Raw genomic sequence first — 144,179 nt, forward strand, 5'->3', positions numbered from 1 at the left:
TGCGTTGCTATTAGAAAGTGGTTGGAAGCTATAACCCACTGCCAAATTCTCATGGCTTCTCAACATAGGGGGTAGGACTTTGTTCCTCCTTGCTTGTTGATGTACCAGACCACTGATATATTGTCTGACTGAATTGCAGTTGTCCCAGAGGGGAGAGCTGGATAGAATGCCTGCAATGTCAACAGCACGGCTCTCCGTTCCAGAACACTGATATGCAGGTGGGCCTTTGAGGTGGACCATGTGCCTTGGACAGTCTTTCCCTGGAAATGCCCCCCCCCCCCACCCGATCAGGGAAGCATCTGTAGTCACAATGGCTGTGGGCTGGGAGGGTTGAAATGGGTGGCTCCAAAGATCTACGTCTAGCCTCATCCACCAAAGCAGGTCCTGCTTGCAGGAGTTGGTTATTCGAATCTTGTAATCCAGGGGATGACAGTTTGGGAACCATTGACACAGAAGGAGCCATTGCAGAATTTGCATATGTAGCTTTGCTAGAGGCACTATTGGAATTGATGCAGTCATAGAACCTAGGGCTTGAAGAACTTCCCTTGCAGAGGCTGTGTGAGAAAGAATCACTCAGAACTGAAGGCACAATCAATGGAGTCTGTGAAGAGGGAGTGATACCAGACAGGACTGAGTATTGAACACTGCTCCAATGAACTCTGTTTGTTGTGTAGGGATAAGATTTGATTTCTCCCAGTGTATCGTTATTCCCAACAATTTTGCCAGAGAGAGAGAGAGAGAGAGTGTATGTTGTAGCGCAGTTACCAGAAGATGGTTGGTGGGGGCAGTAAGGAGCCAGTCATCTAGATATGGAAACACCCAGAATCCTTTTAGTCTCAAGTAAGCTGTTACCACTGCCATGTATTTCGTAAACACTTTGGGGGCTGTAGAGAGACCGAACGGCAAGGCTCAGAATTGGAAATGACTGGCTCCTAGCCGGATGTGAAGCAAACTCCTGCAGCATTTGTCCATCTTGATGTGGTAATACGCATCCCGGAGATCTATAGAGCACATCCAATCACCTTCTCTTAAGGGAAGGATGGACTGAACCGTGACCATCCGGAATTTGGTGTGGGTGACAGACTTGTTTAAGCTGCTGAGCTCCAAAATGGGTCTCCAGTCCCCTGTCTTTTTTGGCACCAAAAAGAATCTCGAGTAAAATTCGGATCCACGCAGGTCTGGTGGGACTGGTTGAATGACTCTTTTTTGAGACAGCTCCATAATCTCTGAAGCTGCTTCTTCCCTTTGACTGGGTGGAACGTCGGGAAGTTTTCTTGAAAATTTTGGCTGACAAGAAAGGGGAATGGTGTAACCTCTGGTGATAATATTCTGCATGCAACAATCAGTGGTGATAGATTGCCAGGCAGCTTGGTGCAGAGAGAAACGACCCCCGACTGCTTCCAGAGGTAAGCAATCGGGCCGCTCCCTCAGGAGTGCTGATAAGGCTGTCCAGAGAAAGAGTCCCTGGAGCCTTGGCTGTGAGGTCCCCCACTGCCTCTATAGGGGCATCTTCCAGAATTGTTACCTCCTCTGCCTCTGGGAGTATCATCACTATGTCTGGCATGGAAAGGACCCTGAGATTCCTTATGCCACATTTTCCCACTCCTCTGATTCCTGGAGAATGTACGTTGATGGTTGGAAAACCATAGGCCTGTGGCAGACAGGGTTTTTCCATCTTGCTCGCACTTGGCTAGCATGTCCTTCACTTTGGAGCCAAAAAGGGATGAAGCTTCAATGGGAGCATTCAGAAAGAAAGACTTGAAGGGGTCAGCGAGGTCACAGATGCGCATCCAGGTATGACGCCTCATAACAATGCCCAGACTCGCTGCTCCTTTAGTCGCGTGTGAGAACAACCTCATGGACGAGTTGGATATTGATTCCGGGGTCGCTGGCTGCGAGGTCACTTTGTCCCTGACCTCTTCAGACAACAGTCTTGCGAGTGTCCCAGCGAGTTCGGAGATCAAGTCCCTCTGGAGCCTCGTAAAATGTGCCAAATAATTCAGGGAGTGTATAGCAAAGGTCCTTGATGCAAAAAACATGCTTCCCAAGTCTGTCCACCATTTGGGACTCCCTGTTGGGCGGGTGGACAGTGGGACTTTCCTCAGTCAAGTCCTTTTTCATGGCCACCACCACCACCTTAGCATCAACTGGTAACCCTTTGGACCAGTGCGGATTCTCCATGGGAGGGGAAAGAATTTTGTCTGGTCTCCGGGGGATTGCCTCAATGGAATCAGAGTTCTTCCATGTGCGCTGCACAACGAGCTGGATGAGGTCATCAGTAGGCGGGGTCACCCCAAGAGGTAGAAGGCCAGGCATGGAAAGCCTGCAGAAACACGGACTCCTCAGACGAAGGGTTGGAGGGCTTCCAGTCACCTCTCTGCTTTAACATCTCCAGGATGTCTCCGAAGGAGACATCATCAGGAGGTGACCGTGGGGACCCTTCACTATCATCATAGTCCATGTCTTCCGTTAAGGACTCCTCAAGCGAGTCCACGTGCTTCCTCTTGCAAGTCTTCTTTCGAGGGGGCTCCTCAGTGGGGGTCTCTAAGGAAGGCTCAGAAGGGTGGGTACCCTGAACAGGAGTGTCCTGTGGGTTTTCTGCCCAGTGTCTCGAGGGGGGTGGTCTGTGACGGCTGTAGCTCAGGGGGTGAAAACTGGGGTTCTGATATCAAAGGAGTGCTAGGAGTGCTACCAGAAGCAAGTGCCCTCTCCATCGCGTGAAAAGCAGGCCCACCCAAAGAGGAATGGGAGCCTGGAACCGAAAAAGACAATCTCGGGACTGGGGTCACACCCCCTCTGATGGACCTACCCCCATAGATGGAGCCTCAAGCAGGATCAGCGCAGACGCAGCCATCGGCGCTGAGAAGGGAACTGAGGAGAAAGTCAGCACCGCACCCCGGGCCGACGTGCCTGTCCCCCAGTCTCTGAAGGGACAAATTCAAAGCCGAGGTGATGGGTTCCAAGAAGGATGTTAGAGCAGAATGCTTCAGAACCGAGATGGTCGAAGGAGGAGTGTAAGATGGAGTCCATGGATAAGACAACCCAAGTCCTGCAGGTGGATGAGTTTTAGAAAGTGAGGGAATCCCCCTGGCTACCAACAGCTGGTCAACAAGACACACCATGTCATGTTCTGAAAGGCTCCTGGTGGATCTAGTTGATACTCCAGATGGAGAGTCAGGATGTTCGATAAATGGGCTATATGCTTGGACCAGAAATGGAGGGGAAGTATTGGATCGGTGGTGCAAGGTTTGCCAGCACTGAAGTCTCTAGTTTTGAGACTGGAAGCAAAGGGGTCAGATCCAGTGAGGTCGGAACAACGCTTAGTGCCAAAGTGGCACTCAGAGCCGAAACGGTCGGTTCCAAAATGGAAACTGATGTCATAGTCGAAGGCGTGCCCTGAGCCAAAGTGGCTACAGGTGCCGGAGTTGAAATAGGCTTAGTAAGATCTATGATCGGTGCCGGAGGCAGGTCGTGTGCCAAAACAGGCACCTGTATTGAGGGTTGAGACGGTCGGAGCATAGGAAGGCAGAACCGGAGAGGCAAATATATGCTCCGACAATAACTTAGGGACCTTATATTTCCCAGGTTTGCTCTGATCACCCGATGGGGAAGAAGGAACAGAACGGGATCTCTTTTTGTCCTTAGAAGGAGGGGTTGAGACCTTCATCGCAGAAATGGCCTCTGAGAAGGGAAACTTGAGTAACCCTTTCAGAATGAGTTTATTTTTGTGCTCATTAAGAGTGCATTGGCTGAAGCTTTGACAAATATCACATAGAAGCTGCACCGAAAGGTGGGCCACTCCCAAACAGTATACACGATCATCCTGTGAATCACTGTTAGGTAACTTGCCCTTACAAGAAGTACAATGCTTAAAGTCTCAAGTATCTTTCTTATCCAACACCTTGGTAGAAAAGGACACCACAACCAACTGTATAATCCAACAATAATGAAGTCAACTGCATTCAATCACAAGAAAATCACCAATACAACAATACACTGTATGAAAGAAGAAAGGGAAACACCTAAATAAAGATAAATGCTAACAGGTTAAGCAAGAGAAAACAATACCAGCTACAGTACTGAAGAAATACCACAAGGGTAAGGGAAAAGGCCATATCAACAACAGTACTTGAAGTTTACCAATGGTAATAATGGGTAGAGTGGAAAGAATAAGGTTAGATCAAAGAAAAGATACTAGCAATATTAATGGTTTGGTAAAATATGAAGATATCCAAAAATTTTTACACAAATATCAATAAAAGATTTCACTTAGCTGAGAGCTAGGCTGAAACGCGGCTTTACGGCTACACAGCAAATGAAATCTGAGGTAACAGGGAAAAGGGCATTCTGGGTAGAGATTTAGCTCGAGAGTTTTTCTGGCTGGCACGAGCTTGGTAATAGGCCGAACCGAACCCATCAGCGATGAATGGAAAGAAGATTAACAACATCAGATTATGAATTAAAATTAGGAGCATTCTGCAAAATTAGACAGATAAAATAGATGTGTGTGCAGACAGCAACCTAAACAACAAGTTTTTCAAATAAAATTTCTGACAGTCATCCTGAAATTTGAAGACATTTCTTTGGGCTGGACTGAGTGACCTTTTGACACTATACAATGGAGCAAATGCTTATCCTGCTGTACTATAAAAAAAGTGTTGAAAATATACAGTCAGAGACATACAGCAGCAACACTAACAAAAAAAGGGCACTGTATTGACAAGCCGCAATATAGCAGACAAATGTGTTATGTGCAAATGGCTGGTGAATAACAAATAAGTAAATTAATACATTTTAACAAAGCATGTGTTAGGACAACTAGATGAGAACATGACAAGGTAAGCAGCAGCACAGAATATCAGAATCGTGCACGGCAGAGAAGACATAGCAAAGCAGTAGTCTGTTATCAGTATGACAAGGGTCTATATTAGAATCTCGAAGTTACGGAACATCGAATACCATATGGTCTACACCATATGATCAAAGTTCTGTAACTTCGAAAATAAAATAAAAAAAAAAATAAACAAGAAAAACTTACCCTGACGGGTTAAAGAAAGGGGGGTCAAGTCCCCCTGCACCCCCCACACCCCCGCTACTTAAATATACCAACTCCGAGATCACACTACAGTGTAGGAAAGGGAAATTGTTGGTATATTTAAGTAGCGTGGGTGCAGGGGCTTGCTGCCTACCCTTTTGTTTTATTTTTTGTGTTTTAAAAAACTTTTAACGATGATTCAATGTTTTACTATTTCGATCAGTAGTGATCGATGTTTACTGATTCAAAGTAGTAAAACTTCGATCATCTAATATAGACCCATATGACAATGGGATTTGCATGAAGAATACTATGCTTTAGGATAACGCATAGCTCTCCACTTTCTCTGATGTTGCAGATTGTTTCTGATTTTACCTCATATTTTGGCCCTGTCTCTTGTTAAATTTTTTTTTTCTGGTAAATCAGTGGTGATTACAGTATGTTAGTAATGTCATACATTAGAGTTTTGTATTTTTTAGCATTCAGAATATGCATCTTGATGAAAAATCTGTTGTTCTAACTTTTTAAGTGAATTAAAGTAATGTTTAAAAAATGTTCCTTCCCCATCATTATTTTGATTTTGCCAAGAGTTATTGAGCAAAGAAGGTGAAAGGTATGTCATGACATCTGCAAAGTATACCTTGAAGGCAGGCAATATTGTGCAACTGTGCACAGAAATGTGTAGTTAGATAACACAGTGATAGGAATATGTCCTTTTGAGGTCTCATAGTAGTTCGCAACACATGACAAGGAATAATAGCAAATTACAGAATGGCAAAGCCATCTACAGAAAGGACAAACATTTTTTTTTTTCAAAGTAAAGTAATGTTTTACAAACATGATGACTCATTAGGTGCATTTACTAACAGCACAACATGGATGTGACAGAACAGTTCAGTATTAGATGCAGCAGGGGAAAGCAAACTGTAATGTGGCAGCAGTCCCAGATACAGTTGAGACATAACAGTTTAGTCCATTGTGGATGCTTCAAAGAATACACACAGCTTACAGAAGCTGTAAGGAGTATTCAGTATGGCCATAGTACACTTAGACAGCAGACAACATGGGATATTGCTGTGAGCATTGCATTCCATAAGGGTAAAGAAGGGTATATTTCTGTTAACAGAAATCATACCCGTGTACTATAGCCCAGAGGAAGCAGTAGTCTGTACTGGGCATGGTTTGCTGTGTTCTGTAAAGAACAACATGAGTGCACTGGCCTCTGTCTAAGGACATGTAGCTGGAGAAATGAAAGGCAAATTAGAAGCAACACATAAGAAAGCAGTATGATGGGCGAACACAGGTAAGGGACATAGATTTAGGAAAGCAACTTTATTCTCTGGCTCTGTCAGACCAGTGAAGCTAGAATTTTTCAAGGGACTACAGACGAGATGTAAGGTTGGTGAAAACCCCCATTTTCTTAATGAAATAAACCAAATTTGAAGAAAAAGATTATGCTACAAACATTTGTTGCATACAAAGGTTGAGATACATAAAATGGGGACATTTTCATGTCAAAACTGTAGCTACTGTAGTTACATTATGAAGATAGATTCATTTGAACATCAAAAGACAGGAAAGAAATATCACTTTTATCACTATGCATATTGGTACATACAGCATCTAATTTATTTAGCAAACTGCAATGGATTTATTTATTTGTTTTTTTTTTTTATTTTATTTGACGTGTTAATCAGGACAGTTCGATTGGGTCATATAACCCGTTTTCAGTGGAGGCCCAGGGAGAAAAGCTCCACATTTAGACATTTAGGTATATACACAGATTACAATTTTTACAACAATAATGGTAGTTAAGTCTTAACACAATGCATTTAGATACATACACAGGTAGAATACACTTTTTAAAACAAATATTAGTTAAGACTTTACAGAATACATTACAAGCAGATTAGAGTTGAGGAAAAATGGCCAGTTGCTTAGAAATTTGCTTAAAATTTAATTTAACTTCTAAAATATTACAATGTATTAATAGATCATTTCAGAAGACAATAGTTAATGTACTTAGCATTATGTTAACAAGAGAATAGGTTTACACTAGATTATATAAATAGCTTTACTTAGAGAAGGGGAGAAATGGAATTGAAGATTTGAAAGGTTATAAATTTAGAGGAGTTTAGAGAAACAGAAAGAACACAGGCTATGGTGAGGGAAGGAGAATTCTTGGTGAGGTTTCATAGGTATACAGGGGGTAAGAGACTTCAGAGAAAAAGGAAGGCGGGCAGAGAAAGTAGAGGTGGAGGGGGATTAACCTGGAGTTAAACATGTGTAGAGCCATGACTTATTTGGGTATAGTTTTACAGAGGATTTAAAGTATGGCAGGCTGGGGTTGATCTGGTGTTTGAAGGGAGAGAATTCCATAGGTTAGAAACAGGGTATGAGTAAAGACACTGACCTGGTTGTTTAGAAGGTTTGGAGATTTCTAGCAGGTTTTTGTCTTCCGATCTGCGTGATCTGCTTGGTCTGTAGTGTTTGACAAGCTTATCCAGGGCAGGGCAAGCAGCGTGTTTGTAAATTATGTATAGTAGATGGTTAGATATGTGCTAGTTGGTTGGAGAGTTCAAGTCAATTTAGTTCCTGTAGTGGTTTACAGTGGTGTATATGGTATTTGGAGTTTGAGGCGAACTTTGCAACTTTGTTATAACATTGTTCCATTTTTGTCTTGGAGTTTTGCAGGTTGGTGAATATGCAAGAACCGTAAAATAGGGTGGGGAGAAGGAAAGTTTCTGCTAGAGTAGTCTTGTTTGTTGTGATAAGAACTTACCTATTTCTATAGAGAAGTCCAGTTTTTTGTGGGTTTTCTTTATGTTTTTCTGAATATGAAGATCGAAGGTGAGTTCATCATCAATAATTACACCAAGTCACTTTGTTTCTTGTACCTTAAAATGATAGTGTTGTTGGCTGAGTGGATGTTAAATTGGTCAGAGGTAAGGGTGGTATTTTTGGGGTGAAAGACCCCAAGTTTGTTTTTTTTTTGGGATTCAAAAAAAAGTTGAGCATCTTCTGAGCCATGATTCAATAGCAGTGAAAGATTTGTGAGTATTATTGAGTGGTTCTGGGAGAGTGCGAGAGGTGCAGATTATGGTGGAACTGTCTGTATACTGAATTAGTGTTCCAGGGGAAGAGGAGGCATGTTAATTATTGGTGAATATATTAACAGTAGGAGACCTAGGATGGAGCCTTGAGGGACTCCTGTAGGATTATGGAGAAAGGGGGAAAGGTGGTTAGACCATTTAAAGGCTTGCTTCCAGTCTTGTAGATAATTTTGAAATGCTGTACTGTGGTAGGGGTGCAACCTAGACTGGACAGGGTATCAAGTAGAAAGGGGTGCGAGACCATGTCAAAGGCATTATAGAGGTCCAAGAACACTGAGGATACAAGGTATCTTTCATCTGTGACCCTATTTACGGTGTCTGTAAATGATAGTAGAGCTGTAGATGTGCCGTGTTCAGACTGGAAGCCATGCTGAGCTTGAGTAAGCAGGTTGTTCTGCAGTAGGTATTTCATTAACTGTTGGTGGGTACACCTTTCCAGAATTTTGGATATAGGAGATATGGATATTGGGTAAAAAGTTGGATATTTCGGTGGAGTTTCCTCCTTTATGTATTGAGGTTATGTGTAATAGTTTCCAGGACTATCAATTCAGATAGAAATCTATTTATGAGGATGCTGACTGAATAAGCGACAGAGTTGGTGGTGAATTTTAGCTATTGTGGAGAGAAATTATCTGCAGATGTGGAGCAGGGTTTTAATTTAAGCATTAATATTTTTTACTGCTGAAGTGGATATGGGCTGAAAGGACAAAGAGGTCTGGTTACCTTTGCATTGGTTATGTGTGTTGTTGGTGTGGTTCAAGTTAGTTGATGAGGAGTTATTGGTGTTAGAGTTAGAGAGTAAGTGGGCAGGTCTTGCGTTAGTGTTAGCAGTCAGTGGGCAGGTCTTGTGTTAGTGTTAGCAGTCAGTAGGTCAGCTATGGATTTAATGAATTCTTCTGCTGTTAGTGATGGGGTGACATTGGGTGAAAGTGAGTGCTCTTTGTTTGTACCTGCATTGAGAAGAGTAGATACTGAGTGCCAGAATATTTTGGGATTGCATTCCCAAAAAATTTTGGCAAAACATAAATAATCTCCTTAGCCCAGGTCATAACCCAACCTCCCACCATCTACCTCTAATGCAACAAGCCCAATAGCGACACAGTTTAACATCCACTTTATAAACACTATCACATCACTCCTTGATAATCAGACTAATCATCCCCTCACTGTACCCTCTCCAGATTACCCCAACCCATTCAATTTTACCACAATACAAACTAGCTACATAAAAACAAAACATTCCAAACTCAGACCCTGCTGTCTAGCAGCAGATCACCTACCTAATAAATTCCTTAAAATGGCTGCACCCTCAGTTGCCTATCCCATATCCATACTGCTCAACTGCTCAATCTCAGAAAAATATGTCCCCTATCTGTGGAAAACATCTCGCATCATCCCCCTACATAAAGGTGGTCTCTCTAAAGAACTAAAACTACTGTCCCATAGCCATTCTCTCCCCTCTAGCCAAAATCTTAGAAAAATGAATTTACTCCCATCTCCTTAACCACCTCCTCAATCACAACCTCCTGTCCCCCACTCAGCATGGCTTTAGGCCAAAGCATAACATCTGCACTGCACTGCCCTACTGTCTTTTACTAACACCATCCAAGGTCTCATAAATGAAGGCCAGATTGTCTCTTCCATATTCCTTGACATGTCAAAAGCCTTCAACACCATTTCCCACCAAATCCTACTAAACAAACTGTCATCTTATGGTCTCAATACATCTGCCCTGTCCTTGCTCCACAGTTACCACTCTAACCGTCAGCAAGCCACCAAATGGGAAAACACCCTTCCCTCTTTCTTCCTATCTCTGCAGGGGTACCCAAGGATCCATACTTGGCCCCCTACTCTTTACAGTTTTTACAAGCAACCTCAGCTTTGCAACCCAACTAGCCTCCATAGTCCAGTACACCGACGACTCCACACATCTGCTCAGCCCCTACCCCCTAGGAACTACAAATAAAAAAGCAAACATCTTTCTAGGATATAGAAAAATACCTCACTAACCATCAAGTTATACTGAACCCAAACAAAACCAAGCTACTATTTTTCAATTATAACAAACCCAAAATATGTCAGTCCCCACTAACAATTCTTTTGACAAATGGAACCAAAATAGAACCCACTAGCCAAACCAAACTCCTACATGTCACAATTGATGATTGACTCATTGTAAGCACTAAATAAGCTACAAATTACTACAGCACTCTACGTTCCTCACTTGTCTAGAGGAAAACAGTTTTTAGTACTTAATAAATAAGCACCTATCCAGGCATGTCTAAGGGTCAGCTCCAGGTGTTTTCTCCTGTCTACCGGATGAATCTGGGCATCTTGGGTCAATGCAGCAGTTGCCTCATGTACACAGACAACCCTCTCCTCCTACCATCCAACCCTATAACCTGTGAGAGATGCACTTATATAGCCAAACTGGAAGCAAAGCTCTCTTCACCCAAGACTGGACTAGACAGTCAAGAGGAGAAGGTAAACACTTGCACCACTCCACACTCATCACATAGTCCCTCAAAACCTACACAACCAGAACACACATAGCAACACAAAACACACACCTACATTTGCAGAGGCTCTCAATCTGCTCAAGTAACAGAGACCTCCAAAGCAGAAACACATGTAACCTCCACCCCCCAACACAACCCAAATGACACATAGCCCACAAACTCAGTGTGCCACTCAACCACAGTCCATAAGGCATAACAACATACCAAACACTCTAGTCATAGGTGACTCTATAGTCAGGCACACTGATGTTCCACTCACCAGGCTAAACAAGGAGAAAGTTACTGTGAGCTGCCTGTCTGGTGCCAGGATTCGCCACATAATGCATGCACTCAGGTCACAACACAACAAGTATAAATATGACTCTGTCATTGTCCATGTTGGTGTGAATGACCTGAGACATACCTCCCTGGACTACATGAAAAGAGACATGGAGGAGTTCTCCGATCTTGTAGCCCAGGCAGGTATGACCCTAGCCCTGGGTAGCATCCTGCCATCACCAAGAATGATACCACAGTACAAGGACAAAATGATTGACTTTAACAATTGGCTAAGCTTCTGGTGTCATTCTAAGGTGATCCAGTATCTGTATGCCTGGGATGACATGATCGACAGACCACGATGCTTTGCCAGAGATGGCCTGGACCTGTTGCCCTTGGGATTCTGGATACTGACTAAGGCTCTTGCCACCCCTCTAGTACCTTTTTTAGCCAAGGTTCAAATGACAAACTCACCACCGTAACAGGTACAAGCAAGCAAAATCTGAGGGTAATGCTACTCAATGCTAGAAGTCTAAATCTCAAAATGCAGTCACTCGAGGCACTCCTTAAAATGGAGAACATCGACATCTGTGCAGTGACAGACACCTGGTTCAAGGCTCCAGAGAGCACCCCTCCATTACCAGGCTATAATTCATACCACACGTTTTGGCCACCTAACCTGGACCGAAACACTAAAGGTGGAGGTGTGTCCACATTCATTAAGGATATCCACACCTACAGGCTAGTTGCTCAGCATAATGCATCCGAGATTATCCAAGTGCAACTATTTCTGGGCAAGACCGCAATCCAAATTGTAGCTTGCTACAGATCCCCCGCCATGCCCCATGATTCCCACTCCTCATTTCTTAATACACTGGAAAATATTAGGATACAACCCAACACGCTAATAATAGGCGATTTCAACTACCCCACCATTAACTGGGAAAACTACTCATGTACCAGCTCTTTTCCTCAACGTTTTCTGGAATTCATAAATTCCAACGCCTTGGATCAACTTATCCACACCCCTACCAGGGGCAGACCTGGTCATTACCAACATGGGCAACCGGTGTTCCACAGCAGAGGTCAATTCCTCGTTGGTCAGATCCGACCACAAGCTAATCAGCCTAGACATCTACATTCCACCCCCATTAGGGAAACCACCGTAAAACAATTCTCCAAAGCCAACTTCACGCTTCTTAAGACAGAAGTGGCAAACTTCACGACACCCATGCAGACTGACAATAGAGGTACGACTGCTGAATCCTACACAAATGCACTTTATAAGCACTTACACAAGTGCATGGATTGTGCTATCCCTAACAGAACCAAGATGCTATCCTCCAAAAAAAGGAAGCCACTCTGGTGGCCCCCTGCCATAAACAAACTCTACAACAGAAGAAAAACTGTTGCAAAAAATAGTAAAATCCCATGACTGGAAGAACTCCCTGGTCAGCCTCAGTAAGAAGCTGAGATCCCCCATAAAATCCTCTAAAGCTAGTTATGAAAACAAAATCGACACTGATTCTAAAGACAACCACAAAGCATTCTATAGCTATGTCAAGAATCTCAATGGCAACACTCAGATCTGCTCTGAGTTACAGCACAATGGCACTAAATATACAGAACCAGCTGATATTGCTAACATCCTGGCAGATAGGTTCAGTGCTAACTTTACCCCCCCCCTTCACCCCTATAAGGGCCCATCTTTATACCGGAAGAATGCAAAGTTCCTGTAATCATGGTTGCACAGGTAAAAACCGCACTCTCCAAAGCCAAGAACACAGCATCCATGGGATCTGACAACATCCCAGGCTGCGTTCTACATGAACTACAGAATGAACTGGCACCCCACCTAAGCACCATGTTCAATCATAGCCTCACTTCAGGCTTTCTGCCCACTGAATGGGTCACAGCGACGGTTGTCCCACGCCACAAAGGGGGAGCCACCACGGACCCTGAGAACTACCGCCCCATTAGCCTAACAAGCCTGGTCTGCAAGGCCATGGAACGTATCATCATGGAACTTATAAAAAAAGACATTGGTAATCTCCAAACTCTGGACTCCACCCAGTTCGGGTTTGTAAAAGTCAGATCATGTCTCCTAAACCTGACTGACTTCTTTGAGGCAGTCACCAAAGCCGTAGAAGAGGGTAAGGTGGTTCACACAGCCTAAATCTCGCCAAGGCTTTTGACACCATCTCCCACTCTGGAATTATAGATTAACTCACTAAACTAGGTATAAATTCCTATGTCACAAGATGGGTTGCCAACTGGCTCACTGACAGAACCCACACTGTGAAAGCAGCAGACTCCAAATCTGACTTTAGACCAGTGACAAGTGGAGTACCACAGGGTTCCGGCGTGGGTCCTCTCCTGTTTGGTATCTACTTTTCTGAAGTACAGACTAACACAGAAGGTCTTTGGCTAACGAAGTTTGCAGATGACTGCAAACTAGGAGCCATAATTGAAACACCTAACGATGTGGACATCCTACAAAAGGGCCTCACTGAGACAGATGCCTGGTGTCAAAGCCATGGCCTCAAGCTCAATGCCAAAAAGTGCATTGTCATCCCCTTTGGTAAAAACTCTGTACCCATGAGCTACCACATAGGTGGTAGTCTACTTAACACCCAAAGTGTGATGAGACCTTGGGACACAGGTGGACAGTAGTCACTCCTTTGATAATCACATCGCCACAGTAGTCAGGAAATCCTTCTATGTGGCACACCTCATCACTAAAGGTTTCTCATCCAGGAAAAAAAAAAGAGGTCATTGTTCCCCTCTACTCAGCACTTATTAGACCCATTATAGAGTACAACGTCCCTTTTGGTATGTATCAAACAAGACATCTACAACTGGAAAGGCTGCAGAAATACCTCATAAAGAGGATTACTGGCCTGAAACAGATGCCGTATGCAGACTGCCTCAAAAAACTCTAGCTTTACTCCGTCGCATATCGCCTACTCAGAGGTGATCTCTGCCTAACATACAAAGCTATGTCAAACCCAGAGCTGTTAAAGAAATCCCAATCTCTCTGAGTTACATGCTGTAGGGACCTAAACCATGTCACCACAATAAACAGAACATGCTGGAGGGATAGATTCCTGCCCTAGAGACTTCCCATACTCTAGAACAAACTACCTATCTATATCAAACAAAGCTCCTCATTAGCACTCTTCAAGAAAAATATTGATGATTGGATGGGAAATAGGAAATTCACCCTGGGGATTACCTCTGTGGCTCAGTTTGACAGGAGCACAAGAAAATATATTTTTTTGGGTGGCGAAAGCCAGGGTACATTTTTGGCTAGGCTTGTATAGGCCCTAGGGCCAATAGCCTAATATCTACCTATGATAACCTAAGGTTTGATAGCCACATCTCCATCACCATCAAAAAGGTGCACTCCAAACTAGGCACCCTATATAGAGTCAAACCTTACCTGACTGAAAGTGCCAGACTAGCCACTGCCCGCTCTCAACTACTTTCCACCCTCCTCCATGGGTCCCAGATATTTACCAATCTACGTAAATCAGACCTAAGTAAACTAGAATCCTGCTACAACAAAATAGCCAGATTCACTACAGGCCACCTGTACAGAACACACCACTGCACAGTACTCTCCTGACTCAACTGGTTGGAACTCCCAAACCTCCTAAACTTAAACCAACTGTCCATAGTCCAGAAAATAATTCACCAACCTAACTGCCCTGCACTTACTAACCTAATCCAACCCAATATAAATCCTATATCACTTAGATTCTCTAATAAATTAATGCTAAAGATTACCCAAGCCCACAATGCACAAGGTACCTCACTCTACTCTCATAACATTGCCAAAATATAGGACACTCTTCCTCAGACTGTAACTAAAAACCCTAGCTATCATGAGTTTGAATACCTCCTCAAGGAACATCTACCTAAACACTGGCTCTACTCCTGCCATACTCCAGGCTAGTCAACCTGCTTCCAAAAACAAGCCTCTCATCACTACTCCCTTCCTAAACTTGCTCATACCCACAGCTACTGCTATTATCTGCACATGGCTAAATTGCTTCAACAGTATCTTTCAGATAGCAGCTAAACTGCTTCCATCCTAGGTTCAAGAAATGTTCATAACCTGAACTGACTCTATTAGCCTAAAATATGTCTCCTTGCAAATTCTGCAGGTTCATGCAGCTGTTTCTGGAAACTTATGTCTTTTGGCCTTGATAATTGTATCAAAGTATTTTTTACTATTATTTTAAACTGTTGAACATCTCAAACTTGACTAACTTTTTGTTACTATTGTTATTTTTTCTTTACTGTATGTTCAGGAGCTTTTCTCCCCGGGTCTCCACTGAACATGGGCCCCTAGCCCAGTTGGACATTAACTGGTTAACAAAAATAAATAAATGTTGTAGTTGAAGGTGTGAGTAGTATGAGTTTTTGCTTTTGTCGACTAATTTAGTTACGCTATTGCGGAGTGTTTTGAAAGCGAGAAGACAGTTTTATTTAGTTTTCATGTGTTCTAGGCTAGGTTTCTGTTTCATCGGATTAATCGTCTTTGCTTATCTGTGGTTTGTATTTTTTTTTTTACAAGGGGCTAGAGTACTAAGTATTTTTAGAAAGGTAGAATTGAAATACTGGGCTGCATCACAGAGAGATAGTAGTTTAAGGGGTGTCCAGTTTATTCATAGCTGGCTTTAGGCACCAATGAACCCTGTGGTCACTGGGGGGGGGGGGGGGGGGCAACCACTGCAAGTTATCTTATCTTAATATTTTGTAACATGTCTGTCAAAACAACAAAAGCTAGAACATGAATCTTGCATTTTTAATAAACCAGGTGGGTAATAACTCTTATTTATATCTCCTTTAAAATTCAAATATATTGCTGGTTGTAGTAACAGTGTTTTATCAAGCAACAGCTTTCACAATTCCATTACCACTGACATAGTGCCCCTGGCTTAGTTAAACCCTGCTGGTGGACACTCTTTCCACTAAAATTAACAACATATCCAACTTTAGGAACCTGCAATACCCATGGCTGCAAGCCCCCCCCCCCCAATCAGTCTTGACTGTGTGGGGACCCCATAAAAGCTGCGGCTGATTGGGGAAAAATGAGGAGAAAAAAATGTATTAATTTCCTGATTAGGCTGTTTAACCTGAATAGGGCTGTGATATGACTGTTAGAATAAAGCTGGTAATGACCATAGGTAAGCACTAGAGAGATCATCATCCCAGTGTGACTGATCTGAATACATACCTTGGAGTTTAAGAACAGCTCATGCTTCTGATCTTCAGGGATGGTTTTCTCATACAGGGAGTTTTATAAATACTGGCAGAAGAGCAAGTACTATAATTCCCAACTTCTTTGCCGAAGAGTTCAGTGCAATACCAAAAATACCAGAATAAAGGCTCAAAATGAGGATCATATTTTAAATATTACTCTAATGCAATTAAAAAGTTAATAGAATAACACATTTTGCATCAACATGTATTTTTTTTTTGCTCAATAAGTATAAGACTCTGATGTCTGGATTTATTGACTGTCCGTACTGAACAATTCACAAAGAAATCAAACTTTTTAAGAAGGACAGAGCAAGTTTGAGCAAAATCAGGGATAGTGACAGGTTTGCATTACTTCTCATTGAGGTAAATAAAAGTGGCTTACACCTGCTGTTTAACTGCTAAACAGCAGTCACTGGTATGCCAGTATTAGTGGTACAAAACTAGTATTGCTACGGCTTATACATGTGTGTAAAAAGTATTGGTGATTTATCTGTGTGCACATACCCAGTAATGCCAGAACATGTACATTTTTCTTCTGGGTATCAGTAAAAAATGTAGCTAACAAGTAATTATATTTCAAAAGTGAAGCATAAAATATGTCACAGAACATTTAGACACTTAGATCTTCTAAGAAACTGGGGGCTCCCACTCCCCAGATTATATAAATGGATACAGGGGGCTCACTTAATCATCCTTGACTTTGTAGGGGCCCCACAAAAGCTGTTGCTGGTTGGGGAAAAATGAGAAACAATGTATTAATTTTCTGATTACGCTTTTTAACCTGAACAGGCTAGATATGGCCACCAATCCTGCTTGGATGTGTGTACAGGAAGCTGCTGTATGTTGTGTGTTTGGGGGGGGGGTTATTACTACTTTAATTTTCATCACAGTCAAACCTTAGAGGTGTGTACATGAGGTCATTATAGCTTGTGTTTGGGCTCAGGACAGTGTGGTCATTATTTTCTTTTACTTTTCTCAGAGATGTACAAAGGAGGTTACTGTGGCTTGTGTAGGGGGAGGGTACTGTCTAGGAACAACACAGTAGACTACATTACTGCAGTCATTGTTTCATTTTCTTCACAATCACACTTCAGGAATGCATACAGGTAGCTGCCTTTGACAGTTTGGGTTGAGGAGTGAGGAGGCATGCTATGTATATGTATGTCTGCAGTCACTTGAAATACATGACTGTGGCAGTTTGGACCTATGCTTTCACCCCAGCCTAACACCACAGTGATGCTTAGGCAGTCTTTCTTTGGGGGGAGGGGGTTACGAAGGCAGGCAATTGCCAGACAGGACTTGTGTATCCAGATAACAACTAACCTGTTAGATCTTTTGTTGCTACAACTTTGTCATCTTTGAACATTAAGTCTTGGGTACAACTTATGTCTTTCTTGAAGAAAAAAAAAGACTAAAATTCTTTTCTTTCTCATGTTTTTTTTATTTAGGTCACCACTGGATTAAAAGGCTGGGAAAATGCTCTAAAATACATCCTAGAGCATCTATAACTCAATGGCTTCTTGGGCTCTGGCTTATTTGAGTTATTTCCTAAATGGTTATTATTGTGCTGTCTTGGTCAGGAAAGATGTGTTGAAAGGATGCAAGGAAAACTAAAGCTGTACAGCAACACAATTTATTTCCTCAATCATAATTTCTGTTTAAGTCATCATTGGTTGAAAAGATTGTGTAAAAAGAAAAAAATCTTTAAAACACAACAGAGCATATAGGGAGTTATGGCTTCTTGAAAAAGCTGAAGAGTAAGGCAAAATGAGAGAAAAGGAAGAAAAAAGTAGTGTGCATAGTATGGGGAGCCCAAGATGGAGGAAAAACAGGAAGATTGGAGGGCGTGTGTGTGTGTGTCTAAGGGCCCGGGTGCTGAAACAGTAGGTCTAGGATGCCATTTCACCTAAGTCCAGACCTGTACATAAAGTTGCTGCAATGTGTCATTGCTGAAACTAAATGCCAGTAACCTTAAATATCCCTTTGTGAGATGGTCCAACATTGTGTGGTACACAGACCTGCTGTAAGGTAAGAGTGCTGTAGCTACAGGTCAGTCTGTGTGCACTACTCCTAAAACTTTGCAGTATAAACTATAATGTTGCTTAGGAAAGGTGGCAGTGACAAGGTGATACATAGACTTGAAGTCCTCAGAGGGCCCCCAACTTGACATCTGCTGGAGGCCCCCAAAATGGTAACACCAGCCTTGAGTTTACTTAAAAAATAAATATAAATAAAAAATTTTATGTAACTCATTAAATATTTGTTGACTGAATTTAGTTGTGTTTCTAATCTATTTCAGTGAGTGTGTCTTTGGATGGCGGTACCAGTTCTGATGGCATATGTGGGAAGATGGTCACTGAGACTGACAGTATACCTGAGGAGGAGAAGTTTGTTGGGTGAGAGACTAGAATCCAATCCAAAGTAGAATGGCAAGTGATTTCTTTATTGTATCATGTTGGGCAGTGGCAGCTCGTGCCATCAGACTGCAGGACTGCAGTCCCCCAGCTGTGAAAACTGTTAAAAAAAAGAAGAAAAGACATATTTAAAAAATAAAATATGTATTTTTATGCATATTACTGCTGACTGGCTGCTTTACCCTGCTTAGCTGAGAGTCCAACTGACTCACAGAAGTCCCGGAACTTGAACTGCGCATGCTCACCGAGTTCCGTGTATAAAAAAAAATAGTTTCTGTAAATATGGACTGCTGTACAAGCAGTCCAGATTAAGGAGAAAAGGCATCTGTGTGATGACCATAAGTCTATGCAGTTTGTAACCGCAATTTTGTGGAAGGGGTTCAGAATGCCACGTCCCCAGTCACATACATGACGTGGATGGCTCCATGGCTACTGATTGGTTCTCTCTGTCTTCCCGTATTTAAGTGCTGGGAAAAAGAGCGAGAAACATTCAGTAGCCCTGTATTTGATTTTGTATTAGGCCGGTAACGGAGTGATTGAGCTAGGCTGCGCCAGACATCTGTAGTTTCTGACTTTCATGTTCACCTTTCCCCAGCTGGAGCGATGGCTGCAAGAAACGAGGTTAGTTAGGTAAAAAATGTGTGTTATGTGGTGGGACCTGGGCTCTGTGCTTGTACATTTTCTGCATTAAACTTAACACTGCTTTGAATCAGTGGCTAATGGTTGTAGATAATCTCAGTCAATGCACTGAGTATGTATCTTGCACTTAAAGACCGGCATGGCACACATGTATCCACTACTTTTAAGTTCACCAAGATCCAATATACATGGGAGTTAAGTCAAAGTCTTTTCTGTTGTTTGTAACGGTACCGTATTCTTAACCACCACCCATGTGTACAGAAGAGAGACCAGACACTGAGGTACTCCCATAAGTATGATTGAAAACTAGACCGTGCTGTTATGTTCTTGAACTGTGTTTTTGTATTTCAGACTCACGACAGTCCTTGCTACTATATGTAATACTTGTGTGTTTAGAGTGACTAATTTCAAATCTGCTGGATATTATGTGTTGTTTGTTTCAAAGAGGTGTATCGGCAATGTGTGTGTATTTTGCAAGAGGGCCAGTGATTGTGCTTGTTGTGTAACTCGTGAAATAAATATGTAGTTTTTCTCTTTTTGTATTGAAATAGTGTTGCGGCTGTTTAATGTTGCTATTGTTTGTTAATGTTGGAGGTTTGATGGAGACCTTGAGCAGCTGTCTGCAACAGGACAAGTCAAAGGATTGTATATATAAATCTGTGCGAGTCTTTCAGTTTTATTAGGACTTTTCTCTGGAGCCTATGTTAATTAAGGAGCAAACATGTCATAGAGCATGTGGGCAGAGCTAGGATAAAAACTTTCTGCTAAATTCAGCACCCCCCCCCCAATTCATATGGGTATTGTTTATAATGCACACATAGATGCTCTTTGTAGGTGGTGTAATGTAGGACAAGAGATGACACCACAACATGTAAAAATAGAAGGCTTTAAGGTTTATTGTATATACATGGGTGAATGATATTGTAGCAAAGGCAGATAGAATGTTGGTGTTATTGCTCTACAGAGAATGTGATCTTGAAACAGTATCTGTATGGGACACTGGTTTAAGCTATATTTTGAGTTTCTGTACCCAGTTACAGAGGACTTGTAATTTAAAGTAAGCAAAATTGTTTGGAGTTGGTAGTTACTGTGAAGCTGAATGACAGAAATTGGTGACAGAATGGGAAAGGCAAAGGTAGAAAAGGCTGAAGATAACGCAAAGAAGATGAAGGGATACCCATTTTAAGTATGCTTGTTTCCCCTCTGTGCTTGTAGGAGACTAGGCTAGACTGACTAGATAGAGCGAAATTGAGAAAGAGCAGCTACTTAGTGTTTAGTAGCAACAGCTGGGTACAATGACTGTTGACGTGTATGCAGGCATGTAACAGCTTCGCCATTCTGACTAGTCCAGAACTGTAAGCCTTTAGATGGGTGTGCAGCTTCTTTTTAAACTTTGGAGGGTCTTAAACTACTGCCTTAAACCCCCTCCCAAAAAAATAAAAAGAATTGTACTTAACAGTGGAACATCATCTCCAATGTAAGTTTATCTTGAAGTATGCTTTATTAATTATTGCTGCTGTTAATATAATGCTCCATGAGTGCCACTGTGTAAGGTGATGTCAGTAAATGATATAGATTTGGTTTGTGGTGTTAACAAGTGTTCATTTAGAAAGCTTACTTTATATGCTCTTGGTAGAGAGTGCTTATGTTTTTAAAATATGTTGCACTGCGTCCTTTCCTGCTTCTTTTATTAGCAAATTTAAGTTTAATAATTTGTATATTCTGTTTAACTTAATTGTATTTATTGCACTATTCCCACAGGGTCTGTGACCCCTTTTATTGGAATAACCCAAGTAGAAAAAAAATGAATGATATGGGGAACTGAAGGCGTTATAAGAGATCTGGGGATGCAGGTTGACAGCGACCTCTTCTTCGACCACCACATTGCCACTGTGGTCAGAAAAGCCTTCTGTGTGGCACATCTCATTACCAAGGGTTTTGCATCTAGGGAGAAAGAGGTCATCGTCTCTCTCTACTCTTCCCTCATTAGACCAATCATCGAGTGTAATGCCCCATTTGGCATATACCTCACTAGACACCTGCAACAGCTGGAGAGGCCACAGAAGTACCTCACAAAGAGGATCCTAGGCATTAAACACATGTCCTACATGGACAGACTTAAAAGACTCCAGCTATTCTCCATCTCATATTGCCTATTTAGAGGCGATCTCTGCTTGACTTACAAAGCCATGTCTGACTCACCTCTGTTAGAAATGCTACATCTAAAGAAATCCCAATCCCTCCACACCACAGGCTCCAGAGACCTCAACCTCATTACCACAATCAACAGAGCATGCTGGAGGGACAGGTTCTTCACCCAGAGACTGCCCATGCTCTGGAATAGACTTCCAATACATGTCAAGCAGAGCACCTCGCTTGACCCTCTTCAAGAGAAATCTTGATGAGTGGATGGATAATAGAAAGTTCACCTCGGGGATCACTTCAGTGGCTGTACTTGACAGAGGCACTGGGAATTAACGTCGGGCGGCATGATGCCAGGGCTTTTCTATGGGCTATTCTTTGTAAAGGCTCCAGGGCCATTAGCGTAGTACACACCTATGAACCTATAAGAGAGACAATGAAGAGTTTAATGTAGTATGCATTTTTGTGCTCATGTGTTATGGTGGTTTTGCTTTGATAATGTGTACCTTTACATGTATGCTTTTCTTTGCTACTGTATTTCTGTAAATGACACCTAGTTCTGTGAAATGCTCAAGTAAGATGCTTAACCTGTGCTGAGGGGAATATTTAAGTTTTGTTTTTCATATTAATTTTATTTATTTATTTTATTTTACATTTGTTGACTGGGAATGTCCGACAGAGCAAAAACCCTTTTTCAGCGGGGGCCCGGGGAGAAAAGCTCCATAAATATACAACAAAGCAAATGCTGCATACAGTTTATAACAATGTAAGAATATGTAACAATTTTAATGATACTACAAAACAAAAAAGATCATAGTAAAAGTATAGTAATTAATATGTTACAGTTAAATTTGTTGATATAAAGGTTTAGTAAACAGAGTACATGAAAAGCTTTGGAAGATAGACAGTTTGTTAGTTGTGGTTCTGTGAGTAGTGTAAAGGTAAATATTTGGTGGTTACACAAAGCTTAGTATGTATGTTATTCAAGCTAAGACAGTACTACAGAGGTGTGTGTGTATATATATATATATATATATATATATATATATATATATATATGTAGGTAGTGTTCAGGGAGGGTGTGTACAGTGGTAGGTCTAGTGATTTTTAAAATAGTCTTTGGTGGCTAGCTTAAATTGTTTAGGATGATATATTGCACATTAAAAAGTACTTTGTAGAAGGGGGTGTGATGAATGCCAGTGTGTGGTGCTGTTTCCTTCCTTCTAAACAAAAACTTTTTCAACAGAGAAAGAATCTATTTTGTGTTCTGCAGTGAAATGCTGAAATACAAAAACAGATGCCAAGACATGATGGATTTCTATATTTATAAGTAAAAGTTAACTATGTCCCTACCTTATGAATGCATTAGACTAACATATTATATTCTTACTTGGCTTTAAAGCCAGAATATTCACATTTTTTATGTCACATGCTCTTCTTGCTTAGAAAATACACCTCATTATGTAGGCGGTTTTTCCGATAACTATTAAAATATTTATTAAGTATTTCTGTAGTATGCATATGGTACATTTTTACCATTTCCTTTATCAATCAGCCGGCAGTGACTAGTTCTTTATATTTATGGGCTTTGCATTTTTTCATCTGTTTGTTTGAAGGTTAGCAGCCTAAACAACAGGCATTTACTTCCAGCTATGATTTGCTTAGAGATAAAACTGAATGTATTATGTATAGCTCAGAAAGTCATCTAAGAGACCGACTACAGTAATTCATCATTTTTCCATGTGTCTGTTTTAGTAATTCTTTAATTGCCAGTACCTGCTTTAGTAGTTCATTAATTCCCTACTACCTGCTTTATCTGTTTCAGAGTTTGAGGAGAGCTGGAGCTTATCCTATCAGTCACTAGGGGCAACACAGAAAAATTAATCATAGATAAGACGTGTGTTTGTTCCAGGATACACACACACACACTGTGTATAAGTCTATGGACAGTTTAGAGGATCAGCAGTTGATGTAAAATGTCTCGGTTCTGGGTGGTGAGGGAAAATTGGTGTACCAGGCAAGAACTCAGGCAGATATAAGGAAGACATGCAGATTCTACATCGAGGGCACCCCACATGGCTGTTTTATTTAACATGTTTACAGATTTAGTGATATAATGGGATTGCATCTGTCATTGCTGCTGTTGTCTTTCACTGTGATTCCACCATTGCCACCTTGACTTTGGAGGGTTTGGAAGAGGGAAAGAGGAAACCTCCAGTTTTGGAGTCCAGAGACCACAAGCACGAGTTAAGATAAATAACTAAGTCTGCCATTTTTGTCATACCTGCATAACATCTTCAAGCAGATTGCTCATGACTGGAAACACACGCACTGCACTGACTGTATTATGTGTGTAAGTGCAGGAGGTAGTCTATGCAATGTAAACATCACTAATCTGATATATTGTACTGCAAACTGGATCCGTCGTTTAAAATTGTAGCCACCCTGATAGAGATAGTCTCTCCTGACTCTGCAGTGCAGTGCAACCACCGTCATAAGATGACTACACTGGTGATGGAACAAGCAGTACATTATAGAGGTGTGATATTGAGGGAACATAGAAACGCCTGTTACAGGAGTGTGTGTGTGTGTGTATACAGATTTTTGCATCACATTTTTGGTCTGTTTTTCATAAAATTGTGTTTTTTCTGGCAAATTATTAAAGACTGAAGTTAGAAAATGACAGACATTTGAGTTTCAGATTTCATACCTTTCAGAAAATGCATACGAATGCAAGACATACTATTTTATTAACTTTCTAAGTCTGTAAGAGCAATATTTAAAAATTGTCCTTATTTTTGGGCCTTTGTCCCACTTATATTTATAAGGCTTTGTCCAGATTTCTTGTTGAGAGTATGACAGATGTGTCAGGGTCATTAGAGACATTTCAGATTGTGACATACTTGTTGTACTCCACTCCCCCATGAAGTGACTTTGGATGTGTCCAAGCAGGGCAAGGAGCAGTTATGCAGAGTTGAGAGTATGACAGATGTGTCATGGCCATTACAGACAGCTAGAGACATTTCAGATTGTGACATACTTGTTGTACTCCACTCCCCCATGAAGTGACTTTGGATGTGTCCAAGCAAGGGAAGGAGCAGTTATGCAGAGTAAGTGTGCAGACAGAGTATCTCCCTATCCAAGGCAGACACAAGTACAGTGGCTTTTCATCTGTCCTTGATTTTGCAGAATGTTCTGGTTTTCTGTCATATTTTTATACTGTTGATTTATGCTTCTTATTCAGAAAAATGCATGTTGGCTGCATTTTACTTGGTACTTTTGTAAAGCTGAATATAAATTATAATTAGAACTGCAGTGCAAGGAGAAGTGCAGTGGTTTGAGTTGAGTGCTGCTTGTTTTTTTTACACTTGATTTTGACTGGCATTCCAGTAATGTATTTAAAAAGTAATTTATTTTTTTCAGGCCTCACAACCTTTTTGTTTCCATCTAGATATTAAGTAGGCTGTTATGTAGCCAATGCATTGAAGTATTTTTTTTCTTCAACACTTCATTTTGTCTTGATTGGACTCTCATAATGAGGGTTTAGTACCCAGGGCAGCGTATTTAATTAAAGTTCCAGTTTTTGTAGTTTTTGAGCATAGCTCCACCCCCTTTCTGGTTGGCCCCACCCCCCTCCCATTATCCACATCCATTCAGCTGTCTCCTGCAGCCCCCCTTTGATTTGAAGTCACCAGACACCACTGGTGTTGGGCTTGTGATTAGTTGTGTAAAGCCATACAGATTAATGCTATTGGTAGGAGAGTCAGTTGTGATAGAATGCCAGTTGATATTCATGTCACCTAGGATGTTTCTTGTTTGATATTTTGTGATGTCCAAGATAATATATATTCCAGGACAGGTATATTGTTTCCAGGTGGAATATACAACATAATGATACAGATTCTTTTTTTTTATAATTGAGGTTCAGGGAGGCTATTAGGATCTCAGCATTGAATGTTTAAATTTTTTTTGTTAAGAATTTAAAAGAACTTATTTATATAACAAAGAAGGGGAACTCACGTAATGCTTTGGCAAAACATGTTATAAAAGAAGGTAATTTACATAACTTTTTAAGCTTATGATGTTACAAGTCACACATATGGGTTTAAGAATTGTGAAACTACTTGTTCAATAAAGATTTTCTATTTCTGCATGGTTACCAGTTGTGTGGTCTTTTAGTCTTTGTATACCCATGCTTAAACACATTTAACAAATGTTAACAACCAAAAATAAATGTCAGCGATGACTCGCATAAATGATCGCTTTAAACTGTAATGCTGTGTGTGTATTTGCGTGGGCACTGATATCCCAACACTGGTAGTATTGATGAAATCGATATAAACTCTGTATTTGCTTTAATTGGTCTGAATGGCAGCATTATTGATATACTGTATTTCTTTTATTTACTGAGAACGAATGCATTAATGCATAGTATTTGTTTTATGCATTTCTTTTTAAGGTTGAAAGTCCTTATCCTAGTCATTGTTTTGCTTATTATATGATTCTGTCAATGCCACCGGTTGTAAGAGATGGCTAAAAGCATCCTGAATTTTGAAAAGTGAATGAAGTCAAGCTAGAATTCAAACTAATGTTTTCTTGGGTGCAAAATACCCCACACTATCATTCATGCATGGGCCTGTACACTATTCACCCCTTCATTTAATATTATCCATTCTTAGGTCACTGCCTCTCAGGGAAAGAGGACTCCATCTTGTTCGCTGAATCTCAGCTCATTCTTTTGCTCTGCTTGCTCTTGCAGCTTTTGCACAGAGTGCATACTACCACTGTTACAATATTAAGCCTCTGTTCTTCAAACAAATCACTATTTCAGACATCTTCTTGCCTTGATCATTTCCTGTGGTACTAATTATCTCCCATTATTCCTTTGTTTGGTCCCTTTTTCATCATTTATGCATATTTTTATTAATTGTTTCACTATTACGAATGAACATAGCCATACCTTTTATTCACTATTTGAGTACCAGCCATACCTTTTATTCACTATTTGAGTACGTTACTACCTATTGTCGAGTGGAAATAAATGCACTTTCTTTATGCTTTTCTTTCTTTCTTTCTTTCTCAATTTACCTTTTTCAAATCTTTGATAATGAAACATTCAAACATGTCACTTAAGATCCCTGTTCACCTGTCAGAAAGATGACAACCACTAAACTGATGTAGGTCTGCATCCTTCCAGGACAATAGTGTTAAGTGCATCAGTTAGCTGTTAGTCAAACCACATAGTATGAAATGCCTCTTATCTATGCCTCAGAAAGGCAGTGTCTCACTGAATGTTACTTTCTACTCCTCTAAATTTCCTCAAATGCCTCCTGTGGTGCTCCTTTCCATTCCACTGCAAAGCTAAAGTACCAGGTTATACTTATGTTATTTTTAAGCTCAGATTTACAATTCATCTGCTCAAATTAATTTTTTCCTATTTTCAGAAACTTGCAAATGAGACTAGTACCCTTGCATTTTATACTAAAAAGAAAAAAAAAAAGTGTAGCCATAACCACTAATGTACTTATGGCTTTTAGTGAATAATATAGCAGGATATGCCAAAATGAGTTGGTATACCTTGAAAGGGCAGTGTGAACCTTATAACAAAGATAGTGTTTCTTTAATATTTAACATGCTATCTTGAATTTCTGTAGTTCAGTATTTGCCGCTTAGCATGCAGACATCTGAGTCACATAACAATTGGTTTAAGTGGTCGGCGTTCATTTGGCAGAAGTTAAACTTGATAGCTGTAGTGTTACTTTTGCTATGGTGTAATTTGTTCTTTCATACAGAAACATAAATCTTCAGGGGGTGCTGGTTCATTGTGTATCTCTAGGTTATTTGCTTACTTTACTCTACATGCAGTTATGTAGATATTGTATAACCTGCGTAAGTATCATGCTCCAAGAAATCAGTCAGTGCTGGCACACAATAAACAAGGCACCAAAACGCCGTTTGAGCTTGAACACCCAGTAGTACCTGTTAGTTACAATAAATGTAATAGAAGCAGCTGTCACTTGGTTGGCATTCATTCGACTGTTGCAAAAAATTATTTTCTTTTTTTTTTTTGCTTAGTCTAGACATTTCACACTTTGTAACTGTGCAATATACAGTTTAGGAAGTGTAGCTTCTCTAAGAATACCCATCCTAAGTAAAAGTTATAGCATGAAACAGAAGTATGCTGCTGCTTGCTGTATTAAAGATTTCTTAACATAACCAGGGAAGTCCGTCTGGGCAGAAGGCCCCTTTTCAGCTGAGGGCTGGGGAGAAGAGCTCCAGTAAATAATGTTTATGTAAACAAATGTCCAGCTAAGGTACAATAGCAAATTATACAAGTAGTAGTTTAGGTAGTACAATATCATACATACATTCTCTTTGTAAACTGTGACAACAGTTAGGAAGAGTATACTCATCAAAAGTAACAAACTTCAAAAACAAAAAATATTGAACCTATACTGATCAAAATTGAAAAGCAAAGGCTGTCCTTTTCTGATCAGTTAATAAAAATAACACTACCTTCAGACATAGTTTAAAAAGTGATACTGTTAGGGAAAGGGTTTTTCATAAGGTAATGTGTAAGGTTAGGGAAAGGGTTTTTCATAAGGTAATGTGTAAGGTTAGGGAAAGGGTTTTTCATAAGGTATTGTGTAAGGTTAGGGATAGTAGCCAATGAATAAGGAAGAACAGGAGTACTTCTCCGCCTGTACCACCCTACTTGTGTACTAACCCTAAACCCACCATTGTCCTAACCCTACCATTATACATTGGCTTATGGAAAAACTCTTTCCCTAACAGCACCACTACAAAAGACATTCTCACAAACACAAGCAACACTCTGTCCCTTTACATGTTCATTACTGTAACCCTAACTCATAGACATTCCTATGCCTAATGAGAAAACTTTCAGTATATCCAAAAGTTTCAGCATTAGCAAAAACCTCACTTACCTTCATGTAGACAAACTTTACACAGTATACTGAATGATGTTTCCAGCAGTGACATTTCCATTACTCAAACACAACAGCATTTGATAAAAAAAAATACACCAGTTAAATTTGCTGACAAAAGTGGGTTTGACAAAGTGAACTACAAACAAACAAAAACACACACACACCTATATGAGTGTAGGGCAGCTGACTGAATGACCAGCTACACCAACAGCCAGAATATCAGACACCTTTATTAAATTATCACTTGTGACATAGGGAAATTTACATTCATATAAAAGTAATCAAATTATATTAATCGAAACAAAGGACATTGACATGTTCTGTGCATGCTCTGGGGATTATCCTGGAGTTGAGTAAACCAAATACAAGTGTTTTTGCAGAGGACCAGTCCCCCTGCACCTCCACACCCCCTACTAATTATATATACTAACTGTGAGGTCACACAGTCCCTATGGAAAGGGAATATTTTCCTACCTAGGGATTGTGGATCTTGCACACCTGTCAACATAGCTCTCAACTAGTCAGGGATAAATTTTAACAGAATTAGGGGACAAATCCAGAAAAAATAAGGGGCAATCAGGGATACTTTTAAAATATTAGCACTATTAATCAGAGACATTGACAGAACAGGAGAATGCAAATATGTAAACATTTTCTGACGTAAAAAAAAGTATACAATCCTAGATTATTATTATTTACTAACTGAAATTAAACACCTTTTTTTCCTAAAAAGTCACCAGTTTTAGGAGGGATTAAGAGGGGCACAGCTAAAATTTGAGTCAAAATCAGGGACAGTTGAGAGGTCTACCTTGTCAACCATCTGGCTGCACTGACTAAATCGTGTCGACCAAACAGATCAATCAACTAAGTACCCACAAAGCTTCTGTACATATATCTTTAGAATAGCTGCTTATTCAACAACGGGTATGCTTATATAAACTATCTTATATCAGCCTATTCCAAAATTTGGTGGAGGAATTCTGCCTGCCATGTTTGAACAAAATTATCAAGTAGAGAGCATCTCTTTAAAAAAAGAGCCACTGATACCATTTACGGAACTAAGAAATAAGCTTAACAACCCAGGCTAGATGTAAAATAAAAATTCTGTAAAGCATGCTGTCTAATAAACATAATAGGGAAACCTGTTGCTCCTTCCCCATTTTGTCTTAACATGATACATAACACCACATCAGGGCTGTAAGTTTATTTTATAACAGTCTGGTTTAACTTGCAATAACGGATGACAGAATGTGTCAGGAGATGAGCAAAGTGCTAAGCTTTCAGCCTACAGTAGTAGAGACCAGTGTGAGCCCTGTTCATTAGATAGCTGTCAGGGAAAGGAAGGAATGCATATTCAGAAATTACTCTAGTTTACGATAGGGGTAAGGGAATAACTTGTGACTTAAGCAGTATGCTCAATGACTTAGTGTGTATTGTTCAAGGCCAAAATTTCATCATACAGTAGAATCCAAAGCCACTGTTAGGTGGGTAGAAGCATTTCTGTTAGTACATACATTCACATCATCATAACCACTAGTTTCACATTCCAGTACCCAGGGCTTAACCCTTATTTTACAGATTATTTTAAAAATATCCATTTAGTACAAATACCTAGTATTCTCATGCAAATCAGCTGGAAACTGATGAAACAAGATAGATATATATCAAATTGGTTTAAACAGGAGGTTTTTTAAAAATGTACTAATTTAAATCTGTAAGGCTCTAAAGTGTGCAACAAGTCAAGAAGGGTTAGGAAGTTCTTGCATGGGTATTGTTATTCCCCAAGTAAACTTCAGAGGATTTTTCAAGTCAGTAGCAAATGCTGGAGGTGTGATAGGTAAAAGAGAGGTAATCGTGAACATGTTTTTTTTGGGAATGTAATGACTGAGTTGGCAGATTTTAAAAATTCCCTACAGAGCACCATGATGGAAATGTTATGGAAACAAACGGCTGTAACTTAGGAAATTATTCTTTTGAGTTACGCTATAGTATCTGAATTATTTAGAAACAGTAAAGCCTTAATTAACCTTAATGATATCGGTTGCCAAAAGAAACAATTACTAGAAAATGGAATCAAAATCTAAAAAACTGTAATTGAAGTATTGGATATTGTAAAGATAACACTACAGATGGGATCTTTAGAAAGGGGGAGGATAAAACTGCATAAAAGGTAAACAGAATTTGTGGGAACAGTTCATACAGAATAAAGTTCAGGAGGACTGAGGTGTGTTTTCTTTTCTGTTAATGTATGCAAAAGGCATGTTACCATTTGCAATGTGATGATTTGATAAAGATGTTAAACACCAATTTAGAAAAATAATTACTAATTTAGGGGGACCCTTAAAGTTAAAACTAGGTTTTGACTAACAATGCAAATTTCTATGATTTTTATTTAAAACAGAAGTCTGTTTATTTTAGATGAGGTCTGGAGACTCTACCTGAGCTAACATTCAAATGATAAATAATTGTTATCTCGGGCAATGTAAGAAGTGCCTCTTGCGGATATAAAATAAAGTCCTTACTGACAAGACCTTAAATGCCTGTGAGGGATGCAAGTATATCCTGTATACTGAAGGAAAAAAAATCTAAGCAGTAGCCTTACACTGTAAGCGTGCGCACACACCTGCCTATGGACAGATTCAGAAGAACACACCTGCAGAGGTCTTATCTTTGCATCTATAAGCTGTGTAGATCAATAATGCATGTTATTACCCAGGGTTCCCACTGACAGGAGCGGCCTTAGGTCAACTGGTGCCCTAGGCAAAAGGGTTCCACGGCAGCCCCACCACACTACCTGGTGCCCCCATCCTGGTTTACCTACAACAAATAAATACTGGAAAAGCACCCCTACCAGAGCGGCGCCCTAGGCTGCCACCTAGTTGGCCTATGCCAAAGGCCAGCTATGCCACTGAGCACAGTAAATTATGCATACTCAGTCATCAACAAACAGGCATCAGGAGAGTACATAACAGCAAACTACTTGGGGTTATAACCAAACCTACTGTGGCCTGGCAACTCCCCAAAGATCTTGAAGGTAAATATCCCAAGTGGGCAAAATTTAAGCCAGTTTTCCCAATATAGTAAAAAAAAAATTCTACTGGTTCAGATTCACCAACTAAAAACTGTAGATTTCAATCTTGTGACCAACTACCACTATTTAACTGTTTCATTAGATTTGTTGTGGTTTCATATATCTGAAAAAGGAGGCTTTGTGAAAGCTTGTGCGTTGCTCTTGATATTTATTTTAATAAACTGAAGTTTTTATAGATGCATATTTGACTCTGGAGTTTTTTATTACCCCCCTCAATGATCTTAGGTATTAGTAATTCCATTGTGCGTAAGGTAGACATAACCAGTGTACTTTGGAAGGAGTTTCTGACAGTGAATTATTCAACTAAGTAAAATATTTGCAGTATCAGAAAGCATCTTTATCAGCTCTTTGGGATTAAACAGGTTTATTTACAAGGGAAACTAAAAGTTTAGTTGTTTGCAAAATGTGGAAATAAAAGAAACAAGTCAGCATTCCAATTTAGTGTTTCTGAAGTCCTCACTGAGTATAATGTGATTCAATGCACAGTGGTCCAGAACAAAACAGTACTTAAAAATGTCTCAACATGCAGGTATTTCAGACAATTCCATGAGACTTTCTTCATCATGCAGGATAAATGCCTTTATCCCTTCCTGGCTTCGGGGAAATCCTCCAAGATTCTCCTCACAGTGACAACTTCTGACTATCCTTGTTACTCCATGTAGACTCCTCTTATCTTCCTTACGTCAGGAATCAGTAATCTGACCTTAGCAAGGGTAGTAACTCTAACACAGTTCCAAAGGAAAGTTAATTTTCAGTAACTTTTTATCTCTTCCTGTTTTGCACATACTCCATTTTGAAGGGCAACTCTACCTTACTAATGCAGTCAAGGTGTTTTCCCCCTAGGGTCAGTGATCACAATATCATATTAAGATAAAAAAAAGTTAAAATAGTAGTTATGACCATTGTTTGCACCAGAGTGAATAATCTAAGGAGGTGTTTCTTCTTCAATAATCAACAGGATACGATATGGTTGTCAAGCATCCTATGAAAATATAGGAAACACATATCTGGTTAGTAAAATACGTCCATCACCTCAATGTATTTATTTTACTTGTTTAGGTTAGTCTTTTTATCACAGAAAACTGGATCCTCATGCAAAATGTTACATACTCCAGATTATCTTGAAATGATTTTTCAATTTTCTGAGACCACCATTTTAATATTCTAGTATCTGTGTTATCTGTGTTATACCTTACTGGACAAGCAAAGATTAATTTCTGTTTTTGCTCACCCATAATATTTTTTTATTTTATACTTTTCAGAAAAAGGATGTAAACACTTTCCCTTAGCTGCACTACTTCTCGAATAGTGCCACACCCAAGACTTTTGTCATACTCCCCCATTTAAAAACATATACTACAATGCCCTAATTTCATTTTGAAAGATGTGTTTTGTGCTTGAGAACATGGAAATTCTAATTGCTTGGTCTCATTACAATATTTCACTTAATGTATTTGAGTGCCAATTATTACCACGCAAATACATATTTGCAAACTGAGATTTCCTGAAAGTGCAGGAATTAACTTATCATTAGATTTAATAACTTCTAAAGTTATATCAAGAAAATTAGTCCTACTTTTTCCCAGTGAAACATTAACCTTAAAATTTTGTAATAGAATTGAAGTACCATACAAAACCATCAAACTCATCTTTCTTCCCCTTACAGGCAAATGTCAATAAAATTTAAAAATTTACTTTTCTTAAAAACACAATTATATACAAATTCATTTTCATACTAGGCCATTACTAAATTAGTGTAGGATATAGCCATATTAGCCCAACCACTACCTCTCTAATCTAATGACCACCAGGATAGGCAAATCTAATCACAAAGAAAGTATACTAGACTGGATACTAATCAATGGTCACCCCCCAAATGTATACGTCAGGGACACTCCCTGATGACTTCAGTGATCACTTTCTTACCAAGTTTCAAGATGAGCTCAAATTATGCTACTGGTCTGCCCTAAAATACCTACCCCTGGATGAAGCTGTTGCTTACTTTAACAATAAATTCCTTACCATCCATAATTCTCATACTCCTGTTTGCTCCATTAGGACCAAAACAAAAATCGCAACATGGCTCTCTAAAGATACCAAATCAAAAATTATACTCAGAAACAAGGCATGGGCCATACAGCGTTCCACTAAAGTCCCTCTAGATTGATTTAAATACCGGCATGAGACAAAAAGATCCATTTTATTAGATAAAAAAAAAAATTTCTACTTCCATCTCCAGCAAAGAAATCAAAATAACCCACAAAAGTTTTGGGCAGGTATAAACAAACTGCTGCATCCGGGACAAGCCACCACACCAACTCCCTCAACCTCTAATAAGCTACCAGAGGATCTAGCTAATACCTTCAATAGTTTCTTCACTGAGACTATCCAGGCCCTAGCTGGCCAGATACTTCAGGGTTCCTCTAACATACAGATTGCCATTCCCACTACCCAGCACTCCTTTAGCATCTAACCAGTCTCCACATCTTTTATTCGCACACTAATCAAATAATTAAAACCTACTACCCTACCATCTGTGGATCTTCTCCGTGCTGAGTATCTGCCAAAAGCATATCCCATCTCCATTCTAATCAATCGTACCATATCAGAAGCTACAGTCCCATCCATCTGGAAAATATATCATACCCTTTCATAAAGGTGGTAGCTCTACTGAACTGTATAATTTTAGAACCATAGCTATCTTGTCACCACTAGATAAAATTATGGAAAAGTGCATCCATAAACATCTACTTCACTATCTAATCCAGACTAACTAACTCTCAGCATGGCTTTAGGCCACATCATAGAACCACCTCAGCCCTCCTCACCTTCTCCAATGCTATAAACTATAACAGGAACAAGAACAAATTATCCTCAGCACTTTTTTTGGACCTCTCAAAGGCGTTCAATATGGTTAAATCACCAGCTACTCATCTACACTCTGAAAACAAGTTCTTTAGACATGCACTGTCTCCACTGGTTCCAGTCTTATCTGTGTGATAGACAACAATCCGTCCTATGGCAAAATAAACTATCCAGCCTCCTACCCAACTCCCTAGGTGTCCCCCCAGGGGGTCTATTCTTGGACCTCTTTTGTTTTCCATTTTCATTAATGACCTCCATACTGTCATCCCAAAAGCAAACCGCATTCAATATGCAGATGACTCTACACTGATTTGCTCTGCCACCTCCCAGACAGATTTGCAGACACTAACTCACGATATTTTTAACATAGCTGAAAATTGGCTTTCTGATCATCGTCTGATTTTAAACCCCAACAAAACTAAGCTACTACTTTTTCCCCCACTCAAAGGTCCTCAGTATTATCCTTCTCCATTAAATCTAATAATGGGACCATAATCTCCCCAGATGTCTATACAAAACTTCTAGGTGTTACTGTAGATAAGTTTTAAATTTGATATTCATGTCAATAAAACTATCAAAACCATTAATAAAAAAACTTGGCTCACTATATAGGATTAAACCATTCCTAACCCGAAGGCCAGAACTGCCACTGTCCGCTCCCATCTACACTCTACCCTTTTCTATGCCTCCCATCTACTTACCAACTTAAACAAAACTGATCTTAAACTCTCTAGCTGCTATAATCACATAGCTAGATTTGCCACTGGCTTGCCCTACAGAACATATCACTGTACAAACCTAAATAATCTTGGTTGGCTAGAACTGCCCAGGCTAATTCAATACAACCAACTTATAGTGGCTCATAAAAAGAAGTTATGTCCTTACCATAACGTTCCATGTAGAGTGTTCATCTCGCCTTTGTTCTTACACACGGGTTCGGAGCCGATCCTCGGCTCCGAGTCGGCCGAATTGCAAAGCTCTGAATCTCAGAGAAGCTCGAGACCAGCTCATATCCCACAATCCTCCCTGCCATTACTCAGATCTAGTTTGCAAGCAAACCAGACAAAAGGATCCAACACCTGCGGTGCTAGAAGCATACACTCTCTTCAGCCATTCAGAGACACTCTCTCACCAAAGGAATAACTAATGGTCTAAGCATATATCCCATGACACGCGGGACTATATACCCCGCAAAGGGTCAAGACATGTCGATCAGACTCTAATCCTACCAGTTCTTCCAAACACATGGCGGGGGGGGAATGTAAGAACAAAGGCGAGATGAACACTCTACATGGAACGTTATGGTAAGGACACAACTTCTTTATGTAAGAGTGTTCAATCTCGCCGTTTGTTCTTACACACGGGTAGCGTCCCTAGCTCCGTGACCCCGAGTGACTCATGGAAGAACGTTCCTAAGCACAGTGGAACCAAATGATGTCCTATCCTTGGAGACCTTGTCCACTCTATAATGAGTGATGAAAGTATGTGGTTTAGACCACGTGGCTGCTGCACAAATAGTGTCCAAAGGCAAGCGAGCTGCATGAGCTAAGGAGGTGGAAACGGATCTGGTAGAATGGGCCTTAGGTTTGTTTGGTAATGAGTGGTTTGATTTAGCGTATACAAATGTTATACAGTCAGCAAGCCATTTAGATAGTGTACGTTTAGTAATTGCCATGCCCTTTTTATTGTCTGCAAAAGCGACGAAGAGTTGATCCGTTTTTCTGAAAGCTTTGGTCCTGTCTAAATAAAATCTTAGCTGCCTGTGGACATCCAACTTGTGCAGCATATACTCCAGTTTGTTAGTATTGTTTTTGAAAAAGGTAGGGAGTTCTATAGACTGGTTAATATTCGTAACTGAAAATACTTTTGGAAGGAAAGATGGATTTGTACGCAAAGAAACCCTGTCTGGGTGGAAAATCAGGTAAGGTGGTCTGACCGATAATGCCTGCAGTTCTGAGACTCTACGAGCTGAGGTCACGGCGACGAGAAACAGTGTTTTCCATGACAAGAACTTTAGGAGGCATGACGAAGCAGGTTCAAAAGGTGGCAACATTGAGTTGCGACAGTAGCAAATTCAGGCTCCATGGAAAGAAAGGTTTTCTGACAGGCGGTCTAAGATGGAAGGTTCCTTTCAAAAAGGCTTTACAAAGCCTGTGAGACATAATGGAAGAACCTCCCTCACCAATATGGAAGTTTGATATGGCCGCCAACTGTACTCTTAGAGTGGAAGTAGAAGCTCCTTCGTGAAAAAGGATGGATAAGAATTCTAAAATTTTATGTAAAGGAGCTACCAAGGGATCTAAGTTTTGACTAGATGCCCAATATACAAAGCGTTTCCACTTACTCGTATAGAGCTTAGTAGTAGAGGCTTTATGAGAAGCAACTAGGATGTGTTGAACTGACGGAGGGAGTAGATGAGACCTGGCTAGGCAGGGAAGCGGAGCAACCAAGCTGCTAGTTTGAGGGACTGTAGAGACGGGTGAGGAACTCCCGACGAGTGTGTCAGCATGTCTGGCACTGGGTCCAGAATCCACGGTTCCTCTATTTGATGAGCTCGAAGAAAGGGAAACCATATTTGACGAGGCCAGAATGGGGCTATGAGTATTATAGTCCTTTCCAGGCTCCTGGCTTTCTGTAGAAAATCTGGGAATCAATGGAGTCGGTGGGAATGCATATAGGAGACCCGGGGGCCAATCGTGTATCAGTGCGTCCCTGGGGACATCCCCCGGAGGAGATAGAAGGGCAAAGTAGCTTCTGCATTTTGCATTCAATGGGGAAGCAAACATATCGCAGCAAGGCTGGCCCCATTTGCGGAAGATCTTTTCCGCCGTCTGTGAATTCAGGGACCACTCGTGAGGTAACAGGATGGCTCTGCTCAACCTGTCCGCAATGACGTTGGATGACTCCGGGATGTGCATTGCTATCAGAAAGCGACCCGTGGACTCTGCCCATTGCCAAATTCTCATGGCCTCTCTGCATAACGGGTAAGACCTGGTTCCCCCTTGCTTGTTTATGTACCAGACAACAGACATGTTGTCTGTCTGAACTGCTACTGTCCCTAGAGGTAAGAGGGCTTGGAAGTGTTGCAACGCTAGGAACACCGCCCTCAACTCCAGAACATTTATATGTAGAGTGTACTCCGTGCTGGACCATTCTCCTTGGACTGTTCTTCCCTGAAAAAGGCCCCCCCACCCTATCAGGGAAGCGTCCATGGTTATTGTGGCTGTTGGAATGGGTAGAATGAACGGACGACCCACAGTGAGGTTCTGGTCGCGCACCCACCATGAGAGGTCCCGTCTGCAAGATTCTGTTATCCTGATCTCGTGCATTAGGGGTAGGTGTTGGAACGACCACTGTGCAAAGAGCAGCCATCGAAGAATCCTCATGTTTAACCTTCCCATAGGGACTGCAATTAATGCGGCTGCCATCAGTCCCAACACTTTTAACACCAGTTTGGCCGGGGCTTTCTTGCTGACTAGAAGTAGTAGGACCTGCTGTTTGAGCATTGAAGCTCTTACTGGGGGGAGTTTTAGTAGTGTCGATCGTGTATTTAGATCTGCTCCGATGAAGGAAATACACTGTGAGGGCGATAAACAAGACTTTTCGAAGTTTATGGATATCCCTAAGTGGGAACAAAGGCTGATTGTGTAGTCTCTGGCTTGCAATAGTCGACGCTCGGTGTTGGCGGTGAGGAGCCAGTCGTCCAGATAGGGAAACACCCGGAATCCTTGTCATCTCAAGTGAGCCGCAACTACTGCCATGCATTTGGTGAATACCCTGGGGGCTGAGGTAAGTCCAAAGGGCAGAGCTCGAAACTGAAAGTGACTGGCCCCCAGCCAGAAGCGCAGGTGATCTCTGGACGGTCTGGCCATTTTGATGTGGTAGTACGCGTCTGAGATCTATAGAGCACATCCAATCGTCCTTCTGTAAGAATGGAAGGATCGATTGAAGCATGACCATCCGGAACTTTTCCTTCTTCACGAAGTTGTTGAGATGGCTGAGATCCAAGATCGGTCTCCAGTCCCCTGTCTTTTTTGGAACTAAAAAGAACCTTGAGTAAGTTCCGAATCCTCTTTGGTCCGCCGGGACTGGTTGGATGACTCTGTTTTCGAGCAGCTTTGAAATTTCTACAGCTGCTAGTTTTCGCAGACGGGGTGGCACGTCTGGAAATTTTCTTTGTAGAGGTGGTGTTGAAAGGAAGGGGATTTTGTATCCTCTGGTTATAATGCTTTTTACCCAAGAATCTGAAGTAATGTTTAGCCAGGCCAGTGGGTATAAAGCTAAGTGACCCCCGACTGCCTCCAGAGCAGGACAGCCGGGCCTCCGTTCAGGAGTGCTGGAAAGGCTTCCCAGGGACGGAATCCCTGTCGCCTTGGTTATGCGGACCCCCTCTGCCACCGGGGCGGCGTCTTCCATTTCTGCCCCCTCCTCTGCCTCTGGATGGGGTATCACTCTGTGTGGTCTGGAAAGATCCCTGATTCTTACGGAACCACATTTTTCCGCCTCGTTGTCCTTTGGGACACGGTCTAGTAGGAGTGGAAAAACGGACCCCGACAGCAGACACGGTCTTTCCCTCTTGCTCGCACCGAGTGAGAGTCTCCTTAACCTTGGGCCCGAAAAGTGTGGCACCATCAAAAGGGGCATTGGCAAAGGAAGACTTGAAGGCTTCCGCAAAGGAGCACAGCCGCATCCATGATTGTCTTCGAAGAGCAATCGCTGAAGCTGCAGCTCTACTCGATCCCTCGGCTGCATACGAGATGAGCCTCATGGATGAGTTTACTATGGATGTGAGGGTATTAAGTTGTGCTGTTACCTTATCTGAAACAGCAGCATCTGTGTTACCCTGGAGGGTATCTGTCAGCTCCTTGATGAGATCCCTCTGCAAACGTGTGAAATGGGTCAGGTAGTTTAGCAAACGCATGGAAAAAGTCGCTGAACTAAAAATGTGCTTCCCATATCTGTCCATAGTCCTAGAATCCTTATTAGGAGGATGAACAGAAGAGGAAGACTCAGACATCTCCTTTTTCGTGGCTGCCGCCACCGCCATAGCATCGACAGGGACTCCCTTGGTGAGATAAGATTTATCTTGGGGGGCAGTGATGAACTTGTTTGGTTTCCTAGGTACTGGTTCCACTGTGTCAGGTGTCTCCCACGCCCTTCGAGCAATCAAATCCATTAATTCATCGAAGGGCGGGGTCACCCAGGAGGTAGAAGGTTGAGCCCCAAAAGCCTTCAGCAGCACCGACTCGTCCTCAGCGGGGGCTAGGGACTGCCAATCACCCCTCTGTTTCAAGATCTCCAGGATGTCTGCAAATGACACATCCTCTGAGGGTGATTTGGGGGACCCCTCTGCCTCATCCAAGTCGGTGTCCGATGTTAGAGATTCCTGTGGGGAATCTATGTGCCTCCTCTTGCACAACCGTTTCCTTGGGACCTCATCAGAGGGGGCTTCTGGTGAGGCCTCCAAGGAACAGGGGGAACCCTCTGTGGGTGGCTGAGGCAATTGGGCTCGACGCTTGGGATGGATCGTGGGAGCAGAAACAGAAAGTGGCCCTTTTGGGGAAGGAGAAGATTCCCCTGATGATGTGGTTGTCTGTGCAGACAATACCTTCCTGATAAGGTCAAAGGCCCCTGAACCCCTGGCTAAGGGCTCCCCCGGTTCCGAAGAACACGGAAGCATCCCAGAACCAGGCGCCGTGGGCTCCGACCCGAGGACGGAGCCGAACCAGTCTGTGCTAAGGCCCCGAGAGGGAGGGTTGACACCGACAGGTCGGTACGACTCGCGGTCCCGGAACCAAGCAAAGACTGTCGGCTCCACGACTCCCCTAACGGTTCCGAAGGAGTCGAAGTCAAAGGTGTCGATCGTGCAATGGACGGTTTCGGCACCAAGGGCTCCACTATCACCAGGTCATCTTCTCCCGGCTCCGAGATCTGGATGGGTCTCGAAGGAGGACCCGTTGGAGTTATGGGGAGGCCTTCTAGTTTCGACACCAACTGGGAGGAAACTGCAATTAACCTGGAAAGGGCCGTGTTCTCCATGAGTTTCTGCACGACAAGATCCCCATCTGTGTCAGACAAGGGTCTGGAAGAACGGGTCGAAGGAGCTGAAGATGGCACCGACCAAAGAATGGACGGTGGTGGCAGTTCCGACACCGGTTCCAAGATCTGGGGCTCAGTAAAAGATAAATGTTCGGTGCTCGGCCCCGAGATCTGTGGAACCGGCGAACGAACCCGAGAAGATGAACTCTGAGCCGATGACATGGGCTCCGACCTCTTCGACCCCTTTGAGGATTTAGAAGCCCGATCCGACTTGTCCAAGGCCTCTTGAAAGGCCAGCTTCAACAATCCTCTGTCAGTAAGCTTCCTGCGTCTATCTGTCATGACCCTCCCACTAAAGGAATGACAAATAGAGCAGTCCTCTTGAAGATGGAGAGGGCCAAGACAGTAGACACAGGAAGCATGATTGTCAGTAATGGACATTTTCTGCCCACACTGACATCTTTTAAAACCAGATTTGGCTTTTTCAGTACAGTAACAATGATAATAACTACAATAATAGGAAAAACATTACTAATCCTAGCAATATATGTATACAAAATAGGTTATATATACATAAAACACTCACAAAAAAAAAAACACACCCAAGAAAAAAGGTTAGGCCACAAAGGTGCCTGAAGAAGAAAAATGGGTATATATATATATATATATATATATATATATATATAGATATATCACACACACTCACAGCACTTCTACAGTAACTACTGACTATAAGGAAGTATCAACTAGAAAAAAATTTGAATTCTTATCTGAAGAAATCAACAATAAAGTACAGTTTTGTACCTACCATAAATGTAGATGTTCGAAGATCCACATTGCTGCAGTCATAACCTGTGGGTAGTCCGCTGTCCTCGGTCGGCCCGAATACCAAAGTGTTAGGCTGGCGTTGGTCATGGTCGCTCAGATCTGACGTCAGTACGCCATGGTATTAAAGCGCATGACCGACGTCATATCCTCAGTCTTTCTTGCCCCAGATGTCAGAAGGCCCTAAAAAGAAAGGCCATAGCCAAAAACAGGAAAAACCTCCAAAACCCATGTACAAACAATATTTACAACCCAAACCATACAACCACTCCAAACTACAGAGGGGAAGGAGGGAGGGTAAATTGGACTGCAGCAATGTGGATCTTCGAACATCTACATTTATGGTAGGTACAAAACTGTACTATGTTCTTCATCTCACATTGCTGCAGTCATAACCTGTGGGTAGAATCCCAAAGCAAAGGTAAAGGGAGGTTGGTAAAATCATAAAGCATTGGGAGCTGCTAACATGCCCTGTAAGACTGCAGTGGCAAACCCAGCCCTAGATTTGGAATAAAGAGGGAGATGGTAATGTTTAGAAAAAGTGTGCACTGAACTCCAAGTAGCTGCTTCCAAAATATCTTTAGTAGCTACACCCCTTAAAAAAGCAGTAGAAGTGGCAGTAGCCCTAGTGGAATGAGGTCTGATTCCAGCCGGAATCTCCTTACCATGATGAGAATAACAAAAGGCAATACAATGGCCAATCCACTTAGAAATAGTTTGTTTTGAAACAGGTTTCCCTGAGAGCCCAAAGCAAAAAAAACAAATAACTGTTGAGACTGTCTGAACCCTTTAGTCCTGCTCAAATAATAACGCAACTGCCTGTGAATATCCAAAGTGTGCAAAATTTTCTCCCCTTTATTTTGGGGATCAGCATAAAAAGTAGGCAAATGAATAGATTGGTTCAAGGCCACATTTGAAACCACTTTAGGCATAAAAGTAGGATTAGTACGCAGAGATACCCTATCCTTATGAAAAATCAGGAAGGGTTCAACTGCCATTAGAGCCTGTAATTCAGATACCCTTCTAGCAGACGTAATGGCCAACAAAAAGCAGTCTTCCAAGACAAAACTTCAACTCAGATGTAGCTGCAGGTTCAAAAGGAGGTAAAGTAAGTTTTTCCAACACAAAATTGAGATCCCAGGAAGGAGTAGGAGCTCTACGCGGGGGTCTTATGTTCTTTGCCCTCTAAGGAATTGCTTAAACAAAGGATGAGAGAATAATGGTGGGTCACAGTCATAGTGAGCAGAAATGGCTGCAGCATGAACTTTACAGAGGAGAAAGACAAACCCTTGTCTAATAATTCTGTAAGATATTGAAGTGAAACACTCAAATTAGGCCTGGAAACATCAAAGCTCTTTGCTTTGCTCCAAATAAAAATCTCCTCCATTTATCAGCATAAACTTTCCTTGTACTAGGCCTTCTGGCCTCCAAAATGACATTCAAAACTTGTTGAGGAAGCTGCGACTCTCCAGGTTCTAGAACAGAATATGCCAGGCTGTCAGATGCAGGGACTGTATCCTGACTTTGAGGAAATGATTGCCTGCCTGAGACAAAAGGTGTGGAATTGATGGCAAAGGCCAAGGAGGCTCCCGTACTAAACTCCTCAGCAGAGGGTACCAGTGCTGCCGTGGCCAATCTGGAGCTATTAGAATCATGGAGGGCTTGTCCTGTCTGACCTTCAAGAGCACCTTGGGAAGGAGAGGCAGAGGAGGAAAGGCATAGACGTGAAGATTGTTCCAACTGAATGATAGAGCATCCACTTTCCAAGCTTTTGGATGAAACATCTTTGTGCAAAACTTTGGCAACTGGAAATTTAGTGGAGAAGCGAACAGATCTATGTCTGGAGTCACTCATATCACTGTCAACTGTCGAAATACATGAGGATCCAACTTCCACTCGTGGGGATCCACCATCTGTCTGCTCAAAACATCTGCTAAGGAGTTCTGTGCTCCTGGCAGAAACCTTGCCTGAAGAGTGAGGTGCAAACTGAGAGCAGTCTCCCACAAAATCATAGCATGCCTGCAAAGAGGGTACGAATGGGTTCCCCCTTGCTTGTTGATGTACCACATGACAGTTGTGTTGTCTGTTTGAATCAACACTTGTCCTGGGTGAAGTAGATCCTTGAAAGCCATCAATACAAATTGGACTGCTAACATCTCCTTCAAGTTGATATGTAAATGTTGAAGTCTGGCAGGCCACGTGTCTTGAACCCATTTTCCATTGAGGTGTGCTCCCCAAGCCTTGTCTGAGGCATCTGTCGTTAAGATCTGACTCGCCTCTGGTTGGGTCACAGAGAGTCCCTTGTTTAGGTGACATTCCTGAGCCCACCACAAAAATTCCTTTTGAATGCAGGGTATTATCTGAATGACAGTGTCCAGATCGTGGCAGTGTTGCGTCCATTCACTTTTGAGATACCATTGTAGCGTCCTCATATGCAGTTTGGCATTGGGAAGCACCAGAATACAAGATGCCATGAACCCCAAGGCTTGAAGGACTGTCCTTGCAGTCAGCCTGGACCGTAGAGACAATTGTTGGAAGTAAAGTGTAAGATTTCTTTGCTTGTCCGGGGTCAAAAAAGCCATCTGGGAGGCTGTATTCAGTCTCACACCCAGAAAGCACATTTCCTGAGAGGGTACTAGACTGGGTTTCGTTCACAGAATACCCTAGGCACCTTAACACTGCCATAACATACTGTAGATGGTGAAGTAGCTTGTTTTTGTCTTGAGCAAGAATCAGGCAGTCGTCCAAATAAGGATAAATTTGTATTCCTCTTAACCTTAAGAAGGCTATCACCGGAGCCAGAACCTTTGTGAACACCCTGGGCGCAGTAGATAAGCCAAAGGGCAGTGCAGAGAACTGATAATGTAAAGTCCCAGCCCGAAAACGCAGGAATCTCCTGCAACTGGGCCTGATAGGAATATGAAGATAAGCCTCTTTGAGATCCAGAGTTACCATCCAGTGATCTTTGCCCAACAGAGGCAGAAGTTGTTGCAAAGTCAACATTTTGAATTTTGGAATGTCCAGGTATGTGTTGAGGATAGATAAATCCAAAATTGGCCTCCAAGTGTTTCCTTTCTTTGTTACAAGAAACAGGCGAGAATAAAATCCTAGGCCCACTTCTGACAGAGGGACCTGCTGTATAGCCCCCATTTGAAGAAGTAAAGAAATCTGTTTGTGAGCCTCCACCCTTTGCTGAGGAGGAACGTCTGGCATGCCTTTGAAAGGAGGCAATGTGTGGAAATAAAACTTGTAGCCTCGGTCTATAATGTCCAACACCCATTTGTCCTGGGTGACTAAAAGCCAGTTTTGCCTGAAGAGTGCCAACTTTCCTCCCAGAGGAGCTGCCAGACAGGAAGGATCTGGCAGCTGAAGATGCAGGTCATTGGATCTGTTTACGAAAGGACTGGCCCCTGCCCTCACCTGTAGATTGTGCAGGGGAACTCCACGTTCTAGGCCTGAAAGAACCCTGAGCTCTGCCCCTACCACGTCTAGATCTGCCCCTAGACTGTAAATCAGAAGAAGGGTAAGCCCATCCCTTAGTAGGCCAATTTCTGCTAAACTTAGGGGGCTGCACCTGCAAAAAATCCTTAACAGTCTGCATAGACTTATAGCTTTGTCTTCCATTTTCTTTAAGACTGACTCCACAGGAGAACCAAACAAAACTTCAGACTGCAGAGGAGCATCCAAAATCGAGCTTTAACATGCTCTGACAAGTTCTGATCCTTAAGCCAGGCGTGCCTACGAATAACTGATCCAGTGGCAGCCACCCTGGAAGAAGCGTGTAAAGCATCGAAACCACACTGCAAAGAATGCTTACCCACCTGATCAGAGGCATGAACCAAATCCTGTAATTCCTTACACTCTATGCCCTCTGCCAAAGCATCTACCTTAGATTTTAACTGAGTAAGGAGAAAATTCTGGTACTTCAACATATTAAACTGGCAATTCAAAGCCCTCATTGCTAGAGTGGAAGAGGTATACACTTTTTTACCTCACCTATCCAAAGCTCTAGAATCTTTATCCATAGGAACTGGATTCTTTACAACAGAAGCCCTGACATCCTTAGGTCCCTGGCTAATAGTTTCTGGGTCAGCCCTTGGGCTCTTATACAGATATTTATGAGCCTCAGGCACTCTGTAATACCTATCTGGTTTAACTGGCGCAGGAGGCAAAGAGTCTGGATTAAGGGAAGCCTCAGATAAAACATCCTGAACAACATCCAAAACAGGAGGTATAGCCAAGGGCCGATGTTGTGGTAAAAACAAAAATTCCCTAAGCCTCTTTCGGGAATCTGAGAAATCCTGACCTTCCCATTTAAAATGCTCCCTCATAGAATGCAGGGTTTCTGAAAAGAAAAATCCTCTGGAGGAGAAGCAGAAGGACTGGAATCCTCTGCGTCTGAATCAGAATAAGGAGGAAAATCCTGAATGTCTTCAGCCGAAGACTCTGAGTAATCGGAAAATGTTCCAAACCTTCCACCTCTGGCTCCACCCTAGGCCTCTTATCTGGAGGGGGCATAGAACCCCTGATTAAGGAAATCAAATCTTCTGCCATTTTTAACATGTGTTTTTTTAGGTACAGAACCTGCAGAACTAGGACTGACACCAGAGGAAGACAAACCAGGCCTGACCTTGGAGGGTACCTTAGAGACAGAAGGGGAAGGCCTAACCACCTTATGCAAAGAAGGGAGTACAGCAACCTGAGAGGCCCCCTCAGCCTGACCCGACTCCTGAGAGGCCACATCTTGCAAAATTAACGGCTCCCCCTGAGACTCAGCTGAAACCTCGGCTGGATCCACAGATTCCACCGTAGTTTCTAAAGAACCGGCGTCTGGAACGGACGACTCATCCTGCTTGGACTTTAACGATTTTTCCTTGCGCTTCTTAGCGGTAGCGGGCGGAGGATCCGACGGCATATTGTAATTACACCGCTTACCGAAGGCAAGCCTAGCGCAATCTAACCTACGTTTAATGGTGCGCTTATTAAATCTAGCACAAAAGCGACACCCGACTACGTCGTGCTCAGGCCCCAAACAAGGAATACAGAGAGAGTGGTAATCCCTATGCGGTATCTGTTTCCCACAAGAAATACAATTATTCACTTTTTCTGACATCCGGAATTAACTGAGGCAAGAAAAAACAAAAATATTCCCCAACGGGGTACTTAGCCCAACTTGGTTTTCGGTCTGAAACTCAAAATACGAAAATTTCAGAACGCCGAACAGCACTTGCAAACGCTGCTTCTGCTTCAGACCATGCGGCAAGAAAGACTGAGGATATGATGTCGGTCATGCACTTTAATACCATGGCGTACTGATGTCAGATCTGAGCGACCATGACCGACGCCAGCCTAACACTTTGGTATTCGGGCCAACTGAGGACAGCGGACTACCCACAGGTTATGACTGCAGCAATGTGAGATGAAGAACATCTCAGGTTTCTATCTGGTCCGAGCTCTCCTCGATCCGATCTGTTGCAGCGGCAAACTAGATCTGAGTAATGGCAGGGAGGATTGTGGGATATGGGCTGGTCTCGAGCTTCTCTGAGATTCAGAGCTTTGCAATTCGGCCGACTCGGAGCCGATCGAACCCGTGTGCAAGAACAAACGGCGAGATTGAACACTCTTACATAGTACTTTACCAACCTGAAAAAACACCTGCACTTACAAATAGTATCTACCCCTACTGCAACCCCAGACCACTTCGCTCATCTAATAGACTGGTAGTTCAGACTGTCAAATCCAACAACTCAGCTGGTGACTCTTTAGGCAAAACTTGGAACTCACTGCCTGCTGACATTACTCTGGAGACCACTCTAACTCAGTTCAAGTCAAACAGTATTTCAGTTCTCATTGGTTATGTCCTTGCTCCAAGCCTATTTCATACGTTTGTGAGATTGTATAACTTACTTGTCTCTACAGAGTGTGCTTAATTTGTACTATGCGTTTTCTTTTGTAATTACCTTTGGAGCTTTTCTCCCCAGACCTCTGCTGAAAATGGACATGTATCCAGTCGGACTACCCCAGTCAACAAATGTAAACTAAACTAAAATAAAATAAATATAATTCATTCTCAAAATCAAAGAAATTGTTATTTAATACGAATACTGTCAGAAACATGAAGTCTCAATTTTGCTGTTGTATATTATTATTATCAAGAGCCAGTTATTATTGTAACATTTCTACCTCCGTATCTGGTACATCAAAGCTGTACAGTGATACATCAATTGTACAACAGGAATATTTAGTATTTAGTGCTACTTATTCATACTGTTCAAAAGATACATCAATTGTACAACAGGAATATTTAGTATTTAGTGCTACTTATTTATACTGTTCAAAAAATACTATCAGTTGTGAACATACAACTATCTTCTTTATAATCCCTTTGAATATTTTGTCTATATAGGTACAGATTTGTTCAGCTTTGGACCATACAGATAAAATAATGGGTCTAAAGAGGGGATCCAGAATGCTTTTATGAATATTTGGAAAGTCAAAAAAGTATCCCATTTCCAGAAATTGAACTTCAAAGAATTTATACAACTCTGCAGTAATACTACCAACATGTAATAATTCAGAACTTCTGGTATGGAGTTGAACAGATAAGGCATTGGTTTTATATCTCCCAGTGTGGGAAAGAAAAAAGTCAGAAAGCCAGTAAACTGCTTATTGATTTGTGCAAAACCTTAATATACAATTGCCACAGACTACATGTGAATGCCACCATGAAGAAAAATTACCTTAAAAGGAAAAAAATATATAATCCGTAGAAAGAACCCAGGGTGACAAATCAGTCAAAAATCTAGCCGACCAGAAGAAAACGCCAACACAAAAGTGGAAGAGAAGCTGGATCAGATAATACCATGAAATATCCAAGATCAGGGGATTGCTTGACGAATACATAAAAACAAATAAGATTGTAACTAGTTAAGAGACATTAACCACTTGCTCAGATAATATAGGGATTTGAAAAACACTGACAATGACATGAAGGAAAGAATGGCCACATGGGAAGCATCCCAATAAGACTTGATTACTAACATAAATGATCTGGAGGTAGGTCAAAAAGAGACGATCTTAGGTTTACGTTAATACCAGAAGAATCAGAAGCCTTGGATTGTCTAAGAATGCAGATGAGCAAATGGACTGGAATCGAAAGGGCACATAGGATACATAATACGGTGGTGATTAAAGAAAATATGCTTCATCCCATAGTGGTTAAATTCCAGAGTTAACAGAAAGAAAAGCTGGCCATCGAAATGTGGAGTTGGGGAAAACAATTACTGGTTGGGCCTTTGGGTCTATGATAGTTTTTGTGGACCTTGATTACTCTTTGCAAACCAGGGTGAAAAAATGTATTTATCCAGGCATTTCATCTATGTGTGGACATTAATGTGAAGCTTAAAGTGCTCTACACTGACTGCGACATTAACATTTTTTGAAACAGTGGCACTAGACTCAGTGACAGCCCAAGTATGGTTTAATAAAAAAAATTAAGACAGGTTATGGGGAAGGGCAAGCACTATCAGCTGAAGTGTAGTTACCAATGGGAACCCAATTGTAGGGAATAGCTAAATTGAGCTCTGTAGTACTAAAACACTTTCTTCTCTTCAAGCGACAGCTGGAATCCACAAGAAAGGACAGTTACAAGAAGGCAAAAAAAAAAAGGTTCTGTATGAAGTAATAGCTATGCACTGAATAGAAGGAGAAAGGTGGTGATTCAGAAAGTCAGTGAAGAGAGACAGAAGAACTGGAAATTGGTGTGCCCTGAGAGACACTTGGTAGACTGCACCAGCAGACTGGCCATAAGCTAGGTGAGCCATGAACATTGATGGCAATTAAGTGTAGAATAAATGATCAATTTGATGTTATATTGTTAACAACAAGCTTCACGACAGCACTACCACACAAAGGGATAAATTCCTAACTACAGCCCAAGCGACCCAGCTTCAGTCAACATCTATGACATCTGAGGGATGGGGATTCATGCACAGTCCATTGAGGACTCAGATGTAAATCAGTGAGATGTTAGGGGTGGGGGTGCGGAAAGTGGATAGGCCTAATAAAGAAAAAAATCCCCTTGAATGGAACGTGTCCAGCTGAGACAATCACAACACCCTTAGCTCTAGCTGATACAGTGCAAGTCCAGGTGGTTATCAGCAGGTGGTAGACCTGGTATGGATGCGGGGTGCTGAGTAGCAGTACCTCCAGGATGATGTGGAAGGGGGGACAAAAAATTAAAAAAAAAATCTATATGAATTAAATGTTTAACTTTTCAACTTGTGAAGATGAGGGAAGACTTTTTGTAAAACTGGACACTGAAATGGGAAAAAGCTATATGGGAGTGTGTGATGCGAATGAAAGTAGGTTACACTGTGTCTTCATGCTTCCCTCTCCCCATCACATGGCTGGGATTGGAATAGCTGGAATATTATCAGGCAATAAATAAAATAAAGCAATATGTCCTGTAAACTGGCCCTTAATGTAATAGAAGGATCTATTACTTCTATGATAGTTTTATAAAACTGATTTATATCAGATTTATAAACTAAACAAGAATGACAGTGTAAACCCCATATCTGAAATACCAAAAAGCAAAAGCCAACAGTTTGAGATTTGTTATTCCATTGTGCTATTACTCAGATGTCTGTATATAGTACATCACTGAATATCCTTATTTTGTTTTCTTTATTTCAGATACTGTTCATAAGACCAATGTGAAACAATAAACTATCATACTCTAAAAAAAAATCATCAGTAGGGGTAGTATTTGTGGTAAATACTAAGAGGGTCTACTACAAGTGCTCAAGTTCCAGGCACTCAAATACCACCATCTCCCATGCAGGGACAGGGGTGTCTTGTAGTCAAATGGCTGTCTACTCAAATTCAAACTTGACTACATGTCTACGCAAGGTGTGGCAGCTCTGAGGAGAGAATGGAGCTGCCGAACACAGTAGCTGAGTTCGGGCAAGGTTAATTAACTACCCATGGGGATGGAGTGGGAGGCGGTGGGAGTGCAAGTTAAGGTTTCAGGTAGCAATCGGGAGGTGGATTTATGTTTAGAGAAAGAGGAGATTTAGGTTTAGGGAATGGAGATGTTTAGGGTAAGGGAGTGATCAGGGACTTTAGGTTTAGGTTGTGGGAAGGAATTTGGTTTAGGGAACAGGAGGGGAGATTTAGTGTTAGGGAGCTATCAGGGACTTTAGTGTTAAGCAGCAGGAAGGGAGTTTTAGGTTTGGGGAGTAGGAGAGTTTAGGATTAGAGTGTGGGAGTGGAGATTTAGGATTTGGGAGTAATTGCAGACTTTAGTTTTAGGAAGGGGAGTAGAGTTTTGGGTTCACAATTAGGGAGTAGAGTGCTATAGTTAGGGATATGGACTGGGTAGGAATTTCAGGGTTATAGTTAACATTAAGGTAGGGCTATATATTGTAGTTCAGTAGTGTCAGGTAGTGGGAAGGTAGGTAATTCACTAGGAGTTACGGTACTAGCATGCAAACACCAATAGTAGACCCTTGGTAAATATTATACAGTTCAGAATCTGTCATTCTAAACAAACAAAAAATAGAATGCATACTGTCGGGGGGGGCTGCACTTCCCACATTCTGCTTCCTCCTACTACAACATTCTAATTTCTGGGGTCACACAGCCACAGAGAAACAGACATATTTGATTTCCAAGTGCAACAACGCATTTTTTTGTGCAAGGGCTTGCAGCCTTGGAGTTTAAACACTTTAGCAGTAAAAGTATGGTGGATGGCCCCTACATGGATGGTACAGAAGGGACTTGCCCTCTACAAAAATACAGCTCACTTTACAGATTACCATATCTATGCTTGTCTTCTAGCAGTTCCAGTTCATCATTTGTAAAATATCTCTGATGTACCTTATGCTATTATAAAACAAAAAGGGAAAATAATTGTACAGGAATAATTATCTTGATTTTGGCACAAGTCATTAAGACTGATGTCAAAACGTATGCAAGATCTGTGGCATAGATCACTTTACATTCTTATTAAAAACAGGAAAACAGGATTCAAGCTGGTATTGCTTGCTTAAACCAGTTTGTTAAGTTAAAACAAGAGGAGCGCTTTCACCCTTTTCAAAGCTTCATCAGTTATATTTAGCAGTAAAAGCAACATATACTTTTCTATTTTCCATGCAAAAAAGCAAAGTAAATTACAGCAACAGTTTTAATCCAAGTGCACTTAGCAATCGGAATAAATTTCAGTGAGTGGAACAGTGCTATATGAGTAGTTTGCATCTATATTGCGAATTAGTGCTTTTAACTCCTTATCAAAGTAAGTATAAAGTCATTGTGTATCTCACTGTTGATCCATGTGCTGGATATAATGTCAAATAAAGTAACCATCAAGTCCTGCATGTTCATTACACAAATATAATACAATATATAGTAAAACAGATGGCAGTGAAATGAGACCATTTCTTTGGTGAAAAAATATAGTCTCCATGATGAATCACTGTGGATAACCTCAGTGTGCCTGAGGTTTGAATATTGTGCATAAGCAACCTAGACCTAAGGAAGCTTATCATAATAATGACACCAGTAGTGCTTGCACATGGCGAAAAAACCCACAATACTGGGCAGGTTATGCCCAGTTATTATAAGCCACAACAGAATGCTCTTTCAGAAGTATAACAGCTATATACATTTGTACAACGAAATAAATAAACAGCTCATAACTACATCCTCCACAAAATTGTGAAGTTAATTTACTGAAGACAGAGTTAAAGAGAAAAAAAAAAAAAGAAAAAAACGGGTTACTTCATGATTTTGATATTTTGGTATAATTTGTATTGTCTATTTATTTATATTTGTTTACAAAGGTAGTGTACTTATCAGTACTGTCAATTTCAGGTTTAGCTTGGTGAAATGCAAAACATTTCACAAACAAAAAGTACAGAAATATAAGCAATAACATAGATGGCTATCATTGATTCACATCTGTTTATGTGTTCGAGACATGGATGCCAAGAAATTCACCCGGAAAGCAAAGCACCAACCTACTGCACAGGGTAATGACTCTACACATAAAACTAGTTATGCTGAGGCACTTGGAGGTTGTTGTGTCTTACGGCTTTTCCTGGTTAGGGGTCGCCACAGCGGAACTCCAGTCCGCTAATGATTGTTAGTTGATTTTTACATGCCGAGTTACCAGTCCTGACACACAACCTTCAATGAAGGTACGCCCATTCATGTATGTCTCCACACAGAAGACGCTCTAGCTGAGAAATGAACCGGACAGCGACTTACTGTGAGGCGACAACGCTACCGCAGCACCACCACCGCGGGTATGCTGAGGCACTTAGAGGTAACCTTCCTAAAACACTAAGACCACAGCCATCACATAAACACTCCGTTAAAACACCACCCACAACTACATATAGTTGCACTGTATCCAATGCCTCCACTACTAAGCCCCTTGAGGCAAACCAGCACTCAGCCAAATTTCCTGATCGTTGGTGATTCTACATTGAGGCACATCAATCCCCCTCACCAGACCGAGTAAGGAGAGAGTCACGGTTAGCTGCCTTTCCAGGGCTAGGCTACATCAAGTCACATAGATACTCAGGTCATTGAACCAAAGGTACCAGTGTGACTCTGTCATAGTCCATGTGGGTGTTAATGACCCGAGACATACCTCCCTTTAAATGAAACGAGACATGATCGAGCTCGCTGATTGTGTGTTTCAGGCAGGTACTGTATGATCTTAGCACTGGGCCGCATAATACCGTCTCTGAGGATGATGCCAAGTTGCCAACAGAAAATGATTGATTTTAAGAATTGGCTTAGCTTCTGGTGTCAGTCGGGGGGGGGGGGGGGGGGGGCAGAATATTTGACTACTTGCTACTCTTCCAGGGATGGTCTGCACTTGTCCCCTCTAGGCTATCAGATATTGGCAAAGACCTTTCCCACACCCATGGTGATTTTTTTTATGCAATGCCAATCTTATAAACCTACCACCTTAACTGTACCTATGAAGGAATATCTGAAAGTGGTAATGCTCAGTGCTGGAAGTCTTAAGAAACTCCACTTCCTGCAAGCCTTCCTCTCCCTGGAGAGTATAGACATCTGTGTAGTAATGGAAACATGGTTATAGTTACTGACAGTACCCCAAGCAGTGGAAGGTTATAATGTCTTTCACACTTTTAAACCAGCTACTGCACAGAAGTGAACTAAAGATGGCGGTGTCTCAGTCTATATTAAAACCAGTCTCACATCTAAACTAGTTAAAGTGTATGACCCACTGGAACTCAAACATGTGCAACTCACCATAAACAAGGTGTTGTACCATATCCTTGCAAACTAAAGGTCCCCCTCCATGTCAAGGAAACCCACACTACCTATCTCAATGTACTAGAATCCCTCACCAGTCAACCCAATACAATATTCATGGGGGATCTCAACTACCCATCTATAGACTGGGAATCCTACACCACTTCTAATGCAGCAATTCCTAAACTTTGTTAATACCAACATCATGGAACAGTTGTTTCATTCTCCTACGAGGGGTGCAAACATCCTTGACCTTGTACTCACGAACATATGGGGGGGGGGCAATGTTCCTCACCCAATGTAATATCTTCACTCGTCAGATCTGACCATAATGCAGCATTATTTTACTTGAAATAAAAATTAAATCTGGGGATCCAGCAAAACCAAAAAACCTTTAGGACATATTCCAAGGCTAACCTCTCTCTATTAAGCAACACCTTGGCTAAATTCATACACTGAACCGTTTACAAAATAAATGGTCAGCCATACTGAGTGAGCTAAGCCCATTCATATTAACACTAAAAGAAACTCAAAAGACAAGCAACCCTGGTGGAATCACAGTATCAATTGGTTACACAACAAAAGAAAATAATCTTGGCTAAGAGTAGGAGAAACAAAGCGATACATACTAAAAGCCTCCTGACCAATCTAAGTAGGCAGCAAAGAGGGTTAATTAATACTTCAAAGGCGAAATTTGAAGAAAAGAATAGCTTCTCAGGCAAAGGACAATCACAAAGCTTTCTACAGCTGCGTCCATAACCTCAGAGGAAATACATAACAATATGCAGAACCTATTGTAAATGGCATCACCCACAGTGAACCTGAGGCCATTGCCAACCTTTCTACTGACAGGCTCAGCTCAGATTTCTCCACCCACCCCCTCCTGATAGTCTAAAGGAAATAAACAACACAATCTTCCCCAACCATTACTAGGCAACAGGTCATCAATGCACTTTCCAAGGCCAAAAACACTGCATCAAAGGGCCCAGATATCCCTGGATGTTTAATAAATAGCATGAAATATTACCTCTCTGGTCCACTTCAATTAGTTTTTAACTGGTGCCTTCAGTCAGGTTTTGTGCCCAAGGAATGGAAGATGGCTACATTCATTCCCCTGCACAGAGGAGGTCCAACCATTGATCCAGGTAACTACAGGCCCATAAGTTTGACCAGCCTCATATGTAAGGCCATAGAAAGAATCAGTACGGATATGATAAATGAGGACATAGGTAACCTGCAAATGTTGGAACCATCACAGTTCATCTTTGTTAAAGGAAGGTCATGCCTATTAAATCTGGTGGACATTTTTGAGAGGGTCACCAAAGCACTGGATGATACGTTTCCGCGGTAGTGCAGTGGTAGCATTTTGTTGCCTCAAAGCAAGAGGTTCTCCCGTTCGATTCTCGGCTGGAGTGCAGTCTGTATGGAGTCTGCATGTCCTCCCCACAGTTGGGTGGGCGTTCGAAAGACATGCGTAAATGGTTGTGCCTTCGCTGAAAATTGAACGTTGAGCTGGCACCGCTGCATTCATGAAAACCTACTGCCAATCATTAGCGGACCGGAGTTCCGCTGTGGCAACCCCTAACCAGGAAAAGCCAAAAGACAACAACAACCAAAGCACTGGAAGAAGTTTAGACTGTGCACATAGCTTACCTTGACCTGGCCAAGGCTTTTGATACAATAACCCACTCAGGCATTATAGACAAGTTCATTAATTTAGGTATAAACCTTTGTATCACCCGCTGGATAACCAGCTGACTCACTGATAGGACCCAGGAGGTCAAAACAAGAAAGGCCACTTCCACCAAGAAGCCAGTCACTAACGGAGTTCCCCAGGGCTCAGTACTGGGTTTGTTCTTTTTTGGCATCGGTTTCTCTGACATGGAAGCAAATGCTGAAGGTTTATGGTTGAAGTTTGCAGATTGCAAGCTGGGGGTTATCATTGATTCTCCTGCAGACATTAGAATTCTTCAAGAAGGTCCATCTCTGACTAACAAATTGTGCCAAAACCATGGTCTTAAACTCAATGTTAAGAAATGCATAATTGTACCCTTTGGGAAGTCAGCTATCCCCGGCTACTTACCATGTTGATAATACACCCCTAAGAGCTTCCCAATGGTCAGGGATCTGGGTACACACATAGACAGTAGCCTTAACTTCAGCCACCACATGGTCACGGTAGTGAGGAAGTCCTTTTATGTTGCACCACTTAGAAGTAAAGGCATGGCATCTAGGTCCAAAGATGTCATTATCACACTATAATATCTCCTTATTAGACCAATCATAGAATACAATCTTCCTTTTGTTATGTACCTGACCAGGCATATATAGCAACTAGAGTAACCTCAGAGGTTCCTAACAAAAGAATACAAGGCGTAACAATCCTGCCTTAGGCAGAGTGCCTTAAAGCTCTTTCCCTCTCTTCATTCTCCTAGAGATTGCTGAGGGGTGATCTATGCCTGGCTTACAAGACATCTGCAAACCCCACACTTATGAATCTCCTACATATTTGTAAGTCAAAGAGTACCAGAAATAAAAGGTCTAGGGACCTGAATTTTGTCTGTGACTTAAACAGAACATGCTGGGGAGACAGATGTGTCCCAGAAACTGACCCTCCCATGAAACAGACTCCCCATCCATGTGAAGCTGAGTTTGTCTATTACCCAATTTGCATAACTTAGACCAGTAGATGGGGAATAGGAAATTTACACCGGGTCTGGCACACATTCCCTTATGGACAGAGGTAGCTTATAAATACCTGGCCCTCAATGTATTATTTGGCTACAGGACATCATTATTCTTTCAGGAAAACCTGGCTAGGCTTAGAAAGGCCCCCGGGTCATTTGTCTAGTAACAGTCTATGAATCTATGAGAGGAGAATGCATGTGCAGTGGAGTTTGGTTCTAGTGATGAGATTTTTTGTGGCTTGTGAGTACTGTCACAGGTTGTATGAGGAGGTTTCTAGATGCAGTGAGATTAAATGAGTGGAGTACTTTGAAAAGTTGGAATCCTAAAAGTAGGTTAGATCTTTGCATTATGGGTAGCTATTTGGCTTTTTCTAGGGTGAAACAGTGATGCTTGGCAGAGAGGAGTTTGCAATGAATCGGCAGATGCTGTTAGAGATAGCCTAGAGTGTGACAATGTTTTTCTTGAAGGCATAAGCAAAAACCAGGACCCATATTCAAGTTGAGAAAGAACAACTCCTTTGCAATGGCTGTTCTGGTTGGGATTAAAAGGGGGAGAAATTTTTAGCTCAGAAGAGGAGATTTTATTTTGGCTTTCACTTTTTCTGCGTGGAAATGGACGTTTAGTGACTGATCAAGGCACAATACTAGGTATTTGAATGTGGAGGTAGTCGCTATGGAATGTGTAGGTCAAAGACAGAGTCAGGTGCTTGGTGAATTTTCTGTGGAGTTCCAAAAAGCAAAGGTTTGGTCTTGGTGGAGTTGAGAAGTAGTTTATACTTTATAAGCCATTGGCAGAGCTCATGCAAGTCTGACTGGAGCTAGCATTGAATCTTTTTGGCTGATCTTCCATATTTTAGTATTTTAATTCTGAAATTTGACTTTGGCTGTTTGTAATAGAAATAGATAAAAATAGTTATCTTTCATTACATCGCCAACCCACTACATCAACTTCAAATGGTCAAAATGCACTATATTAAAAAAAAAAAAACAGAAAGTTTTATGAATTGGAGGTCAAGCCCCCATTGCAACCCCACACCTCCTGCTAATTATAAAAACTTTGATACTGCACAACAGTGGGGAAAAGGCAAAATCCTACTCCTACTTTGTAGTGATCCCCAAACCAAATTCTGGCATCCTGTGATTAGCCAGCAGTTTGATGAATGACTACTGTTTCCAAAATATTCGATTTAGTGAATGCATAACATAACATATAATTTATGTGGAATAATTTGAAAGATAACTGATGGCACTTTTACTAAAAGGCAATTTTATCATGTCTTTGTACACTTACCATTCATAATTCTTTTGCTTAAGTCTTTATTACCTTCCTATAGTTGTCTTTTTTCGTGGTGTGACTGCTTTGTACATGACATTCCTTACCAGTTTAGTCCTGTTGATGCCAGACTATGATTTTTAATTGTGCAGTGGTTATACAAATTCAGGGGCAGAGATAGACAAAATAATCAGTTGTAGGAATAATACCTCAGAAGAGTAGGTATTATGATGAAATTTATTCCCAGCTGTCCAGGCCTAATCCCGACAGCGAAGCCCAAGGGATCATCCTTCAAACTTGTACTGTTATTTTTAAAATTACTTTTATGTTGTTACTTTTAATAACTAATGCAGTCAGTGAGCAGATGCACTTGTGTGCTACTTAATGACTATTATAAAGTACAGTTTTGTACCTACCATAAATGTAGATGTTCGAGGATTCCATTGCTGCAGTCCTTACTATTGGGTATAGTCCGCGTCCAGTCGGCCCGAATACCAGAGTATAAGGCTGACGTCGGTCAGGGCGCATTAGACTGACGTCAGTACGTCAGGGTACTAATGCGCATGACCGACGCCATATCCTCAGTCTTTTCTTGCCCCAGATGTCAGAAGACCCTAAAAAGACAAGGCCCAAAATACCTGCACCAAAAACAAGTACAAAATATAAGCATGTAAACTCACCTACACAACCACCCCTAAACACAGAGGGGAAGGAGGGAGGGTAAATTGGACTGCAGCAATGGAATCCTCGAACATCTACATTTATGGTAGGTACAAAACTGTACTATGTTCTTCGTCTCCCATTGCTGCAGTCCTTACTATTGGGTAGAATCCCAAAGCAGAGGTAAGGGAGGCTGGCAAATCATAAAGAAGTAGGAGCTGACAACATGCCTTGCAAAACAGCTGTGGCAAAACCAGCCCTAGACTTAGAGTAGATAGGAAGGTGATAATGCTTAGAGAAAGTATGCACTGAACTCCAAGTAGCTGCTTCCAAAATATCCTTAGTTGCCACCCCCCTTAGAAATGCTGTTGAAGTGGCAGTAGCCCTAGTGGAATGAGGCCTAATCCCAGCTGGAATCTCCTTGCCATGATGGGAATAACAAAATGCAATGCAAAAGCCAATCCACCTAGAAATGGTTTGTTTTGACACAGGCTTGCCCTGTGAACTCAAAGCAAAAGAAACAAACAACTGCTGAGACTGCCTAAAATCCTTAGTCCTGCTTAAATAATAACGCAATTGCCTGTGTACATCTAAAGTGTGCAAAATCTTTTCCCCTTTATTTTGGGGGTCTGCATAAAACGTAGGCAAATGAATAGTTTGGTTTAAAGCCACACTAGAAACCACCTTAGGCATAAAGGAAGGATTAGTACGTAATGATACCCTATCCTTATGGAAAATCAAAAATGGCTCTACTGCCATAAGGGCCTGCAACTCAGACACCCTTCTTGCAGAAGTAATAGCCAATAGAAAAGCAGTCTTCCATGACAAGTATTTCAATTCAGCAGTAGCCGCAGGCTCAAAAGGTTGTAGAGTAAGTTTTTCCAACACAAAATTGAGATCCCAAGCAGGAGTAGGAGCTCTACGTGGGGGCCTGATATTCTTTGCCCCTCTAAGAAACTGCTTGAACAAAGGATGCGAAAACAATGGTGGGTCACAATCATAGTGAGCCGAAATTGCTGCAGCATGAATCTTAATAGAAGAGAAGGACAAACCTTTGTCCAATAACTCAGTAAGGTATTGAAGAGCCGCACTCAAATTAGGCTCAGAAACCTGCAAATTCTTTGCTGTACTCCAAAATAAAAATCTCTTCCATTTTTCTGCGTACACTTTCCTTGTACTAGGTCTTCTAGCTTCCATAATCACATTTAAAACTTGTTGAGGAAGTTGAGACCTGCTGTGCTTCAACACAGAATATGCCAGGCTGTTAGATGAAGAGAGTGAAGCTTGACATTGAGCAGATGACCATCCTGCTGAGATAACAGATGAGGAATCAGAGGCAAAGGCCATGGAGGCTTCCTTACCAGACTCCGGAGGAGTGGGTACCAGTGTTGCCGAGGCCAATCTGGAGCTATCAAAATCATCCTTGGCCTGTCTTGTCTGACCTTTAATAGTACCTTTGGAAGAAGAGGTAGAGGAGGAAAGGCATACACATGAAGGTTTTTCCAACTGAAAGACAGAGCATCCACTTTCCAAGCTGTGTGATGAAACCCCTTTGTGCAATACTGTGGCAGCTGGTGGTTTAGTGGAGAAGCGAACAGATCTATGTCTGGAGTTCCCCATGACACTGTCAATTTTTGAAATACATGAAGATCCAGTTTCCACTCGTGGGGATCCATGATTTGTCTGCTCAACACATCTGCTAAGGAGTTCTGTGCTCCTGGCAGAAACCTTGCCTGAAGAGTTAGTTGCAAGCTTAGCGCAGTCTCCCATAAAATCATTGCTTGCCTGCATAGAGGATAAGAATGTGTTCCCCCTTGCTTGTTGATGTACCACACGACAGTTGTGTTGTCTGTTAGAATCAACACCTGCCCTGGAAGAAGTAACTCCTTGAAAGCCATTAATGCAAACTGGACTGCTAACATCTCCTTCATGTTGATATGTAGATGCAGTAGTCTGGCAGGCCACTTGTCTTGTATCCATTTTCCATTTAGATGAGCTCCCCAAGCAATGTCCGAGGCATCTGTCGTTAAAATCTGACTCGCCTCTGGCCGGGTCACAGAGAGTCCCTTGTTTAGGTGACATTCCTGAGCCCACCACAAAAATTCTTTCTGAAGGCAAGGTATTATTTGAATGACAGTGTCCAAATCCTGGCAGTGCTGTGTCCATACATTTTTGAGATACCATTGTAGCTTCCTCATATGCAGTTTGGCATTGGGAAGCACCAGAATACAAGATGCCATGAACCCTAATGCTTGAAGGACTGTCCTTGCAGTCAGCACGGACTGATGAGATAGTTGATGGAAGTAAAGTGATAGACTCTGTTGTTTGTCCGGGGTTAAAAGGCCATCTGGGCTGCTGTATTCAGTCTCACACCCAGAAAGCACATGTCTTGAGAGGGTACTAGACTGGACTTTATGTCGTTCACAGAATACCCTAGGCATCTTAGCACTGCTATAACATGTTCCAGATGCTGTACAAGGTCTTCCTTTTCTTGAGCCAGAATCAGGCAGTCGTCCAAGTAAGGATAGATTTGAATTCCTTGAAGCCTGAAGTAAGCTATCACTGGAGCCAGAACCTTTGTGAATATTCTGGGCAGTAGATAAGCCAAAGGGCAATGCAGAGAACTGATAATGAGAATTTCCAGCTCGAAACCGCAGATACTTCCTGCAACTTAGCCTTATAGGCACATGAAGGTAAGCTTCCTTGAGATCTAGAGTTACCATCCAGTGATCTTTGCCCAGCAGAGGTAAAAGCTGTTGTAACGTCAACATCTTGAACTTGGGAATGTCCAGAAAAGTGTTGAGGAGAGATAAATCCAAAATTGGTCTCCACGTGTTCCCTTTCTTTGGTACTAGGAACAGGCGAGAATAAAATCCTAGGCCCCTTTCTGATACAGGGACTGGCTGAATGGCCCCTATCTGGAGTAATTGAGAAACTTGCTTGTGAGCCTCTTTTCTTTGTGGAGGAGGAACGTCTGGCATGCCTTTGAAAGGGGGCATTGTATGGAAATAAAATCTGTAACCGTGGTGAATGATATCCAACACCCATTTGTCTTGAGTAATTAAATCCCAATTTTCTTTGAAAAGAGACAGTCTTCCTCCCAAAGGAGCTGCCAGACAGGAATCTACTGGCAGCTGAAAAGACAGGTCATTGGGTCTGTTTACGAAAGGACTGACCCCTGCCCTCACCAGAAGGCTGAGCAGGTGAACTCCTGTACTAGGCCTAAAAGAACTTTGAGCCCTGCCCCTACCACGTCTAGACCTACCCCTAGACTGGGAATCATAAGCAGGATAAGTCCACCCCTTAGCCGGCCAATTTCTACTAAATTTCGGTGGCTGCACCTGCAAAAAATCTTTAACAGTTTGCATAGACTTAGCTTTGTCCTCCATTTTCTTTAAAACTGCTTCCACAGGCGATCCAAACAACACATCAGACTGTAAAGGAGCATCCAAAATCCTTGTCTTAACATGCTCAGCTAAATTCTGATCCTTCAACCAGGCATGCCTGCGAAGAACAGAACTAGTAGCGGCCACCCTCGAGGAGGCCTGTACAGCATCAAAACCACATTGCAAAGAATGCTTACCCACTTGTTCAGACACATGAACCAAATCCAGCAACTCTTTACACTCAACACCTCCCGCCAAAGCATCCACCTTAGATTTCAATTGTGAAAGGAGGTAATTCTGATATTTTAGCATGTGAAACTGACAATTCAATGCTCTCATGGCTAGAGTGGAAGAAGTATACACTTTCTTTCCCCACCTATCCAAAGCCCTTGCCTCTTTATCAGTGGGAACAGGATTTTTAACCACAGAAGCTTTAACACCTTTAGGGCCTTGAGAAATAGTTTCTGGGTCCGCCCTAGGACTCTTAAACAAATACTTATGAGCTTCGGGCACCCTATAATACCTATCAGGCTTAACAGGAGCAGGAGGCAAAGAGTCAGGGTTCAGGAAGCCTCTGCAAAAACATCTTCCACCACATTCAACACAGGAGGAATAGCTAAGGGCCTATGCTGGGGTAAAACAAGAATTCCTAAGCCTTTTCCTGGAATCAGAGTAATCCTGGCCTTCCCATTTAAAGTGCTCCCTCATGGAATGCAGAGTCTCTGAAAATGAGAAATCCTCAGGAGGAGTAGCTGTAGGAGTGGAATCATCCACATCAGAATCAGAATAAGTAGGATACTCCTGCAAGTCTTCCGCAGAAGACCCTGAAGCCTGTGAACACTGTTCAAAACTATCAAAGTCTGGTTCCACCCTAGGCCTCTTATCAGGCGGGGGCATAGAACCTCTAATCATAGTAATCAAATCTTCTGCCATTTTAAGCATATGTTTCTTGGGTACAGAACCCGAAATGCTAGGAGAAGCCCCCACTGAAGCTGAACTAGGCCTACCTCTTAAAGAAGTTTTGGCAACAGAAGGAGAGGCTCTAACTACCTTGGGAAGAGAGGGAAGAACAGTTACCTGAGAAGCCCCCTCAGCCTGGCCTACCTCCTGAGAAGGCACATCCTGTAACAGTAAAGTTTCTGCCTGGGACTCCATGGAAACTCCTGGCAAAACCTCTGGCTCCACTGAACCTTCTAAAGAACCGACGGCCGTGACTGCCGGTTCATCAACCCTAGGCTTCACTGTTTTGTCCTTGCGCTTCTTGGACGAAGCGGGCGTCGGAGCATCCGACGGCATTTTATAATTGCAACGCTTCCCAAACACTAACCTGGCACAGTCTAACCTCCTCTTAATAGTGCGTTTGTTAAACCTAGCACAAGAGCGGCAACCAACAACGTCGTGCTCAGGCCCTAAACAAGGTATACACAAGGTATGGTAATCCCTATGAGGTATCTGTTTCCCACAAGAAATACAGTTATTCACTTTTTCTGACATCCGGTAAAATACTGAGGCAAGAAAAACCAAAATGTTCCCCAACGGGGTACTTAGCCAACTCTGTTTCGGTCTGAAACTCCGGTTTCGGAAATATTTCAGAACGCCAACCTGCACTCGCAAAACTGCTTCTGCATCGGACCATGCGGCAAAAAAGACTGAGGATATGGCGTCGGTCATGCGCATTAGTACCCTGACGTACTGACGTCAGTCTAATGCGCCCTGACCGACGTCAGCCTTATACTCTGGTATTCGGGCCGACTGGACGCGGACTATACCCAATAGTAAGGACTGCAGCAATGGGAGACGAAGAACATCTGAAGTAGTCATGTTTTGATTCATAAAGGGGGAACCCCTATTTGTTATACATTTGTCTGCTTCATCCATTGAAAAGATGCTGCATATTTCTGTATTTCTTTAGCTGCGAGCTGTTTCTGTATAGGCAGGTAACAATTCTGATTTGTTTTATGTTTTTGCCAAAGAGGTACTGTCTTTACTAATTGGTGGATATCAGGAATTCAGTTTTGATAACATGTTGAAGAGTTTATTCCAAGCCTGAAATGTAGTTTTTGATTTTTCCCTATTTGCTAAAAATTGAGGAAATGTCAGGCGTTTCACATTTTGTGTATTGTGTACATATCACTTGAATTATTTAACCTTTCAGCAGGAATTTACATTGAAAATCCATCCCTGATTAAGGCTGAACTGGTAATTTTGATTGGCTGTTGGAATTGTTCTCTGTTCCTATGTTGAGTAATATAAATTGTACAATAAATTGTCATTAGTAGTGAAAAATGTTCACACTGACTGAATACTCAATGAGCATGTCTATTGTAAAATAAACATATCCAAACAGAAACAAGCCCGGATGCTACACTAGTTTACAGTGGCCGGACCAATCATACTATTGGTAACATACTTCCATACAAGTTTGTTTTGTGTCCCTATTCTCATTATTTTTCCTCTGTTCCTCATAAAAATTTTAATTTTGTATCAACTCACTGAAAGTTACAGTCAGTAATCAATGCCAGCCAACTGCAATACTTTCTATAGGTCAGAAAGTACATATAGATCCAAATTTTCCTCTAATATTATCGTCCAAAATAAATTAGCACAATACTCAAAAACTCTTAGATTTTGTCCATTTCTTCCCAAAAGTAATTTAATATTCAAAAATGTGTATGCTGATTGGACAGCATTTTCTAAAAATCAAGCATCTCCCCACAAGAAAAACAGTTCAAACATTTTAACTGCTAAAAGATCATATGTCACTTAGCTGCATCATGGCGCAGAATACACTATGATAAAAAAAACTCTCATGAGTGTTTATTCTGACGTCTGACATTATTTATTGATATCAAGCTCAATGAATTGTCAGAAAACCACACTTTTAATAAGGAAAGGCCAACAACGCGATGGACATCTGGGCATTCTGCAAATGTACTGGTACAGGACATTGAACACTTGTTATTACCTTAACCAAAAAAAATCATCATAGCGTACAAGATACTGTACAGCCTTTTTACAGAATTAAAGCATTTGCAGTATGTATTCTGCATGCTCTAGACTACCAGAAGCTGGCAGAAGAGCACTAAAGTTTGTTTATACAATAACATTATTTAGAAACGTTAATAACATTATTTAGAAATGTTAAGTTTTTTTTTTCTTAAATGCTTAGTCCTCATACGCTATGCAAGTCCAGCATGGATTATTGCTAATATTTCTGTGGCAAATCAGTCACAAAAAAGATCACTCAGAAATCGAATTATTTAACTGTAACAGGACATTATAGATTTGTGTATTTTAATATGGAGTTATAAAACTGTACATAAATAGCATGCATGCAGACTGCTGACTGGATAAGAAAATGTTCCAGTGGGAGTAGATATCACACTTGAAGGAACTGAAGCAAAGTATGTAGCTTTAGTAAAACTTTAGAGAAACCCATTCTACCACACATGTGATGACATGGTTTGCTATCAGAATGTGGAATGGCACTTATGCAAAACTGGGAAGGCTGAATGCGTGTTTTCCAGTTTCCATAATGCCGATCTGAAAATGTTCAAATCCTCATTAGCAAATGGTTGTGTGCATTCACTAATATGGGATTAATGTTTTGACAACAGATCACGCTACAGAAGGGATTAGGAAATGTACCCTTTTCCTCACTGTAGTGCAATCTCAGAGTTGGAATATATAATATGCAGGGGACGTGGGGGACAGGGGGACTTGCCCCACTGCAAAAATGGTACCGGTAACACAGAAGTTCGACACCGGAACTTTGTTTTTGAATGTCGATTCTGTGATTACCAGTTCTGACATTTGATAATTCTGTATTACCAAATTCAGATAATGAATTTGATCAAAGAATGGAAAATTGTTTTGATTTTCCACATTTTGATAGTAAACCAGTGAGACTATGACAGAGATATACAACAATTCTTTGCTCTGTAAGTATACCATTTATACATATTATACAATTCTAAATAAAATGAATTGCTATTTAGTATTTTACAATGGTACTATCCTCTTGGAGCACAGCCTACTTTATTGTTAATGTATATTATTGTAAACCCTGTGTTTGGTCTATACTGGTAACCACTTAATTAAATTCGGCATGTGAACTTTTATACCTTATGTATGTCTTTGCTTCTAGATTAGAATGCAACTGAAGAGGGTCTCGTGATCATTTCACTCACCTGGTTAGCAAACTCAAATAAATAAACATATAAATAGCATAAGGTAATTAAAAAAAACTCATGTTAAAATCTTTCAGCTCATTTAAGAAAAGGTTGTTGAATGTCCAAGTTATACAGATATGTAATACATATTTGGTGTATGATCACTTCACATATGACATGGATTAAAAAAAAAAACAGCGAAAGTGCAATTAAAAAAAAAAAAAATATATATATATATATATATATATATATATACTAACACCTGGAATGGGAGGGAATTACAGTTTTGATATAGTCCCTCCTGACCTGTGAGTTTGATCTCCTGGGCTTTGTCCTTAGGATCAGACTTTGCCATTCAGGAATAAAGCTAACTATAAACTCGGGGCTTGAGAAGCTCATGCACTTTGTTTTGACGAATGATTTCTTTCTCTCAAAGGAATTATGCTGTTTTCTATCAGCAATACAAACCCTAGGATGTCCTATTATATAATTTATTTCTTATTTGTGACTTTTGATAGCAGACAGTCTGAGAGTTGTGAACATTACCATTAATAAAATTCTACATTTACTTTTTTTTACACATTTGCATGTTCTCACATTTAAGTTCTTAGTTTATCTGATATTTACATACAAAATATCAGTCTCTGATTTGAATGTAATACAATATTGATGGCTTACATGAAAATATTTCTGCAGCCACATCTGAAATTCCATCCTTACTAGTTTGCATAATGACTTTAATAACAGACAGTGTAACCATCTCAGATGCCAAAAATAAACATTGCTAAACCATGAGAATAAAAGAAGATAATCCATCAGGTAGAACAACTTTTCCATTAGCATTACATTAAAATGTACACAGTATGTCAGATAGTTTTGTTCAACTCTCATTACTGATTAATTTCAAGCTTAAAAAGGGAATAAATACAGACAATTTAAGAGTACTATAGTGCCAGGATTCAGGGTCCCGTCAGAGCTGTCACCTGGGTTGTTGCTGCAAGGTTTGAAGAAAGAGAATTACTTATACTAGATAATCTGATATTTTTCACTTTATGTTCCATTCATCTTTTTGATTTATTAAATCATCACTTAAGACATAGTCAAACATACATTAACAGAAAAGAACTGACAATTCCCCACTCAGGCGTAGTAGAAAAGCTAAGTAAACTGAGAATAAACCCCTATGTCATTAGATGGATTGGCAACTGACTCAGACAGGATGCAGATCATCAAAACAGGGGAAGTTACCTCCACAAAGAAACCAGTCCCCAGTGGAGTCCCCCAGGGTTCTGTGCTGAGACCTCTGCTGTTTGGCATCTACTTTTCTGAAGTGAAAGCCAATGACAAAAAGATCTGGCTAACTAAGTTTGATTGAATCCACAAATGACTTGGTCATCCTGCAGAAAGTTAGTGTCAAATAAATATCTGGTGCAAAATGATGGACTGAAGATAAATGCCAAAAAATGCATTACTGTATCCTTTGGGAAGTCATGTACCCCAGGGAACTACCATATGGACAATATACCCCTAAGAGTTGACCCAGTTGTTTCAGATTTGGGAACTTATGTGGAAGTGACCTAACTTTTGACCAACATGAATCTATTGTTGTAAGAAAGTCCTTCCATATTGCACAGCTTAGAAACAACAGGACTGTGTCTAGATCTAGGGGTGTCATTGTCCTCCTTTACTCAGCCCTCATTAGGCATGTCATTGAATATAATACCCCCTTTGGTATATCTCTGTCCAGACACGTGCAACAACTGGAACACCCATCTTATCAGTGGGAGTGGCAAGCACTAGGTAGCCTATCTACCACAAGAGGAGTGGTTTCTGGTCCAGAAATTGTAGTTTATTGGCCGTTTGGGCATAGTTTACATCCCTTTCAACTTTCTGGTTTAAAAGCCCGTGTTTGGACACCGTGCAGCAGTGCTCAGCTGAGGTAAACTATTACCAGTGCCAGAAAGTCTGCTCTTCAGTTTTTCCCTTGTACTTTACTTCTTACACTTCATTTAGCATAAATGGCTAGCACTTTAACAGGCTTTTGTAGCATTTATTGTAGCACACTTAGGTGCTCTCGGCACTAGCTGTTCCTACGCAATAACAGCACCAGTACTTATTAGTTATGACCACCCCTCCTGGTATGATTGTAGGGCAATTTCCTGTGCTCCACACCTATAGTCAATTCCTCCCTGGTTAAATCTGACCACAGACTGATCACCATGGAAATCTCCATCTCACCAACTCTCCTCCAACTAAGGTGACCACCCTGAAAAACTTCTCTAAAGCTAACTTTGGGCTCCTAAAAACAGAGGTGGCTAACTTCTCTGCACCCATGCCAATGGAAAATAGCTGCATGACTGCCGAATCATACACCAATGCATTGTATGAGCATGTACACAAATGCATGGACCTTGCCATACCAAATCGAACTAAGACGCTCTCCTCCAAAAAACGGAAGCCAATCTGTGGTCCCCAGCCATCAGTAAACTCTACAACAGGAGGAAGAAACTGTTGCAAAAAAAAAATGAAGTCACAAGACTGGAAAACCTCCCTTATCAGTCTCAACTGAAAGCTGAGATCCCTTATCAAATCCTCTAAAGCCAGCTATGAAGGCAGAATTGCGGCTGACACCAAAAACAACCACAAAGCTTTCTATAGCTATATCAAAAACCTCAAAGGGAGTACCCAGATTTGCTCTGAGTTATTGCACAATGGCACCTCCTATACTGAGCCAACATACTGGCCGACAGATTCAGTGCCAACTTTACCCCCCCCCCCAAGGGCCCTATCACAATACCAGAAGAAAGCCTGGTACCCACCATTTCTGTGGCACAGGTAAAAGCTGCATTGTCCAAAGCCAAGAATACAGCATCCTTGGGACCTGATATCCCTGGCTGTGTCCTACATGAGCTACAAATCAAACTGGCACCACATCTGTATGCCCTGTTCAATCACAACCTTACCTCAGGATGTGTCCCTAACGAATGGCGTACTGCTACAGTCATCCTGCTCCATAAATGGGGAGCAACTACAGACCCTGGGAACTATTGCCCCATTAGCCTGATGAGTCTGGTATGCAAAGCTATGGAGCGCATCATCATGGACCTGCTTAACAAAGATATAGGCAATCTTCAAACTCTTGACCCCACACAGTTTGGCTTTCTCAAGGGGAGATCTTGCCTGCTGAACCTGGTTGACTTCTTCGAGGCAGTCACCAAGGCTGTGGATGAGGGTAAGGCAGTGCATACAGACTACCTCGACCTGGTCAAGGTCTTTGATGCCATTCCCCACTCAGGTATCACTGATAAACTCACCAAACTAGGCATCAATCCTTACATCACTAGGTGTTGTTGCAAATTGGCTCACAGACAGGACCCCACAGAGTGAAAGTTGAGGATTCCAAGTCAGACTGTCGATCAGTCATGAGTAAAGTCCCACAGGGCTCAGTCCTGGACCCTCTCCTGTTTGGCATCTACTTCTCAGAAGTCCAGGCCAACACAGGACGACTCTGGCAGAACTAGTTCGCTGATGACTGGCAAGCTAGGAGTCATTATCAACTCCCCAAGTGATGCAGACATTCTACAAAAGGGCATCTGAGACCAATTACTGGTCTAGGAACCATGGTCTGAAGCTTAATGCCAAAAAATGAGTTATCCCCTTTGGAAAAAAGTCAGTTCCCATGAATTTCCACCTTGATGGGAGCCTCACTGAACACTGAAGGGGCCATAAGAGATCTGGGCACCCAAGTCGACAGCCAGCTCACCTTCAACCACCACATTGCCACTGTGGTCAGTAAGTCCTTCTACATGGCACATCTTATAACCAAAGGTTTCACATCCAGGAAGAAAGAGGTCATCTCTCTCTCCTCCTCCCTCATTAGACCAGTCATTGAATATAATGCCCTGTTTGGCATTTGCCTGGCCAGACACCTACAACAACTGGAGAGGCCACAAAGGTATCTCACAAAAAGGATCCTAGGCCCTAAACACGTGTCCTACATGGAAGACTCAAGAAACGTCAGCTGTTCTCAGTCTCCTATCATCTACTTAGAGGTGATCTCTGCTTGACTTACAAAGCCATGTCTGACCCCACCCTACTTAAAATGCTACACCTAAAGAAATCCCAATTTCCCCGTGCCACACTCTCCAGAGATCACAACCTCAGTACCACAATTAACAGAACATACTGGAGGGAGAGGTTCATCTCCCAAAGACTGCCCATACTCTGGAATAAGCTTCCCATTCATGTCAAGCAAAGCACCTCGCTGGCCCTCTTCAAGAGAAATCTTGACGAGTGGATGGGTAACAGAAAGTTCACTCCAGGGATTATTCCAGTTGTCCTACTGGATATGGGCACTATGAACTAACATCGGTTGGCTCGGTGCCTGGGCAACTTTTTTGGGCTAGGCTTGTAAAGGCTCCAAAGCCATTAGCCTAGTACACACCTATGAACCCACACTGATACCTTACTAAAAGAATACAAGGCCTAAACAACATGTCCTACATGAACCAACTACAATTACTACACATCGGCAAGTCAAATGGCATCAGAAATAGTCTAGGGATCTAAACCTCTTCTGCAATATTAACAGAACGGTTTTGAGGAACAGGCATATCTTGCACAGGATACCACTGATGTAGAACATACTCCCAATCCACATGAAACAAAGTTCTTCCCTGTCCATTTTCAAGCACAACTTAGCTCTATGGATGGAAAACAGAAAATTTACCCCAAGATTGTCCACTGTACAACTAATGGACAGAGGCAGTTCCTAAATGCTTTATACCATGCATGGTTCCTCTCAGATTTACTATGGTATGTCCCACATTCTCATTATGGTAATATATAATTATCAAACATGGGATGGGTAAGGCCAATCTCTAACTAAATGGGATAGGTTATTTTGAGCACAGAAAGGAAAAATGACTAAGCTTAAAATGTCTTGCAAGGGCAGTTAGCCAAGTACTTACCTGTGAACCTAGAAAAACAAACCATACTAACATTTTTTTCCATTTACATACATTATAAAACACATTGTTTCTTTATAATTATCATCAGTCCAACATTACATAAATTACTGAACCCCTGCCTTCCCTTAAACTTCACTACTTCTCCTCCTGATTATTCTGTATGTATTGTTTCCACAATTTACATTTATTTCTATGTAATTTACGCCTTCCCTTTTTTAAAGATCCCTCTTCCAGTTTCTTTATTTCCTTTATAATATTCAATACTTCAAATATAGATGGTTTAGACCGATTTTCCTGTTCTAGTAATTTTTTTTTTTGCAGCCAACAGAGTTAAACTTAATAAGGCCTTACTATGTCTAGGCAACTCAGATCCTGTGTTCCAGCTCAAATAAAAAAATCATATCCTTTAGTTACAGCCATTTACTCACCCAATATTTCTGACACAGCACTCTGTAGGGAATTTTTAAAATCTGCAAATTCAGTACAATCCCAAAACACATGTTCCCAGTTACCTCTTTATTCCCCATCACACTTATAACATTTGCTATCCACATGAGGAAAAATTCTTTGAAATCTGCTTGGGGTATAAACATATCTATGCAAACAATTCCAAGCAAAGATCCTTTTGGACTTTATGGCATACTTGCAAGTCATACTTATGTCCTCCCACTGTTCACTTGTAAATTGCTTTCTAGTCTTTTCTAACCTCCTCTGATTGATTCCTATAGTTCTCATGCAATATTTTATACGCCCTACTAATTATCCCTTTTAGTGGCAGCTTTGGTCATAGATTTGAGTAAAAACCCAATCAGAACAGGTATTTCACTTAAGATTTCCCTATCCTTTTCTCTGTGCCTATACTCTGATATTAGTCCCCTGTAGGAAAGGCAGTCGCTACCCTGCAGTCCAAATGTCTTCTTGGCCTTATCTCACGCTGCCACCTTTCTCTCTAGTTACTTTCTACCAATCATACCTGCCAACCTCATAGCACAAGATATATGGTCAAAGACTAAAATAATAGGGGGACAAAGGCCCCAGAATAGGGACAGATTTTAAATATTATACTTATAAGCTTAGAAGGTTGCTAGAATAGCAATATTTGTGCTAGCATACATTTTTCCGAAGGATATGAAGTCTAAAACAAATGTGTGTCATTATATAGGGACTTAAATCCTTAGTGATTTGCTAGAATACCACAAATTTTATGAGGAATAAATCAAAAATGAGGCAAAAATCTGGACAGTTGAGAGGTGTGTTCCCAATAGCTTGGCTCCTTTGCCAGTTTTCTCCAGTAAATTCCAGCCCCCTCTTGCCTGTTTTCTGTACCCATACTTGCAGTCATCCCTACTGGCAAAATCTCCTTTCTACATTCTTCTGTTAGCTTGGTTCTTACAATATTTTCTGTTACTTTATGAATATAATATCCTGCATGTGTTGTTCTGCTTAAGTTATGTATCCAAAATTACACTATTTCTTGAACTTCCCCCTGCTTCCTCATCAGTCCTTTCCATTTTGAATTACAGCCTTCTGCTTGTGTTATGTTTATGAGCTTTAACTGTGTAGCTCTAAAAAAGAAGTTATGTACTCAGCATAACATTCCATGTTGGTAGTCCATCTCACCCTTCATTTTTACATATGGATTCGGAGCCAATAAGCTATAAGACTTCTGGTTGGCTCGTGGCTAAGCAGGTATCCCATAGTGCACCAGTACAAACCCCAGATCTTGTTTGCTGCTCACTAGAAGAAATAACCATAACAGACAAACTAATACTAAAGGGTCTCCAACCAAAGATAACCAAAAAATGAGTACCTCCAGATTCTTCCAGGATGGGGGCAGGAAGGTGGGTTGGTAAAAATGAAGGGTGAGATGGACTACCAACATGGAATATTATGGTGAGTACATAACTTCTTTATATTGTGTAGTCCAATATCACCTTCATTTTTATGTATGGGACAGCGTCCCTAGCGCCTTATTTTTGGTTGGCTCACTGGAAAATACTCCTGAGCACCATGGAGCCAAAGGATGCTCTAGCCCTGGAACTAAATCCAATTTGTAATGTGAAATAAAAGTGTTAGGGGTAGCCCACATAGCTGCTGCACAATTATTAAGTGGGACCTTGGCTTGAAAGACTGCAAAGGTAGACAGAGACCTGGTAGAATGAGCCTTGATCTTGAAGGGTAAAGGTCTGCACTCCGAATTGTAGACAAAGGCTATGCAACTGGAAATCCAATTAGATAGTGTCACTTTAGAAACTGGTAAGCCCAATCTGGATTCAGAAAAAGAAATGAACAATTGATCTGATTTTCTAAACACCTTGGTCCGATGCAAATAAAAACGTAGCTGTCTATGAATGTCTAGCTGATGAAACAGATATTCAGCTGCATTACAGTGATTAGGAAAGAAAACTGGGAGTTCTGTGGATTGATTTAAGGTGGTGTGAGAACAAACTTTGGGGACAAAGGAGAGGTTAGTATGCAGTGAGACCCTGTCTTTATGAAAGATCAAATAAGATGGCTTAACAGATAAGGTTTGTAACTCCGATACCCGTCTAGCTAATGTGATAGCCACCAAAAATAGTCTTCCAAGACAAAAATTTTAATGAGGATGATTGAGATAGTTCAAATGGGGAAGATGTCAGTTTGGACAACACAAAATTTAAATCCCAAGAAACCACAGGTTCTTGGAGAGGTGGCCTCAACAGAGTGGCTCCTTTCAAAAAGGTCTTGCATAGCTTATGAGACATTAAATTGGTGTCTGGAAATCCTAAATGGAAATGAGAAATAGCTGCCAACTGAACTCTGAAAGTGGCAGTGGCAGATCCTTGCTGAAAAAGCTTGGAGAGAAATTCCAAAATTACAGGGATAGAAGCAGTGTAGGGATCTACATTCATTTTGTGTGCCCAAATAGAAAATCTTTTCCATTTACTGCCATATAGTCTCCTAGTTGAAGTTTTATGGGAGGACATAAGGATATGTGACACTGAGGAAGATACATCGTGAAGCCTGACTAGGGATGGAACTGGAGCAGCCATGCTGTCAATTTGAGGGATGTAGCAAACCTGACATGCGAGTCAACAGATCTGGAGCTGGGTCCAGAATCCAAGCATCATCCAGGAGAAAAGGCTCAAGGAAGGGGAACCAAACCTGACGAGGCCAGTAAGGAGCAATGAGGATTAACTTGCATCCCAGCCATCTGGCTTTCTGAATCACTTTGGAAATGAGCGGAAATGGAGGAAAAGCATACAGAAGACCCAGGGGCCAATCGTGAGCTAGAGCGTCTCTGGGTGTCTTCCCCGGAGAGGGAATGAAGGAAAAGTAGCTGCTGCATTTGGCATTGACTGGACTGGTAAAGAGATCGCAGCAAGGCTGCCCCCATTTGCGGAAAATCTGTTCCGCTGTTTCATGTTTCAGAGACCACTTGTGAGGCAGTAGGATCGCCCGGCTGAGCTTGTCGGCTATCACGTTGGTCATCCCTGGAATGTGCGTTGCTACCAGAAAGCGCTGGAAAGAAATCGCCCATTCCAAAACTCGCATGGCCTCTCAACAGAGTGGGTAAGATCTGGTACCACCCTGTTTGTTGATATACCAAACTACCGACATGTTGTCTGTATCGCAATAGTCCCTAGAGAAAGGTCGTCTTGAAGTGCTTGCAACGCCAGGAGCACCGCCCTCATCTCCAGAACATTGATATGTAGGTGAGCCTCGTGTACTTGCCATGTGCCTAGGACAGTCCTGCCGAGATAATGTCCCCCCACCCGATCTGGGAGGCATCAGTGGTCACAGTGGCAACAGGTTGGGCAGGAACAAAGAGGGCACCCATCGTCAACTGGTTGGGTGCTATCCACCAAAGGAGGTCCTCCTTGCATGATTCAGTCAGCAGAATAGGGTGATTCAGCGGAAGATATTGGAAGGACCATTGGGAAAACAGAAGCCACTGGAGAACTGTCACGTGCAACCTGGCTAATGGTACTAATAGGATGGTGGATGCCATAGTCCCGAGGAGCTGAAGAACCCACTTTGCTTTGACCTTCCGCAACGGGAGAAAGTGCTGAATTTGAATGATTAAATTTTGTGCCCTTTCGGCGAGGAGAAGAGCTGTCATGTTCACTGTCTACCTCTGCGCCTATAAAAATCACAGATTGAGGGGGCAATAATGCAGATTTTTCCCAAAGTTGAATAGTGGCGTGCCTGTTTTAGAGAAGTAGATGCCTGGTGGGGGCGGTCAGGAGCCAGTTGTCCAAGTATGGAAACACCTGGAATCCCTGACGTCTCAGGTGAGCTGTCACTACTTGCCATGTATTTGGTGAACACCCTGGGGGCTGTGATGAGACCAAAGGGCAGAGCATGAAACAGATAGTGACTGGCTCCCAGCCGGAAGCGTCGATGGCTCCTGGACGCCTTGTCCATTTTTATATGGTAGTAGGCATCCTGGAGATCTATTGAGCACATCCAATAGTCTTTCTCTAACAAAGGGAGTACTGACTGCAGTGTTACCATCCTAAACTTGTCCTTCCTCACGGATTCGTTTAATCTGCCGAGGTCCAATATTGGCCTCCAGTCTTCTGTTCATTTTGGGACTAAAGAAACTGGAGTAAGTTCCGGATCCTATCTGGTCTGCTGGGACGGATTGGATGACTCTTTTTAAGAGCAACTTGTTGATCTCCACAGTTGCCTGATCCCTGAGATTGGGTGGTACATCTGGGATCTTCTTGGGAACAAATGGTGAAAGGGAAAAGGGTATGATATAGCTTCTGGTAACAACTCTTTGTACCCACTTGTCTTGGGTTATACTTAGCCAGGCTTCTGGATACAAAGAAATGCAACCCCCGACCGGCCCCAGAGAAACACAGTCGGGCCCTATATCAGGAATGCTGATAAGGCCTTCCCCGAAAGGAATCATGACCTTGTTGGTATTGTGGACCGCCCCTGCCTCTAGGGTGACATCTCCCATTTCCTCCTCTGCCTCTGAAGGAGGGTTAACCCTGTGTATCTAGAAAGACCCTCTGGGACTTCCTGAACCACATTTTACCTCCCTTTGACCTTTAGGGTATGGTCTAGAGGGAACAGTAAAACATACTCCCATGGCAGAGAGCGTCTTTCCTTCTTGCTCACACCAAGTGTGTGTCCTTCACCTTAGATCCAAACAATGAGGAACCATCAAAAGGGGCGTTGGTGAAAGTGGGCTTGAATGGTTCCGCAAAATTACACAAGCGCATCCAGGAGTGACATCTTAGGGCAACTCCTGAACCTGCTGCTCTACTCGCTCCATCAGCCGCATAAGAAATAAGCCGCATGGAGGAGTTAACTATAGAATTTAGGGTGGACAACTGGGCAGAAATCTTGTCAGGGACTCCCTCAGTACATGTACCTTGTATAGAATCTCCCAACTCCTTAAGGAGATCCCTCTGCAATCTTGTGAAGTGAGTGAGATAGTTCAACGATCGAAGAGTAAAAGCCACTGAACTGAAGACACGCTTCCCATACCTGTCCATCTGTCGAGACTCCTTATTTGGCGGATGGACAGAAGAAGTCGTCTCAGCAAGCTCCTTCTTAGTGGCCGCCGCCACCATGGCATCTACAGGGACACCTTTGGACAAAAATTCTTTATCTGGAGGGTCAGAAAGAAACTTGTTGGGTCTCCTAGGGGCTGGCTCCACGGCATTGGGAGTATCCCAAACCTTTCGACTAACTAAATCCATCAGTTCGTCAAAAGTTGGAGACACCCAAGAGGCAGAAGGTTGAGACCCGAGAGCCTTCAGGTACACCGACTCCTTATCAGAAGGGTTAACAGTGGGCCAGCTGCACCTCTGCTTAAGGATCTCCAGGATATCCATGAAGGAGACATCAGAGGTCGACTTGGGGGACCCTTCTGACTCCTTGAGGTCAGTGTCAGATGTCAAAAACTCATCCTGGGAGTCAACATGCTTCCTCTTGCATGTCTTCTTCCTGGGGGGGGGCTCCTCAGAAGGGCATTCTGGGGAGGTCAAGGAAAAGTGGGAGCCACGAGCCGGTGGCTCCTGAGGGTCTCTGCTCTCTACGGAGAGAGTAGGGGCTGAGACCGAAGTGGGTGCCGTAGGGGGGAGAGTGCTGGTACCCTTGGTGGCAACTGGTGACTTGGACAGTATGCTTATCTTGAATGCTGATCTCTCTGGCTCCGAGGACCTATCCCCCTCTGAAGAGACCGAGGATGCCATCGGCGCCAGAGCTATCGGTTCTGATATAGATGCAGGGTCTAAACTCACCCTAGCCGAAGCACCGAGAGGGAGACTCGGAACCGAAGACAGATTCCAACCTTCCCTGTCAGCGCCGACCGGAGAACTTCGGCTCCTGGACACAACGGACAACACTGAAACTGTCAGAGCAAAGCTTGGCTCCGAAGCAACTGCAAGTGGAGCTGGAGCCGAGGGTTCCACCAATGGCACCAAGCCCTCAGACTCCAACAAACCAGCTTGGCTCAGAGGAGGAATAACAATCGTGGGTATAACAGGTTTCATAGGCTCCGGAACAGACTGGGTCGGATCAGACAACAATTTAGACAGGGCAGACAACTTCAACAGTCTCAGGACTACCCTCTCCACATCTTTATCCGAAAGGCTTCTCTAGAAGACCTGGAGGACATAGTTGGGTATCTTGATCTTGGAAGAATAGCAGGTTCCATAAATTCAGTGGTTGGCTCCGACAAACTAGGATCTGACCCTGTTACCACAATGTTGCTTTCAGTTGGCTCCAAAGGCAGTGGAGCCGATGAGGCCGATTATGCCACTTTAGGAGGTGGCTCTGAGACACCAGCCGGTGCCGGAGAAGGCCTTTTCGAAGACTTAGCAGATTTAGTGGACTTGGAAGAGGAGGAAGAGCTAGACAAGGCTTCCTCAAAGGAAGGCTTTAAAAGACCCTTTAGAATTAGCTTGTTCATTCTCTCCTGTAACACTCTAGGGGAGAAGGCATGACAAAACAAGCAAGTCTCTTGCAAATGGATGGCCCCTAAGCAATAGACACAGACCATGACCATCCGTCAATGACATTTTCTAGGAGCACTTCATGCATTTCTTGACGCCCGAAGGCTTGTGCTCCTTAACCTCTTTAGACATTCACACAGACGAAAGAAGAAAAGAGAAGTAAAAGGGGAGCACTAGGTCCTGTAACTTAAATGGGCCTAGCCCTGAAGGAGAAAAAAACGCCACGAGGACTAGATCCTCTAACTAAAACGGCCTAGTCCAGAAAAGAAAGGGACAGTTAGGTCTTTTAACTTAAACAGACCAGTGAAAATTCACAGACACACACACACAGAAAAACCCTTTCACACAAAAAAACGTGAATCTGCTAAAAGATTAACAGAGGAAGCTGAAACTGGAGTTTCGAACAACGAACTACACCACCGTAATAATCAACATCAGCGGATAACCGCCAAAACCCAAACTGCTCTACAAAACTGTAGACTGGAAAAAAACACTAGTGTTATCAAGCTATCCACACTAATAATAAGTATGAAGATGGTACACAGGATACCACAAAGCACAATAACAGGCCCAAGGCCAATGCTTGCACCAAAGGGTGCAAAGGAGCTAATCTACGAATTCGTAACCTACACTAACAAATGGCAATGCAACAACAATTGTACTACACTAATATATAAATTTTGAACAAGATTTTAAACAATGTAAGCAAGAAAAAGTTAACACTTAGCCAGAGCCAAGAGAAGCACAACCAAACTCAAAGCGGCAAACGAGATCTGGGGTTTGTACTGGTGCACTATGGGATACCTGCTTAGCCACGAGCCAACCAGTAGTCTTCGAGCTTATAAATCGGCCGAGTTGGAGCAGATCATCGGCTCCGAACCCATACGTAAAAATGAAGGCGAGATTGGACTACACAACATTATCTCTTTTTATCAGGTAATCCTAAACAACTTTGTTCTATTTGAAGGATAAACTTGTCCCACTTAACTCTTGCCATTTTCCCTTCCCAAATAAATTACGTCCACGATTTATTGTCCACAGCTTCTCCTCTAGTTGATAAAAATATGCCTGGCCCATTTATAAAATTACAGGGACTAAAAGCATTTTCACTGCTTGTACCTTTCTTTCCATATCCGTAAACAGAAGATTCCAGTTTTCCCTTTTTTGTATTATCTTTGTTTAGTCTCTTTCCACATATCCTTAGCTATCATAACAGAAGCCTTTTTAACCCATACTCCTAAATACTTCATCTTATCGTGTCCCCATAAATATTGGTACTGGTGAACCTATTTGTGTGCAGGTATATCATTTATCATTATAGCCTTTGTTTTATCTTCATTAATTTTATATCTTGAAAAGACTTGAAACTGTTTCAGAATGTTCCACAACACTGAGATTTCCTTTTCTGGATTTGGCAGGTACAAAATGAGATGTCCTTTTCTGGATTTATCATGTACAAAATATTATTTCCAAATAAAGCCAACTTTTCATGATTACCATATCAATTACATCCTTGCATTTCTGAGTCCCTTATTTTCTTTGTCAATGGCTCTAAATATAATGCTAATAAAGGGGTAAGAGGACACCCCCATCTGGTTCCTCTGTTCAAATGCAATATATCACAGAAGAACCATCCCACTTTAAGTCTTGCCTCCGATCCTTCATATAATCTCCTAATTTACCTTATAATTGTATCGGGGAACATGTTGTATTCAGCATTTATAGCTAGAAGATGGATATCCCACTGTCACTGGCATACCCCGTCTTGTAGCTGTACAAACAGTGTCTCCTATGGATATTGTGCACTTTTTACTTGTTTTTCATTTCCAGGACTCTCTACATCTTGAATGCTGACTGTAATTAAAGGCTAACCGAGTAACATGAATAACATTTTCAAGATAGCTGGGAAAAACAGACCCTTAACACTGGAGCTGAAAACACTATTGTCTTCAGAGTGTTAACTACTCTACAAATGTAGAGTTGATTATCCCGGTGCCTTGTATTTTCTAACCACACATCTTACAGAGGGAAACTCTACAAATTTTTTTGACCCAGAATATAGAATATGTATTAGGTGCCATAGCTGTCTCTCAAAAATCCATTTAATGAAAAAAATTGAGACAATAGAATTCAAAGCAACCAGTTTGCTTATTGAAACTGGATCTTCTGGAGAGTAACCCCCACACCTCTGGATATAATATAATCATTCCTAAAACTGCTGCTCCTCAAGACAACAAAAGGAACACTACCACAGTAATGTATATTTCAGCTAAGTAGTGTTATCTAAGCACTTGGCTGTCATGCTTTCAACAGAATTTTAAAACAAAGCATGAATCTAGCTGTAACAAAGTGAGAAGACTTTTGTGATTCTGCACACTGAACCACTGAGGCTTAATATACAATTTTGCTTTTTGATTACATTTGCTGTTAAGTTCTACTACAGCTGACTGAATCTTTGAATGGTCAGAATGTTTTAAAATACAAATGCAATACGCTGTGTTGTAGTATTTCCTTGGATAAAAGTAACCCGTTGTAATATATCATACGGATACTTGTTGCTGTATACAGTTCTGTCTTAATAGAATTAAAGATATTTTTGTACAGTATATATAGGATTATAAAAGCAAGAACTGACTGGAGGGTAGGAGATGACAGGATATTTCAGAACTCCTTGCAGAACTTTGGAGGAGACTTGCATACTCTTACATGAAGGATCTGGTCAGGGGAATTGGTTGCAATGAATGAATTATATTTGCTGAACTCTCCCCCAAAATTTCATTCTGTGTTATTTCTGAAGAGTGAAAAAGCAATCATAAGGATGTAGAACTAAACTTTGCTTTTGCTGGGGACATGTACTAACTTGTGAAATACATTTTACCAATGTACTGTGGCACTGCTGAATTCCTTTTCTTTTCAGGGGGTTAAGCGTTCACTATAATTACTAGTTTGGAATGAGAGTCATCTTTGATTGTAAGGGATTGTACATGCCTACAGATTTAAGGTGAGCTTGTTTTTAGACCAGGAACTGGTTTACCTGTAGGAGTGGTGACTGGACACCCCAGAGTCTTGAAAAGAGTCTTGTGGACTGCTCCCACTCAGGAATCAGTTGCAGGCTCCATAGAGTTCATCTGACATGGGGCCTTTGGAGGTCAGCTGTACTGACTTCTTTCTGGAATGTATTATTCAGTGACAGGGAATGCGGTGAGATTTTACATCATTCTTCCTGTGGATTTTTCAGCTGTATTTGCAACATGGCTCTCAGACACTATTTCATTGTTACCTATCTTTAAGGCTGATTTACAGAGCAGTTTTTATAGCTGTATTGCATTTTTCCTGTTTCCGTTTTCCTCTCTAAGCTTCATAATAAGAGTCAACAGTTATCCTAATAAGATGCAGTTTGCTTATGATGCTCAGACAAGCATTCTTTATTAAAAAAAGAAGAAATTAAGATTCAGTTGGTAATGTGAATTCTTAACTCACAGATGCTTGACTGTGTTTAGACAATGATAAGCCAGATTCTGGGATTTGATTTTTTGACCTGAGATTGATGCTTGTTTGATGTTTACATGCTCAGAGTGTGTCTGTATAGCTTTCCACTGGATACTCCTGTTTCTTCACAGAGATGTGTTATTTAACTAGCTGCTCTAAAATTATCCATGTATGTAACCTTTGCCCTTGTCCGTTTAGCCAAGGTAGTAGCTAAAAAAGGCTCTCACAGATCAGCTTACATACCCATTTCACATGACTATATAACTAAACTAGTTAATGTTGCATCCTGCCTAATATTTAATACAGAAAATATGTATTTATCTGTTAATTTGGTAAGCCCATTAGGCTTAAGTGCCTCTTTTCTAAGGTGACCCAGGAACTGTACGGTTAAGTACCTTGCTGAAAGTCACACAATTTGCAAGTGGAGACTACAGGAATCACTCAGGTTGAGGGCAGATCACACTTCCACTACACAGTTCAAAACTCACTTAAACCACACCTGATGAACTCCTGGCTATGTCCATGCATTACATAACCCTCTTTTCATCCGCTCCAAACTTCTGCCTATTCCTATTATACCTACTGTTAATTTGCTACATTTTCATGAATCTATACTGCTGATTTTAAATTTTATATATCTCTATGTTTAACCATGTTATTTGTTTCTGTGTTAATATTCTTTTACTGTTGTATATATATGCTTTATTAGTATCATAGGTTCATAGGTGTGTACTAGGCTAATGGCCCTGGAGCCTTTACAAGCTTAGCCCATAGCATGTGTTTAATTATGTTTAGTTACTGTGGAGCTTTTCTCCCCGAGCCTCCGCTGTAGATGGACCTGTGTCTAGTCGGACTATCCCAGTAAACAAATGGAAAATAAATAAATAAAATAAACAGTACTGTGGGACAAGTTAACTATTTTAAAAGAAAACAGGTCGCTTTTTACTCATCTGGGTTAAGTACCTATGAGAAGCATTGGCTGCATACATGGACAGTATTTTAAAGCATCAGGGTATACATTATGTGTAACATTGTGTTATGCTGCAATCTCCTAATCAGTCTAGGAAGGATGTTCATTAACTAAGGCCTCATTTAATTGTATAATGTAATAATACATCTTGCTGCAAGACTGACTGCAAAATATGGTCCGAGTTCACTGTATGTATATTCATTCTTTATTTGTACTGTAAATGACAAAGTATAAACTATTAATGTGTCTCTAAACATTATGGTTTAGCAACCTTAACTCTACATGTTCAATTAAGTAAAATTCTAATATTTTTTTATTCTGTTGTCAAGACAATACACCTCTTCTGAGAATCAAGTTAATAATGGCTGAAATTCTGTTTGGCTCTCTGGTCAGAGGGATGGAGCCCTATTGTGACTCAGGTGAGTGGGATTCCATTACTGGACCAGGCAGTGAGAGAGAGAGAGAGACAGGAATGGGACGTATGAAGGGCATAGCCTGATCCACTCTCCAAGAGCATGGGAAAAGTAAGTCAATTTTCTTTTGAGAAATACTCAAATCTATAAAATAGCATTTAATTTCCTCTCCTGTTTCATCTGTAACTAACCCCAACTTTAATTATATATCCTTTTAAGAATGTCAGAAAATTATACTCTGTGCCATTAACATAGTCTATAACTTAGTGCAAACGTACAGTTTAAATTACCATTAAAATTTCAGTTTAACATATTACAATTTAAGTGAACACTACATACTTACCAAAGCTTAAAGAAACACTGGAGTCAGTGTTAGACCGCTTCGCTCACCCTCGCTGCGCTCCCCTCCCTGCCCCCTATTCCCACCCGCCCCCACTACTTCTACTTTTATTCTAACCCCTAAGCACCTGACCAGTAGTCCAATCCCTAATTCCCTAACTAGCCCAACCCACTCATCTTACCCCCCCACCCCCCAATCCAATTGCATCCCACACTGATCCCACTCCCAACACACATTACCAAACACCACAACTCTACCCTCATACACAACCAACCAGGAATCGTAGTTGTACTTCTCACTCAAAGTAGTATCATGTTACCCACACTCACATCCCTATCACTAGCTCTACTATCGCTAACCTTCCTAACTTCCTGACAAACAGACCTACCGCTGCACAACTACTATCACACTACCCACACTAGCCCACCCTCTCAAACCCACTCAGACTTCTAAATCTGCCCTACAATCATAAATCTTACAACTACATATTACTCACTAACAAAAATTACACCATCTCACCACACTAAGAAAAGCTCTCATAGACCAAGCTCACAAACAATATTAAAAAACACATACTGACACTCCTACAAACTCTGCTAACCTCTGGTGACATTCACCCAAATCCAGGTCCCCTCTCAGCTAGACAAACATCTGACCTGTTAATCCTAAATCTCAACATAAGAAGCATTACCAACAAGCTAACAGACCTACATGCATTCACAGCCCACTACAACCCTGATATACTCACCATTACAGAAACCTGGCTTAAACCCAGTATCCAAGATGAAGACTTTCTTCCCCCAGGGTATAATACATTTAGATCTGATAGAACAGGAAAGGAGGAGGAGTAGCCATTCTCTTTAAAAACACCCTTAACCTCCAGCTCCTGCACACCACACCACCCACTTTTCAAAATGCTGAAGTCCTATTTTCTGTCCTATCCATAAGAAACACCAAGATCATCAATATAATATGCTGCTACATACCTCCAGGCAACAACTCACTCATAATAGAAGACATCCTACATTGGACAAAGGACAATCTACCTCAGGAAACAATCCTACTAGGAGACCTTAACACTGACTGGGCAGCCTGTAACTCCAGCAGCCCCTCTACTCATATCAATCTATATGGGTTCTCTCAACTAATTAAATAACCAACTATAATAGATGAGAAAACAAAGAGAATCCATACTGGACTGGACACTAACCAACTATCCCAAACAAAACTATACAGTAGGCTGTCTCCCAGATGACTTAAGTGATCATCTCCCCACCTTCTTACTGCAGAAACACTCCAATCACCCCAAACCAGTAGTCTACATATTTGTACGAGATGACCGTAACCTTACCCCACGATACCTAAATACTGTCCTAAGCCACTGCAACTGGGAACCACTACAGACACTCGGGTTAGACCAGACAGTAGACTACTTCAATACTACCTTCTCTAACATCCTTAACAGTCTAGCTCCCAGCAAAAAGATCAGAGTTAAAGCCAACTACACACCCTGGCTAAATAGGGACACCAGAGCCTTACTAAAAGCTTGAGATAAAGCCTGGAAAATCTGGAAAACTGACAAAACCCCTAGCTCCAGACAATACTATCAACAGCTTAGAAACAAGGCCAAGGCTGAATATAAACAAAACTATTTTCTTAGCGCCCAAAGGAAATATTCAAATAGTCCACAAACATTCTGGCATGCCATTAACTCCCTACTAAAGCCAGGCAAAACCACAACGCCAGCACCCATCTCTACTAACAATACCCTAGACATAGCTTCTCAATTTAATAACCATTTTACTAAATCCATCTTAGCCCTGTCCAGTCAAATAACCAAAAACAGTCTACCTCAATCACAACCTAACATATCCCACACCACCTCCTCTTTCAGCTCATCACCAGTGCCCACCTCAACTATCAAAAAACTCCTCCTAAAACTAAAGCCAACCACACTAGCAGCTGATAACATACCTGCTGCATACCTAAAAATGGCTAGTGACTCCCTATCATATCCTGTCTCCATCTTTATCAACCGCTCCATACTAGAATCCTACATACCCAAACTTTGGAAAGTATCTCACATCATTCCGCTCCATAAAGGAGGTAAATTCCTATGAATTCTCCAACTACTGACATATTGTCATCCTTTGCCCCTTATCCAAAATTCTTGAGAAATGCATCCACTTGCAAGTGATGACATTTCTTAATACACACAATCTACTATCTACCACACAACACGGTTTCCATCCACATCACAGCACTATCACAGCCCTTCTATCCTTCACTAATTATATAAACCTTCACAGGAATGATAACAAATATGTATCAGCCATTTTCATAGACCTCTCAAAAGCATTTGATATGGTCTCCCACTCCATTCTACTAGACTCACTAACATCACTATCCTTCACCTCCTCTACTATAGCCTGGTTCAGAAGCTACTTGTCTGACAGGCAAACAATCAGTCCAGTGGAAAGGAACTCTGTCTACACAACTTCCAACCAACATAGGAGTCCCACAGGGCTCTATACTGGGCCCGCTATTGTTCTCTATTTTCACAAATAACCTCAAATGCTCTACACAACATGCCACACTCATACAATATGCGGATGATTCAACCCTGATCTGCTCTGCCTCATCTCCCACCACCCTACATACACTCACACAAGATACCTTTATCTCAGTAGAAAAATGGATATCGGGTATCCAACTAATTCTAAATCCCAAAAAGACAAAACTGCTACTATTTACCTCTAATAGATAAAAAAAATACTCTCCCTTGCCATAACATCTAAGGATGGCACCACCATCTCCCCTTCTAACCACACCAAACTTCTGGGCATTGAAATAGACAATAATCTCCACTTTGATGTTCACATCTCACATACCATAAAACTAGTACACAAAAAACTAGACTCCCTATACAGGCATAAGTCCTTTCTCTCACAAAAAACAAGAGTCACTCTTGCACAAAGCCACCTCCTCTCAACTCTATTATACGCAGCACCAATCTTTACCCAAATCAGACAATGTGACCTAGACAAACTAGAATCATGCTACAATAAAATAGCCAAGTTTGCTACTAACTCAACCTATAGAACCCATCACTGTGCTACACTGAAAGAACTAAAATGGCTTGAGCTACCACAGCTACTTAACTATCACCAGCTGGGCAATATTCTCAAATATCCTGAAAAGAAACCCTCATTATCCAATCTATTTACTATCTATACTGCAAACTGGTACCCAAGATCCAGTGAAAAATCTCTCCTCTCCATCACCAAGGGCAACAATAATGCAGGGAAAGCGCTCTACTCCCACACCATTGCCAGAAATTGGAACTCTCTTCCCCTATCCGTGTCCACTGCCCCCTCCACATCCATATTCAAAAACTCCCTCAAATCGCACCTTCTTAGTACCTGGTTATGCCCTTGTATCACATAACCCTACCCATACTATTAACTCCCCAAATTAATCTCTGATCAAATGCTGGAGCTCTGATCCCTGTAGGCTTGGTCATCTGAAAGGGTACTTTTAACTGTAGAATGTTACTTGATATATTTTCTTTTCTTCCCAATGTATAACTGACTGTCTTTTTACCCATGTTCTATGTCTTCTTTTACCTGGAGTGTTTTTATTAATTTCTTGTTATATTACTATGCTCAGCAAACATGATGTAACCTGTTTTGTGTATTATGCTGGACGTATTGTATTTGTATAACTTGATGTTGGAGCTTTTCTCCCCGGGCCTCTGCTGAAAATGTACCTGGTCCAGTCGGAATTTCCCGGTTAACAAATGTAAAATAAAAATAAAATAAATAAATAAATAAATTTGGGGGCACTGTGATTTCCCAGGCAGAGACCAGCGAAACCACTGCGTGTGCTTCCTGAGGAGTGGGTCTACTTTTAGGGAATGCTCCTTGTGGAAGAGAGAGGACTGCCTCTATGGTCAATCCATTGCATAACCTCCCCCAGCGCTTGGCCAAGTTTGTGCAGGGGTTCGTCTCAACAAACCTAATTGCTGTCTGAATGATGAGGAATAAATGGGTCCATTGGTCTGGATTGGGCTGATGATTGATCGGCAGGCAGCAAAGGCAAGAAAAGGCAATATTCATATCTATAGGTATATATATATATATATATATATATATATATATATATATATATAAAGAGAGAGAGAGAGACACACAGATATTTAAATATAAATACAATTTATGTATTGCATTTGTTTACCAGAAAAGTCCAACAGGGCATGAAAACACCTTTCAGGAGAGGCTTAGAGAAGCTGTGTCCAAAAATGTCACCGATTACTTATACTGACAATCAAAAGTACATCAAACAATACAATGATAACATGGTTAACACAATAGGCATACCAATGCAAGAGTACAACAGTAGTATACAAATGTGAGTACAAAAGTAATGCAGAATAATGTAATACAAAGAAGCAGATGCAATCTGATATTATATACTGATGAGTTTGTTCTTATGTAATAATTTATCTTAGGCAGTGCTGGCTGAGATGTCCCATCTTATAATTAGAATAATGTAGGAGGTTCCTAGAACAGAATAACTAAAGAACAGCAGGCTAGCTGTGGTCAGAGGTTATCGACATAAGATGTTCAGAGTTCCTCACTGCTGCAGCAGCTTTATGGCATTATGAGTTGTGCATTTATCCAAGACACAACTGGCCAACTTCCAGAATCTCTGGCTGACTCCCACATTCCCATACTGACTGCTGATTACCATCATCAGCTCCCTTTTTCTCATTTTTCGACATGGGGTCGGGGTATCGTGTTAACTATCACCAACTCTCTCAATTCAGTGCCACACTCCTGCCTTCTTCAGTACTCATGCCTGACTGTCGCAGATCTTCTTTCACACAATCCATCCACCTCTTTGCTGGATGTCCTCGCTTCCTCTTACCTTCTTCCTGTCTGTCCCAAATCTTCCTCACCAGATTGTCTTCTGCTTTTCTTCACATGTGCCCAAATTACCGTAATCTTTCCTCTTTGATCTTTACTGCAATTGGAGCTACTTTGGCTTCTGCTCTTATGTCCTCATTTCTTCATCTGTCCCACAGTTTGTATCCTATCACCTTTCTCAGGCACTTCATTTCCATCACCTCTACCTTCAACTGTTCTGCCTTTACTACCAAGGTTTCTGTACCATACAGTAGTACTGGTCACACCACTGTCTTGTACACCTTACTTTTCAGCTTCTTTGGCATTCTTCTGTCAGACTACACCTGATACTCTAATGCCAGTTGGCTGCATCCCCTCTGATTCTAGCTTTGACCTCTTCATTGAGACTACCCTTCTCCTCAACTACTTGAAGCTGTTTACCTGTTCCACTATCTTCCCTTCTATCTCTATTCTCGGCTTCTCCTGATTTCCCGTTTGCTGCCATTACCACAGTCTTATCTGTGCTTAGTTTCATCCTATGTGCCTTCAGATATGCATTCCATTCTCCTATCCTTTGCTGACGTTCTAGCTCAGAATCTGCTTGTACTGCCACATCATCTGCATACAGCAGCTTTGTTGCTCCGTCCCCCCCAACCTGTTTGCTAATGTAGTCCATCACCAGTATGAACAGCAGTGGGCTCAGTGCTGAACCCTGATGTACATCCACACCCACTGGGAACCCCTCTGTGAGGCCGAAAACTGTCTGTACATGAGTCATTGGGTCCCTGTACATAGCCTGCACTAATTCTACCAATGTTTATGCAATTTCAAACCAGCACAGTACTGCCCAGATCAGCTTTCTTGGGACCTTGTCATATGCTTTCTCCAAGTCTAAGAATGTCCAGTTGGACTCTCTCCTCATCTTTAGCTTCTTCTCAAGTATCTGTCTCAATGCAAACATCGGGTCAATCATGCTGCATCCTGATCTGAATCCAAACTGCTCATCTCCCGTTTTATATTCTACTACTCTGCATATTCCTTTATCAATCACCTTCTCCAGAACTTTCATGCAATGTGATAAGAGTTTGATGCCTCTGTACTGCCCACAGTTGTGGATGTACCCTTTGATCTTGTACACTGGCATGAGTATGCTTATTCTCCAGTCATCTGGGCTACTCCTTTCTCTCCACACTGCTATTAGTACCCTTAGGAGCCATTTCTCCACTATCTCACCCAGCATCTTTATCATATCTGCTGTGACCTCATCTCAGCCTGCTACTTTCCTTGACTTCATCTTCCTTAGTGCTGCTCTTACTTCTTCTAGGGTGGGCTCCTCTTCTTCTCTTATCATAGGCTGTTTCTGTGCAGTACAGCTTCTGTGGGGTTTTCTTCATTCAGAAGCTGCTGGAAATGCTCCTTCCATCTGCCTTTGATGTCCTCTGGGCTGGTGAGCGGGTTGTTTCTGGCATCCCTTATGAAGGGTGTCTGACTATCTTCTTTATCTTTCTCTCTTTGCCTTGCAACCTGATATAGTTTCTTTGTGCCCCTCACGGAGTCACTTTCCAGAAGTTGACATTGTGCCTACGATGCCCTTTTCTTTGCTATTGCAACTTTTCTTAGCTTCTTTGTTAACAAACCAGTAATCCTTCCTTGCCTGGTCAGTCTTTTCTGTCTCCCAATTCTCCCTGCACTCCTTATTTCTTTTGATTTCCTGGATTTCTGCATTCCACCACCAGTTTTCCTTATGTACCTTATTTCCACACCTGGCTCAGCCACATATTTTTTCTGTAGTCCTAACGCATGCTGTTTTTAGGTGCTGACATTCTTCTTCAACTCCACCTATTTCTTCCTCTTCGTGGGGTGCTAGAGCCTTGAGTAATTCCTTGAACTGTTGTACTTTCTCTCCAGTCAACTTCCAGGTCTACAGCCTGGTCTCTGTTGTCGTTAGAGACCTCTCTGATCACTGCTTGCAGCTGATTGTGGCAACTAGTGGTTTATGCTGTGGGTCAACTGTTTCACTGGGGATGACTTTGCAATCATGGAGTCTGCCCCAGTGCCTTTTCCTTACTAGGAGGAAGTCTACCTGAGTTGTATGTTGACTACTCTTGTATGTGATCTTGTGACTGTCTCCCTTTCTGAACCATGTGCTGGCTAATATCAAGCCATTTGCCAGACAGAAGTCTGGAATGGCTTCTTCTGACTGTTGATCAGTCAGTCCTAAACAGGGAAAATCAGCAGCCAGAGTGGAACATCTCCCAGGCTTTCTTGCCTTATAGTTAAGAAGCAGTGTACTCATTCTGAACTAAACAAGTAACCCTATACAACACAGGTTGGGTGGTAGGCAGGTGTGGCTACTGCAGCAGTGAGGAATTTGAACATATACTGTTAATGGATAAGTGCAATTTACTCAATTGTACTTTTTCATCATTCCCATTGCTGCAGTAGCCTTTAGCTATATGGCTTGATTATAAAAGCCTATTCAACATGGAAGGAGCCCCTGGAGAATGGTCCTAGCAAAGCCAATCCTGGATCTAGACAAAAGAAGAAATTATGTAATTCCTTCCACAGGTATATACAGATGACTGTGTAGCTGTCTCTAGAAAGCTTCTAGAGTCCACCCTTTTCCAATAGCCATTAAATAAGACAAGGTCTTTTGAGAGTGTGCCTAAATACTGCCTAGAAGTAGTTTATCATAGTAGTGATAAAAGGCAATAGCCAAAGACAACCAACTGGAAATACTCTGTTTAACATGGGTTGTACTTTTAGTCCTAACATAAGAAATAAATAGCCAATTGGCTTTCCTAAAGGACTTGGTTCTGTCAGGATAGTACCTGAGCTGCCTATGCATGTCCAGTGTATGAATAATACTTTCTCCATGGTTCTGAGGATTAGGATAGAACTGATGACCTTGATTCAAAGAAAATCTGAAGCAAGCTTGGATCAAGAATTAGGGATTTAATCTCACTGATACCCTATCCCAAAAACAGACCACATAGGGTTAAGCCCACCAAGCAAGCTTGTAATGCAGACAGTCATCCTGTAGATGACACACCAAAGATAAGTTGTCCATGTGATGAACCTTGAATCTGCCTAATTTGCAAATTCAGATAGAGATATGATTAACTTTTCTAGCAGAAAGTAAAGATCCTAGGAAACAGCAACATGTTTTCACAGTGATATGAGGTGAAACACTCCTATCAGAAACTTTTTGCTAAGAAAACATTGAAAATAAATAGAAGGATCCATGATGGAATGGCCTCAAGATGTACCTTGATAAGGTAGTACGAAAACTAGAAGCTAGTATATCACACAAATATTTGAGAACCAATGGTACAATCTCAGACAAGGCCCTGGTTATTGGGTAGGCACCAACAAGGAAATTCTTCCACATACCAAGATAAGATTTTCTAGAAGCAAGATTTCTTGCCTCTTTTAGTACCTGCTGCATGTCTTCTAAAAAGAGGTGCCTAGAAGACATCAGAATCCAGGCAGACAATCCAAGAAGTTTTAGGTTGGGATGCATCAAACTCACCCTGTTTTGTTTGAGTAGATCCAGATAGTAAGGAAGCTTGTGGTAGTTCCCTTGGCCAATTCCATTTAAAGGGGGAAACAATATTACCTGGAAAAAAAGGGGGGGGTCACTACAAATATTTTTTGGATAGTGTAAACACATTCCCCAGCAAGGGAATAAAAAATGCATATAGAATGTAGTCTATTTTGAAATGAAACCAACATATCTGAGGTGTTCCTGAGAACTGGATCAATACCTGGAAGACACTCTTGCTCAAACTACATTTGTGAGGGTCTGTCCTGGTCTCGCTCAGTCTACCACTATGTTTTCTTTTGACGAATGTAATAGGCTTGGAGGGTTAAAGAATGCTGAAGCGCTAATTCCCCAGTCAATAACAACCAGTCTGTATACAGGGCACAACCTTGTACCCTCTAGCTTGTTGGTGTAGTCTTTAATCATAAGGGCAGATCCAGGGGATCATAGATAACTGGATTAAAAGACAAGGATCACAGCCCACATTTCTTTCCAGATCATGTTCTTTGGTCTACCTGAAGAATCCCACAGACCTTGCACTTTTACCCTCATAGGAACTGCCTTCCAAAGAACTTCCGAGACATCTGTAGATGCAGATTAACTTGGAGATTGAGGAGAAAAGGTGAGGACATGCAATTTGCTTGTATTGGTAGTCTCCACCAGTACAGTTCCTTTTATATTAAGCCCAAGAGATGTATCTGAAGGATGGAAGTGTTGGGTCCAAGTGTTTTTAGATACCAGCTAGTGAAAGAAATCACATATACCATAAATCAGAATCCTCAGAAACTTTATGACTTGAGTCTTAAAATGAACTGAAGATCAAGAAGGTCTCCAGCTAAAACTTCCCCTTCTCCTGTGTCAAAATCTTTTGCTGTGGAGCGTCTATAAGATATCTCAAAAGACAATCCAGTGTGAAGCAGTCAAGGAGGATTTCTGAATGTTTATTTGGAATCCCATATTGGCCAGAAGAGTTAAAGCCCATGTTAAGGACTCTTGACATCTAGGTGAAGACTCTGCAAAGATAAGACATCCAAATAAGGAAGAAAAAAGGAATGCCATTCAGCCTGCCATAAGCTATGACTACAGTTTGCAAACATGCATGAATCAGGTAATTCAGAGTAATGAAGCCTGAGCTACACCTACCCACCATCAGTCTGTCACAATTTGTTGGTAAGGGGGATGAACAGAGTCATTTTTTGGGATAGGTTTTAACAGACTAAGGCAGGAGGGTTGGAGGAAGGAAGGAGGCATAGTAGCACTGCCATCTTAAAGTTGTATACGGTCCCTTTACTGGAAAGGTTCCTTTTATTATTGTTCCCTTCCTGCTGCCCATTAGTTTCTTAGAAGTGAAAGAGGAGGTCTGAAAATCTTAACTCCCTAAACTAATTTCCCTCTTCCATCAAATGGTTGGATGCGAGTAGCAGATGGGCCAAATTGTTTCTCTAAATCTGAATTAATAAATGCAGAGCATTTCAACAGAAAACAACTGAATTCACACCCAGGCATACCTCCACAAACAACAGCAGAACTAGAGGGCCTAGACACAGTATCTGCACAATCATACATGCATGTTTAGATACTAGAGACATGTCTAAAACAAGATATAGGCATGAACTTCCACATTCCAGACTTGCAATTAAGAATTCTATATGCCCAAGTGAAACAATAAAAAATTATAATATTAAATCTGTCCGAAAATCTTCCCCTCTACATCCACTGGGTAAGAAACTAGAGAGCGAAAATAAGTGCTTGTTTAAGAAACTTTATAAAGCCTATTTGCTTCTATGGGGACTACAGACTGAGAATCAGGATTATTATAGACAGCATGATATGCGTCCTCCATGGCTGGCACTAGAGGAGGAAAATGCACAGAATGAGGCAAAAGTACTTAAAATGAATTATAAAATTTCAGTATAGTGGGAACAACCAATTGTTCATCTAGAAACACCTCATTCATCCTGTCAACAATTAAAAAAAAAATTCACCAGGAAGTTTTGAAGACCATATTTCCTCAGTGTCAGATTACTGAGAGACAGACACAAATTATATAGGCTGCATATTTCACATTTTCTTTCACGAGTTAGGCTGTTTCTTGAATGAGTTAAATATACAGTGAATTTCTGGGTCTTTCTTTTGCTATCTGCCCAAAGGCATTTATAAGCCTAGCTGGAATGTGTTGGCTTTCGTCGTCCCCTTAGATTAGTTCCCTGTGCCTCTGTCCAGCAGAGCCACTGAAGTTATCCCCAGAGTAAACTTTGTTTCCCATCCACTCGTTAGGGTTTCTCTTGAAGAGTTAGTGAGGAGCTCTGCCTAATGTAGATTGGAATCTTGTTCCAGAGCATGGGAAGTCTCTGGGACAGGAATCTATCCCTCCAGTAACATCCTATCTATTGTTGTGGTGAGGTTTAAATACCTAGAGCGTGTGGCTCGAGGAGATATGGTTTTCTTTAGGTGGAGTATGTCCATCAATTCTGGGTTGGACATGGTCTTGTATGTCAGGCAGAGGTCACCTCTGAGTAGGCGGTATGCAACTGAGAACAGCTGGAGTTTCTTCAGTCAAGCTGCATAGGGCATCTGTTTGAGGCCAGTGATCCTCTTGGTGAGGTACTTCTGTGGTCTTCCCAAATGGGGCGTTGTACTCTATGATGGGTCTGAGTAGTGATGCGTAGAGGGACACAATGACCTCTTTGATCTGAATGTAAACCCTTTTGTGATTAGGTGGGCCACATAGAAGGATTTTCTAACCACTCTGGCAATGTGATTATCAAAGGAGAGATTACTATCTACTTGGGTCCCCAGATCCCTTATTACGTCTTCTGTATTTAGGGGGCTGCCACCTATGTGGTAGTTTGTGGGTACTTTGTTTTTTCCAAAGGGGATGACTATGCACTTTTTGGCATTTAGCTTGAGGCCATGATTTTGACACAAGGTGTCTGTCTCAGTGAGACCCTTTTGGAGGATGTCTGTGTCAGCTGGAGAGTCAATTATAGCCCCTAGTTTGCAGTCGTCTGAGGACATGGTCAGACATAGTCCTCCTGTGCTTGCCTGGACCTCTGAGGAGTATATGCTGAACAGGAGGGGTCCTAGGACTGAGCCCTGGGGAACGCCACTTGTAACCGGTTTACAGTCAGACCTAACTCCTGCAACTCTTACCATGTGGGTTCTATCCGTGAGCCAGTTGGCAACCCATCTTGTGATGCAGGGGTTTATGTTCAGGCTGGTGAGCTTGTCTAATACCAGAATGGGGAATGGTGTTGAAGGCCTTTGCGAGGTCTAGGTAGGCTGTGTGGTCCACTTTTTCCTCGTCTACAGCCTTGGTAACTGTCTCAAAGTCCACCAGGTTTAGGAGGCATGATCTGCCCTTAAAGCCGAATTGGGTAGGGTCCAGGGTTTGGAGGTTCCCAGTGTCTCTGTTAATGAGATCCATGATGATGCGCTCCATAACCTTGCAGACCAAGCTAGTCAGGCTTATAGAGCGATAGTTCCCGGGATCTGTTGTGGCTCCACGTTTGTGGAGTGGAATAACCATTGTTGTGTGCCACTCTATGGGCGCGTAGCCTGTGGAAAGGCTGAGTTTGAACAGTGTGTTTAGGTGAGGGGTTAGTTCATCTTTGAGCTTGTGTAGGACGCAGCCTGGGGCACTGCCCGGTCCCTTTAATGCTGTGTTTTTGGCTTTGGAGAGGGCTGTTTTAACCTGAGTGTCTGTGATTTCAGAGGCACTACATTCTTCTAGTATGGTTATTGGCCCTTTTGGGGATGAGAGGGGGGTGAAGTTTGCATTGAACCTGTCTGCCAGGATGTTGGCGATATCAGTCAGTTCAGTGTATTTTGTGCCATTCTGCACTAATTCTGAGCAGATCTGAGAATTGCCACTTAGATTCTTGACATAGCTAAAGAATGCCTTGTGGTTATCTTTGGAGTCCTTGGCAATTTTTCTTTCGAAGCTAGCTTTGGATGATTTTATGAGGGATTGTAGTTTCTCGCTGATAATGATCAGGGATGTCTTTCCTTCTTGGGATTTTACTCTCTTCTGTACTAGTTTCCTCCTCCTATTGTATAGCTTGTTTATGGCAGGGGTCCACCAGACTGGTTTCCTTTTCCTGGAGGAGTGAGTCTTGGTTTTGCTTGGGATAGCATGATCCATGCATTCTTGTACGTGCCCGTTGCATTAGTAAAGGATTTTGCAGCTTGGGCAGCGTTATCCTTTAACTTGGGGGATTTGAAACTTTCCACCTTGTTAAGTAACGTGAAGTTAGCTTATGAAAAGATTTTCACAGTGGTTTCTTTGACCGGGGGTGGGGGCGGAATGTGGATATCCAGAGTGATTAGTTTATGGTCAGATCTAACCAGGGGTTGACCACCGGTGTGGAACACCGGTCGCCCATGTTGGTGATGACCAGGTCCAATATGTTGTCACCTCTGGTGGGGATGTTAACCAGTTGATCCAGGACATTTTGAGTTTATAAATTCTAGAAAATGATGGGCAAGGGAGTCATTACTTGAGTAGTTCTCCCAGTTAATGTTTGGGTAATTGAAATCACCCAATATCATGTTCAGGCTGGTGAATCATATTTGATAATCACATTGCCAGCGTGGTTAGAAAATCCTTCAGGGTGTTTGGTAGGACCTTTATTTTTCCCAGTGTTTGCAGAAATGCGGAATGGGGGTCCTGGGACATGGTGGGCGAGCTGTAGCAAGCTACAATTTGAATTGCAGTTCTGCCTGTTAGTTGCACGTGGATGATCTCAAGCATCGTGCTGTGCCACTAACCTGGAGGTGTGGGTATCCTTGATGAATATGGATACACCCCCGCCTCTTGTATTTCGGTACAGATTCTGTGGCCGAATTGTATGGTATGAGTTGTAGCCTGGTAGTGCTGGGGTGCTCTCTGGAGCCTTAAACCAGTTTTCTGTTACTGCACATATATCGATTTTCTCCATAGTGAGGAGTGCCTCAACTGCGTGCATTTTGAAGTTTAGACTTCTGGCATTACCCTCATTTTTTTGTTACTTGTGCTATTTACGGTGGTGGGTTTGTCTTTTCAGCCTTGCCTAAAAAAGGCACTATGGGAGTGGCAAGAGGCTTGGCCAGTAGTCGAAAGCCTAAGAGTGACAGGTGCAAGCAGTCTCTAGCAAAGCAGCGTGGCTTGTCGAGCATGTCATCCCAGGCTGACAGACACTGGATCCCCTTTGAATGACACCAGCAGCTTAGCCAATTGTTGAAATTGATAAGTTTTTCTTTATACCGTGGTATCATTCTTGGTGAGGGCAGGATGCTAGTCAGGGTCATACCGGCCTGGGCTACGTGATCACAGAGCTATTCCATGTCTTTTCATGTAGTCCAGGGAGGTACGGCTCAGGTCATTCACACCAACATGGACAATGACAGAGTCGTATTTGTACTTGTTCGGGAGTGACCGGAGTGCTTGTGTTATGTGGCGGATCCTGGCACCCGACAGGCAGCTAACAGTAACCTTCTCCTGGTTATAAACATTGCATAAACTACAAGCACTGCTGATGATTCCCTGATAGTTATTTTCCCACCTACCACCATCCCTTTCCTTAATCTGTTTTTTTAAAACTGGTGATTTTAAGCTGCCTGCACTTACTGTAAATTGAACTGTATAAGCGCCTCCCTTTCTATACTGCTGTTGATATCTTGAATGATTTATTTGCCTTTCATTGTGCTTATTTTGAAAAAAGTGCATTTTGCTTCCAACTGTCTGTTCTACTAATTTACTTGCTCTGAATTCATTATCTAGGTAGCTGTTAAATAAAGTAGTTTATTTTTACAGTCTAGCAAACACTTTTCTGTGTTTTTACATCAAGAGGTTAGTGGATTTTCTATCTAATGCACTGGGAGGTAGCCTGGTATGTGTAGGTTGGGGAAACACTTGAAATTTCTGCATGTAGTTTTATTGTCTGGAGGGCTTATTAATCATCTTATCTTGTTTTACTGCCTTTATAAATTCGGTACAATTGAGTGGCTGTTGGTTCTTTTCTTCAAAGTGAAGTACTTTTATTGAATAATCACATTTTTATAAGCTGTTTTAAGAACATTGCTGTATCTCCATCTTTAAATTTGTGTGTGGTAGCATTTTGTATCTTTAAGTTTGTTTGTGGTAGCATTTCACTCCAGACACTGCTTTACTGTGCTTTTACATTAGGAGGACTGTGATTATTCATCTAGTGGCAGTAGGTGTTTACCTCGCCTATCTCAGCTGGGAAGCACACAAAGAGGCTCTAAGTGTAGTCATTGTATTAGCCAGAAGGCTCAGTCAGTTTTCTGTATTTCCAGTGCTGGTATAAACTTGGCACATTTGGACAGAGCTGTTCACTGTGACAGTGCCCTGTACAGACAAACACTTGAAACATTGCTTATTTTCATTATACTGTGAAGGTTTGCTGTGTTAATTACCTTATTATAACATCCAGGACTATTGCTGCACAGAGAGCATCAGATTTGGGTCTGGGCAGCATCGCTCATTAGGATAGTTGCAGATTAAACCACATAAGCACACTTCACTCATCTGGTTAAAAACACCCTCCGCGCCTACTCCTTTCAAGTACACATTAAAAACTGCAACCATGGAAGGCCACCTTCCTGCTATCTTGGCATCCATCTTGGTGGACAGGGCTATCCTGAGGCAATGTAACAGTTGCCTTATGTACACTGACAACCACTTAATTCTCAAACAGACAAACATAGTATGTGACAGATGTAGTTACACATTGACAGTGGAGGCTAGAATCTTACATACAGACACAAAAGGCAACAAAAATGTTGCCAGCGACTCACACACATCCCTCACTGCACCCACAAAGAACCACACACATAGACCCATATATGCGGAGGTGCTCATATGCAACTTATGTATACCTCAAAGGCATCTCAATGCAGTCCGCAGAAACTCCGTGCGACACCCATGCGCTAGCCCAGCAATCACGGAGCCTCAATCCTCACCACTAACTTTCTCATATAAGGAAAGGTTAACAAATACACACAGTAAAGGGTACTTTCCCTTAAGAGCACACAGAGATGAAAGTCAGTCAGGGGCTGGTCACTCCCTTGGTCCCCAATAAGACACCCCACTGGCACAACTATCGGGTCCAGATCTCAGCCTAGCTGGGCAAGCTAAAATCTCCAGCACCTTCTGTCCAACCAGTGCTTAGAGTCCCTGCCCAAGTAGCTGACACACACTGAGATAAGTTTATACAACTATACAGACACTCCTGGGGAAGGCTGGCACAGGTTCTCCAGCTATGCCCCTTTTACCCAGACTATACGGCAGTAATTACTGCCACCACCCAGCTAATATCAGCTACCCAAAGGTCCTTGAAAGGGTTCCAATTACTGTGCAATATTATTATCCAATCCTTTTTTACTGGATTAAAAGCCCTTCGTGATGCGGTATGCCACATAGGATTTCCTGACTATTGTGGCCATGTGGCTATTGAAGGTGAGACCACTGTCCACCTGTGTCCCTAAGTCTCATCACACTTTCTATGTTTAGTGTACTGCCAATTCACAGGTACACATTTTTTCCCAAAGGGGATAACTATACATTTCTTGGCATTGAGCTTGAGCCTATGGCCCTGGCACCAAGCATCTGTTTCTGTAAGGCCCTTTTGTAGAATATCCACATCATTTGGGGATTCAATAATGGCTCCCAGTTTGCAGTCATCTGCGAACTTTGTTAGCCAGAGTCCCTTAGTGTTGGCCTGTACTTCAGAGAAGCAGATGCCAAACAGCAGCTGTCCCAGGACTGAACCCTGAGATACTTCACTTGTCTGGAGCTGGATTTAGAGTTGGTTACTTTTACAGTGTGGGTTCTGTCAGTAAGCCAGTTGGCAACCCATCGAGTGACGTAGGGATTAATGCCCAGCTTAGAAAGTTAATCTGTGATTCCAGAGTGGGGAATGGTGTCGAAGGCTTTGGCGAGGTCCAGATAGGCAGTGTGGACCACTTTACCCTCGTCCACAGCTCTAGAGACTGATTCGAAGAAGTCAGTCAGGTTCAGGAGACAAAAACAGCCCTTCACGAACCCTGGGTGGGGTCCAGTGTTTGAAGGTTGCCAATGTCTTTCTTTATAAGTTCCATGATAATACGTTCCATGGCCTTGCAGATTAGGCTCGTTAGACTGATGAGGAGTTAGTTCCCATGATCCAAAGTGGATCCCCCCTTGTGGAGTGGGATAACTGTAGCTGTGCGCCACTCAGTGGGCCAAAATCATGTGGAATAACGGAATACAAGCCCCGGACATCCACCATGATGAAGATATAGCAATCTTTATAAGACAAATTGTTAGATTTTCCTCATAAATTCCCAAGAGTCCTGGCAAACATGGCATCTGATGTCAGTCTTCATGTAATCCTTCACTGTGGGCTCAGTTCCAAGCCTTGGAACCTACTCGACCATTTATTTCAGTTCATGCCTCCCAAACTCTTGAGCCAGGCATTTACCCGTAATGCTCCTCTCAAAATTACTTCAGATCTCGTTTGCCACTTCATATGTCAGACACGGTCATCTGCTCTCAAGCCTTGGCTTAAGAATTAAGTACGTTTTCACCTTTTTTAAGATAGCCTTTTCTCTTTCTACCCTACCGTTGGTAGGCCTTTCATAGTACCATTGTTGGTACCTCATTTTTACCTTTTCTAAGGTATTCCTCCTTACTATAGTTGGTATTTTGTCTGTCTCTCTCTCTCTATATATATATATATATATATATATATATATATATATATATATATATATATATATATAAAAGCTTTATTTCCTGTCATCTTGTGAGAGAGTTCCTGTTCAGAATATAAAATATTTCCTCGTTATGGCTGAAAAGGCAGAGCCCCAGTCAAATCTAAGGGCACCTCAGGTTTTAAGAGGTGTCTTAAATGTCAGAGTAAAATGCCCAATTCAGATGGGCATACACTGTGTGTTTACTGTTTAGGTAAAATTCATTTACAAGAGAGCTGCTCCATCTGTCATGCTTTCTCTACCAGAACTCTTACAGAACGTAAGAATAAGCTCATTCTGAAAGGCCTTTTGAAGAGGCCATTTTTGTGCAAAATCAGAAGCCAGTTCATCATCATCATCTCCCTCTTCTAGGAAACGTCCTTCAGCTCCAAGTGTTTTGGAACCTTCTAAGGTTTCAAAGCATTCTTTGGTACTGATGACTTCATCGGCACTGAAGATAAAAGATGACATGACACCGACAAAATCTTCGGAGCCGACTTTAGTTTCTTTGGCACCGACAGAGAAACTGGTACCGGAACAACCTCAATTCATTTTGTTACCAAGATCCGGGTACTCTCCCTCAATTGATCCATTTAAGGATAGACCTCCCAGCCCCTTCGTCAATGTCAGAACCCCTAGGTCTCCATCGACTGCATCAGTTCAGTCCAATAAGTCTCTCTCTGAGGTTGACATCATGAGATGGTGGATCAGCTCCTCACTGCGAGGCGGTTGTCTTTAGTTCCTAGCCAAGTTACTATGACACCGCCTGTTCCTCCTCCAAGTCCTATTGAGACTTTCGAGCCCTCTGTTTCAACACCCCCAGCGTTGACTGTCTTGGTTCCGGTAGCAACTTCAGCTCCAGTACCAAAAGCTGCCTTGAGTTCCTCTGGCCTTTCGGCACCCCAGGGTTGAGACTCCTTGGTCAGGTCCGAGGTGCATGGTTCAGCTTCTTTAACTTTGGAGCCGTCCATGACCCTTGGCACTTCGAGTTTTGTAGGATCGACCCAGACTTCTGTTTCGGGGGCTGCCTCCTCAGTGTGGAGTGTGACCCCTGTTCTGAAGGAGTCTATTTCGGTTCCAGGCTCCCATCCCTCTACAGGGGAGCCGGCCTTCCGGATCATGGAGAAGGCTTTGTCCATTTCAGTCTCTGCCATCCCTGTCGGGACAGACCTCCATATCCCCTCAGCTGGAACTTCCATCAGTTTCATCCCCAGGACAGAGGGCAGGAAAGACCCACTTTGTTTCCTCTTCGGACACTTACCTGGAGCATCCCCCAAGGAAGTACCCACAAAGAAAAAGTGCAAGAGGAAGCACTTAGACTCCCTGGAGGAGTCTTTCACTTAAGATACTGACTTTGATGAAGTGTAAGCTTCCCCCAGGTCACCCCTGATGATGTTTCCTTCGGGGATATCCTGGAAATTCTAAAACAGAAGGATGGCTGCTCTTCCCTCAAGCCTTCTTCTGAGGAGTCGGCATACCTGGAGACTTTTCGTGCCCAATCCTTTACTTCTTGGATCTCTCCGCCCATTGATCTCATTAAACTGATCCCTGAGCGGGCATGGCAGATGCCCCACTCCATCGAACCGATCCCCAAGGGACCGGATCGGATTCTTTCAGCCCCTAAGGACAAACACTGGTCAAAAGGCATACCATTGACGTCATGGTGATAGCGGCAGCCACTAAGAAGAAACTTGCTAAGGAAAGTCCTACTATCCATCCTCCTAACAAGGAGTCTAGGACTATGGATAAGTTTGGGAAGCATGTTTACGCTTCAGTGACCTTTGCTCTCAGGTCCATGAATTACATGCCACATTTCATGAGTTTCCAGAGGGATCTGATCAGCTACTGCTCCTGTGAGGGTATCCGAGAGTTCTTTGAAGAGGTAAGAGACATGGTTGCCTTGTAGCGCTCAACCTTTGAAGAGATTTTTAACTTGTCCATGAGGCTGATGCAGCTGAAGGGACAAAAAGAGCGGTGAGTTCAGGCATAGCCATTAGAAAGCATTCCTAGATGTGCTTGTGTGATTTTGCGGAGTCATTTAAAGCGTCATTCATCAATGCTACATCTGATGGATCATCCCCTTTTGGCCCCAAAGTAAAAGACACTCTGGTCAAATGTAAAAAAGATGGGAAGACTCTTTCTCTTGTAGGCATACGTTTCTCCACTCCTCAAAGGCCTTACTCTAGGAACCAGAGAAGTGGGAGACTACGGTTTAAAAAATTCCAAGGGCCTTTCTAGGATTCATGTGGCAAAGACTTTCCCTGGGACAGAAGGGAAGTAATGGAAGACCCCGCCCCAGAGGCAGAAGTGACCTGCAGAACCAGGGGTTCAGAGATTCTCTCTGATACTTCCTACCAGCACCCCTGAAGGGAGGCCCGATTGCCCTCCTCTGGAGGCAGTCGGGGGACAACTATCCCTGCACCAGCCTGCCTGGCAACTAATAACTTTGAACAAATGGGTGCAGGGAATAATATCCAGAGGTTACAAAATCCCATTATCTATACATCCAAAACTCAAAAAAGACTCACAGATGTTCCACCCAGTCACAGGGAAGCAGCAGTCATAGAAATTCAAAAACTCCTTGACAAAAGAGTCATCCAAAAAGTCCCACCAAACCAAAATAGGTCCCATCAGACCAAACAGGATCCAGGTTTTATTCAAGGTTATTTTTAGTGCCCAAAAAAACAGGGGACTGGAGACCAATCTTGGATCTCAGCCAGTTCAACAAAGCAGTTCAGCAAGCCAAATTCTGGATGGTCTTGGTACAGTCGATAGTTCCATTCTTGGAGAAAGACAACTGGATGTGCTCTATAGATCTCCAGAATACGTATTACCACATAAAAATGGACAAACGCTCCAGGAGATTCCTGTGTTTCTGGCTGGAAGCCAGTCATTTCCAGTTCAGAGCACTCCCCTTTAGACTCGCCTCAGCCCCAGGGTGTTCAGCAAATGTATGGCAGTAGTTGCAGTTCATCTCAGGCTGTAAGGATTGAGTTTTTTCCATACCTCAATGACTGGCTCCTCACTGCTACTACCAGGCATCAGTTAGAATGGGCAAAAGATTACACTCCATCTCTGTGCTTATCTAGACATCACAGTAAATTACGGAAAGTCAAATCTACAGCCTTCTCAACAATTAGAGTTCATCAGAGCCAGGTTAGATACTGTTACAGGAATTACTTCACCACCATTAGAAAGACTACAAAAGATAAGAGCTCAGGTCAGACAAATTATCCTAAACAGAAAGGTTCCAACCAGATTAGTCCTACAAGCATTAGACTATGGCAGCCTCAATCACTCTGGTTCCCTTAAGAAGATATCACATGCAAATCTTACACTGGTTACTTGCCTCACAGTGGTCTCTGATACATCAACCGATGTGTCTTATCTAACCATGACTACCAGTCTCTGCAAACAGGATCTTTAATGGTGGCTCCATTCCAACCAGATTCTCTTGGGCCGACCATTCATTCTTCCGCAACCCCAAGCCATAGTGACCACGGATGCTTCCCAGATGGGGGGGGGCATTATCTGGGAAGGACAGTCCAAGGCACGTGGTCCCAACTAGAGGCCAACTTGCACATCAGTGTTCTAGAGATGAGGGCAGTTTTGTTAGCATGGCAAGCATTTCAGGATGCCCTTCCTTGGGTAACAGTAGCAATTCAAACGGACATGTTGGTAGTTGGGTATATCAACAAGCAAGGGGGAACCAAATCTTATCCATTGTGTTGAGAAGCCCTCAGAGTTTGGCAATGGGTGATTTTTTCCAACCACTTTTTCACAGCAATGCACATTCCGGGGAGCTCCAACATGATAGCAGAGCAGCTGAGCAGAACCATTCTCATGCCTCACGAGTAGTCTCTCAATCCTGTGGTGGCGAAAGAGATTTTTCGTCACTGGGGCAAACCTTGCTGCAGTCTTTTTATGTCTTCTGTAAACAACAAGTGCAGCAGTTACTTTGCCCTAATCCCCCCTCCGGGGGATTCACCCAGACACGCTGTTCTCCACGATTGGCCCCCCAGTCTTCTCTATGCCTTTCCCCCAGTTCTTCTGATATCTCAGTTTCTAAAGAAAAACAAGAGGTCAGAGAATTCAGTAATCCTCATTGCTCCTTTTTGGCCTCGACAGGTTTGGTTTCCCTTTCTTTGGCCTCATCTTCTTTGGAAACCATTGATTCTGAACCCAGCGCCAGGTCTGCTGTCTCACCCAGAGGGCTTGGTTCATCTGAACCTCCAATATCTCAAGCTCACTGTGTGGCTTCTCCAATTGCCATGATTGCCAGGCTTCTTTTCCTTTCGTCTCCTGTCTGACAAATCATTGTGGCCCATCACGAACCTTTGACTACAAAACTGTATGAAAGCAAATGGGAAAAATTTGCAAGCTGGGCCCTTCTGAACAAACTTGACCCTTATACAACCCCTCTTCATAAAGTCTTGGATGTTTTACCTATCTTCTTTCAATCTGGTTCCTCTATCTCAACAATTGAAGTCCACCTAGCAGTAATCTCAAACTTCGATATGGGGTTTGATGGGTCATCCCTTATGTCACACAAACTTTGTAAAGCCTTTTTAAAGGGAGCCCTAATGTTAAGACCTCCTTTTAAAGAACCCATCTCTCCTTGGATCTATCACTAGTTCTTCAGTCCCTTACTTTGTCTCCCTTTGAACAATCAGCGACTTGTGACTTAAAGTTTCTGACTTGGAGACTATTTTTAGTGGCTATCACATCTGCAAGAAGAGTATCTGAACTTCAGGCCTTGTCTTGGAAATCACCCTACATAATATTTCACAAAGACAGGGTCTCCCTTAGAACCAAACCATCCTTTTTACCAAAAGTAGCTTCAGAATCTAATATCAGACACCAGTCTTTTTCCCTAATTTTTCCTACAAAGGGAGTACTCCATTTATTAGACATCCATAGACAGTTACATTTTTATCTTCACAGAACAAAAGACTTATGAAAATCTGATCAATTGTTTGTTTCCTTGTCATCTCTTTCTTTAAGCAATCCAGTTTCAACACTTACCTTGGCGAAATGGCTTAGAGATTCTGTTACATTTATCAGTCGAAAGGGCTCCTGTCTTCACTCCTGGTTAAGGCCCATTCAACCAGAGCGGTGGGAACATTTGCAGTTTTTCATGCCAGAGCCTCCTTAGATGACATTTGTGCAGCACCTACTTGGGCTTCTCCTCATACCTTTATCACTCTCAAACTGGATCAGGTCTCTAGGGGATGGGCATAATTCAGTTTGATGGTGCTCCAGGAATATTCTTCTGTGAGATCTCCCAAGATTTAGGTAGCTGTGGACTCTGTCCCACAGTCAAGGATTATGTGAAGATTGACATCAGAAAAAGAAGTTATGCCTTACCATAACGTTCCATCTGTGTTGTCGATCTTCAATAATCCTTGACATTCCCTCCCTCTGTCCCCCAACCTGAGACTCTTAGTGGATCGAATTCTTACAGGACTGGCTTCATATAATGGACACATCTGGTCTCTTCTTTTATATGCTATTTATCTGCCACTATTTTAGACAAACTCGATCTGAGGTAATTTTGAGAGGAGCATTATGGGTAAAAGCTTGGCTTGAGAGTTTGGGAGGCGCAAGCTGAAATAAACGGCTGAGTCGGTTCAGAGGCTCAGAACCGAGCCTACAGTCAAGGATTAGGGAAGATCGACAACACAGATGGAACATTATGGTAAGACATAACTTTTTTCTTGAGTAACAAAGTCATTTAGTCTAATATGTAAAAATTTGTGTAATTAACTATTTAAAACCTTTTAGATAACACATGGGGGAAGGGCAAAAGTTTCAGTCATATATTGGTTCATTAAAAACTTTTGCCTGCCCTGGCCTGCTGAAGTTAATGCTTAAATGAGGATTTTAGAAGCCAGTCGTCTAGATGTGGAAACACCTGGAATCAATTTAGTCTCAAATGAGCTGCACCTACTGTCATGCATTTGGTAAACACCCTGGGGGCTGTGGTGAGTCCAAAGGGCAGAGCTCTGAAATGGTAATGACTGGCTCCCAACTGAAAGCAGAGATGTCTTCTGGATTGTCTGTCTATTCTGATATGATAGTATGCAACCTGAAGATCTACAGCGCACATCCAATCATACTTGTCTGGAAAAGGTAGAATGTCCTGAACCGTGACCATTTGGAACTTTGCTGGCTTTACATACTGGTTCAGTTTGCTTAAATCCAAAATGGGTCTGAGGTCCCCTTATTTTCTTTGGCACTAAAAAGAAGTGTGAATAAGTTCCAAATCCTATTTTGTGTGGTGGGACCCTTTGGATTACTCTTTTGTAGCAGCTTTTGAATTTCGTGTGCTTTGGCCTTCCTGTGACTGGGTGGAATGAGAGGAAGTTTCTTCTTCTGACGATGAGAAAGAAGGGAAATGGTATGAAATAGCCTCCGGATATTATCCTTATCGCACATTAATCTTTCATGATGTTCGTCCAGTCATCTAGGTAAAAAGAGAATCAACCCCTGACTGCCTCTAGAGAAGAGCAGTCAGCACTTCAGGAGTACTGATGGGGCCTATCAGAAAAAGAATCTCTAAAGCTCTGGTTTTGTGGGCCTCCTTTGCCTTAGGGTGACATCTGCCATTAAAATATCCCCCTTTGCCTCTGGAGGAATTCTGCCCATGCAAATCCTGGAATGGACGCTAAGATTTGCACAACCACATTTTCTTAACGTCTCTTTGGTTTTTAGAGAAGGTCTGCTGAGAGGTAGAAAACTTGATCCCTATCGCAGACCGGGTCTTTCCATCTTTTTTGCTGCAGGTAAGCATTTCCTTTACTGATGGCCAAAACAAGGAAGTACTATCAAATGGGGAGTTAGTAAAAGATGTCTTAAAAGGCTCTGCGAAGTTGCATGGTCCCATCCAGGCATGTCTCCTTATGGTGATGCCTGGACCTGCTGCTCATGAGGTACCTTCAAGCTCTATGAAAGAGTAACCTCATTGAAGCATTTGATATGGATAAAGAATTGGCCATTTGAGAGAATGTTCTTTTGAAATCCTCAGCAAACATGGCCTCAGGGAGCATTTGAAAATTTAGTCAAATCTTTTTGTAGTTTAGTAAAATGCACCAGAAAGTTAATCTTGAAGGGGATACTGCTGTTGTGGACTCCCATCCACATAAGGCAAAGTTCATTCCTGTCCATTTTCAAGTGCAAATTAGATCTGAGGATGAGAAACAGAAAATGTATCCCAGGACTGCCCTTTGTACTAATAATGAACGGAGGCACATCCTAAATGTTTCATCCCATGCGTGGATCCCCTTAAATTATCTATGTTATGATCCCAGTTATTCTCATTAGGAGTAATATATAATTATCGACCATTGGATGGTTAAGGTCAATCTATAACCAAATAGGATAGGCTATTTTGAGCACAAAATGGGAAACTGGCCAGACTTAAAATGGCCTGGAAGGCCAGCTAAGCTAATACTTACCTATGAACCTGAGTGCAAAGGGGAATATGGAGTGGGGTCTTGAGGGTGCTACAAAAGTCCCGTCTGGAAAGCATCCCTCAGAGGGGAAGTTTTGAAAGTATTCCTGAAGTCATTGTCTTGTGTGATAGAGACTAGGTAGAATTTCAGGCAAATACTCTGCCTGGGTTGCTGAAGTGAAAAGACTGAAATCTCATGCCTGATTTATTTATTTTACTTACTTTGAAAGTCCGACTGGGTAGGAGCTCATTTTCAGCAGATGCCTGGGGAGAAAAGCTACAAAGCATTATAAAACATTTTAAAAACAATAATTTTACAGTCTTTAAAATAATACAAAAAACTACAGTGTAAATAATTATACCAAATTAGACATATGAAAACTTTGGTTAAGAACAGACAGAAGTCATAAGATAATTTAATAGTTAGAAAACTTTTAGCCAGTTTATAGAGAAATAAATGCTAAGTTAGTGTAATACAAACAGGAATTGCATTACAAAGTGAGAGAGAAGCAGGCTTATGGTATATTTGGAGAGAGAAAACCAGGGGAGAGAAGTTGATCAAAGTAAGGAAGTTAGTGAAGAAGGGACAGTAAGGAGATGTAAGGAATGAATAGGTATTTGTTCACATTTAGGGACATAGTTTATCCTGGTGTTGAGCAAGAACATCGCCAACTTTTGATTAGGATGTCTTTCAGAGTGGCTTTAAAGGATGGGAGAGAGAGTATTGACCTGATGGAAAGAGATAAGGAGTTTCAGGCCTTAACAAAATGGTAGGAGTGAAATAATGCTCAGCAGATTTGATAGATTTGTGGACAGACAGGAGTTTTTGGCCACTGGGTCATAAGGACCAACTGGGAACATAGTTGTGTTGAATTTTATTTAGTACTAGGCAAGCAGATGTAGTCTGGATAATTTTACAGGTGGTAAGATGCTATGTATGTGTTAGCTGGTGGAGTAGTTCTAACCAATTTAGGCTCTTTAATGCTATACAGAAGTGGGTGCCTTCGTTGTAGGTTGGATGTCGGGCTGGCACCTCTGCACCGTAAAAATCTACTGCCAATCATTAGCGGACTGGGGTTCCACTGTGGAGACCCCTAACCGGGAAAAGCCGAAAGAACCACCAGATAGTTAATTGACCTCAGTGCGAAGGTAGCTGAGGCAAACACCCACTTTCCAAATCTGTCCAATGCTCTAGACTCTCTATTGAGCAGATGGACAATAGAGCTCTGATCTACTAGCTCTTTCTTAGTGGCTGCCGCCACCACCATAGCATCAACTGGGACTCCTTTGCTCCAGTGGTGTTTGTCTGCAGGAGTGCCAAAAATTTGTCAGGGTGCTTGGAAATGGGCTCAACAGTATCCGGCTGTTTACATACTCAGTGGGAAACCAGGTCATTTAGTTCATGCGCTGGGGGGGGGGGTGACCCAAGGCCAGATCCAAAGCCCTCCAAGAACACAGATTCTTCAGGAGAAAGAGTTTGGGATGACCAACCACATTTCTGCTTCAGGATCTCTAGAATATCTCCGTAGGAGATGTCATCCTGTGGTGGTCTGGGGGATCCTTCTTCATCAAAATCTATGTCTTCCATGAGAGACTCTAAGGGGGAGTCTGTGTGTCTCCTTTTACACATCCTCTTCTGGGGAACCTCTTTCATGGGATGTTCTGGAGAGGTGTTGGAAGAGGGGAATGCTGCTCTACTGGAACTGTCTGGAGGCCTGTTGGAACCCCAAAATAAACGTGGCAGGACACTGCTATGTGATCAAAAGTTTTAATAAGAACACAGAAGTACAAAGATGAGCGCTTTCGGGTAACAACCCTTCTTCAGATAACAACATAACATCCATTCCTAAAATTTAAACTATCAACCAGCCAATAAACAATCAGTAAAAAGTCCGCCTTTTCCTAAGGGCGGGCTTCATAGGTATTACATCATTCAGGCCCGGACTCCTATGGGCCATCAGCTCTACAATCCATTTAGACTCTATTGTCTCTGTTAAAAGTTTAATATCTCCACCCCTATTGTTCAACCTTAAATTAACTATAGCCCTAAAATTAAATCTGTGTGTGGGATATACCTGAATGTGTCTATAGAGGGCATTATGTTCATCATGGTTTCTTATAGAGGAGAGATGGTGAAGCACCCTCACCTTAAACATGTTATTCGTCTTTCCCACATAGAAACAGGGACATTGTGAACATTCTGCCAGGTATACCAGATCAGTTGTCCTACAAGTAGCCTTTGCCTTAAAACTAAAGACTTTTCCACTCACAGGGTGCCTAAACATCGTATCCCTGTTTATATGCGGACAGGCTTTGCAGGATCCACAGGGTGCACTGCCTGCTGTTTCTTTGAGTGATTTCTTACTAGTTATAATCTTCTCTCTACAAAGTAGGTCTTTCAAAATTTTATTTCTCCTATATCCAAAACAGGGTCTATCACCTACTATATCCCTTAACTTACTATCACTTCTCAAAATGTTCCAGTCTGCTCCCTGTGGAATAGGCCTGACTGACTCTCAGCTCAGAACTGATGGATGTAAAGAAGTAGGATCCAAAATAAGAGGACAGTTCTCTCTGGAGAGAAAAAGACCTTTCTAGCACCTCAAAGGCCAAGGGCACAGGAGAAGCCACAACCTGATCCCTTGCAGCCGGAGCTTCCAAGGAAATTAGATCATTGCCACCCCCGGATCCGAGCCTCGAGGGGAGAAATGGACCTGAGCTGTCCAGGGCCAAAGCTCTGAAGGGGAGGGATGGGTCTGACAACACTAGAGCAGAACCCACTCCCTTGGACCAGACGCAGATGCTTCAGCTCTGCACAGTTCTGATCTGAGGGTATCGCAGCAGAACTGGTCATGGAAGCAGTCAGAGTGGAGGAAGAAACTTTCCTTAGATCTAATGCCAAACCTCTCAGGGATTTCTGATCCTGGGGCTCCAAAACCAAGTACTGGATCAGAGGAGGAGATAGAATGGACTTAGCATGCACACTCACAGATCCGGTAGGGGCTGAGCTGGCAGGACTCCCATCTGGATCTGAGCCCAGAGAAACTTTCACATCATCCTATCCACATCTGCCTCTGATGAACTTAATTCTGGAGGACCTAGAAGATGCAGTGGAAGGGATCCTGGAATGTTCCTTAGGAGTTTGAAACAATTGTACAGGCAAGGAGGGCAAAACTGGCTTTACCATAAACTCAGGAGTTCTGCTTCTGTGAGACATACTTCGCCTCAGATCCAAAGGGTTAGAACCCAACGAGGAAGTCATTGGAGACAAAGAGATAACTATCAGAGCCGAAACCTTCAGATCCGAAGAAGGCTTCCAGTCCGATGGTAGGCTAAGAGCTCATGGATCCAAGGGTGTTGGATCCATAATTTTTTGACTTTTTCTCTAGGCTCCAAAGACGACCAGGGTAACTTTGGCGGAGACCTTTTTTTGGGCTCTGAGGAAGATGCTTTGCCAGATTTTGAGGGGATTTGAGCCCCGGAAGATGAAAAAGCAGGTAGTAAGCCTTTCAAAATAAGCTTATGCCTGTCAGTCAAAGCTCTCCGGTTAAAGGTAGAGCATACTGTACAGGCAGCATTTAGGTGGTCAGGCCCAAGGCAATAAATGCATTCCTTGTGGGCATCTAAGTTCGGGATCTTATATGAATAAGAAGTGCATTTCTTAAAATCTGTTTGTCTGACAAAGTTACGGAAAAGGAGAAATAACCCTTTAAGGACAATCACAAAAAAGTAAACTAACTTGTTTTTTCTTTTTCTTTTTTTAAAGAAAAAATAGAAAGTTACTTGAAAAAGAATTTACCAACAATTGTAATAATTAGAAATACCCTAGAAGGGGAAGGGTAAGAAACAATTACCATAAAGAAAGGGTAAAAATACCATGTATGGTATGTAAAGAGAATACCTTCAAAAAAACCAAATGAATGGCAACAAAACAAAAAAAGAAGATACCTTTTACACTAGATAAAGGGGAAAAAGTACAAGCAATGGTACAAAAGACTACTTAGTAGAAAAAAGGTTAATATAAGGGTCAAGAAATCCCTAACGCCAGCGAAAGGTTGTAAGAAAAATAAGAAAAATGTTAAGGTTTAAGGAAAAAAAATACAGAAATTTTAGAACCCAATAGTAAAAACAAAAACTTGCTTACAAATGCTCGAGAATGGAACATACGTCTAACCACAATGGCAGCAAATGAGATCTGAGGTATGGGGGGGGGGTGGAGTGAGGCATTATGGGTAGAGGGAGGAGTTCAAGAGTTGGATCCGAAGTTAATGTGGCCAAGTCAGATCCGAGGATTGGATCTGAACTCATAAGTGAAGAAGAATAAAAAGGACATCAGATCTGTCTTCAACAATTTGCTAAATAAGGTAAAAAAATCATCTTTACTTTTTGATATTGTGTCTTTATGCGAACAATGTTTAACCTTTTGTTTTTTTTTCCTCAAAGAAAGTGTTAGCATGCATCTTTATGCCAGTGAACACTTTTTTTGTATGAAAAGAAAAGTGCACTTTGAAGCCTATAAAAATATAAAGTTTTAAGTATTCCTTCCAAATGTGGAAGACTAAATGTAATAAGCCGTGTTAACGGCGTTAATATTCATAGGAGGGCAGGGAGTGATCACGTCATTCCGGGTTGCAGCTCTAATACTGCTAGATTAGCATAGCTAAGTAATTTTCAATTTGTGATGTAATTGCAAAACATTTACATTAACAGTTTGGCAGAAAACTAATGATTTCATTATACATTTACTTGTATTCTTTCCTTGAAGCATTTGTCTATGTTTAAAAAATATTCTTTTTGAAACGTACTGCATTTACGAATCACACTAGACTAATACCAGTCATTTCATCTGAACTACTCCATTTATTATTATTTTTGTTTATGATGTGTATGTTCACTCTTACTTTTCAGTTGTCCCCCTGCTATAATTTTGGCTACCATTCAATTTTTGTGGTAAACTTTCTAGATGCTACAAGAAATATGTCCCCATGAATGATTTTCTAGTGTAAATCTACCTGCATGGATAAGTTTAATATCCCTTGAAATATCCCTTGACTATGTTAATAATTTGGACTTACTGCCATTGTAAGGTTATTAAGGGCAATACCACATACCTACAATCCCAGTTATCTGCATTGTTTCCAGCAAATTCCGCATAAAGATATAGCTTGTTTTACAGCCTTACTAGCATTTCCACATGATCTTTCGTCACAGTTCAAAGGACGTAATGACCGCTTCCTGCATGGAAATATTCAGTTGCAGGTCTTCATTCTATGCATCTTCATGTGTTTGTGCTGGCCACGACTAGGTCTTTGTAAACTTTTAATTTTATTTTACAGCCTGTGCTGATGCATAAGAGTTTTGCGAATTGCATTCCTGAGACAATCTGTACTGAACAGCACTTAAAGGGCGTATTTTAAAGCTGGCATAACTACATTCAACAAATCATGCCAAGTCTATAGTTACAAAATGGAAAAAAGATGTGGTATAGTATTAAGGTAATTTATGCGTCTCTTGGAACAGCACAACCCTAATTTAAATATAAAGCTGTGTCTTACAACTTACACCAGTTAAAGTTAGACCACAACTAATGAAGATGGAAAGCAAGGGTGTGGGTGATGTATACCGTTAATGAGGATGTATAGTGCTGGATGTCAGATTTGTGTAGATAGATTTTTGTTATCTTGGCATTATATGGTACTGATATAATATGTGCACTACTGATGTAATGCTACATATGGTAATGATGCACTGATATGTACGGTGATGATATGATGTACACACAACTGATATATCAACTGTGATATGTACATAATTGATATGTATGGTGTTAAGAAAGCAAATAAAAAAATAATTTGCAGAGTTCATTTTAGCACTAATTTCTTTACTTGTATTCCAAGAGTCATTCAATACTGTGATTATAATTGTGAGAGTTCTCATAGCTGTTGATATAATTAAGTATATAATTTCTATTCATATTACAGCTCACATTTAGGAGCATGATGTAGTAGTAGGCATGTGACCCAAGGGTATGTGTATGTGTAGCATACTGGTTTGTTGTGTTTCACTTGTTTACTTACATATTTTAGTAACTATGGCTGTAGTTAAAATCTGATGTAATGCGATCCTATCTTGCCTACATTCATAACTGATGGGCTCGGAGCAGAGAATCGGCTCCGACTCGGCCGATACACTAGCACGAAGTCTCTCATTGGCTGGGCCAACCCCCTTATCCCAGGATGCACCACGCCCAAACCCCCAGATCTCGTTTGCCGCTTCTGAAGTAACGATGTGGTCTCGACTTGGCTGTGGCTAAGTTCCCTTGCTTTTTTGGCCTTTTTGGGTCGTTTTTGCTCTTAGCTTAGAAATTTTATAACCAAACAGCTATTTTAATAGCGATCTTCTTCTGTACTACCCTGTGATTGGCTGTGTTTGTTTTTGGTTGTTGTGTAATTCCTTCTGTTTGGCGGGCTAGGCCCGTTTGAGTTAGAGGGCCTTTGCCCTATTTCTTGTCGAACGTTTCAGTTAGAGCTCTTCCCTCCTTGTGTTTCGAGTGCTTTGTGGGTCATGTCTAGCAAAGAAAAAGAGCATAAGCCGTCGGGCTTTAAAAAATGTTCGAAATGTGGCTATAAAATGTCGTTAACAGATGGCCATGCCATCTGTGTTTATTGCTTAGGGGCTAAACACTTGCAAGAATCTTGCAGTGTTTGCCATGCCTTCTCCTCTCGAGTACTACAGGAGAGAAAAAATAAGTTGATCCTGAAAGGTTTAATAAAACCAGCCTTTGAGGAAGCTATATCTTCTTCTCCCTCTTCCAAATCTAAGAAAAAGAAGTCTTTGGCTCCGACAAGTCAGTCAGAGCCCCCTGAAAAAAGAACTAAATCTTTGTCCTCTTCCTCGGCTCCACTGATCTCGGAGCCGCAGGATAGAGAATCTATGTCTGGGTCTTCTTCCTCGGCTCCATTGGTCTTAGAGCCGCAGGAGAGAAGATCTAAGTCTCGGTCTCCTTCCTTGGCTCCATTGGTCTCGGAGCCGCAGGATAGAGAATTCCAATCTGGGTTTTCCATGGCTCCATTGGTCTCAGAGCCGCAGGTGAGTGTTTCGGCTCGTGATTTAGATAGGGTGGTCCAGAGGCTCCTCCAGTCACCTGTCTTATCTAAATTATTTTCAGCTCCAGCCCAGCAGCTAGAGCCAACCATTTCGATTCAGTTTCTTCCTCCTCCAACAACCCTGGTGTCATCAGAGATGGAGTTCGCAGAGTCGGGTGAGGTCCCTGAGTTGGTTCCGAGACCCACTGCTAGTCTGTTGGCACTGTCTTGAGCTCCAACCTTTTCTGTTCCTTCCAGGGGTTCTGGTTCTCGGGTGTCCTCGGCCGAGCCCGAGGGGGATTTGTCGGGGCTTCTGGTTTCGGCCCAGAGTCTCCCGCATGGCGCCTTGGCTAGGGGGACCCCGACACCAGTCATGGTCTCACAGGCGGGCCTTTCTTCAGATTCTGGTGGACCCACCTTCGAGGCTATGAGGAGTGCGCTAGACAAATCTCTAGTGACTTCACCGGAATCTGTGACTCCTTCCCTAGACACGGCGACTAGAGCTTCTGGTGCCCCCCTGTCTTCGGACAGCGAGGCCTGAGTCCATGTGTGGTCCCCCTTTTTCCAAGAAGCCTTCAAAGTCTTTGCCTGAAGAGCCCCCCAGGAAAAAGTTATGCAAGAGGAAGCACATAGACTCCCCAGATGAGTCTGTCGCCTTGGACACCGACCTTGATGATGCGGAAGGGTCCCCGAAGTCGTCCTCTGACGATGTCTCGTTCTCCAATGTCCTGGAGATCTTGAGACAGAGGGGCAACTGGCCGTCCATAACCCCTTCCGCAGAGGAGTCGGTCTTCCTCAAGGCCTTCGGAGCCCAACCCTCCGCCTCCTGGGTGTCTCCACCCTTCGATGAATTACTGGACCTGATTTGTCTAAGGGTGTGGGAGCACCCTGATTCTGTGGAGCCAGTTCCTTCTCGCCCCAACAAATTTTTATCTGCACCCCCTGGCAAGGAGTTTCTAACCAAGGGAGTTCCAGTGGATGCTATGGTGGTGGCGTCTGCCACCCAGCAGGATGTGGCAGAGGCATCTACGTCTATCCATCCTCCTAACAAGGAGTCCAGGAGCATGGATAGGTACGGGAAGCATACCCTGACTTCAGCGACCTTTACCCTGCGGTCGCTGAATTATTTGTGTCATTTTACGAGGCTCCAAAGGGATCGCATAAAGGAGTTGGGAGATACCGTGTCGGGTAACGTGCCTGAGGCGTTGACGCAGTCTTTCAACGCCCAGCTGTCTACCCTTTCACTGATTAACTCGTCCATGAGGCTCATATCGTATGCAGCCGAAGGGGCGAGTAGGGCAGCGAGTTTGGGCGTAGCCCTTAGGAGGCAAGCCAGGATGCGCTTGTGTCACTTTGCGGAGGCTTTCAAGTCTTCTTTCACAGACGCTCCATTCGACGGGTCCTCTCTCTTTGGACCCAAGGTGAAAGACACACTCACTAGATGCGAGCAGGAGGTTAAGACTTTGTCTGCCGTTGGGGCCCGTTTTTTGCTCCCTTCGAGACCTTATCCCAAGGTGCAGAGGGGAGGAAAGATGTGGTTCAGAAAGTCCCAAAAGTCTTTCCCTGCCTATCAGAGTGACCCCCTTCTAGAGACAGAGGAGGGGGGAATTATTCTAGAAGACGTCCTAGAGGCGGCGGAGGCCCCCACAACACAGGAGACCGCAAATCCTTTCGTGGTTCCTCCTTCCAGCGTCCCTGAGGGACTGCCTGACTGTGCGTCTCTGGAGCCAGTTGGGGGTCGATTTTCGGAGCATCCAAGGGCCTGGGGTTCCATCACTCAGGATCAGTGGGTGCTTTGTGTCATCACCGGAGGTTACACCATTCCCTTTATCCGTCCCCCTCCACCGTCAAGGAAAATCCCGGACGTGCCACCCAGTCAACGGGATCAAGCAGCCATAGAGGTCGCAAAGCTGCTCGGAAAGGGAGTCATCCAGCCAGTCCCCACAGACCAGACCGGATTAGGAACTTACTCCAAGTTATTTTTGGTGCCGAAAAGAACAGGGGACTTGAGACCCATTCTGGACCTCAGCCACCTAAACCGCTTCGTAAAGAAGTCCAAGTTCCGGATGGTCACATTGCAATCCATTTTCCCATTGCTGGGAAAAGGAGTATGGATGTGCTCCATCGATCTCAAGGACGCCTATTATCACATCAAGATAAACAGGGCGTCCAGGATACATTTACGCTTCCGCCTAGGAGCCAGTCACTTCCAGTTCCGAGCCCTACCCTTTGGTCTCACCACAGCCCCCAGGGTGTTTACCAAATGTCTGGCAGTGGCGACAGCTCACCTGAGACGTCTGCGATTCCAGGTGTTTCCGTATCTAGACGACTGGCTCCTCATTGCCCCCACCAGGCATCTTCTTATTCAAGCCGTGAGTGCTACCATCGAATTGGGACATCTATTAAGAATTACATTCAACTGGGAAAAACCTGTATTGCTGCCATCACAGCGTGTTGCCTTTATAGGCGCAGAGCTAGACTCTGTCGAGATGCGAGCATTCCTTCCAACAGAGAGGATAAAGATACTACAGAACCAAGTCCTAGCCTTGCTACCCCGAAGCAAAGCCCCAGCCAGGATGGTCCTTCAGCTTTTGGGGTCGATGGCGGCTGCCATTCTTCTGGTCCCTCTGGCAAGATTTCACATGCAAATTCTCCAATGGCTCCTGTCGACCCATTGGTCGTACCAAGATCTGCCCTTGTCCTACCCAATTCTCATTACGGATACCTGCCGGCGAGATCTTCATTGGTGGCTCCTCTCCTCCAACCTGAACCAGGGGCGACTCTTCTGCCCCCCCCACCCATTGCCACAGTGACCACGGACGCCTCCCAGATAGGGGGGGGCATTATCTGGACAGGACGGTTCAAGGCATGTGGCAGGATCACGAAACCCACTTACACATCAATGTTCTGGAGATGAGGGCAGTGCTTCTAGCGTTGCAGGCACTTCACAGCTCTCTTCCCAAGGGTGCCATCGCAATCTTCTCAGACAATATGGCGGTAGTATGGTACCTGAACAAGCAGGGAGGAACCAGGTCTTATCCTCTTTGCAGAAAAGCCATGAGAGTTTGGAACTGGGCGATCGCTTCCCAGAGATTTCTAGTGGCAATGCACATTCCGGGGAAGTCCAATGTGATAGCAGACAGGCTGAGCAGAGTTATTCTGATGCCTCACGAGTGGTCCCTGAATGACCGAGTAGCGGCTCGGATCTTCTCCAAGTGGAGCTTTCCCTGTTGCGACCTTTTCACCAGCCCCTGGAACGCGAAGTGCAGCAATTTCTTCTCCCTGATTCCCCCCACGGGGGGGGGGGGGGCACCCAGGGACGCTCTAGTCCACAATTGGCCCTCCAGTCTGCTCTACGCTTTCCCTCTGGTCCCACTACTGCCAAAGGTGATTTAGAAGGCGATCTGCTTGGGAAGCAACATGATTTTGATCGCACCACACTGGCCCCGCCAAGTTTGTTTTCCTTTCCTTCGGAAGTATGCAGTGAAGGATCCTTGGATTCTGGTCCCAGTTCCAGAACTCCTGACTCTTCAGTCAGGTCAGGCCCATTCATCATCACTGCGAACTCAAAAGCTAACGGCTTGGCTGCTCCACTTCCGACCTTAGACAGCATATCCTTTCGCCTGAGGTGGTCCGGATTCTGTCTTCTTCTCACAGAGCTTCCACTAAGGAGATATATTCGAATAAATGTAAAAGGTTTGCCATTTGGGCCCAGCAGCACAACCTTGACCCTCTGACAGCCCCAGTGTCCGCAGTATTAGATTTTTTGGCAATTCTTTTTAGGCAGGGTTCCGCTGTCTCCACGCTTAAAGTCCAATTGGCAGCGATTGCTAATTATCATGTTGCCTTTGAGCCTTCACTCATGAGTGTTTCTCCATTTTCCTTGTTTGGTCAGGGGGAAGTTTCTTTACTCACCAGTGAGAGTGGGGAGTACTGAGCTGCCTGTTTGTCCTTAGAGGAGTGGTTTAAGGCAGTAACTTGTAGTTTATTGGCCATTTTGGGTCATTTCCTGTCTTTTCCAGCCCCCTGCTATAAAGCGCGATTTAGCGCGGAGCTGCCACCGTTGCACACTAGGGCAGCGCCGGTTAATCAGGTTTAAACTATTCGGGCTACCTAAAGTCCACTCTTCAAATTTTCCCTTAAAACTACCTTCCTCAAAGTATACTACTGTTCTAATTAGTGTATCCTATAACTAAAAATTATCTCTACTTGACTCCCAAGTAGACTATTCTCTATCTGTATAGCCCAGCACTTGCTCCTACAGTACTTATCACCTTGATACAGCACTCTTGTTATAGATAGTACCCCAAAAAGGCAAACCCCATTTCTCAGTCACCCACATCCCCCGGAACCTTTTTTAAGTTTTTCTTTCTATTCCTTCTAGCATGTCGAGGGATCAGTTGCTAATGTCCTCTCCTGCTCAGCTGGTGAACCTGGGAATATTGAGGCAATGTTACAATTGCCTCATGTACCTGAACAACCCTCTCCTCCTCCCACAAAACACAAATACATGCGAGAGATGCAACTATACAGCCAAACTGGAGGCTGAGCTCTCTCAACATAGGACTGGCAAGACCAGACAGGAGGAGAAGGTAACCACACACACTATAGACCCAGTCTCACATAATACCATCACAACCTCAAATCATACACATAAACACACAAAGACATACTCGGAGGCTCTGATCAAAATCTACCAAAACAGCAGAGGCCACCAAAGCAGACACCCAAACAACTACCACCTCAGAACACAACACCTGCAACACATAGACCACACAGTCAGAGTGTCAAGCAGTCACAGCCCTTAAGGCCAAACACAATGCCAGACACACTAGTCATTGGTGACTCCATAGTCAGACACACTGACGTCCCGCTCACCAGACTGAGTAAGGAGAAGGTCACAGTAAGCTGCCTGTCGGGCGCTAGAATCCGCCACATAACGCAAGCACTCAGATCTCTCAACAGCAGGTACAAGTACAACTCAATCATTGTCCACGCTGGTGTAAACGACCTGAGACGTACCTCCTTGGACTACATGAAAAGAGACATTGAGGAGCTCTCTGATTATGTAGCCCAAGCAGGTATGACCCTGACCTTGAGCAGTATCCTACCTTCACCAAGAATGATGCCACAATACAGAGATAAAATGATCAGCTTTAACAATTGGCTTAAACTCTGGTGTCATTCAAAGGGGATCCAATGTCTGTCTGCCTGGGATGACATGCTGGACAAGCCACGCTGCTTCGCAAGGGACGGCTTGCACCTGTCACCCCTGGGATTCCGGCTTTTGGCAAAGGCTCTTGCCACCCCCATAGTGCCTTTTTTAGGCAAGGCTCAAATTCTAAACCTACCACCCTAGAACACAACAAAGAAAAAAACTAAGGGTAATGCTGCTCAATGCCAGAAGTCTCAACCTCAAGATGCATGCACTTGAGGCCCTTCTCAGTATGGAGAACATCAATGTCTGTGCTGTGACAGAAACCTGGTTCAAGGCTCCTGAGAGCACCCCAGCACTATCAGGTTTTACCTCATATCATGCGTTCCGGCCCCAAAATCCGGACAATACCAAGAAAGGAGGGGGGGGTATCCATATTCATCAAGGACACCCACACCTCAAGATTGGTGGCAACGCACAATGCATCTGAAACCATCCAGGTGCAATTAACCATAGGCAAGACTGCTCTGCAATTTGTAGCATGTTACAGGCCACCCTCGCAAACTCAGGAACCTCACATGGCTTTCCTGAAAACACTGGAGGGGATAAATGTATCTCGAACACCATCATACTAGGTGACTTCAACTACCCTAATATAGACTGGGAACACTACTCAAGCCCAAACACTCTAGCCCAAAAGTTCCTGGAATTCATAAACTCAAATGCCATGGAACAACTAGTCACCATCCCACAAGAGGAGAAAACATACTTGATCTCATCATCACGAACATGGGAGCACAATGTTCAACACCGGAAGTATACCCCTCACTGGTGAGATCAGATCACAAACTAATCTCGCTGGAGGTCCTCATTCCCCCCCCACCCGAAATAAAAAAAACCACAGCAAAGAACTTCGAAAGCCGACTTCATATTTCTAAAGCCTAGTGTGGTCTCCTTTAAGGCGCGGTAAACATTACTCAAACCGCTGAATCACTTACAAATGCCTTCTACCAGCACCTGCAGGGCTGCATGGATCAGGCAATCCCAAGCAAAATAAAGACTCTTTGTACCAAAGGCAAACGTCCAGTCTGGTGGACCCCAGCCATAAACAAACTCTACAACAAAAGGAGAAAGCTACTACAAGATAGAGCAAAATCCTTAAAAGGTAAGACACCGCTGATCACTATAAGTAAAAAGCTGGGAGCTCTCATAAAATCATCCAAGGCTAGTTTTGAGAAAAATAGCTAAGGACTCTAAAGACAACCATAAGGCATTCTTTAGCTATGTCAGAAACCTAGGAGGAAACTCCCAGATATGCTCAGAATTAGTTCAAAATGATGTGAAGATTACTGATCCTACAGACATTGCCAACATACTGGCTGACAGGTTCAGTGCAAACTTCTCCCTGCCAAAAGGAGAGATATCTATACCAAATGATTGTAGCCCCCCAAACATCTCTAACGCCCAGGTGAGAACTGCTCTCTCCAAGGCAAAGAACACAGCATCCATGGGACCTGATGGTGTCCCCGGCTGTGTGCTCCACGAACTCAACGAGGAATTAAACCCACAGTTAGGTCAGCTGTTTAATCTTAGTCTCACCTCCGGATACGTACCCAGGGAGTGGCGCACAGCGACTGTGGTCCCACTTCACAAAGGCGGTGCCTCCACCGACCCTGGAAATTACCGTCCCATTAGCTTGACAAGCCTTATCTGCAAAGCCATGGAGAGGATCATAATGGATCTCATAAATAAAGACATAGGGAATTTGCAGACTTTGGATCCAACCCAGTTTGGCTTTGTCAGAGGCAGATCATGCCTTTTAAACTTGGTTGACTTTTTCGAAACAGTCACCAAGGCCATTGACGAGGGGAATGCAGTCCATACAGCCTACCTAGACCTGGTGAAGGCTTTCGATACAATACCCCACTCGGGTATCATCGAAAAACTCATCAACTTAAATGTAAACCCATACATTACAAGATGGGTTGCAAACTGGCTGAGTGACAGAACCCACAGGGTCAGAGTTGCTGGCGCCATGTCAGACTCAAAGCCTGTCACAAGTGGTGTCCCACAGGGCTCAGTCCTGGGCCCACTCTTGTTTGGCATCTACTTTTCTGAAGTACAAGCAAACACAGGAGGGTTATGGCTGACAAAGTTTGCAGATGACTGCAAACTGGGCGCCGTAGTCGAAAACACATCTGACACAGATATCCTTCAGAAGGGTCTCACAGAAACGGATAACTGGTGCCAGAGCCATGGCCTAAAGTTAAATGCCAAGAAATGCATAGTCATACCCTTTGGGAAAAACAAGGTTACCCCTAGCTACCATATAGGTGGAAATCCACTGATCACAGAAGAAGTTATCAGGGACCTGGGGACCCAGGTTGACAGTAGCCTTTCATTTGACACTCATATTGCTAAAGTAGTTAGGAAGACCTTCTACATTGCCCACCTTATCATGAAGGGATTCACATCTAGATCAAGGGAGGTCATAGTCTCCCTATACTCATCACTCATCAGACCAATGATTGAGTACAATGTCCCATTCGGAATGTATCTGACCCGACACTTGCAGCAGCTGGAGAGGCCACAAAAGTTCCTCACCAAAAGGATAAAGGGTCTCAAAAATCTGTCTTATGCTGCCCGACTGAAAGAACTCCAGCTCTATTCAGTTGCTTACCGCTTGCTCAGAGGTGACCTGTGCCTGACATACAAGGCCATGTCAAACCCAGATTTGATGAACATGCTTCACCTCAAAAAATCTAGATCCCTCAGAGCCGCAAGGGCGGGAGACTTAAACCTCGACACGGTTATTAATAGGACGTGCTGGAGGGATAGATTCATCACCCAAAGACTCCCTATGCTGTGGAACAAAATCCCGGTATATGTGAGGCAGAGCACCTCACTGGCCTTGTTCAAGAGGAATCTTGACCAATGGATGGGAGATCGCAGATATACCCCAGGGGTTACCTCAGTGTCACTGCTCGACAGAGGCACAGCAAAATAATGGGCATAGTTTCTCCAAACTAAAGGGGTGGCGTAAGCCACAAAACTATGGGCTAGGCTTGTAAATGCCCTCGGGCAGATAGCCTAGTATGAACCTATGAACCTATGAGTCATAAGTTGTGCAAGGCCTTTCTTAAGGGAGCTTGGTTGCTTCGCCCCCCGGTGTCGCAACCTGTTTTGCTATGGGATTTGAATGTAGTTTTAGGAGCCTTGACGTCTCATCCCTTTGAGCCGGCGGCCACTTGTGAGCAAAAGTTCTTATATTGGAAGACTGCCTTCTTGGTAGCTACTACTTCAGCCAGAAGAGTTTCGGAGCTTCAAGCCCTCTCTGTTAAGCCCCCTTATCTGATCTTTCACAAGGATAGAGTATCTCTAAGACTAAACCCGTCATTTCTTCCAAAAGTTTCTTCTGCTCTTTGTCTGCAGCAATCTATAGAGCTACCAGTTTTCTTTCCAAAATTTTCCAACAAGGCAGAATACAGACTTCATTAGTTGGATGTGCATAGACAACTGAGGTTTTACTTGGATAGGACACAGCAGCAGAGGAAATCAGACCAGTTGTTTGTGGCCTTTGCAGATAACAGGATTGGCAAAGCAGTAACTAAGACCACTATTGCTAGGTGGATTAGGGATTGTGTTTCATTTATTTATGCATCAACAGGAAGGGACCTTCCATTTCCAGTTAGAGCGCATTCTACTAAGGCTATGGCTACTTCAGTGGCCTTGCACGCCAGACTGTCGGTGGATGAGATATGTGCAGCGGCCACTTGGGCTTCTCCACATACTTTTATTTCTCATTACAAACTGGACGTGGCCTCTAGAGGTCGGGCGTCCTTAGGATCTAGGTGCTAGGGACGCTGTCCCATCAGTTATGAATGTAGGCGAGATAGGATCGCATTACATCTTTTAGTTATGTACTTACCATAACGATAGATGTATGTGATCCATCTCGCCTACATTCGTACGTACCCGCCCTCCTTCCCCCTACCTGTTGGATCTGGAGGAAACACTATTGTAAAGTTGGAGTGGCTCATGTGAGTGAATTGTTGTGGGGCAAACAAGATCTGGGGGTTTGGGCGTGGTGCATCCAGGGATAAGGGGGTTGGCCCAGCCAATGAGAGACTTCGTGCTAGTGTATCGGCCGAGTCGGAGCCGATTCTCAGCTCCGAGCCCATCAGTTATGAATGTAGGCGAGATGGATCACATACATCTATCGTTATGGTAAGTACATAACTAAAAGTTTGGTATCATCCATCATCATCACACTATCATAGGCTGTCCTTTGTGTACGCCTTATTTGGTAACATAGCACAGTGTATAAATCTGCATACTGGTAATATGTTGTCTAGGAGGGTTTACATGCCAAAGCAGCATACCAGTGTACTAGCTACCCTTTGTTGGGAATTATTATATGGAACTATACCAGACAGTATAAGTCCTATTGTAATTAGGCTTTTGAGGAATGTTATGGAAGGAAGTAAATTTTCAGTACCTTTACATATTATCTTAGCAGTATACATTATCTTTAGCATGTAACAACAGGATGCAGTATATCTGTAGGATGGGGTAAACAGAGAATGGATCATTTCAGTGATGCTGAAAAGAACATTCTGATGCAGACACCCTAGGTATATGGCCTTCAGATGATGGGCAGGGGGGTTGAAGACCAACCATCATGGGACTGGGTGTGGCAGTCTGTTCTGCAGGTTACAAATTCAATGGCTGAGCACCACACAAAGACTCAGTTCGCTATTGCATGACTGAGATGCTCAGCTATGCCAGGCAGAAGGCACAGAAGATTGCGAGAGAGATATCCATCATAGGGTTGGTCTGCCAGGATCAACCAGACTGAAAGACATGGCTAATAGGTGTCATAGGTGGAGGGGTTGAAAGAGGATTTATCTCCAAAAGGAATGTGTATGCTAGTCCTGGCCTGACCTATTCCATCCACGTCTCAGCGGATAAGCCAGGAAAGTAACATATAGCAATGGTTTGGATACATAGTTGTGTACTTTAATAAATTAAGCAGACATTATGCACATTTCTTTTCATAGGCACATCAGAAGTCCAGCAGATAGCCACTGCCAGAGAAAGAAAATTGCAAACCATGAAATTGGCTGCATATAGACCCCTGCATGTCACAAGGGCAACATTTTAGTATATTAGAATGGGTTCATTATGATGTTTTCTGTTAAGTATTTGCAGGGGGGAGCAGTGAAGAGTATCATATAAATTGCTAAGGCTGGAGAAGGTGCTCATGTGCACACCTCTGCAAAGTCTTGTAATGATAATACGCAGATATCTTGAGATGTGTCAAGGTCGGGGAGATAGTGACACTAGACCCTGTCACACTCCTGGGTAGGAAGAAACCATTCACACAGGGTGTCTGTATGGCTGAAGACAGTAGGCCCCCCTGTGGATGTAGTAACTGCTCGTACCCCATCCTCTATTTATTGATTTGATGAAGACAGAGTGCACCCTGTAGCTCTACTGGTTGGGCACACTCCATCCCCTGTGGGGGAGGACTTCAGCAGTGCTGCAGCTGTGGCAGAAAGTCCAGTTTTAGTGGTTCACACTGCTTCCTTGGGGGCATACTCACCATAGGGCAACAAAGCAAAAAATTACAGTTGTCCCCAGAGGTGTGAGCAACGTTGGGCATTAATCCGCATATGTGCAGGAGTGTGACTCACAGAGTCAACTGCCACACAGTCCTTCATGGAACTGGTAGCTGTGTTACATGGCCTTTGGGATTATGATGACCATTTACTTGAAGTTGTGGAACCCAGATATTGTGAAGTGATGTTTATGGTGAGGGCTAGAGTGGCACACTGTGCCACAGTGAGAACTAGTTTATGTAGAATTTCAAGCCAACCACTGCTCCACAAAAGGGTTGTGGCTGTGATGCAGGATGCAGTTTAGAGTCATGGTGGCCATTGTCTTGACCAGGCTGAGTCCTTCCTGCAGCAATCTGTAGACTCATTGGAGTGGAAAGCCCCTACCACCAAAGGGTCAGACATCATCTGGTGGTCCCTTTGTGGGGTCATGTGGCAATGACTGACGACTCCTGTGGCCAACACCCCATCTGATCACTTAACTGATGTGAAACTCCTTCCTAGTGTGTCCTGACCCATTGTATGTGGTCCAGCCATCCCCATTACCATTTCTCCACCATCTGTATGTGTGACAAATGTTTTCTTTGAGTCACCTATATGAACTGTTTTGAGTTTGTTTGTCCATGTACATTATCATACACCTTTTTTACATACTCAGTCTTCCCTTGCATACGGTATGTCTCATCCCTTTTCTCTTTATATAAATAAAAAGCTGTCTTCCCACAAATAGTGTACCCTATCTTTCCACCCCCTTTCTACCAGTATCCTATTCATTCCTCTTGTGCTTCCCTTTGTTTGTTCTTGCCCCTTTATCATACCATGCTATACAGCTGCTTTTGCCTCACTATAACAATGCTAATAACATTCATGGGATTTCAGCCACTTCTTAGGATAGATTCATACACTAGCCTTCATCAGAAGGATAGACTTTATTGTGCATACTGGCATAAACATCTACTTTTACTATACATAACCTAGCCTTATAAGATGACAGCACATCAGTTATGAAGGGAAGCAACAGATTCACAGTTGCAATCTGCATTGTTCTGCTCTGCTAAGTAACACGAGAGCCAAGAAGTTAACCACATTTGCTCTGATCTATCACTATGGGTTATGTCTGAGATGGGTACAACAGAGTGCTCTGAAATACAGTGTCCTTTCTAGTCAAATGTTATAAGTATTTCTTGTGCTATGCAACAGTGTTTTCACATGCAAGCTGTATGCTGTTGCACAGAACATTTTCTATGAATTTCAGCCATAGCTAAAGTGGCTAAAATAACAGACTCCACTCTGACATAGGGAATTCCAGCTACCTACAAAGTCAAGCAATATAAATCAAATAGTAGTAGTATAGGTCAAATGCAGGGTGAATCCCCCTTTATACCCTTAATTTTTCTCATTCTGAGGTGTCATTTTGTTTTTATCCATTGCTGACTGTTTTAGTCCCATTAGGCTAATAGCCTCTTTTCAGGGGAGAGCCAGCATGGTACAGTACGAGAGTAAATTTGGCCAAGGATCTTTTCAATAGGTGCCATGGGATCTTTTTAAATCCACCTGAGCTACCACCAACTCAGTTAGATGGGGCCTCAGTTTAAAGTCTCATCTGAGTAACAGCACACTGAGGAATGCAGTACTTCCCTTATGTTGCTCTGCAGTGTTAGCAACCAAGCTACCTGGAGTGGGACTAGAACCCACAGCCTTCTGCACCAAAGATGAGTGTGCTACCTGTAGTGGAACTCACACCAATTATCATGATTTTGGATATTAGTACAGGATCTGCTGTCAGTGAAATTCCACTTCTCAATCCTGTCTCCAAGATTATGTGACTGTCATGTGACAATACTGAAGTGGTAGGGTTGTTGGAGTTTTGGATGGGCCTGGCCTTCTGCAAAACTTTATACTTTATCTTGAAAAATGATTGTAATGAACATGACAATTTATTTTTTCTAAACTATACAGTGCAGACGCACTCTATTGAAGACATTTTAGTTACAAGTATCATTTAATGGGGTTTATTACCTACTGTGAGTATTCTTTGAAGCATAATTCTAATAAATGCAATGTAACAGTCAGTACAATAAAAGTACATGCAAATATAAATTACAAAATGTCAACAAACAGCTTGTGAGACTTATGTCCCTCTCCAAAGTTTTGTAGATTTTTTTATTTGTTAATTTTTGCGGATATTTTTTTTTAAATTTGTGTTGACTGATGGGCTGTGTGTGACTAAGACTTATTGGTGATTGTAGGTAGATATAAAAAAAATAATTTGGGCAAACTGGTATTTCGAGAGGGGAGATAGCTCCTGATCTCGGGCTCTTCTAGCAAATGCCATTTCCTGATATGGCTGCCAAAAAAAAGTAGTCAATCTAGTTGGCAAAACTCAGGAGCCAGCCAGGTCACGTTTCTGTACACACTCCCTTGTTACCTTGATGAAGAACAAAAAAGAAAAAGGTTCATGATCTGGCTGACTAGCCTGCAAAACTCAGGAACTTATAGTTATGTACTTACTATAACTTCGCATCTGTGTTATCTGTAGTCACCATTCATCACGTTAGGGTCTTGGATCCGAGCCAGCATACTCAGAACACAGCTTTGCCCAAGCTCCACCCCTCCCATAATGCTCTGCTGCCCTACACTCCCTCAGATCGAGTTTGCACAAGGAAGGAAGACATAGAAACCAAATAGAACCTCCAAATCCAACCAATCTTCCAGACGGGGCTGGAGGGTGGGATCGTGATGAATGGTGACTACAGACAACACAAATGCCAAGTTATGGTAAGTACATAACTATAAATCTGATATTATGTAGTCACCATTCCTCACTTTAGGGTCAGAATCCCCAGCTACCTAAATCCTGGGAGGTCTCAAGAAAGGACATGCCGAAGAACTGGGGAGCCAAATGAAGCCCTTTCTTTGGAAATCAAACCCAACTTATAGTGGGAAACAAACATGTGGGGAGAAGGCCACAGTGTTACCACACAAATGTCATCTAAAGACTGACTATCTGCAAAGGCAATGGAAATAGAAACTGCCCTGGTTGAATGAGCTTTCATCGGTGTGGCTAAGGAAATACCCTCTATAGAATAAATAAAGGAAATACATTGCAAAATGAAATACTCCTGCCTTTTCTATTAACAGAGAAGGCCACAAATAGTTGGTCTGAATGCCTAAATTCTCAGGTTCAATGTAAATAAAAGCTAAGTTGACGATAAATGTCCAATGTGTGCAGAATATATTCCCCTTTATTGGAAAAGTTAAGGAAAAATACTGATAAGTGAATACATTGATGTTCGCTGGTAAAGCCACTTTAGGTATGAAGGATGGATCAGGTTTTAGAGACACACTGTCCTTGTGGAAAATGAAATAGGGTGGCTTGACAGTAAGAACTTGCAGCTCCGAGACTCTCTTTGCTGAAGTAATTGCCACTAAAAAAGCATTCTTCCAGGAGACAAATTTAATATCGCACAAAGCCGCTGGTTCAAAGGGAGGTTTTATTAAAGCCTGACACACCAAAGTCAAATCCCATAGAAAAGAAGGATGCTTAACAGGAGGCCTTAATAAAAAAATCCCTTTTAAAAAGGCCTTACAGAGGCATGCAGAAAAGGTCAAATCACCACTAAGGTGAAAATTTGAAATGGCTGCCAATTATACCTTAATACTGGAAAAACTAGCTCCTTCTTTAAAGAGAGAGGTCAAGAAGAGAAGTATTTTGGGAATATTGGTGGAGAAGCGGTCTAAATTCTTATTCTTCACCCAAACTGCAAACCTCTTCTATTTACTGGAATAAACTTGTCAAGTAGACCACCGCTGGGAAGCAAGAATAATCTCCTTCATGGGTGAAGCTAGCCTGGACTTAGCCAAAATCACTGGAAGTGGACATAACACACTGTCATATGTAGGGTCTGAAGATTAGGGAGCAGTAGAAGAGAAGGATGAGATAGCAGATTCGGAATTGGATCGAGCACCCAGGGTGGGTGCCTCAAATGAGACCGTAGAAGGGGGAACCACACCTGCAGAGGCCAAAAGGGGCCAATGAGGATCATTTGACTCTTAAAGGCATCTGGCTTTTTGAAGTACTCTGGGGATTAGGGATAACAGAGGAAAGGCATACAGGAGACTCGGAGAACAATCATGGGAGAGGGCGTCCCTGGGGGAATGCCCCTCTGGGGAGATCAATGCAAAATTGCTGCATTTGTGGTTAAGAGGAGATGCAAACAGATCGCAGCTCGGATAACTTGGATTCAGGGACTACTCATGAGGAGTCAATATAGCCCTGCTCAGTTTCTCCACCAACATGTTGAATGCTCCGGGAACGTGCATTGCAATGAGAAAGCGCCCCGTGGCCATTGCCCACTCCCAGACTCTCATGGCCTCGCGCCACAGCAGATAAGAACGTGTGCCCCCTTGATTGTTTATATACCATACAACAGCCATGTTGTCTGATAGAACTACAATTGTCCCATGTGGAAGGCAGTCTTGAAAGGTTTGCAGTGATAAAAGGACCGCTCTCATCTCCAGAACTTTGATGTGCAGTTTGGTCTCTGAGGGCGACCAAGTCTCTTGGACAGTCTGTCCCTGGAAATGCCCCCAACCCCAGGAGGGAAGCGTCCGAGGTGACTGTTGCCACAGGAGTTGGGGGACCGAAAGGTCTGCCTGCTAGGAGATCTGGAGATTGAATCCACTATGATAGATGCTTGTGTCACACTGAGGAAATGACTTTCAAATTATGTTTTGCGCTCTCGCAGGATAGCGAGGAAGCTTGACTGTTGCTGCTAGACGCTAAGGTTTTTCTGTAGAGAGATAATAGCCCTGCTCAGCCTTTCCCCTTTATATGATTTACCAGCATTTATTTTACTTTGTCCCACTTCCTGTGTGCCTTTTCTTTACATAAAATGTGTCTTATGTTGTTCTAGCTAATGTTTGTTCCCTGCTACTGTAAATGTTATTTATTGTATATTGTAGTTTATAGGAAGATTGTTTTTTTTTTTTTTTTTTTTTTTTTTTTTTGAGCTGTACCTACTGGAACTAGCTGACTAAACATCAATCGCATGCTATTGTCCTTTGTTATTAGCAGTGCATGCTGTAGTACATTGCAATTGTTAATATCTGCACTGTTTATTTATGGTATTAGCTGACTACTTATTCATCTTTTGTTACTTGTACTACATTTTCAGTGCTGCCTACCTTATTTGTACTATACAAGGCTACGAGTCTTGTGGACCTCCTTTTTCATCATCTTTTCTTCACTATCTCTATCTCATACCTCTACTATTTAGGTCTCTTCCCTCTGGCTGCTAATTGCTACTCTCTACTACTTTATTCTTTCCTACCTCTCCTTATTTTCCATATCTACTGCCCAAACTGTGTAAACTCCTAGTTATGAATGCTTACTGAGTGCTTTATTTTAATTTGCTGTTCCTCTTCCTTTTCTAGGCATGTATTCCGGCATTAAACTTCACTACAGAACTTCCCATTAGCCGGTTTGAAACAGAGAACTCCCACTACCCAGTCCAACACTGACCAGCATAAATTATCAGAAGCTTTATGTATGTTAATCTACTAAATTCCTACTCAGTATTTACATAAGTACACCTCCACACCCGAACGCCCCCCCTTCCCAAGTTTAAATGGCTGTTCCTTAATCTTTATTTTTTTCTTTATTGTTCTCCCTCCTAGCCTCCCCCCCCCTCTCTCTAGTCCCCATAACATTTTATTTCACCTCCTCTCTATTCTTTCTTTGTTATTCACTTGCTTCTCCTGCTTCTTACCCAGGCTAAATTAGGTTTTACCCACTACTTGCAGTTACTCTGCATGTCCCCTTCCTTCTCCTGTATCATCTTATTCTATTATTTTTCATCTCTCCTCCTTCACCTCAATCTTTCAGTACGTTTACCTCTCCAATTCATTTTTTGAATTTATTTTCAGCTTCCTGCTGAAATGGTCTTGTCACATCAGACCCATCTCATCTCCCTAATCTCTTTCATTCTATAGCTATTCTGCTTTCTGTACCTTTTCTCCCCCACCACCATATGACTACTGCTCTAATGACTCTGTTTTTGGTGAAACTATATATTTTGCTGATTGTTTCTGCAGTTTCCTGGCTGTCTGATATCTGGTTCTAACAACTCCGTTTGCCATCACTATGCTCGGATTCACGTTGCTCCCCTACCCTACCACCTTTCCCACTTACCCCACTTTAATTTGCTTTATACTCATTCCTGTTTAGCCACACCCCTACCACCCCACCACTTCCTCCAGCACTCTACAATCAACAGTCACTTCCTCTTACTTCAATTCACCAACTACACTACTTTTTCTGATACTCAATACTACCCTAACCTCTAGTACTCAAATATAGTCACTTTGAACCTATCTGCCATACCCCCAATCCTCCCACATCATGTCAGTTACTAATCCACATATTACTAACATCTTCCTTCTCTATCTTTACCATGCCTATTCTCTTTCTAGCTACTATTGTAACCTCATATGAAAGAACCCTCCCCTCTCAAACTCCACATCTACTAATACCACCCCCCTAAACACCCACTCTGCTATGCATTCTTTTCCTATTGGCCCATCTCTCTTTCTGTATACCAACTCTTACTTATACAAACTTTAAGATTTTCTCTGTGTCTACATCTCCTCTTGTAACCAAAACAAGAAACTATCCCTAATTTAAACTCATTTCATACCTCAGAAAACTCATGCTTAACCTGCTTCTATCTGGCGACATACATCCAAACCATGGGCCCAACCCACTGCTCCTCTCTCCCAGCTTAGCCCTCACACCTGCATAACACCACAACTAATATTTCTTCCCACATTCTCTCATCCACATCCTTTAAGAATCTCACTATACTAGCTATGAATATTCAAAGTATCATGAACAAAATCTCCTCTTTCCATGCCTGGGTGTCTTCACACAACCCTGATATTCTCTTTCTGAAACCTGGCTCAAGCTTCATATATCCGATTCCAAAATAATCCCACCAGGTTATAACATCTTACGGAATGATCGCATCAAAAAGAAAAGTGGAGGTGTTACTATTCTCTACACCCACCAGCTGTCCCTACACCCTCTATCACCCCCTCAGATTTCCATCCAGCAGAAATTCTCATAGCCAACTGTCAAAACACCCATAAGAAAATAGCTATTGTCTCCATTTATATTCCCCCTGGAAATAATATCCCTAATCTTAGAACATTTTCTCTCTTGGATCTCTCAGAACATCTTGGGAGATGTAAACATTGACTGGAATGCCCTTACCACCGACTACCCAAACTCCTCCATTAACCTCTTTAGCTTCTCCCAAATGATCTCCAACCTAACCCAACTAAACAAACACAGCAACTCCATCCCTCAACTCTAGACTGGATCCTCACCTCCAATCCCAATCTATACCATAACCCCTCCACCCTACCCGATACCCTTAGTGATCACCACCCCATCTATATAATTAAACACTCTCCTCAACTACACAAACCCTAACACAAAGATTGCCGTAAACTGTCAAACTTTAATCCCGATACTTTCAACAGCCTTCTCTCTCCAGTTAACTGGTCTTTCCTCCACAATCTCCTCCTAGAGAATGCTGTCCTAGCCTTCAATGACATCTTCCTAGACACACTCAATTCCCTGGCCCCTATCAGGAAAATAAGGATCAAAACTCAATTTGCCCCCTGGCTCACACAAGCCACCCAAATCTTTATGAGTAAGAGATAGTGCATGGAAAAAATGGAACAAATCCAAATCTAGCACTGATCTTCATGCCTACAGAGAGCTCCATAATTTAGCCAAAAGAAAGGTCTCCCTTGACAAAACTTTTTTCATAAACCACTCAATAATCCACACTCTAACCCTCAAAAATTCTGAAGAATCTGTTAAGTTGCTGCATCCTGGGTGCCCATCTTCCCCTAATCCCTGCCCAAACAATTCTCCCTTAGATACAGCTACATTTCTAAATTACTTCATCAACTCTGTCCACAATCTTACCACTACTAATATCACCAACCCCACACTACCTACTGCTACCAGTTCTCCCAATTTCACTCTTAAACCGGTCCCCACTGCCTACATCAAATCCGTTCTGTCCAAACTTAAAACATGCTCCCCATCAGTTGGCAACTTACCTCCACAATTCCTAAAAATGGCTGCAAATTCTATCGCTTTCCCTATCTCCATACTAATCAATAGATCTATTAAGGAAAACTCTGTGCCTTACATCTGGAAAAAATTCTACGTTACACCCCTGCATAAAGGTGGCAATGCAATAGACCCCTTTAATTTCAGATGTATTTCCATCCTCTCACCCCCATCTAAAATACTTAAAAAAATGTATCCACAAACAACTCCTTGATCACCTGCTCCATGAAAATCTCCTGACCCCCACACAACATGGTTTTCAACCAAAGCACAGCACTTCTCTCCAAACTTACTTCTCTTTACCTCTCTAACTCTGCTATATCTTGGTTCTCCAGCTACCTCCCTAATAGATTCCAGGCCATGAAATGGCAGTCTAACTTCTTTCCCTTTCTACCAGTACAAACTGGGGTCCCCCCAAGCCTCCATCCTTGGACCCCTACTTTTTAACATCTTTACTAATGACCTCCACTAATCCTGTCCAATCTCTACTGTTGTTCAATATGCTGATGATTCCACAATCATCTCATGCCCTGACAATATCACACACCTTCATACCCTCACCCAACAATTCCTCCACTCAGTCAAAAGATGGCTTTCTTCCCACCAATCACTACTGAACCCCCCCAAAAAACTAAACTTCTCCTATTTCTCCCTTCTACCCTAGAGCACCACAAAAAGTTATGTGCTTACCATAACGTTCCATGATTGTAGTCCATCTCACCTACATTCTTGCTGGATGGGTTCAGAGCCGATATTCAGCTCCGACTCGGCCGATACTAAAGCTCAAGAGCTTTTAGTGGCTCGAGGCTAACCCCTATCCCATGGTGCCTCACGGCAATTCCCCAGATCTTGTTTGCAAGAAAGCAAGAAGTACCAAATAGTTGTGAAATTAGAAACTGCATACAAACAGAGAAAAACTATATAACATTATCCATGCCAGGTGGACAACAACTACAACCAGGTAAGACAGCACAAGTGTAGTCCATCAGATCCTCCAATAACAGGAAGGGGGTAGGAGGGAGGGATGCAAGAAGGTAGGCGAGATGGACTACAAACATGTAACGTTATGGTAAGTACATAACTTCTTTATGTTATGTAGTCCTATCTCGCCGTAATTCTTGCTGGATGGGGCAGCGGTCCCTAGCACCTTTATCCTGGGTAGCTCAAGGGAAGAGACTTTTAAGCACAGTGGACCCAAAGAATGACCTGTCCTGGGAGGCCAAATCCAATTCGTAATGAGTGACAAAAGTATGTGGTCTTGCCCAAGTAGCTGCTGCACAAATAGTATCAACTGGGAGCCTAGATCTATAGGCACATGAAGTAGATACTGCCCTAGTAGAATGGCCTTTTACTTTATTGGGTAATTGTTTGCCAGCAATTTGATAAGCAAAGAAAATGCAATCTGAAAGCCATTTTGAAAGAGTAACCTTAGAAACAGGCAAACCCTTATTTTTGTCCAAAAAGGAAACAAATAATTGATCTGATTTTCTGAATTCTTTAGTCGTGTGTAAGTAAAATCTGAGAATTCTGTGAACGTCTAATTGGTGTAGTCTGTACTTAGATTAATTAGAATGGTTTGGAAAAAACACTGGTAGCTCAGTAGTAGTGCTGAGATTGTGCTCCGAGCATACCTTGGGAAGAAAGGAAGGGTTTGTCCTGAGTGAGACTATCTTTGTGGAAAATAATGTAAGGAGGTCTAATAGTAAGGGCTTGCAGTTCTGACACTCTCCTAGCAGAGATTATGGCTACTAAGAATAGTGTTTTCCAAGATAATTTCAGATCCGATGAAGAAGAGGGCTCAAAGGGTGCAGACACTAAAGATGTGAGAACTAAGTTCAAATCCCAGGGTACTGATGGTTGTTTGATCGGAGGCCTGAGAAGAATAATTCCCCTCAAAAAGGTTTGCACAAAGTGTGACGTGATGGGATTTCCCATGAAGCCAAAATGGAAATTAAAAATGCCAGCTAACTGACTGTAGTGGCTACAGCTCCTTCATGAAAAATTGACACAAGGAAGGATAAAATAGATTCTATGGGAGCTGTATAGGGATCTAAGCCTTGGTTTATAGCCTAGAGAACCTTTTCCATTTGCTGGAGTATAACTTCCGAGTGGAAGGCTTATGGGATGACATCAGAATGTGTTTGACTGAAGGGGAGAGGGAGACACACCTGGCTATACGTGGAACTGGAGCAGCCATGCTGTCAATTTGAGGGTGTGGAATGGTGGGATGGAACTTCCCTGATGGATGAATCAGGAGGTCTGGAGATGGTTCCAGAATCCATGGTTCCTCCAAAAGATAGGGCCACAGGAAGGGAAACCATACTTGTCGAGGCCAGTAAGGAGCAATGAGGATCAGAGTACTCCTCAACTGTTTTGCTTTCTGAGGAAAAGGTGGGAAGGCATAAGGAAGTCCCGGGGGCTAGTCGTGGACTAGAGCATCCCCGAGTGACATCCCCGGATGGGGAATTAGGGCAAAGTAGCTGCTGTATTTGGTGTTCAGGTGTGTGGCGAATAGGTCGGAGCAAGGCTGGCCCCACCTGTGAAAGATCTATTTTGCAACTACTGCATTCAGGGACCATTCATGAGGCATCAGAATTGCTCGGCTGAGTTTGTCTGCTATCACGTTAGATTTCCCCGGGATGTGCGTTGCTACCAGAAAACATTGTGTCCATTGCCCATTTCCAAACTCTTAAGGCCTCTTGGCAAAGTAGGTAAGAGTTGATTCTCCCTTGCTTGTTTATGTACCACATGACAAACATGTTGTCTGACTGGATCACAATTGTCCCGGTGGGAAGAGAGCTGTGAAGTGCTTGCAACGCATATAGCACCGCTGTCGTCTACAGAACATTGATGTGCAAGTGGTTCTCGTGGTTCTACCAAGTATCTTGGACTGTCATTTCCAGATAATGCCCCCCCCCCCTATCTGGGAAGCGTCCGTGGTCAAAAAGTACAGTTTTGTACCTACCATAAATGTAGATGTTCGAAGATCCACATTGCTGCAGTCCTTACACTTGGGTAGTCCGCTGTCCTCGGTCGGCCCGAATATCAAAGTATAAGGCTGACGTCGGTCAGGGCGCATTTGACTGACGTCAGGACGTCAGGGTACAAATGCGCATGACCGACGTCATATCCTCAGTCTTTTCTTGCCCCAGATGTCAGAAGACCCTAAAAATAAAGGTCAAAACCAAAAGACAGCAAACAACCAACCAACCACCCTTGCACTAACTATATGTACAACATATACAATATACACAAAATGTACAACCCAACCCACACAACCACCTCTAACTACAGAGGGGAAGGAGGGAGGGTAAATTGGACTGCAGCAATGTGGATCTTCGAACATCTACATTTATGGTAGGTACAAAACTGTACTATGTTCTTCATTCCACATTGCTGCAGTCCTTACACTTGGGTAGAATCCCAAAGCAGAGATAAGGGAGGATGGCGAACTACAAGGAAGCAGGAGCTGCCAAAATGCCCTGCAAAACAGCAGTGGCAAAACCAGCCCTGGACTTAGAGTAAAGTGGCAGGTGATAATGCTTAGAGAAAGTATGCACAGAACTCCAAGTAGCTGCCTCCAAAATATCCTTGGTTGCCACTCCCTCAAAAGCTGTTGAAGTGGCAGTAGCCCTAGTGGAATGAGGCCTAATCCCAGCTGGAATCTCCTTGCCATGATGGGAATAACAGAAAGCAATGCAAAACCCAATCCACTTAGAAATAGTTTGTTTTGAGACAGGCTTGCCCTGAGAATTCAAAGCAAAAGAAACAAACAACTGCTGAGACTGCCTGAAACTTTTAGTTCTGTCCAAATAATAACGCAACTGCCTGTGGACATCTAAAGTGTGCAAAATCTTTTCCCCTTTATTTTGGGGATTTGCATAAAAAGTAGGCAAATGAATAGTTTGGTTTAAAGCCACACTAGAAACCACCTTAGGCATAAAGGAAGGATTAGTACGTAATGATACCCTATCCTTATGGAAAATCAAGAAAGGCTCAACCGCCATAAGGGCCTGTAATTCAGAAACCCTTCTTGCAGAGGTAATGGCCAACAAAAAAGCAGTCTTCCATGATAAATATTTCAACTCAGCAGTAGCTGCAGGCTCAAAAGGTTGTAGAGTGAGTTTCTCCAACACAAAATTGAGATCCCAAGCAGGAGTAGGAGCTCTTCGTGGGGTCTTATATTCTTTGCCCTCTAAGAAATTGCTTGAACAAAGGATGAGAAAACAATGGTGGGTTGCAATCATAGTGAGCTGAAATTGCTGCAGCATGAACTTTAATAGAAGAGAAAGACAAACCGTTGTCTAGCAACTCAGTAAGATATTGAAGAGCCACACTCAAATTAGGCTCAGAAACATCAAAATCTTTTGCTGCACTCCAAAACAAAAATCTCTTCCATTTGTCTGCGTACACTTTCCTTGTACTAGGCCTCCTAGCTTCCAAAATAACATGTAAAACTTGCTGAGGAAGTGGAGGCCCACTATGGTTCAAAACAGAATATGCCAGGCTGTTAGGTGCAGAGAGCGAAGCTTGACATTTAGCAAATGGCTGTCCTCCTGCGACAACAGGTGTGGAATCGAAGGCAAAGGCCATGGAGGCTTCCGTACCAGACTCCTCAGTAATGGGTACCAGTGTTGTCGAGGCCAATCCGGAGCTATTAAAATCATCCTTGGCTTGTCCTGTCTGACCTTTAGAAGTACCTTTAGGAGGAGAGGCAGAGGTGGAAAGGCATACACATGAAGATTGCTCCAATTGAAAGAAAGAGCATCCACTCTCCAAGCTGTGGGATGAAACCTTTTTGTGCAAAACTTTGGCAGCTGATGGTTTAGTGGAGAAGCGAACAGATCTATGTCTGGAGTTCCCCATGACACTGTCAATTTCTGAAATACATGAGGATCCAATTTCCACTCGTGGGGATCCATAATTCGTCTGCTCAACACATCTGCTAAGGAGTTCTGTGCTCCTGGCAGAAACCTTGCCTGAAGATTGAGCTGTAAACTGAGAGCAGTCTCCCACAAAATCATTGCTTGCCATCTTATCTTGCTGGATAAGAATGTGTTCCCCCTTGCTTGTTGATGTACCACATGACAGTTGTGTTGTCTGTTAGAATCAACACCTGCCCTGGAAGAAGTAATTCCTTGAAAGCAATTAATGCAAACTGGACTGCTAACATCTCCTTCATGTTGATATGTAGATGTTGTAGTCTGACAGGCCACTTGTTTTGTATCCACTTTCCATTTAGATGAGCTCCCCAAGCTTTGTCTGAGGCATCTGTCGTTAAAATCTGACTCGCCTCTGGCCGGGTCACAGAGAGTCCCTTGTTTAGGTGACATTCCTGAGCCCACCACAAAAATTCCTTTTGAATGCAAGGTATTATTTGAATGACAGTGTCCAGATCCTGGCAGTGCTGTGTCCATACATTTTGAGATACCATTGTAGCTTCCTCATATGCAGTTTGGCATTGGGAAGTACCAGAATACAAGATGCCATGAACCCTAAGGCTTGAAGGACTGTCCTTGCAGTCAGCCCGGACTGATGAGATAGTTGATGGAAGTAAAGGGATAGACTCTTTTGTTTGTCCGGGGTTAAAAAGGCCATCTGGGATGCTGTATTCAGTCTCACACCCAGAAAGCACATGTCTTGAGAGTGTACTAGACTGGACTTTATTTCGTTCACAGAATACCCTAGGCATCTTAGCACTGCTATCACATATTCCAAATGATGAAGAAGCTCTTCTCTTCCTTGAGCCAGAATTAGGCAGTCGTCCAAATAAGGATAGATCTGTATTCCTTTTAGTCTGAAGAAAGCTATCACTGGAGCCAGAACTTTCGTGAACACTCTGGGCAGTAGATAAGCCAAAGGGCAATGCAGAGAACTGATAGTGAGAAGTCCCAGCTCGAAAACGCAGATACTTTCTGCAACTTAGTCTGATAGGAACATGAAGGTAAGCCTCCTTGAGATCCAAAGTTACCATCCAATGATCTTTGCCCAGCAGAGGTAAAAGCTGCTGCAACGTCAACATTTTGAACTTGGGAATGTCCAGATAAGTGTTGAGGATAGATAAATCCAAAATTGGTCTCCACGTGTTCCCCTTCTTTGGTACTAGGAACAGGCGAGAATAAAATCCTAGGCCCACTTCTGGCAGAGGGACCGGCTGTATGGCCCCTAGTCGGAGCAACAGAGAAACCTGTTTGTGAGCCTCTATTCTTTGTTGAGGAGGAACGTCTGGCATGCCTGTGAAAGGAGGCAAGGTATGGAAATAAAACCTGTAGCCGTGGTGTATGATATCCAATACCCATCTGTCCTGGGTAATTAAACTCCAATTTTCTTTGAAAAGTGCCAACCTTCCCCCCCAAAGGTGCTGCCAGACGAGCAGGCTCTGGCAGCTGAAAAGGTAGGTCATTGGGTCTGCTTACGAAAGGACTGACCCCTGCCCTCACCGAAGCCTGTGCAGGAGAACTCCCTGTTCTAGGCCTGAAAGAGCCCTGAGCTCTGCCCTTACCACGTCTAGATCTACCCCTAGACTGTGAATCATAAGAAGGATACGTCCACCCTTTAGTAGGCCAATTTCTACTAAACTTTGGAGGCTGGACCTGCAAAAAATCTTTAACAGTCTGCATAGACTTAGCCTTGTCTTCCATTTTCTTTAAAACTGTCTCAACAGGAGGACCAAACAACACGTCAGATTGTAAAGGAGCATCTAAAATCCTTGTTTTAACATGTTCAGACAAATTCTGATCCCTCAGCCAGGCGTGCCTGCGAAGAACTGACCCAGTAGCAGCCACCCTAGACGAGGCCTGTACAGCATCAAAACCACATTGCAAAGAATGCTTACCCACCTGTTCAGAAACATGCACTAAATCTTGCAACTCCTTACAATCAATACCTACTGCCAGAGCATCAACCTTAGATTTTAATTGTGAAAGGAGATAATTTTGGTATTTCAACATGTGAAACTGGCAATTCAGAGCCCTCATAGCAAGAGTGGAAGAAGTATAGACTTTCTTGCCCCATCTATCCAAGGCCCTAGCCTCCTTGTCTGCAGGAATCGGATTCTTAACAACAGAAGCCTTAACACCTTTAGGCCCATGGCTAACCGTTTCTGGGTCTGCCCTAGGACTCTTAAAAAGATACTTATGAGCTTCAGGCACCCTGTAATACCTATCCGGCTTAACAGGAGCAGGAGGCAAAGAATCAGGATTAAGAGAAGCTTCCATAAAAACATCTTCCACTACATCCAAAACAGGAGGTATAGCCAAAGGCCTATGCTGGGGTAACAACAGAAATTCCCTAAGCCTTTTTCTGGAATCAGAGAAATCCTGACCTTCCCACTTAAAATGCTCCGTCATGGAATGAAGAGTTTCTGAAAAAGAAAAATCCTCAGGAGGAGTAGCAGAAGGAGTAGAATCATCCACATCAGAATCAGAATAAGGAGAGTACTCCTGCAAGTCTTCAGCCGAAGACTCCGAAACATCTGAAGCCTGCTCAAAACCCCCCAGCTCAGGCTCCACCCTAGGCCTCTTATCAGGAGGGGGCATAGAACCCCTGATTAAAGTAATCAAATCTTCTGCCATTTTAAGCATATGTTTCTTGGGCACAGTACCTGAAGAGCTAGGGGTAACACTAACTGAAGCTAAACCAGGCCTGCCCCTGGGGGAAGCCTTTGAAACAGAAGGAGAGGGCCTAGCTACCTTAGGAAGGGAGGGGAGTATAGTAACAAGAGAAGCCCCCTCAGCCTGACTAGTCTCCTGAGAGGCCACATCCTGTAATAACAAGGTCTCCCCCTGGGAACACAAAGAAACCTCCGGTGGAGCCACCGGCTCCACCGACACCTCTAAAGAACCGGCGTCTGGCACAGACGGTTCTTCTAGCCTAGGCTTAACTGCCTTGTCCTTGCACTTCTTTGAAGAAGCGGGCGTCGGAGCATCCGACGGCATTTTATAGTTACACCGCTTCCCAAAGACTAACCTCGCACAATCCAACCTTCTCTTTATAGTGCGTTTATTAAATCTAGCACAAGAGCAACAGCCAACAACGTCGTGCTCAGGCCCTAAGCAAGGAATACACAAAGTATGATAACCTTTATGCGGTATCTGTTTCCCACAAGAAATGCAATTATTAACTTTTTCTGACATCCGGTAAATGACTGAGGCAAGAAAAAAACTAAAATATTCCCCAACGGGGTACTTAGCCAACTTTGAACTCGGTCTGAAACTTCTAAATCGAAAAATCTCAGAACGCCAACCGGCACTTGCAACACTGCTTCTGCATCGGACCATGCGGCAAAAAAGACTGAGGATATGACGTCGGTCATGCGCATTTGTACCCTGACGTCCTGACGTCAGTCAAATGCGCCCTGACCGACGTCAGCCTTATACTTTGATATTCGGGCCGACCGAGGACAGCGGACTACCCAAGTGTAAGGACTGCAGCAATGTGGAATGAAGAACATCTGCTTTCTCGTGGGGAGGAACAAGTGGACCACCTAAGAGAAGTTGTTCTGTATGTAACCACCATGTCAGATCCTTCTTGCATGTGTTTGTGATAAGAATCTGATGAGACAAGGGAAGGTCCTGCATTGACCATTGGGTAAATAGCCACTGAAGTACTCGTATGTACACGGGCTAGAGGAACTAAAAGAATGGAGAAAGCCATAGTCCCTAGGACTTGAAGGACCACCCTGGCCTGAACTTTGTGACTGTTTAGCAAGGATCTGACTTGGTTGCGCAGAGACTGTACTCTTTCTGGCGTTAGTCTTGCTGATATGGTGGTTGTGTCTACTTCTAAGCCTAAGAATACAATGTACTGCAAAGGAGATAAGGCTGATTTTTTTTAGGTTGACTGTGATGCCTAAACTGGCGCACAAGGATACAGTCTCGTCCCTGGTTCTGATGATTTGATGTTTGGTGGCAATAGTGAGGAGCCAGTCGTCTAGGTACGGAAACACATGGAATCCTTGACGTCTCAGGTGAGCTGTTACCACTGCCATGCATTTGGTGAACACTCTGGGGGTCTGTAGTGAGACCAGAGGGCAATGTTCAGAACTGAAAATGACTGGCTCCCAGCCAGACGTGCAAGTGTCTCCTGGAGCGCCTGTCCATTTTGATGTGGTAGTACGTGTCCTGAAGATCTATTGAGCACATCCACTTGTCTTTCCCGATAAAGGGGAATATCGACTGCAGAGTGATCATTCATAACTTCGACTTCTTTACAGACTTGAGTCTGCTGAGATCTAGAAATGATCTCCAGTCCCCAGTCTTTTTTGGAACTAAAAAGAATCGAGAGTAAGTTCTGGATCCTATTTGCTCTGTGGGGACTTCTTGGATGACTTTTTTGCAGCAACGAGATGACCTCTGATGTTGCATGGTCTAGTTGAATGGGTGACATCTGGTAGAGACTGGTTTGCTGGGGGGGGGGTCGGAAACGAGAGGAATCAGATAACCTCTGGATATTGTGGTGTGTACCAAACAATCTTGCAAAATGTTTAGCCAGGTGTTTGGTTACAGCGATATACGACCCCAACTGCCTCCAGAGATGGATGGTCAGGCAACTTCTCAGGGGCAATGAAAGGGAAGATCAGACGGTTTCTCTATCTCCCTGGTGTTGTGGACTTCCTCTGCCGCGAGGACGGTGTCTTTCATTATATCCTCTCCCTTTGCCTCTAGGGGAGGGTTGACCTTGTGCCTGAGGGAAACCTTTTTGGGATTTATGGAACCACATTTTCCCTCCTGTATTACCCTTGGGATAGGGTCTACACGGGAGGGAGAAATGGACTCCGATGGCAGATAAGGTTTTCCCTTCCTGCTCACACCTGGTCAAAGTCTCTTTCACCTGAGTTCCAAAAAGAGATGAACTATCAAAGGGGACGTTGGTGAAGGAAGACTTAAAGGATTCCGTAAAATTACAAAGCCGCATCTAAGAATGTCTCCTGAGAGATATTCCTGCTGCGGCTGCCCTATTCGCTCCACCCGCTGCTAATGATATCAGCCTCTTGGAGGAGTTAGCAATCGACGTAAGGGTGGAGAGCTGTGCAGAAACCTTATCCGTGGATCCCGGAGCTACTGAACCCTGAAGGGTATCTCCTAACACCTTCAGGAGATCCCTCTAAAGACAAGTAAAATGGATAAGGTAATTCAGCGATCTTAGAGTTAAATGCCGCAGAAGAGAAGGTACGCTTCCCATACCTATCCATCGTCCTGGACTCCTTGTTAGGAGGATGGATATTAGAAGATGTTTCAGACAACTCCTACTTGGTGGCCGCTGCTTCCACCATAGCGTCAATGGGAAGTCCTTTAGTAAGAAAAGACTTATCTTCAGGTGCTGTCATGAATTTATTTGGTCTCCTCGGGACGGGCTCCACTGAGTCTGGGGAGGTCCAGGCTTTCCGCGATATGACCCCTAAGAGTTGGTCATAAGGCAGTGTCACCCAGGAGGTGGAAGGTCAGGAACCAAAGGCCTCAAGATACACTGATTCATCCTCAGTAGGGTTAGAGGTCTTCCAGTCACCTGTCTAAGGATTTCTAGGATGTCAGAAAAGGAAACATCCTCAGAGGGGGATCTAGGGGACCCTTCCGATTCCTCCAAATCAGTGTCAGAAGTGACAGACTCAGGTTAGTCAACATACTTCCTCTTACACACTCTCTTCCGAAGGAGCTCTCCAGTGGGATAATCTGGGGAGGTCTTGGAAGAGGGGGCACCTCCAATAGGGGCTGCTTAGGTCTCCGGTTCCCTATGCTGTGGGGGTGGCAGGGGAGAGGAGGTTGC

The sequence above is a fragment of the Protopterus annectens genome, chromosome 7.part0 (genome assembly GCF_019279795.1).
Source record: "Protopterus annectens isolate FY-2018-M chromosome 7.part0, PAN1.0, whole genome shotgun sequence".
NCBI lineage: Eukaryota > Metazoa > Chordata > Ceratodontiformes > Protopteridae > Protopterus > Protopterus annectens.